Source organism: Mustela nigripes, chromosome 4, assembly GCF_022355385.1.
Source record: "Mustela nigripes isolate SB6536 chromosome 4, MUSNIG.SB6536, whole genome shotgun sequence".
In the NCBI taxonomy this organism is placed as follows: Eukaryota; Metazoa; Chordata; class Mammalia; order Carnivora; family Mustelidae; genus Mustela; species Mustela nigripes.
In genome coordinates this window covers 167,302,882-167,446,044 of record NC_081560.1, presented here as the reverse complement: position 1 = coordinate 167,446,044, position 143,163 = coordinate 167,302,882, and the positions used below count along the sequence as shown (strand labels likewise).

Below are 143,163 nucleotides of genomic sequence, written 5' to 3'. Positions count from 1 at the left end.
TTCGGCTCAGGTCATTGTCTCAGGGTCCTGGGATTGAGCCCCGCATCGGGGCTCTCTGCTCAGCAGGGAGTCTGCTTCCCTTCCCCTCTCTCTGCCTGCCTCTCTGCCTACTTGTGATCTCTGTCCCTCTGTCAAATAAATAAATAAAATCTTAAAAAAAAAAAAAAAAAGAAAAGAAACAGAGGTAGCGAGAGAGCACACAAGAGGGAGAGGGACAAGCAAGCTCCCCTCTGAGCAGGGTTAGATTTCAGAACCCGGGATCATGATCTGAGCCAAAGGCAGATGCTTAACCACCTGTGCCACCTAGGCGCCCGCATGGGTCATTAGAGTAAGGTCACTGTGAGAGCTGACTCTCCGTAGCAGTGTTTTGTCCTGATTCGTGGGCGTGCCATCACTGGAATGGTTTTAGGTGAATGTGACATAATTTAAATGCAGTGGAAAGAAAAAATTCTAAAGAGTAGAAAAATGATTTTGAATTGTGTCTTTCTGCATAAGAAAATACCATGAGATCATTTTTCTACATCTTCTAAAGAGCATTAACTAGGACATCACCATGAGCAGCCCCTTAGCACTACAGGTGAAATTAGCGTAATTTTGGAATTGAGAACCTAGAGACCTGCTCTTCCTTGGTTCTAGTGCAGTGGCCTAAACATCAAATAAGTTAAAATTAAAGAGTTAAAAAGTATGCTACTTGACAGTACTTCCATTAAGTAGTGTTTTGGGCGGAGAGTGAGCTGGGCAGGGAGGCACAGGCTCAGGCATGTGTCAGGGCTTGAAACTTTCCTTTCCCTAGCGTTACACTTCTTAAAACTATCCGCACTGAGAATGTTTAAAAAGGAAGTCCTGCAGGGATAGGATAGGCCCTATGGGACGATCCCAGTGCAGGTTTGTGCCTCGACCCATCACTTTCCTTTCGATGACTCACTTAAAAAATTTTTCATCGTGTTTGAATTAGAGGAATCTGCCTCCCAGCATAACCCTGCCACTTCAGACTTTCGGTGGCAAAGTCACCAGAACTCCGGCCTGAGTGTTCCAGGCCCAGAAAATCATTCTGAGCAGCCATGGGACTCAGCCTTCTCAGGGGCTTCGGGCTGAAAGAGAGGCAGGGGCCCATCCACCCACACCCAGCTCAGGCCCATTCTCTCCCTGAGCACCTTCTAGTAAGGATTCCCCAGGTCCTGGAGGCGGCTATTTGATTTCTTAGCAGATGGCCCCTCTCCTTGTGCCCTCTGGAAGTTGGGGAACCCATGGCATTGTGCTATACACATCAAAGCTCCATCATTAGCACTTAAGAAAAAGATTGGGAATGCCTAGGACAGTGGGTTATTTTTGTGGGTACAGAAAGAACAAGGAAACACTCACTACGTTTACTGCCTGGATGCTGAGACCTTCATCAATGGGAGCTATCCTCAGTCTGCCTTGATGGCGACAAGTAAAGGAAACCCAGCCAAACCCAAATGGATGGCTGCTGACAGCCACTTTCTTTACAGGATCAAAACACACAATAACTTGCGGGAAGTAAAAGCCTCCAGGGCCTGTTATAAACAGTACCTTTCAGGATAGTGTTTCCTATCAGTTCGGGTACCACCCTAGGTGGCTCCCCATAAGCGGCCAGGTGCATTTGAGTGTTTAATCTCCAAAATGCCTCCTGGTCCACGGCTAACGACCAATTTAACAAAACAAAACAAAACAAAAAAAAAAGCAGAGGGGCTTTGGAGATACCAAAGGCAATTACTGCTTAAAAGCTTTCAAAAAGGGTATCTAGAGGCAGGTAGGTTTGTATGACAGTAGTCAAACATGTTCTAGCCGGAATGCAGACATAGACACAGGCCAGGTTTGGCCTTCTCAAGAGGCTGGACTCCATTGTGAAATTGTTTATGGAGCCCCTCCTGTTTGGTTCTGGGAAACATACCAGAGTCAAAGCCACCTTCTGTGGCTTTTCAGATCCAGTCAGGAGTTTTTCCATGATGCCTCATTCCTTGCCTAGAGCTGCACTTAAGAAACTCCAGTGAGCAAGAAGTTGGCACGTTCAACCAGGCCCTGAAGCTAACTGTGCCCATCTTGGTTCATTCCACCAGCCTGCTGAGCAGCCGGTCTCTTGTGATCTTGGTTTTCAGTGGGGAAGTCACCTGGGGCTGCATTATGACTTTCGTGGGCCCTGGATATATTCAATTTTGTGGACCCCTTCCTCTATTCAAAAAAACAAAACGAAACAAAAAACTTAAAAAATTACATTTTATAACTGCATTGAAAGAATATAAACCAGGTTGGATTATATTCATTTCTCCTTCTGATTTTAAAGATACTCTTTTTAACATCTATTTGAGAGAGAGTGCGCGCGTGCACATGTGCATGAGCAGGGGAGTGGGGCAGAGAGAGCAGGAGAGAGAATTCTCAAGTCCTCAAGCAGACTTCCCACTCAGCACAGAACCCAACTCAGAGCTAGATCTCAGGACCCGGAGATCATGACTTGAGCCAAAGGTCAAGAGTCGGTCGCTTAACTGACTAAGCCACCCAGGCACCCCATTTCTCCTTTTGATTTTAAATTAAAAAAAATTATATATATATATATATATATATAATTTCACTCAAATATATATATATATATATTTGAGTGAAAGAGAGAGTATGAGCAGGAGGGAAGGGTAGAGGGTGGAGAAGCAGACTTCCCACTCAGCCTAGAGCCCAATGCTCCATCCCCAGACCTAGAGATCATGACCTGAGCCAAAGGCAGATGCTTAACCAACTGAGCCACCCAGGTGCCCCTCTTCTTCTGATTGTAAAAAGAAATTAAAACACTTTCATGGGCCCCAAAAAGTGTGATAGGATTAGGTACTGTGCCTTGTGTGCCTAACAGATAAGTGACCCTGAAGTCACCAGGCAGGTAAAAAAATCTGAAGGGAGAAATCTTAAGCAAGGCACATCCTGGGCAGAAGTGGCTTTCCCTGAATTCCAGAATCCAATTTGAACTGCATCCAAAAGAGAAAGGGAAGGTTAGGGGGAGGAGGAAAAACACAGGAAAAGCCAAATTTCAAGTCTTCCCAGACATGGGACTGGAAGCCACATCAAGAACCCAGTTGGGAAGGGGCTCCCTGCTGTGCTCCCCTGTGTGTTTAAGCCTCAGCCCCCACCCCAGCCTCTTGCTGTCAGATGGCTTCAGTCCATCTACACTTCAGGACACAGTGGACAAGGTCTCAATGGTTTTCCCTTCTGGAAGCAGTAAGTGAGGAGGAACATAGATAACATAAAAATATGCCTTTCCTACATATTTCTGTAGATTTTACACATTTTCTTCATATACTTTTCCTTATTGTGCCTGCAAATAAGCATAGCGGGGCTAGCTTATTACAAAGGGAAAGTTCCATATTGTAAGAAGTGTTAAGTGCCTTACAAGTACCAGTAATACAGTAATTTTTTTCCTGATTTAAATCCATCAAATGTCAGGATGCCTGGGTACGGGGATCAAGTTCCATATAAGACTCCTTGCTCAGCAGGGAGCCTGCTTCTCCCTCTGCCTGTTGTACACGCTCTCTCTCTGACAAATAAATAAAATCTTAAAAAAAAAAATCGATCAAACATCATTCTCCCATCTAAACTCTAAATAATGAAGTATTCTATTCATCAAGTTCCCTGTAGGACACTAAACATTATGGGATACAACAAAATGAGTTCGTTAAAAGCAGCATGTGCATTTGTCTTGCATATCTGCAAGACAGATATCCTTCAGCTGTCTGTACTTTTTTTTTTTAATATTTTGTTTATTTATTTGACAGACAGCGCAAGTAGGCGGAGAGGCAAAAAGAGAGAGGGAAGCAGAGCAGAGGCGGGGGCGGGGCTCAATGACCTGAGCCAAAGGCAGAGTCTTTAACCCACTGAGCGACCCAGGCACCCCTCTCTGTTACTTTAGCAAAGAATGGAGGTTTTCTAGTCAAAGGTCAGGGTGCCATGTAATTCCACTACTACTCAGGAAGGGGCAGTCTGGTCGATAAGATCCTTAAAAAAGAGCTCCCCATAGAGGACAGAATCCAAAGTGGAACTAACCACTTTGTGCAGTCGAAAGTGGACTCCCTCTTATAACTGAAACAAGGAGTAGGAGGGACTCTGTAAAAAAATATGCACAAGACAGAATTATGCCTTGAATTCTGGGAGTCAAGTGTTTTTGTTTCTCAGCTTGCATACTAGGGACCTATACTTCCTAAAAGTGACAGTAAGTGTCATGGCTGATCATGGTTTTTGGCTTTTCTGCAGGTGGCTATGGTATGGATGTAACCAAGAAAAACAAGCGAGATGGCACCGAAGTCACTGAAAGAAGTAAGAGCGTGAGACATAGCATTATAAAATAGAAAATTTGGAAAGAGTAATTCATGCCTGATTCCATCACAACTACTGTCTAATTTCTAAATTATTTATAGTCTTTCTTTTTTTTTCTTTTGTTTCACTGTATCATTTAAAATGTTTTCCTAAGTAGACTTTATTCCCATATGATGGATTTTATTGATTTTTATTTTAACATTTTCTTCAAAAATGAAAACTACCATTTCAACATATAGTTCTCATAATTAGTACTTTTAATAGCTGCATAATATTCTGTGAAATGAATCTGCCAAAGGCATTTAACCATTTATTTAGAAGACAGGGCAACAGAAATCCAAAAGAATAATATCCTGCTTACTGCGGGGACAAAGTTAGAATAACACTGGTGTCGCAGTCACAATCTACACTGAAACAGAAAACAGACACATTTCTTTTGTGAAACTGCCCAAATCATAAATTCAGAGACATTTAAATTGTCCCCGAAACGGTTCCGACTCTTTCATTTGTCCTGTGATTTTCATATATCTCTAATAAAAAAAATTCTGGCTTCCCAGACTTGGAATGTTAGGTTAAGAAATCATTTATTTTTATGTGTCCAAGAATCCCAAAGGTCCACACAATGAGAGGTTTAGTCAAAGCTCAAGGACTGTTACTCAAATCAAGCTGCCATTTTAGTCTGAAAAACCATTTCCTGTTATGCATGGAATGCAGCTTCTGCCACAGTCCTCACCCCAGGTTCCTGCCAAGACAAGAAAATCAATTAGAAAAGTACCATGTGAAGAAGGAAAGGAGTGGGGGCAGCAAGACTGGTGCAGGACAGAGCAGTGTCGTGCCCAACGGCTTAAACTGGTGCAAAGGATCCTGCACCTTTTCCCCTTTAGCCTCCTGTACCGATAGGCATGCGCACAGACACAGCACACGTGCACATATACCTGAGCATGTGCACATGTACATCACGCATGCACGTATACCTGGGCATGCGCACACATGCATACACCGCTCAAGTGTGTGACGTGTGACGTCAGTAGACTGCTGCTCCTTTATGTCTGGCACAGAGGGAGGTGGTAATGACGGTCACCCTTAGAGAACAGCGTTGGCCCCGCTGTGGTTGTACGAATCTGCCCACCTCCCCATGTTGCTGCAGGAGAGAGGTCGGTTCAGGAAGGCAATAGGTTTCTCTTCTAACTGGTGTTTAAAACATTCTGGAAGCTTTTATTACCTCTATAGACTCATCTTCACTTGGGAGTCCAGAGAAACTCAGCCTGGGGAGGCAAAGGCACTGGTTCCTGAAGTCTGTCTTTGATGCATCTGTCCCTAATTTCACCAAGCACCAAATGTGACTTACTAATAACCCCCGGCCTTCTTAAACAACCCCACATTCAGGGATGGCCCTGCAGATTTTAGCATGAATTATGTCCTTCGGACACCTCCAGCTAAAAAAGAAGTACAAAGTGATTATCCACTTCATAGTGAGATCAGCCAGGATAATGCCATGGCCCCAGCCGGACTGGGTGACCTTTGGAAGGGGCAGACAGCGTGTGGCTCAACACATTTGGGGTGACCTGAGGCCCTGGTCCTCCTTCAGAGGTGAATCCAGGCCTGGACTGGATCTCATTGTTAAATGAGAGACATGAATGCCAAGGTAAGTCATCCTTCTAACCAGTGGGTAACTACTTGTGGTTCCAAAGGATATAAATGTATTTTCCAGGTCCATTAAATCCCATCGTTATTGCACATATGTTCATGTGCAGAGAGTCAGAGCACATACCCTAAAGCATGAGCATACAAAAATCTATGTTAAACCTAATTTAGGATGCTGAGCCTATGACAGATGTTAGACCTTGCCAGGATATAGGGAATTCAGTGTAGTATATCTGATTTTTTAATTTTCTTTTTCTAGTTATCACGGAAACAGTAACTACAAGACTTACATCCTTACCTCCAAGTAAGTGACTGTCGAGAGCTTTCTTCTCAGTAAGGCATGTCTGAAGGACCCCACATGCAACATTTCCCGTGGGCACTACTCTTCAGTTGAGCAAAACCAAAATATCTGAAATCTCTTTTTTAACAGCTGTATAGACATTAACTTATAACAACCACAAAACCCACCAGTTTGAAGTATATATAATTCAACGGATGTTGGTACTGTTAACCTTAAAAATAAACTGGCCAGTTATTTCACCAGCAAAATGTGGGTTTATTCAGAAATAGCAAAGAATCACAACCTGGAACAAACAAGCTAAGTTTCATATCAGAAACCTTATCCAGCCTGAGCAGAGAATGGGAGAAGGGAACCACCATCAGGCTTCTGTCTGAGTCCACTAGTTTTCTGGGGCAGTCCTTAGGTTGAGTGGCTTCTGTATTGGAGAACTGAGCCCTAAAGCTACCCCTGCACCTGCCAGGCAGCATGGCTCACAGAGGATGGGGACGAGAGGTCAGAGCATGACAGCCGCCATGGGGAACACCAGCGACACAGAGCTGTCACTCACCCCTTCAACAACTCTAGTGGATGCCATGTCTATAGCACTGACCAGGCCATCTCCAAAAAGCAAGCCCAACCCATGTCCTGGCCTCACAAAGCCATTCATCACTCAGCTACCTCTTCTAATGCTTCAGCTTTCCTAATGAGCAACTTGCTATGCTCTGCCCAGAAGACTTCCCTTTTAAATCAGGTGGAATATTTGCTCTTGACATTTCTATCGCAAACAAACGCAGGGGAATGTGGCAGCTTGCACCTGCAAAGGGACACCAAACCAGCAGGGTCGTGCGTGATAAGCCAGGGGTGGTCTCCGCTGCGGAGCAGGAGAGGACCTCTCCTGGCCTGATTCCACCCATAAACTGTCACCGCTTCTTGTTTGTGCAGAAGGGGGAACCAGCAACGGCTATGCTAAAACGGGCTCTCTGGGTGGAGGGAGCCGGCTGGAGAAGCACAGCCTGACCCATGGCAGCAGTGGCTACATAAACTCAAGTAAGTGCCTGCTGGTGGAGGGACTGGGGGAGAACAGGTGGACAGGGGCAGAGGGATCCTACGAAGAGAGGAAGGGTCACAACTGCTTGTCATCCATTCCAAGTGCTCCCAGTTGTGGTGTAACTGACACAGAAACCAGCCAAGGGGATACTTTCAAATAAGATGCACTAGAAGCCTCATTATAATGGGATCAGTTTTCATTTAGTCCCTAATATAAATAACAATGCTCAAGAATGCTTTGTGGGGAGGTGCTCTTTTCCCACTGAGTCACTCTCTAGAAGCCCTTTCTTTTAGGGAAGGGTGTGCACCCAAGAGGGTTTACAGTTTGAATTAACAATAACAACAACAACAAAAGAAAATTAACCACTGGGTTACTCCGCTCAGGGAGTCTAGTGACACACAATCCCACATTGAGTTTCCACTGGGCAAGCGTGGACACAGGCTCATTGTTCCCAGTGAAGCACTCTTTCACCGTAGCTTGCAAACCAAAATGAGACAGAGTGAGGAAAAACAAACGAAAAACAAGCACACGTATAACCCCTGAGGCCATTTAAACCACCTTCAATTGACACTGAAAAAGAAGACCCAAGACGCAAATAGCCAGGTTGACCAAGAGGCGTGGTTGCCGCTAGCTGTCAAAGTCCAGGGACACGTCGTGGGATTGTATCCTAGTCCATCCGGCAGTAAGCTACAATTAAATGCCAGGTCCTCAAGAAAAATCCTGCCAAAGCCTCTCCCTTGCCATGTGCAACCACGTCCACAAAGGGCCCCCCTGCCTTCCTTTTGTGGTCGGCCGGGGAAGGACAGCGGCGGTGACAGCGATGATCTCACCTCCCATTTCTGAGCGGGGTTCTCAGAAGGCCCTCTGGGCCCCCCGTAGGACCCTCTTTTGTTTAACCTTGAGCAGCCTGAGCGCAGTTAGCATAACTGCAAAGCCAGTCGGAGGTGCTGTGAGAGTTGATGCTTGTCCCCTCTGCAGGTGGGAGCACGCGAGGCAATGCCTCCACGTCCAGTTACAGGAGGGCTCACTCCCCCGCCTCCACTCTGCCCAACTCACCTGGCTCCACCTTCGAAAGGAAAACGCACATCACTCGGCATGGAACATACGAAGGTATCAGTCTGTATATTGCATTTCATTTCATTTCATTGTAGATGTCATTTGTGCAGAAAGGTGGATTTATGATAGCCTGGGGATGCGACCCAGGGCCAGAACGAGCTTCTGCCCTGGCATTGTGAGGAGCAACTGGTCAGACTGTGGGGTTGGGGGACATAAAGACAAAGGGACGTTCCAAAAGGACTTTCATATGCTAAAGAAGACTCACTGGATAATGGAGGCCTGCCTATTGCCAAGCTAAGGTGGTTTTTCCCTCCAGCAAGGCAGACCGTAGTGCTGGTGGGCGCTTTCTTGTCTCCTACTCTGCCTATTTATCAGTGGGCTTTTAAGGACCTTTAATTTAATCTACATTTCTTTCTGCCTTTGCTTCCCACATCAGTTTCATTTCTTTTATGGGCTTATGTTACTTGGAGATTTCATTGATTGACCTGCCCCCTTATTCATTCATCCATTCAGTTTTATCTCATATCTACTGTGTGTTTAACACCGTGTGGAATGCCTTAGTGGACACCGTGGGGGCCAAGGGCTGGTTGCCTCAAAACCGGCCACTGTGGCTTGAACATTATTTTGAGTTAAAAGCAGTCCAAACCCAGCAGATTCAGGAAAAACGCTTTACCTCCCCCTCAGCTGCCTGCTTGTACCAAGAACGGAGCGGTTACCAGAGATTCTCCTTGTAAGGGCCTCTGTAGCCAAAGTGGCCCCACCTCAGTTGAACAACCATTTTGTTGTTTATGCAGTAAAACTTAAATTGACCCCCAAGGGGAACTTACTTAAAAGCAAGTTGGGGAAACCAGTTCCAGGTAACAAAGCCCAAATACAGGGGCGGGGCGGGTCAGGTGGAGACATCCAATCAGTAGAGCACGCATACTGTCTCCCTAGCTACCAAGGAGTGTGGGCCCCACCTTTTGGGCACCTAATTCTGACCAAGGTGATAGGCTAGTTCAAATAGCTACTATGGGATGAATTGTAACTCAATTGGCCACCCGTGTGGGACCTAGCATGACTGTGCAGCTTTCTCTGTGTGTTGCAATCTCATTGGCCACCTGTGTGTGGCCAGGCCCAACCACATGGCCCTTGTCCTTTAAAAGTTAGCCGGTGAGGCAGGGAGAGGTCGCCTCTTTGTAAGAGATGGCCCTGACCGCTCAGTTTGATTCTTGATGCTTGGCACGAAATAAAGCTTTGCTTGACCTTCGCTTTGTATCAGTCTCGCTCCTTTAATCACGGACCCATTATTGGGGGACCTTTCATCCTAAGATACTTATCTCCGTAAAGCCATCTCTTTTTCCAACCATCTCCTCTCACCTTCCTGCAAATGGTCTTTCTGCCCTTTGTATCCTCAGGCCCCTACCCCTCTCCTCAACTCACACAAGCATCACATTGCCCGTTTCTGGAATTTCCATGTCTGTGTGGATTCCCTGTATGTACAAAGCTAAATTTGATTTTCTCCTTTCTCCTGTTAATCTATCTTATGTCCATCTGATTCCTAGTCCTCCTAGAAAGATCTTGAAAGGTAGAGGAAATTCTTCCTCCCCAACAACACTTAAATGAGTTACACGTGAGGGGCGCCTGGGTGGCAGTCAGTTAAGTGTCCATCTCTTGGTTTAGGCTCAGGTCATGACCTCCGAGTCGTGAGATTGAGCCCTGGGTTCAGCTCCACGCTCACTGTAGAGTCTGCTAATGTTCCTCTCTCCCTCTGCCCTCTCCAGTTTCTCTGTAAAATAAGTAAATCTTTTTTAAAAAGAAGTAATGAACTAGATGTGGATCTTGTCTTCAAGTTGCCTGTGGTCTGATAGATAAGCTAAACTGACCGATAAAAACTGATGTAAAGTTGAAGGGGCTGAGCATTTCCAGCTGAGTCTTCCGGAGAAAACAGTATGGGGCCTGAGGGTGGGCCTTCAGGTGTGTGAGGTTGGAGGCGGGGTGGAGAGGTGGGGAGCTCCAGCCTGCAGGGGGCGCACTCAGCACAGACAGGCAGCAGGCAGCTGGAGGGACTCCGATTGCGGGCTGGCCTGTGATGTCTGGGCTCTATTCTGCAACAGTGAGAAGCTACTGGGATTTTTGAGTAGAGAGTTGATCCTTCCTAAAACTCCGGAAGGCACACGCAGGAAGAACAGGGAGGAAAGAGGCTGAACAAGGTGACAAGTTAGAAGATGCTTATAGTCAAGGGCAAACTTGGCTGGGACTAGGGCGGTGGCAGTGGGAGAGGAAACCAGGAGCAGTAGATGGAACTGATATTTGACAACTGATTAAATATGAGGGGAGAGGGAGGCCAAGGAGTCTGTGCCACTGAGACTCCAGCACAGGTGGCTGGGTCCATGGCGGTGCCAACTATTGAGAGGGGGGCGCCGGAGGCAGGCTCAGGAGCAGGAGCAGGAGCTCAGCAGTGCTCCCAGGCAGGGAGCGGGGCGCGTGAGCCCAGGAAAGAAGTCCGGCAGGATACCCAGTTTGGAGCCATTTACAAAAAGGTTAGTAGAAGATGGAAAACTAAGGAATCAGTCAAAGAAGGGAGCCTGAAAGCAGAAGGGAGCAAAGGCTGGGGATGAAGCAGAAGTGATGTGGTTTGGAATATAGGTGAGGTTCCATGGGGTGAAGTCCAGAGCCAACAGCCAAGAATTCTTGAGAAGTCTTGGGTGCAGAACAGTGGTTTATGAAAGCACGGGGACAGGACCTGTGGGCAGAAAGAGCTGCTGCCCCGCAGTTGTGAGGAGTGCCTGATTATATACTATGGGGTTGGGGGGAGCTAAGGAAAAAGGGAGAAGGTATTTTCCTGTATTAAAGAAGACACACAGGATGGGGGGGGGGGGGGGTTGCTATTGTCAAGTGAAGGTGGTTTTCCTTATAGTTAAGCATTAACAATAGGATAGTTGGAAGCTTCCTGGAGGAACATTACACTCTGCGGGGCTTCAAGTATCTGTCAATGGGCTGCTCAGTATAAGGACATTTAACTGCATTTGTATTCCTTTCTGGAAGCTAGGCCATGGAGAGAAATGCTTTGTTCTTGTAAATTGCTAAGACATTGTAAACTGAGGGAGACTCAAGTAGTGCAGGATTGTGATCTCTAGAAGTTAACTATTTGTTTTTCCTTTAGAGCAGCCTGGAGTGCAGGAGGAATGTCGCATTTATCCCATGGGCAGGGGTGTTGTGGGGTCTCAGCTTCTGCTTTGTCCTCAGCTAGCCTTCTGTTCCCTCAACAGAAGGAAGAGCCAGAGGGCACCGGAGGAAGAAGAGGCTGAAGGGGCGGGGAGAGCAGGACCCAGGCAGGGGCATGGAAGTCAGTGCAGGAACACACTTCGCATCAAGAAGCAGGAGGCAGGGACGCCTGGGTGGCTCAGTTGGTTAAGCAGCTGCCTTCGGCTCAGGTCATGATCCCAGCGTCCTGGGATCGAGTCCCACATCGGGCTCCTTGCTCCACAGGGAGCCTGCTTCTCCCTCTGACTCTGCCTTCCACTCTGTCTGCCTGTGCTCGTGCTCGCTCATGCTCTGACAAATAAATAAATAAAATCTTTAAAAAAAAAAAAAAAAAGAAGCAGGACGCAGGAGGACATTTGGATTTGGCTCCTGAAGTCCCCACAGTGCTGGCGACTACAGAAGCCAGTCTGGTGGGAAACAGATGAGCCAGGCAGCAATGGGTCTGACCTTGACTGGAGATGGGTCGTGGTGGTGGAGAAGGAGAGGACTGAGGGCTGCGCTCCCCAGTGTGTGATTTCAGTGTGTGATTTCAGACCCAGAGTGGCCAAGGGGCTTGGGAGGGCAGGGAACAAAATCCAGGGGAGATAGGTTGTGTCACCACAGTGCTGTGTGATGTGAGGCCTTCCTGGGGGCCGGTGCCTTCACTGTAACAGGGTCCACGTTCAAGACGAACTTCACAAGGGCAGTGACGCGCCCGTGCTGACAGCACATGTATTTGAACGACACTGGTACAGGGAGAACTCAGTGGAGGGCTTAAAAACAAAGCAAAGCAACCCTCCTGCTTTCCTGCGTTCCAACCGTTCCCCATCTGAAGCAGATCAGTGATCAGGATGAACCACCATCTGAAGCAGATCAGTGATCAGGATGAACCACGGGAACTGTGGCCCGCAGGCCTGTCTTATTTAAGATAGAGCCCTCTGCCGAGCCCCCACCACTCTCCCCACAGAGGGCTGCGGGCATCCCGCACACCGTCCCCCCGGGAAGCCACGGGCTTGTGTGGCCATGGGTGCTCAGCGTTTTCTCGCCCTGCAGGGAGCTCCAGTGGCAACTCTTCCCCAGAGTACCCTCGGAAGGAACTCGGTAGGTCCTTTCCTTATTGTCTGAAGGGATGGGCAAAGGCACTGGGGAAATGCCTGGGGTCAGGGGTGGAGGGTGGGGGAGACACTGTGAGCTCAGTGGATTCTTCTAAAACTTGGACCCCTGCTGAGCAGTTTTTTTTCCCTTTGCTCTTTATCCGGAAGCATCTTCAGGCCACAGTCAGCCGGGTTCACTTGCTGCCCTGAGCCGGGTTCACTTGCTGCCATGAGCCGTTGCTCCTGACCCTGGTGAAACGGCAAGTTAGTCATGCAAGGCTCAGACTTGGACAGAGCGGCCCCAAGGCCAGGCAGCAGCTGTGGGGTTTATCCTTTCCCAGGATGCACGGAGACCTCGCAGCCAAGAGCAGCGGGGGTTCGAATGCACACATGCCAAACATCCCAGCAAGTCCGCCACAGTGGACTGCAAAGGGACACGTTTTATGCCAAGCGAAACCCTAGGCTGTCTTCACTTGGCCTCCAGTTTGTGGCCCATGGCCTTGGATTCTCCCTGTGCGTGTGAGCTGATATGGTCATTGTTCAGCGATTGTAATTTCACCTATCTGCTCGTACCAGGAAGACCAAGGCAGTCTAACAAAAAGCTGAAGGGAAGATCTGGCTGGGTTTTTTTGTTTTTTTTTTGTTTTTCTAATATATTTGGTCAGTGTAGACAGCCAGCCCCAACGACGAGACTTCCAAATGATTACTTTAGTTAACACTTAAGTGTGCACTAACTTAGCATCGATTTAGCTGATGCCCTGAATTCGTGGAGCCTGGCAGAACTCGCTCTGCCCATCGAACGCAGGTGGTTTGGTTCACAGTGGGGCCTGTGATTGAACTAGAGAAGCCAGATGGTGGTCTCCATGTGGATAAGTTCCATCATCTCGTCCTGAAGCCCAGCTGGCCGCACAAAGGGGCTGGGCAGGTCCCAAAGAGGGGACCCAAAGAGGAAGTGGGGTGCCCAGGGCTTGACCTCCAGGAAGAAGGCAGGGCAAGGCAGTCCATTTGGAGTCCTTTACGAAGACTTTACACAGTGTTGGTACAGACCTAGAGGAAGGCTTCCATCTCCCATCTGGATGTAAAGGCATAAAGAAAATAGTCTCTTCCCCCGCTCAAATAGATCTCCTTTGAGGTCAAAAATATCTAGTGTGCCACCTCTTCGACGCGTAAGATTACTTTTCTTTGTTCCTCAGCATCTTCTTCAACCAGAGGAAGGAGCCAGACACGAGGTGAGCTCTGTGGCTGGGGTCATTGCAGTTCATTCAACAAGTTTTTTCTGAGCATCTAACATGTTTGTCCAGACCTGAGCCAGAAAATGGGAGGAGTAGAGAAGCATAAATAAGGCGTGGTTCCTGCTTTCAGGGAGTCTACTGCGTCCTCGGACTCTTCCGCAGGCCCCATCAGGATGGGAAGGGTAGTTTGGGGCACTGATCTAACATGGAAGGGAAAGCAAGGGTACAAACACCCAGTAACCACCTGGGGACTAATTTGTCCTGCTGTGGGTTACAAAGATGCTGGCGCCACATTTGGTGTGCCAGGGTTTCACTTGGAGTCCCCTGGTTGACTTTAACAAGATGCACTATAATTGCCTTTATGTAGTGAGAAAGGAACGAAAGTCCATCTCTTTCAAATTATTCCAGGGGACAGAGGGCTCCGTGACAGTCTTGCACTCTGCACGTCTGCCCACAGATAAGGCTCTAGGAGGGAAATGGGGTCCTGGGGAGAGCTGGCCTGGATGGGTCTGGTGAGGATGGGGAGGAGCAGTGTGCCCACGCTGTGCTAAATGCAGAATTCTGCATAGGCCCTGGAGCTCTCTCTAATCACTCTAGACTTCCAGGGGCCTTATTGCATCAGTAATTATAAAGTTAGGAACACACCAACCACCCAGGTTGAAGGCTAATAGTTGAAAGATGTCAGTGGCCCACCTGAAGCTAACAGAATGTGAAACCACCCTTTCCTGCCCAGACGAAGCCCAAGTGGTTAAGTAAACGGTATGGGTTTTAGAATTCTCTCTCAGGCATTAGAGCGGGAGGCAGAAGAACAGAGTGGTTCAGAGTAGCTGGGATACAGGTCCCTGGAAGGGGGTTGGTCATTGCTGATGGTGATCGAGCCTCTCCCTCAGCCTGCGATCTCATCAGAGCATCTCCAGGTGCTGGGAGGTGTGTAGTGGGCAGCTTGGGGTCTGGGGAGAGGACCCCTCCTTTTAAGCAGCACTCGTTCTGGGCACTCTTAGGTTTCCTGTTCCCAGGACAGAGCTCCGAGCAGCCCACATTTCTTTCTGCTGCTCAGAGCTCAAGGTCAGGCTCCGTGATCCAAGCTCCTTCACTTACACCTTCTCCATCTCCTCCCCTGTAGAAAGCGAAATCCGGGTTCGACTGCAGAGCGCGTCCCCATCTACCCAATGTAAGTGTTCACTGTCTGCAAACAAAGGATCCAGGAATCCAGGGTCACCATGGTGTGCGTGCATGTGTGTGTGGTCACTTGATCATAAAACGTGTTGAAGGGCCTTCTGTGAGAGGGACCCTAGACTAGGTGTCGGGTCAGGAGCTGAATAACTCCTGTTCCCTGCTGCTGAAGGGGAGCTAGAACACCAACCCACTGTTGCCTCTCTGGGAGCTGAAGGAGCAGGGAGCCAAAGAAACCTCCAGGGTCAGGGTCACTTGAAGGGAGACTGAGGGCTCCGTGGGATGAGCTGGCATCAGACATTTGGGGAACATATATTCAGACACTGGAGGAATGTTCCATGTGGCCCAAGGGAAAGGAATAGGAGGTGACCCGATAGAGTACTTAAGGTGGGAGAAGAGTCCGAAGTAAGCGTAAGCGGAGTGGGAGAGTTTGAACTTTATTTCGCATGTCTGGGATTCCCCAGCCCCTGTCCATCAACTCTGTTACACTCCTGTTCTTGTGATAGGCGATTTGACATCTTGAAATGAACCCAACTGGTAGGATGGAGACCAAGTACAAAGAGTAGGAGGAGAAAGAGCCAGGTTGGTTGGCCCAGGAATTAGACAGGAGCTGGCCCAGAGAGCTCCATGCCCTGGGCCAACGGGTCCCATGCTGTCCCCCCAGCATCCTTCTAGGCTGGGCAGGGCTGAGCCAAGGTTGGAGCTTTCAGGGAAGGGGGTGCCTGGGCAGTCCTCCAACACACGTTGTGTGCAAACCTGTCTGTTACACGCTGCCCTCGCATGGTGCCTCCCTTCTCTCTTAACTTGACCTGTTGGGAGGCACGGGGGGGTTGCATCCCTCCCTGAGCTAGCGACAGGTCCCAGTGGCCACATGGACTGCAACTCCCACAAAAGCAGCATACTGTCAAGGAGTTAGGGGCCATGGGTTCCTGGTGGCCCCCCGGGCATACAAGGTCAGCGACCCAACATGTGGGGTGTCCTGGCAGGGGATGAGCTCTTTGTTGAACAGTCTGTTTCCAGGGATCCGGTTCTCTCACTGCCCTGCACATAAATTCCCTAGTCTGGCAGTCGAGGAGGACAGTCTTCCAGCCACAGAATTCTCCCCATGGTGCCTGGTGAGGTCTAATTAGGAAATACATACTGTGGACCTCCCCGTGGAGGCACTGTATTTATGAGGCATTAATATTACAAAGTATCAGCTTAATATGTGCTATAAATTGACAAAATGTGAAAATTACAGTGCTGACCAAAAATATCCCGGCGTGTGAAGCAGATGCCACCCCCCCTCATATTCCAGATACCCTTAATGTCCTTTCCCGCTGCAGCTGGGCTGGGGAAGGAACCCTGGGCCTAACGGAAAATGTGGGCGTCACCTTACAGGGACAGAATTGGATGATGTTAAGCGTTTGCTCAAGGGGAGCCGATCAGCAAGCGTGAGCCCCACCCGGAACTCCTCCAACACCCTCCCGATCCCTAAGAAAGGCACAGTGGAGACCAAAATGGTGACAGCAAGCTCCCAGTCGGGTAAGTCCCGTGGCTCCGGCTGCCATGGAGGGAAGCGAGCCAGGTGGCAGAGTTGGCCTGGCCCAGGAGCTGAGCCACCCCAGCAGGCCTTCTGGGGGGGTGGCAAAGGCCTCACAAGGTACTGCGCCTTCGTGCTTTGTGCTGCGTGACCATGTGGGCTGCACGCTGTCTGCCCCACTGTCCCGTGAGCGTGGGGCTGGGCTCTACATCCTAGAGAGTCTCTCCTGGGACATTGTTGACCTCCCTTGGGAATGTGTTGGCCATGTTCCCCAAGTGAAGACTCCAGGGGACCCTTGTAGTGTTTCCCTTCATTTATTCAGTGACTATCCTTTGCCTCCTCTATGCCAAGTACCAGGCACTGAGGAGAAGCAGCAGAGAGAGGAGATACTTCCCCTCGTGGAGGCGGGGTGGCCTCGGGGGGAAATCAGACCGATAACCAGGAGATGGTAGTCAGATAGGAGGAGTGTTGCAGAACCCTCTGAGTTCACATGCCTACCGAGTGCCAGGCAGGTTCTGTGGCGGGGGCAGAGAGATGAATAAGCAGATCCTCAGAGGGAGAGGAGGGAAGGAGCAGGTGTGCTGTGATGTAGAGCTTTCGGTCTTGGACTCCTGGAAAGAAGAAAAATCCCTTGAGATAGTGACCTGTCTCTTATGTAAATATAAGACAAATGCTGGGCCAGTGTGCATGGCTGCCTGGCCGGCTCCCCCAGTATAGTGAGGAGGCAGAACTGCTTCAGATCTGCAGGAGCACCAAAGCCCCCTCCCAGGGGCAGAGTGGCCCCGGGTCTGGTGAGCACGTAGGAAAGTTGACAGGGTCTTACCAGGGAAGACTGCCCTGAGCACATATGGCCATAGACCCAGGCCTTTGCTGTCTGTGGCTGCCCTCTGCCTGGAGGTCTGTGTGGGATTTGCTGTTCCTGGGTGTCTGTGAAGGTGGAATCAGCAACAGATGGGAGAGACCATTGGTCACCAGCACCCAGGAGGTGGGGAGGGCCTCTTGGAAAAATGGCAAACCCCAGAGCAAAATTGACCTACTTCAAATTTCACCAAGAGCCAACAAGAATTTCTAACACGAGAGACCAAGTGTTCACCAGCTCCAGGGTTTCAGATGGAAGTGGGCTGGCCAGCTTCCCTGGACTGAGGGAGTTCTCAGACATGGGACCTTCCGGGCTAAACCCAGCTGGGCTACACGGGCCCGCCTGGGTTATCCCGCATGGAGCGCCGACTGGGCTCTCACGGGGATGCGGGCCTTTCTGTGTGATTCCAGTGTCCGGCACCTATGATGCCACCATCTTGGACGCCAACCTTCCCTCCCACGTGTGGTCTTCCACCTTGCCGGCGGGGTCCTCCATGGGGACCTACCACAACAACGTGACAACCCAGAGCTCATCCCTCCTCAATACCAACGCCTATTCTGCGGGATCGGGTATGTGGTACGGGGCCCTTCCCCTCCCACTGCTGGGCCTCTTGCACCTTTACTGGAGCTGAGGGACCCTCTCCGCAGCTTCCCTGAGGGGCTTTCTGTGGCCTGGCGTTCCATGATTTTCCTAGCCTAGTTCAGTCTCTGGGTATTTCTTTTGATGGGTTCCATATGAGAAAGACTGTCTAGCACAGTGTGTCAGAAAAATGTGTCCTGAGAAAGAACATGAAAACAGATCTGAGGAGCCTCGTTGCCCTCTGCATGGATAAACTGTGACCTTGAGTATGTCAGTTAACTTCTCTGGGCTTCAGATGCCTTTTCTGCAAAGTAGCGACTAACAAGAGGGGCTCTGGCTGGACCCCATGGCCACTCGAGGCCTGACCATCCGAGGACCATCCCTTGGCTAGGACCCAAGGCGCACCACAGACAAACCGGTTCTCTGCTGCAAGGCAAGAGCCCATGATTTCCTAAAACCAGAAATGTAACAAAAGCTCAAAATGCAGCCCTGCCCTTCTTTCCCTGGCTTCTGTGTGCCCTCCCCCCCCCCCCCCAGTTCTGGGCCCAACGCCCCTCTCACTGACCTTCCTCCTCCCCTGCAGTCTTCGGAGTTCCAAATAACATGGCATCCTGCTCTCCCACGCTGCACCCCGGGGTCAGCACCTGCTCCTCAGGTCAGTGCTCGCCAGCTTGCGTGGCCTTTTTCAGAATGTTTGCTTAAAACATTAGGATGATCCCTCCTGCTGAGGAAAACTGGTTTCCGCAGAAATGTCCTCTACGCCCCTGAGCATGAAGACCTTCCTCAGTGCGCATGGGGACACAGATGCAGGGCCCAAGGGGTGCCCACCCGCGGTCAAAGGTGGAGCTCAGCCCCCAAGGGCAAGGCCTAAGGTGGAGGGGCCAGAGGCCTCACCTACCTGCTTGTCCTGTGCTGGTCCCTTTCTCCTCTGTGAGCAGTGGAGAGATGGAAGCAAAAGGGCCGAGTCAGTGCTCCGGACATTTTTCAGGTGGAAAGTATTGTTACGTTAGAAGGATCTTAACTTCAGATCTTTTCGTAAATACTGTAGGTCCCTGGGGGCTCAGCCAATCTTACTGCTTAGTTTCCAATGCAAACATGACCATTTTAAAGGAATACACGTTCACTCTGTTTCCACATATGTCACAACCACACGTTATACAAATGGTACCGGACACATCTTGTTTCGTTTCTTTCTTTTTTTTTTTTTTTTTTAAAGGCTTCTGCCTTCCCTCTCTGTTACTGTGATTAGTAAATATAACGTCGTGGGCCTCCTTCATTTAGCTGGCAGGTACGCCCACAAGTGCGAATGTAGCATTCTTGTTTCAACACTTCTGTTCGACTAGAGCCCCACCAAACCCAGAAGACACCAGGTTCATGTTTCATTCCTTCTGCCTTTGCCCTTCTGCTTTGCCAAGTCCTGACTGAGGAAGGGGGCAGATCTTAGATCCAGGATCTGTGCCCCAAACACTACAGATGATGAAATAAGAGAAGCTCTTACCCCGGGAGGATTGAGCTTCTGATCATTATTTAAAGACCAACAACCAGCCTCTGAAATCCTAATGGGAGCCAGGGGAATTTTATGTGTTTGCATCTCGAGGAGGAAGTGTTCAAGGGAAAACCAGGGGCATGCCAGGTCAGCACTCTCAGTCCCTCTGCATCTGCGTCCTATGCCCACAGTTCCCCACCGTGCCCCAGGGTGCCCCAGGATCCCCCAGCAAACATGGACTCCCTGGGATATTAAGTTGGCTCCCCACCCAATGAGGAGCCCAACAGACCTGAGCTGAGATCGAGAGTCAGACACTTAACTGGTGGGGCCACCCAGGAGTCTGGACCCCTGGGATATTTTTAAATGTCCTGAGATACAGCGACCTTATTCAGACCCCGTGAAAGTGACCACCATTCAGTCGTGTGCACTCACTACCCAGGGTAGCTCAGGACCCAGTGCTGAGAGCATTTGGCCTATGGTGGGGATGCCTGTGTCCCTCGCAATGTAAGAACTGAGAATGCTGGGTAATCTGTCCCGTGTGAAGGCCTTCATTGTGGAAGTGATTTGGGGGTTCTGGGGGCTGCCTCAAGCTAAGGGACCCCCTCCACCTGTACTCACCTGCCCTCCATTGCTTTCGCAGTGTTTGGCATGCAGAACAACCTGGCACCCAGCTCGTCCGCCCTGTCCCACGGCACGGCCACCACCTCCACAGGTCTGTAGCCGAGGTTGGCGCTCCAGGCCCCGGCAGGGACCCATCTCAGCAGCTGTAACTCACAGTCTTCCCTTTCAGCAGCCAAACTGGAGGGACCAAAATATGTCCAAAAATCAGTCCGCCTTTCCCCACCTCTCAACCTAGAGGTGCCAACTTCTGTCACGTGCGGGCTCAGACATGAGGGAAACCACAGGGGACCCTGTGCTGTGGCATGTCCCCTGTATATCCCTGTCTCACTGCTGATTCTGATGGTCCCTGTCACTGTACATTGATCACCTGGGTGATTTTTCTGGTGTAGCCCCTGTGCAGGCCTGGGCACAGGGAGCAGAAGAGGTGTGACCCTTAACCTTTGCCCTCAGCTTGCTTACTGTTTACTTGGAGTAGAGAGTCTAATACATGTGAAACAACTGGGCATCCTGTAAGACAACATGCATCCAGGTATGCAGAGCAGGTGTTAAGGTTATAGGTGTTCTGAGGGGAAGGAATCCTAGCAGAACTTCATGGAGGAGGAGGAATTTTGGAACAGACCTAAAAGGATGAGGATTAGGGAAAGTTCATCTAAATTCCCTGCCGCCCCTGTGGCTGGAGTTGTCTTCCTTATTATTGTTCATTTTATTTATTCTGTGTTCTCCTCACCTGGGGAGGCTGCCAAGCTGCTAGGGCTGATCAGACTACTTCTGAGCCTCAAGGAGTCACCCTCCCACACTGGCCTGCTCACTCAGTGGTTCCTTTCTTGCAGCGTACGGTGTGAAGAAGAACCTGCCCCAGAGCCCTGGTGTTGTGAGCACTGGTGTGTCCACCTCTGCGGGTGAGCATGATCTCTGTCTGCTGAGGGCAGCTTGTGCAGGTGGAGAAGTGCTCCGTGGAGACACCTGCTATATGAGAGGAAAGAGAACCCACTGCTGGTCCGAGGTCTGCAAACACGACTCCCCCTGAGGCCTCCCGGTTGCCATGACAGAACAGAGGCAGCTGTGCCTTGGCCCTACCTTGGCCTTCCCGTCCAAGGGGTGGGGCAGGGAGCTCCATCCTCCACACCCGCCTAGGGTCAGGCATTTGTGCCCCAGTCCCCACCCACGTCTGCAAGCCCCCAGCCTGCTCCTGTTGTATGTTCCCCATTGTAAGAACCAGGGAGCCCATCAGGAGCTCCGCACACATTTCCGTTACGATCTTCCTCAGCTTGGGCTCCCTGCAGCTGGTGGGTTCTTTGCTCGACTGATCTGATCCCCTTGCTTCCTTCCATTCAACAATTGGTTGATTCAAAAAAGACTGAGCACCTGCTTTGTAGGAGACGCTATTCTCCGGGACTGAGCAGAGCCGTGAGCAAGGCAGACTAGATTCCCACCCTCACCAGGCTGACCACCCAGTGGAGGAGGCTGATAGACCAGGAGACCAAGTACAGGAGAGGATGAGAGAAAATAACACCTACCGGAAGAAATAGGTGGCTCGCTAGAGACAGGAGTGTATGCGCGTTAGAGCGGGTGGTCAGGAAGAGCTCCTGCCAACCCAGGACGGGAACCCTGGAGGCTGAAGGCTAGACGTGAACCGGCCACATTAATTAAAGAAGTGCCTGAGAGACAAGGGGACTGTGGCCCTTTCACTAAAGATCCTGTAACATCCAGGTGGGGAGGTAGCATTAGAGGTCAGCCGCCCAGCATTTCTGGCATTGACCTCTGATGGCCAGGCCCAGCCGGGCAGGGGAGGTGCTTTGGGTCCCCAGTAGGGTCTTCATGACCGCTGTTGGCGAGAACAGGCCTTTGGGCAAACCCGCTGATCCCTCTCTTTCCCTCCCTCCCCGCTCCTCTTGTCCTCTTGCTTCCTCTTCTCGTTTCTTCTCTCTCCCTTGTCCTCGCTGGCTCCTCTCCTTTCCAGCCTGCACCACAAATGTCCAGAGTGATGATGTCCTGCACAAGGACTGTAAATTCCTGATTCTGGAGAAAGACAACACGCCAGCCAAGAAGGAGATGGAGCTGCTGATCATGACCAAGGACAGCGGGAAGGTCTTCACTGCCTCCCCAGCCAGCATCGCTGCAAGTAGGAGGGGGCCCACTCTAGGCAGGTTTCCCAAGAAAGGCAGACCCTGTAGGAGACCGAATGTCCCCGCAAGGTGGCTGGAGACATTTTAATAAGAAAACCCCAGTCACCCCATTCAAATGAAAAATGCCTGCCTGAAGAGGGTGTTCCAGGGTCTGCCTTGAATATAGATTAACATTCAGGAAAGTTCTGGTAAAATACTCCCTGAGGGGTCTTTGGGCAACAGGAAGCCTAAGCACACACACAGATGCGGGAGATGAACTCAGGGAAGCTGGGCCCTCTTCCTACCCCGGTGTCCACCCAGGAGTGGCTCTGGGGTGGGTGGGGCAGGAGCACAGAATACCCTGGGTGATCCTGGGTGGTGTTCACAGCGTCTTTTTCAGATGACACCCTCAAGAAAGAGAAGCAAGCTGCCTACACGGCTGACACCTGCCTGGTATCAGAAGCTAATGGTGAGAGGAAATCGGAGACTGTCCCTCTGACTTTTACCTGTCTGCCTCTCATTTACTTATCCTCTGAGACCTCGCTGCTCAGAATGCAGCCTCTGGCCCATCAGGACGGGTGCCACCCAGGAACCTGTTGGAAATGCAGAGTGCCGGGCTCTGGCCCAGACCTGCTGAATCAGAGGCTGTATTCCTGCAAACTCTGCAGTGGTCTCGGGCCGTGTGTGCATGTGCATGTGCATGTGTATGTGCGCACACACGCATGTGACTACAGCAGACGCCTTCCCAGGGTGCGTCTGCCGTCTCTGGCAGGATTGTTTTTCTCTGCTTATTCCCTATCCCATAATTTTCAGAACTACTAGAAAATGCTTCGCAAAGCACTTGCTACGTTTATTTTTTTTTTTTTCTTTCCAAATACTTGGGTTCTCTCCCAGCTAGCTGCATTTCTCTGCGTGCGCTGGGCCCTGTAGACTATCCCCAGATCACTGACTACAGGGAGGTCAGTAAAGAAAGAGGAGAGTTGGGCCCTAGAACATCTTTTCAAAATGCACATTCAATCCATTACAGTCTTTAGCAGGCCCTACTCTAAGGAAATGCTCACTTTGAAGACTTACATTTTAGGGTGGAAATGGGGCTGTGGAGCTAAAAGAGGCTTTGCAGAAGCTGAAGAAAGCTGTAAACAGTTTTCCCAAAAAACTTCACATGTGCTCACAAGCATTCCGTGGTTGGATAGCAGGAGGAGCTCCCGCACTAGCCCTCCAGCCCCCTGCCCCAGGTGAAGAAAGTGTTCCGAGTCCCTGAACCAAGAAATCAAGAGTCCTTTCTCACAAGCACCTTGATCGTTTGGATGCGAATGTTGCCCCTAATGTAGAACCCCAAAAGTGTCTTGGCTTGAAAGATTTAAGGTCACAAGAAGGTTGAGACCCTGCTTTTCCCACCAACCATTAATGGCTTGTCAAGCCATGTGTTTCTCGATGGAATTGTTGCAAACACGTTATCAACAAGGCTTGAGTGAGTGAGTGTCCCTGCTGCTGGGATGGCATCATTCCTTCAGGTTCTGCCCACAGTCAGCTCACGGGCTGTCCTGTGGGCTCCTGCAGTTCAAAAGCTCAGGTCCAAACCTGTGTTCTTGGGGTTTGCCTTCCAGGAGACGTGAAGACTGTGTCCACCAAGGGCAAGGCCGCCTCCGCAGGTGGGTGACAACAGCGGGTCCTGCGGGGACAGGAGCTGATGGGGCTGGTGGTAATGAACGGGGAGGGATGACTGCCCCCTCACATACAGCTGGGGCACCTCTAAATCATTCTGGAAGGTGGCAGGGTAGAGGACGGCAGGGCCACAGGCTGGGGTCTAGAGCAGGGCTGCAGCAGGAGGCCCCGCGTGTGCCCTTGGGCACTGCCGCCCAGAGTCCAGGGTGTCTCAGCAGGCCAGCAGCCAGAAGCCCCGACCTGGGCCTCGAGGGCCACGGAGACCACTTGCACACCTCCGCCCTTTCATTGGCTCACTTGCTTCCACAGTTTTGAGAGAGAAGCAGGTCAAGGGTTATCAGCCTATTTTAGACACTAAAAACCCTTTCCACTAAAAACAAAACCCACAAAACTTCCTGGCCACCCTGAGTTTAATTCCAGGCACAGCAGGGATTATGAAGAAGAAGCCGTGGGAACAGAGATGGGGAGATGGGAAGGCTTTGGGTTTGGCCATAATCAAATGCAGGAGGTGGTAGGAAATCCGGGGTCATCATCAGGATTTTTAAACTTTGTGCCCTGTCCTGTGCTAACTACCTTAAGTACCTTATCTCCTTCATCCAACAACCATCCTAAGAAGGAGGCAAGCTCTTAACCCCGTTTTATAAGAAAGGAAACCGAGGTGCAGGGACCCCCCTCTGGTCTGCACAGCCAGGCTGGTCGGGTGCGTGCTCTTCACCAGCCGGGGCCTGTGTTCCATCCTTGAGCCCGGCTTCTCCTTTAGGGCCTTGCAGCCCCGACCAGCATTGGCTCAGCCCTAGGAAGTCTCCAAAACCTAGAGAATTCGGAGGGAAGAGGGTACAAGTCTACTGCATTCACCTTACCCTTCCTTTGTCTTCCACAGATATGCACAACTACAACCACCGTGTGGGTGGCGGGGGCGGCGGGGGCGGTGGGGGCCCGTGGGGGGCGGCGCCCGCCTGGTGCCCCTGCGGTTCCTGCTGCAGCTGGTGGAAGTGGCTGCTGGGCCTGTTGCTCACCTGGCTGCTGCTCCTGGGGCTGCTCTTCGGCCTCATCGCTCTGGGTACGTGCCCGTGCGGAGGGCAGGAGTTTGCAGTTCCCGGGTGTGGAGGGTAGAGGGACTGGAGAGGATGGGTGTGGACCCCCCGTTACTGTGGATGAGCAGATGGGGCTCCAGGCCCCTGGGGTCCTGGTGTGGCTCCCAGCCGGGGGCCCTCTGTCCGCGGAACAGCCTGTGAAGCAAGCACAGGGCGGCTCTTAGGAACCAGGCCAGGCCTTCCCGGAGCCGCTTTGCACCTTCTGCCCACCCTGCGTGGGCCTCTGTGTGGCCCCTGCCCCCACCCCCACCCCCACCCCCACCCCCACCCCCAGGGAGGAGGAGGGGGAGGATGAGGATGAGGAGGGCCCTCACCACAGCCACAGCACAGGACAAGGCCGACCCCCCAGTGCCATGTCACGTGCACCCCCCCACACCCCTGTTCATCACGACAGGTGCCCTGTGTGTAGGGGTTGTAGCACGATGTCCCTAGAGCTCCAGTTCGGGCCGCATGGAGGCCCCCTGACAGCCTGTCTCCCCTGTTGCAGCTGAGGAGGTGCGGGCGTTGAAGGCTCGGGTGGCCGCGCTGGAGCAGGGCCGGGGCGACGTCCTGCTCTACGACCAGAAGATGGATCGCGCCAGTAAGGACCGGCTGCTGGGCACTGCCCCCCGCGTGGGAGCAGATGCCGGGGGCCTGGGGCTTGATCACCACAGTCAGGAGGTGCTCTGGCTGTTCGTGAGGGACAAGCTGAAGGCTGAGCAGGAAAGCGGTGAGCATCCTTGTTCCCCTCGTTTGCTCCTGCGGGCGGTGAGGTAGAGCCTGGGACCTGGGGGCTGGGTCCCAGGGGGAGGGGGACTGGGTCCCAGGGGGAGGGGGACTGGCCTTGCCATCCTATCTGACTGCTGGGAACGTCGGCCTGGAGGCCCAGTGAGGAGACTGCCCCAGGTCACACAGCCCGCACCCCTTAGAGTCTGGGTGCTAGTTCCCACCACAGTCCACCTGGTGTGTGTCTGTGTGTCCGTGTGTGTGCGTGTGTGTGACACACGCGGGATGTGCCACTAACTCCAGGCGTACCTTCCCTTGTAGGAAATCTCCGAGGAAGCCCCGGCCCGAAAGGTACTAGGTAGACTGGGCCTTGACCCTGGTCTCTTTTCCTGCCCTTGGACGGGGGTTTCTGGTTGGAAATTTTCCAGACTGCGGGATGAGTAGTGGAAAGATCTTGTGGCGTCTGTCGGGAGGGCGGAGAACAGCCCTCGGGTTCTCATCCCATCTCATACTCTTCGTTATCTGTCTGATTTCAGGTGACATGGGAAGTCAAGGCCCTAAAGGTAAATCAAATGTGGCGCTTTTGACCCGGAATGTTAGTAAGGGCCGGTTTAAGGCAGTCAGCCAGGCTCTGGCTCCCGCACCTCGTCTTCCTGGCCAACTCTCCTCATGTCAGACTGCAGACCCTTGGGCTTTTGGGGGTTTAGTGACAGAGCAGGGCTCTGTGTCTCTGGGGCATCACTGTTCTTCATCCCTCCTCAGGGTTCGCGGAACTCCCCCCACAAGGACTCTGAATGTATCAAGGGCCTGCGTCTCCCTCAGCTCCAAAGGGCAGCTCAAGGGCCTGGAACTGTCCATAATCCTTAGGGAGAGTTCTAGAAATACAGATTCCTGGGCCCTGCCAGGAATCAGATCCTGTGGAACTGGATCTCCTCCCTCCTCCCCGCAAGTTAATTCTGATGACCCAGGTCGGGGCAGCCAGCTCCCAGGGGTCTTCGTGGGGGAGGCTGGAAGTGACTCCCAGCAATCAGAAAGGGGGGTCCTGTGGGGGAATCCAGCAGGGGCAACACCACCCGACTTCGGGGAAAGGGCAGTGTGTAGCAAGGAGGCGGGACATACTCCCAGGAAAGGGGCCCCCACCGTCTTAGTTGGGGAACAGTTGTGGGCTGACTTGTGTGACACACATTCATCTGCCATAGGAAATGTATCTATTTCTTCAGAAAAGTGGTTGACAATCAGTGGGACAGGCCCGTGGGTGGAAGAGGTTTCCAAACCCAATGACCGCAGCAGCACCCCTTGATCTAACAGAGTGGGGTTCGTAAGCTTCAGTGTGTAGGAGAGAGAAGTGCCAGCAGAGGCCGGGCCCCGCCCCCAGAACCTGGGATCCGGCAGGTGTGGGTGGCGCTGGGAGTCCAGGGTCTTGTTCACCCAGGTGGTTCTGAGGCCAGGGGAGCATGGTCCATTCTGAGAACCACTGTTCAAGGTGACGGGGCGGCCCTCCGTCCCCAGCTTTACCTCCTCCTGGAGAGAGTCCAGTGCAGGAATGGGCTTTCCTCCATCCGATGGCTTCCATTTCCCTTCCGGACCCCCACGCTCCCCACCCCTTACCTGGGTCACTGCACAAGCTCCCTTCTGGAAGGCTCCAGCTTGCAGGCCACACACTGCTTCTGAGCATGCTGGGTGTGAGGACAGCTGGTTCTGGAGTCCCCGACTCTCCAGTTCCCATGAAATACAAGATGTCACATTTGAATTTCAGAGAAATCATTGTCACTATGTCGCAAATATCGAGTTGAATATACTTGGGCTACAAACATACTTAGTGTTTATCTGTGTCCCGTATATTTACTAAATTTGGCAAACTAACTAGTTCTACCAGTGTCTCTTTGAGGTAGTGAGCACAGGTCCTCTGACTTCTCACTTTTCTTTCTGTCCCCACAGGCGACCGAGGGCTCCCTGGGACTCCAGGTGCGTAACCTCTGATGGCGTGGCCGGTGTCGTGAGCAGCTCAGCCCTGGCTTCTGGTTCTAGGGGGAAAACAGGGCTGAGGTAGTTTTGTATTTCCACAGGCCTCCCTGGGCTCCTGGGCCATCCGGGTCCAGAAGGACCAAAGGGACAAAAAGGCAGTGTGGGTAAGAACCTCTGCCCATTCTTTGGTTTCCTTATTCATTCGTTGATTCAGTAGCTGTTTATTAAGTGTCTGCCGTGTGCCAGGCCACGTTTTAGGAGCTGCTCATCTTTGGGTTGGGGAGAAAGTCTGCAGACCTGACAAATAAGTGAAGTACGGAGCAGGGTCGGGCATGGATCATGGATCGTGAAATGGGGGAAGACAGAGCCAGACAGGGCCCTGGGAGCACCAAGGGGGTAAATTTAAATAAGGTTGTAGAGAAGGCCTCACTGAGATGCAGGTGCCCTTTGAACAGACCTGAGCAGACTGGAAGGGGGTGAGGTAGCTGGGGTGAGGAGTTGGGGGAAACACTGCCCCGTGCCTTGGGGCAAGAGTGTGCCATGGTCAAGGAGTGGGGGGGCGGGGCAGGGGGAGGAGGGAGACCTGGCTGGAGCCCACCAGAAGACTAAGGGTCCGGGCGGAGGCAGGGTGGGGCCTGGGAGGATGTGGTAACACTGAGCTTTTCTTCCCCGTGAGTTACAAAGCCATCTGCAGGTTTGGGGCAGAAGTGGCTTGTGATCCACTTGGATTTTCTAAGGGTCCCTCTAGCTTCTGGGTTGAGCCTGGGCTGCAGGGGTAAGGGGAGAAGCCGGGAGAGCAGGGTGGAGGCTCCAGGCAGGTGTTCTGCCGGCGAGATGCTGCCGCTGGAGCTCTGAGCCATGGCACTGGACCCGAACTCTGAGATGGCCGGTCCTTTCTTTAGGAGAGCCAGGCATGGAGGGACCCATGGGCCAGAGAGGGCGAGAAGGCCCCATGGGACCTCGTGGTGAACCAGGGCCTCCTGGGTTTGGAGAGAAAGGTGACAGAGGTAAGAGGCTCTTCCTTCCTCCTTCCTTTCATTCGCTTTTGCTGAGCACCTACCTCAAGCCAGGCTCTGTGCCAGGCCCTGCTAAAACTGTGCTCTCATGGGGGAGGTGGGCCGGGCTGTGCATTCGGGTTGAAGCTAAGAACCTGCAGGGCACAGAATCCACAAAGAACACGTCACGGGGAGAAGCAGAGTCATGGCTGAGGTGAAGGGCTCTGGGCAGAGCAGGGCCTGGATGAAGGCAGGCTAGGGTGTAAGTCCTTAAGCCTCCTGTGGCTAGAACTGGGCAGGGAAGGAGACCCAGGCCCAGCCCTGGGGGAGGTGGGGAAGATTTTACATTAGATTCCTAACCACGAGTCTGCTTTGGTCAGGGGAAACCAAGCACAGACACCAGAAACGCTCAAAACGCCAAAAGAGCATGAGCAAGAATCTTTAGTTTTAGTTCGACTTTCCCTTAAAAGTGTTATTCAACCGGGCAACAATTAGTGCACACCCGCTGGGTGCCAGACCTCGTGCAACATGAATAAAGGCTCTGGGGGCAGAAACTGAAGGTGTTTTGCAGATTCGTGGTCTCAAGGAGGTATCTGATGGATCAGAGGCCACGAGCAGCCTGGGAACTGTCCCCCCACAAATGACACCAAACTGAGGGGCGTCTCCTTTCTCCCCCAGGGGCTGCTGGTGAACCTGGTGTTCAGGGCCCACCTGGCGTCCCAGGTTCTGTGGGTCCCAAAGGTAAGTCAGGTGAAGGATGGTGCCCAGATTTGCCACGTCCAGGACCAGGATAGATTACAGAGGTCCAGGCACGGGGATGCTGGCAGCCAGAACCTGTTGCCCCGGGCCTGCACTAGGACAGTGGGCCCAAAGAGTGTCCCCCTGAAAAAGTCTCTGGGGGTCAGGACTGGGGTTGTATTTTTGGCTCCGTGGAAATTTGGGACCATATTTCCCTCTCTCTCCAGTGGCCCCGTTACGTGGCCCCTAACTGGGTGGGTGGGCCAAGAAGTCCACAGTCAGACAAGTTCCACACCTGACTGTGCCCAGACACACTTGTTCCGAAGCAACATGTGTGGACAACTCAGGGCGAACGGGGCCTTCTGAGTGTGACGCCCATGTGGCCAACTGTTCTCCGTACTGCTGCCCGGGCCCAGACGTTTTGCTCTGACCGGTCCCACCAACTGCAGCTGCCTCCCTAAGGAGAGCTTTGCACTTGGGTCACCCTCAGACCCACTGACGTGGGGTCACCTGGGAGTGAGCACCCCCCCCCACCCTTCACCGTGGGGTCGGACCTCCCTGGCCTGTGCCTTGTCCCTGATGGTGGCTGTCTTGCCCTTCTCAGGTTCCAGCGGTTCTCCTGGCCCACGGGGTGTCCCAGGTCAGTGTGCTGTTTATATAAATAGATGCTCTTTCTGGGGAAAGGAAAGGGATGCCTAAGGGAAAAACCTTTTTTAGAGCAAAAGAGGTAGTTATAAAGTGAGCCTTCAGGAGACCTGTCTGTACGTGCATCCCCTGAAGCTGAGGTCCGGCTGCCAGTGGTTCCAGTGAGATCCGGTCCGACCCGGCTCCAGCAGCAGGCAGTCCCCGCCTGTCGCTCCCGAGCAGAGTCCCTGCACCTCCTCCCTGGGGTCCCGTGCCTCTCTGCCGCCATGGGAATCTGCCGCAGGGCACACCATACCACAGGCCATTGTCTCTGCCTAGGTCCCACTCTGTGTGTGTCCGCCCCACTCCCCACCCGGGGCCTGGTAACACGGGCCGGGAGCTGGCCCCGGGCCGAGGGAGCAGGGATGTGGGGAGGCATCTGCAGAGAAAGCAGCCCCCAATGTGGCCCCAGGGTGCGTGGGCCCCTGCGTGTGCACATCTATGCCCATCTGTGCCCATGTGCACACCCTTCAGCCCCAGAGCTGGGCCCCCTCATCTGCCTGTGTGGTTTCCTTCATTTGCAGGCCCAGTAGGTCCCCAAGGGCTCCGAGGGGAAGTTGGACTTCCTGGTATCAAAGGTAAGCTTGGGAGAGGACCTGGAGGGGGAGGGGACATCGCCCTGTAGATGCCACTCGCTCAAGGAGGAGCATCTGGGGGGCTGGGAGGGTCTAGCAGCTGTGACCAGTGGCTAGTGTAGGCTGACAGGTATGTGAGCAGAGGGGAGGTCAGCATGGCGGGAGAGCCTGTCTGCACACACAGACCCTGCCCTTTCTTGGTCACTGCTCCTCCCCACTCAGGGCTCTTTACACAGAGTTGTCTATTATCTTTTCAGGTGACAAAGGACCTCTGGGGTCACCAGGACCCAAAGGTACGTTACTGCTCCTCAGACAGGCCTGTTTCCTGACTCCTAGGAGCTCAGAAGGGACCCCTGCCTCAGAGTCTGGGGGTGTGTGTGAGGGCACATTGCAGCCCAGCCTCTCACCTAGGGACACTGAGGCAGGAAGAGGGGAAACAGCCGCCATGTCACAGCACTACGGTCGGGTGGTCCACAGGGGGCCGGGATACGGGGTTGAGGCATGGGCCCTGTAGTCTGGTTCTCCTCGTACCTGTGGCACCCACTTGAGTGCCAGTAGGGCTGGGGGCTGTCTGTGGGTGACCCTGGGGGGAGGGCAGGCTTGCTCCTTGGTTCACCAGTGCCAGTCCTCACCATCATCCTCCTGACCGAGGCTCGTGGGCACAGAACTGCTCGACGCTGGGGTTCTGTCCCACTGAGTGAGGGGGTTTTCCTGGCTCCTGACTAATGCTTCTGCCACCCTGCCCTGCCCCGTGTTTGCTTCAGGTGACCAGGGAGAGAAAGGACCCCGAGGCCTCACAGGTCAGTCTTGCACAAGCATCTGCTGTGATCCATTAAAGACTTCTAGCAAATCCATTGGGCCCTGGAGGCAGAGAGAACCACAGGAGCATGAGACAGAACCTCTGTCTAAAAACCTCCAGAAAACCTGTAATCTAAGAAAACAAAACAAAAAACAAGAACACAAGATAAAATAGTGAAGGGAGTGGAAGCCAGCATCATAATGTATGCGTAGTCCAGATGGAAAACATTTGGAACAAAAAAGGGAGTTTCTGGTTGTCTTGGATGATTTGGGGGGGATCCCGTGGGGACAATGACACTCTTCCCAAAGTAGCAGAGGCTTGGGAGCCTCTCATCCACTTACCCTCCTGCCACCTTGAATGATGGAAAACGGAACCCAGAGCAATGGTGCTTTGGCTGCAGGGGCAGCTGTGTGGGGCCAGGGAGTAAGCTTCAGCCCCGGCATGGCTCTGGGCCTGTCTACACCCACCTGGGGACCCTGACCATCGCCGCTAAGCAGAGGCTGTGTCCCCAACCCCTGTCGGTCACCTCAAGCTCCCTGGCTGGGCAGATGGCGGTCTTAGGGGAGGGCGGGGAGAGAGGAGCGTCCTGTAGGTGTCTAGCACGCATCTCTTGGAGGCTTCCAGGCAGCTTGGCCTGTTTCCTTTGCAGGTGAGCCGGGCTTGAGAGGCCTGCCTGGTGCTGTGGGTGAGCCCGGAGCCAAAGGAGCAGTCGGTGAGTGTCTCAGAGGAACCGATGCCATGGGTCATGGCCGCAGAGCTGAGTTCCTGCTTCTGGAGCTGCCTCTCCTATTCCCCAGTCTGCCGGCCCCTGCCAGAGGGCCTGTGTGTAGGTCGCTGCTGGGCCCGGGCAGTCGTCTCTGGGTTTCTCACTCCTGGGGGGTGAGTGGCCCATGTACGCTGCTCCCTGCCTCTAAGCCTCTCTGGCCACTCGGGAGGACGGACGAGTATCGAGGTCCTGTGGGACCCGCAGCGCCGCAGGCCCCGGCCCTCCAGAGCGGGCATCCCGGCCAGATCCGGGGCTTAAGCATTCTTCCGACGCTTAGCAAAGTGCTTGTCAACCAGGACGGGGAAGCTGGCCACCAACCCTCCAAGGGGCATTTAGCACCAAGTCCCAAAAGGGTCTGAGCTCCACCAATGGGGCTGTGGTGTGTTCACTTTGGCGTTTGTTTAAAAGCGAGAAAGCTCTGGACGCCCGCAGGCTGCCATGTGGGGCAGGTCAGATGTTTTACCTGCCAGGAGGGAAGACAAAGCTCGTACAAGGTGACAGGTGCCCTGAGGTACAGAGTGCTAGGAGAGCGCTGCGGAGGTCTCCCTCCAGCCAGAGGGGTGAGGAGGGGCATTTCTTGTGGCCTTAGAAAGGAAGGAAGATTGCGTTGTGGTCAGCGTGGAAAACTCCATGGAGAGGCAACATGAGTGAGGACAGACAAAGGTTGGGGAAGAGGGGAGAAGGGGAGGGCGCCCCTTCAGACAGAGGTTAGCATAATGCCCAGAGGAGAGCTTGGAGGACCTCGAGTCCCAGGACCTTGAGGGAACGAGGCAGACATGCGCTGGGCATCTGGTGTGAGCGGAATCTCCCAGGCCCTGGGGATGCCCCAGGGACTTGCTGACCTGTGAGTTCCCTGCAGGAAAATACACAATTCCTGGGTGAGGGGAAGAGGCCGGGGAGAAAGGGGCAGCCAGAGGGGGGTCCCAAAGATGGGGCTTCTTCCCTGGTTGGCAGCTGTGGGAGGGGCCCCGCGGGCTCTCCCCTGGGAGACCACCCGCTGAGAGGCTGCAGGGCCTGCCAGGCAATTGACGGAGGGAGGCCCCAAGTCACTCCCTGGGGTAACTGATGAGCTGTGCTTCGGCTTTCCTAGGACCCGCTGGCCCCGATGGACACCAGGGTCCAAGAGGTGGGTCACTGTCCTGCTTTCCTCACACTCCCTGCCAGGCCTGCCCTGCCCACGTCCCAGCAGGCCGTGCCCAGTCCCCCGGATCCTCATGCCAGCAGGGCACGCATCATGTGGACCCTGCAAGGACCAAATCTTACTCCCCTTCTCCTTTCTACCTGCTAGCAAGTTCCTCAGTAAAATTCCAAGAAACCAGAGGCTCAGATATGCTGGCTGCTTCAGCTTTCCTAAAAGGAAAACCTTTCGATGTTGCTCATGCTCTCTGCAGGTGAACAAGGTCTGATGGGGATGCCTGGAACCCGAGGACCACAAGGGCCTTCTGGAGACCCAGGAAAGCCAGGTAACAGAGTGGGAAGAGGGAGCCACAGCCCTGTGTGTGTGTGTGTGTGTGTGTGTGTGTGTGTGTGTATGCGCGCGTGCGCGTGTGTGCGCATGCGCGCATGTCTGTGTGTGTACACACCAGTGCGTGTGCCTTATCCCATTTTCCTCCAGCATCTCAGCTGTCACAGCACCAGCTCTGGTGATCTGGACAACAGAGATGGACAACTGACAGATTAACAGAAAATGAGTTCTAGGCAGGAACAAGGAATGTCTTTTTTTTTTTTTTTTTTTTTTTAAAGATTTTATTTATTAATCTGACAGAGAGAAATCACAAGTAGACAGAGAGGCAGCCAGAGAGAGAGAGAGAGGGAGAGGGAAGCAGGCTCTCTGCCGAGCAGATAGCCCGATGCGGGACTCGATCCCAGGACTCTGAGATCATGACCTGAGCCGAAGGCAGCGGCTTAACCCACTGAGCCACCCAGGTGCCCCAGGAACAAGGAATGTCTTAAAAACTGCAGAGTTTAAGGCCATTTCCATCCATACTCTGCTACTCTGAGCACCCCTGTCCTTCTCCCCTCTGGCCATCCCTGGGCCCTCACCAGATACCCCCTAGTCTGAGAAGAGGGGCCATTGTTAGGGTTTCTGCTAAAGGCCCAGTAGGAGCAAGAGCCACCAGGTCACAGGAGGTCAGACCAAAGCAAGCCAAGAGAGCTGCAAGGGCAGGGCGGCATTCAGTCGAGGGGCCTACTCCGGGCCTGGGGGCCGCCTGGCTCCTTCGGTGGGCGCTCAGATAGGGAGCACCGAGGGAGGGAATCTTGGGGGGCCAGCATGAGTGTATCAGCTTGCTGGGTTCTTGGCTCTCAGATGCCGAAGTGTGTGACCCCAAGCAGGCTAAGATCCCATCGCCTGATGGAGCAATGGTCCTGTCATGGCAAAGTCCAAACAACACTTTGTCCAGTGCTGGGAGGACCCTGGAGTCGGAGGTTGTGGCTCCTCAGCCCTCCTCCATCTCTTTCTCTCCCTCCCTCCCTCCCCCTTCTCCGTAGGTCTCACCGGACCCCAAGGACCTCAGGGTGAGTCCTGGGCCCCTCCCACCTCCAGAGGACCCCTGCCCAGCCTCCTGCTTCCAGCTTTTGGCAAATGCCTCGCCAGTCACCTTGGGGTTTCCTCTCCTCCGTGCGGCCCCCCGACCCCCACAGATTGATTCAGGTCCTTTCACTGTGAGTCTTAAACACCCCAGGAACGATAAATACACACAAAACAATCCAGAAAGCCCTTGTGGAAAAGTGAAGTTAAACCATGGGCCGCTTGGGTCTGCCTGGTGCGGGCTGCAGGAGCCCCGAGGAAGCCCCAGGCACAGGAGCTGCACTGGCCCCATGGAGGCCCCCTCTCTCGCTGGCAGGGTAGGAAAGGGGGCTCCCTGCATGCACAGGCCCAGTGTCCCTGGGACAACTTCAGTGGCAGTCTGTTCTACAGCTGCGCTGGCATTTGGATTTCAGAAGTTGTCACCATGCCCAGCCCCAGCTCCTAAAGGCAATTAGGTGAAGATGTGAAGTAAAATCAAGCGGCAGGTCTCCCCTCACAAGCTGAGTGCACGGGCCTCCTTGACATGCTTGCTGGTAGAGCTCAACAGACCAAAGCAAGGTCGAAAGCAGCAGCCCAGCCCTTACTCCACTCCATGGCTGGGAAATGTGGGGACCAGGGCTGCCTTGCAGGCTATAGTGGGGCTCATAATCCAGACTGACTGGGATCCCCCAAAGCTGCATCTGCAGGCCTCTGCCTCCCCCATTTCCCAGAGAGGGAGAAGCGGTCAGTGCAGGAGTCCCTGAGGGGCCCCCAGACTAAAGCAGAAGGCAAAGGCAGGTGGCCATGGTACAGCCCCCGGGGTCTGGAACTGCAGGTCCTCAAGCATTCCCACTGACTTGTTTTCCTCTCATCAGGACTTCCTGGTACCCCTGGCCGACCAGGAGCTAAAGGTAAGTGGTTTTCTAGTTCCGAAATTCATTCTTTTTCCTAGTCATTTTTGCAGGAAGGGAGAGACGGGCAGGAGGGAAGCCCCTCTCTGGCCAGAGTCCGGATCAACAGTGGCATCTAGTGGTTTTAGCAGAAGGCAGTGCAACTGGGGAGCCGGGGACTCCGTTCAGATCCACGGAGTCCTGAATCCTCGAGCCCCGCACCCACACCTCCTGCCTCCATCCTGCACCCTGCCTGCTACCAGGCATCTCCAGGCCGTTGCTGGAGCAGGAGCTGGAAGGGTGCTGCCTCTCAGAGCCTTTGCATCTCCTGGCTTGCCTTTAAAACATCCCTGTTCATATTCTGTCTCCCTGGCTTAGGGCTGGTCCCCCCAGAGTGACCCTTCCCTGGGACAGGGACCTCCTTCGTCCTTTTCATTCACGCAGGCCTCCATGTACCTGTGTACCCCACAACCTTTGCTAGCAGGGGAGAAGCACCTCAATGCCCCTCAGAGGGCAAGGTCTAAGTTCTGACCAGAGCCAGCGTGGTAACCCCACATGCAGGGGACACTCTTGTCCTGCTCCACTCCTCTGCCGTTGTCCAGTTCTGCAACCCCTAGATACCAACCCCGAGCCAGGCCAGGGATAAAGTCTTTCTTCATCTGTCTTTTTCCTGTCCCAAATCCTGACATTCCGTGGAGCTATTTTGACATGAGCAGTCACTATCCTCTTGGGGAGAACCTAGGAATGAAATTACTACTTTCCAGAAACTATTGCCAGTGACTAGTTGGGCCAGGAAGTTCATTTGGGACAAATTAATGTAATTCCAAAATGATAACAGCTGGGTTCCTGCATCCCAGGCAGACTAACCTCTGGGGCTATAGATCTATTCATGGATTGGGGATCCCTGAGGATACCAGACACCCTCTCCTTCTTGTGGGCCTCTGACTTGCTGTCCAAGAGGGATTTCAGATTCTCCTCTTGACCTTGACCGCAGGGAATGGCAGATGGAAAGTAGAGCGTGGTTCTGTGCTTCCTAAGGGTCATCCTCCTCTCGATCATGGTGCGGGTGATGGGCTTGCCCACAGATCATGGGAAATGACAGAAGAGGCCCCCGAGGAGCTCCCAGGGGAAAGGTTTTTCTGTCCTCCACTCTGTTCACTCAGTTCCCTGGAGTTCATCCATTTCCAGTCCCGAGAGGTGCCTCATGGAGGCAGTGTCCGGTGGTCCATAAGTTGGGAAAGTGGGAACCTGAACCCCCTTGTTGGAAGTCCTCTACCCACATGTGCATTTCCGACCCTCTCAGCTACAGGCAGGAAAGAGCTCCCTCAAGCCCCGTGTAACTCCAGCTCCCCTAGACTTACCAGCCACAGTCTACTCTGCACAGCCTGTGACTCCTGTCCCAGGAATTAGCATCCTGAGGGGCACTGCACGGACCAAGCTGCCCCTCCCAGGCTCTTGGCCTCTGTCCTTTGGCCTCTTGGGACTCTTCCATCTGAGGCAGCTCCCAGAGAGAGCCCGAGAGGCCGGGCCTGGGAGTGGGGATGACTCCTCGTCAGCCTCCCTCCGGCCTGGCGGAAAGGGAGACTCTCCTACCTCCGAGGAAGCCCCTCCGCGGAGACCCAGCTGCTCCCAAGAGTTGATGTGGGCCTGGAAGCCTGATGTGGCCTCAGGGTTTCTGGCCCTGAGATTTGGGCTTAATGCATCCTGCGAGCTCCCCTGTGAGTCATTAAAATGCCTTTAGCCTAAGGGTGGGAGGCCCAGAAGTGGCTCTCACACTGGATCAGAAGCCTTGGCAATGATTTACGGAGCCACCAATTGGTCCTGGGAATAACTGTTCGCCTTTTCCTTCCCTCCCAGGGGAACCTGGAGCTCCAGGCAGGATCGTGACCTCAGGTGGGCAGGCCCGGGAGGGTGGTCCTCCTTCTCATGTCCTGAGCATCTGCCCCGGCTCTGCCTTGGCACCCTCAGGCAGCGCCAGTCGGGGCTTCTGGCAGCTGTGGGGAGGGCTCTTGGGTCGAGGTCACGGGGGCGGGTGGGGGCAGGACGCCCCAGCCTGGTCTGCCCACAGGCTGGCTGGGACCAAGCACCTCTGAGCAAGAAGATTGAGGGTCCCTGTTCATGGGCTTTTGGTTTTCAGAAGGGTCATCGACGATCACTGTCCCGGGCCCGCCGGGGCCTCCCGGAGCCATGGGACCACCAGGACCTCCAGGTGCCCCAGGTCAGTCATTTTCTTGCTTGTTCTTCAGTGCACCTCTGAGGTTGCATTGAAGGACAGCAATGTTGGCTCAAATCCTGAACCCCAAGAAGAGTAAGAAGCCCCCTCTGGCCCAGCCTAGTGAGTGCCCATCACACCCTAGCAGGTACCCCATGCACCCGCAGGCCTTGCTTCACCAGGGCGCCCACACACTCACGGCGGTTCAGGCAGGGCCAGGACTCCCTTGGCTGAGAAGCAGCAGAGGCACAACTTGGCCCTCGTCCTTCCACCTCTGGAGCTTATGTGTGACTTCAATTTGTTGCCTTTTGGAAAACAATTGGATAAAATGCATTAAGGGCAACAAAAATGCTAGGAATCTGGGCGCCTGGGTGGCTCAGTGGGTTAAGCCGCTGCCTTCGGCTCAGGTCATGATCTCAGGGTCCTGGGATCGAGTCCCGCATCGGCCTCTCTGCTCGGCGGGGAGCCTGCTTCCTCCTCTTTCTCTCTCTCTCTGCCTGACTCTCTGCCTACTTGTGATCTCTGTCAAATAAATAAATAAAATCTTTAAAAAAAAAAAATGCTAAGAATCTGGAGAAACCCTCTCCACATTGTCCAGCCACAGTATGGTCGCTGTGCAACAACAAAGCCTTCGAGCCGTTATTGAGAAGCGCGTGTCCTTTGAGGCTGCACCTGTGTTTTTACAAGATGAGAAAAGATGCTGTAAGAAAATGAAATGCTTACAGGTTAAGGGATTATAGATACTTTTTTCTATTTTTCCAAAGTACCTGTGATTGTGTTATCTATTTTATATAAAGGGGTTTTTTTGTTTGTTTTAAATTAAATAATCTCTACACCCAGTGTGGGGCTGGAACTCATGACCCTGAGATCAAGAGTCACATGCTTTCCCGATTGAGCCAGCCAGGCACCCCTAGCTCTTTTATTTTTTTGGATTTTATTTATTTATCTGACAGACATTACAAGCAGGCAGAGAGAGAGGGGGGAAGCAGGCTCCCTGCTGAGCAGACAGCCCGATGCGGGGCTCAGTCCCAGGACCTGAGATCATAACCTGAGCCGAAGGCAGAGGCTTAACCCACTGAGCCACCCAGGCACCCCCACCCCCGCTATTTTTTAATTTAAAAAATGTTACATGTAAGTGATGTGGATGATTTAATAGAACCAATGCGTGTCTGGCTCAGCCTTCTGATTCGCTCCCTCCCGTGAGAGGAGGATACTGAGGGCGCTGCAAAGGCCCTAACCATGGCGGGGTGCGGGAGGGTGGGCAGAGAGGGCAGCCCGGCCTGTCGCAGAGCCCTGGGTTCAGGAAAGGAACTCTCACAGGATGGACCACAGAGCTGGTCTCAAATTGCTTATTGCTCTCAAGGAAGCAAGCTGACCTTTTTGGGCCACTGTACTGTGCCTTGGGAGGAAGCTACGTGTCTCCCCAGGGACCTGCCCTTTCTTCAGTTCTTTCTAGAACTGTAACCCTAGAGGTGTGGCAAAGCCTTTTCTTCCCAACTTCATCTCTAGGTCCTGTGGGCCCAGCTGGTCTCCCTGGACAGCAAGGTATGTCCGTCCCACAAGAACATAGGACTGTGGGCTCAGTGGGGAAGGCTTCCTTCCCAGGCTGGACTTGGGACCCCATCTTTAAGTGAGGTGACAGACCTGCATTTGGGGAAGGGAGGTGAGGGGGTGACCTGGTGCTTCCTTAAGAGCCTCGCGGGGCCTCGACTGTAAGGAGAAACACTGCTCTTCTTCCTGTGTTTCTGAGAAGGTAGGGGTCTTCCAGACAGGGGACCAAGGCTCTGTGGCCCCCAGTCAGGGTCCAGCTTGGCTATTTCATAGGTGTCACGCCTCTTGTGACCAGACCCAATCACTGTGCCACTGTTGAGTGATTTATCAACACCAAAAAACGGATTTAGGAAAAGGTGGTGCAGTTCCTCCGCAGCTGTTAAGGCTGCAAATAGGAATGTTCCCAGTGGGCTCTTCAGCCCTGGCCATCACCCCTGCATGGCTCCAAACCCTCTGGACAGAAAGCAGGGTGGGGTCACTGCAGAGGGTGCTCACGTGACCCTGTGTCCTTCACACAGGCCCACGTGGGGAGCGAGGACTTACTGGCGAATCTTTCATGGGCAGCAGCAGCTCCATCGCTGAGGTCCTTTCCACCCGTGAGTGCCCCCGTGTTCTCTGGTGATGAGGAGACGCCGGGACGGGCGCGGGATGGGTGGTGGTGCACTGGGGGCCCACAGCAGCTGGACCAGTGCGTCATCCTGGGCCCCAGTTGGGACTGGGAATGACAAGTGGCTCTGAAAGGCGATGCTGGCCTCAAAGCAACAGCGGGGCTTTTGTCAGCTCTAGAGGGTGAGTCACTGGGATGGGGCAGCTGTCAGAGGTTCTTGGGATTCTAGGGGAACTGGGGTCACATCAGGCTTCTGAAGTGAGCTGGGTGCTAGGAGAATGGCTGGCAGGAGTCTACATCCCCACTCAGTAGGGACCGGGCTCCATGGCTTATTGGCCATAGGCCCGGCCTGGGAGGGTGAGTTCCTGGTTCTTCTGTTCCCAGAGTCCTTTAAAGAGTCCCCTGCAAACATGCACTGGGCCTCCCACTTAGGCAGCTGAATAGCAAGGACCATAGCCAAGCCTGGCCCAACAGTCACCGTGTGCTAGACTTGTGTCGCAGGACCTCCCTGGGTCTGCACAGGGCTCGACATAGGTCTTATGCCTCTGGTTCCGAGAAGAGCAAACAGAGGCCAAAGGAGATTGCGAACTCACCCAAAGCCACCAGCTGGAAGGAGCAGAGCAGGAGCTTGAACTTGGACTGATCCCAAAGTCTCGTACTTAGCTCTCAGGGAGTCTGCCTGCGGCCTTGGCCTGCCTCGCTTGTGAGCGAGAAGCACTGCTAGCAGAGGGGGTCCTGGAGGGCCCTGCGCAATGACTCAGAGCCGGCCTCTGGGGTGTGAGTGGGGCGCGGGGCCCTGGCACTGACGATCCAAATGAGGGGTGAGGCCGGCAGAGAACAGCCTCATGAAAGTTTCCGCTCATTTCTGTTTTTGTTCCCTCCACAGAAGGTCTTGATTTACGAGGTCCCCCAGGCCCACCTGGACCACCTGGGCCTCCAGGTGAGCATCTCGGGTCATTGGAAGGTGGGGAATTGTGGGGGACATGGCACTTAGGAAGCTGAGATCCTGTTCATAGCATAGGTCAGCTCCCCGAGTTCAGCATGGCCTCTTGCTTGTTCTCTTCTGCAGGACCTTCCATTCCAGGCCCGCCGGGACCCCGAGGCCCAGCAGGTGAGAGCTAAGCTCCTTGGTGAGAGACACAAGACCATGGTGCCCAGAGCCCAGGCCTGGCTCTCAGGAAAGAGCTTCCCTGCCACTTTTCCTGGGCAGAGGGATCTTGGTCCATGACTGGGCTTTACAAAGTCTTGGTGGTTCTTTTATCTAGGAGAAGGCCTGCCGGGCCCACCAGGCCCACCAGGATCTCTCCTGACCAATTCAGGTAATGTTACAGAGTCAAGCGTCAAGCCCTCCCCCCCGCGCCCGCCCCCCACCATTTTCCACCTCAGCCCTGGCTCCAGGAGTGCTGGGGCCCCAGGCATGTGGTCTTCCTGACCTGCTCACCATGCTTCCTCCTTCGGACCTTCTACCACAAGGTGTTTGCATAAACTCCATAGAGCAGGAGTTCTGCAGGTAGAACAGGAACCCATACCAGCCCAGCCACTCTGAGTGAGCCCACTAACCTGTTCGAGGGGAGGGGGCCAGTTCTGCGCTCGGGGAGCTTCTGGGCTGACTGGTTTATGACTGGGCGCCTGGTTTCCGTCCTTGGGAAGCCTTGGTCTGATAAGTGGACAGGACACACCCGTGAAAGGAGATAAATGTTGACCGTGTGACACGGAAACACATGGAAATAACTTCCGAGCAAATGTTAGCCCAGAGTTTGTCCCTCATGGAAAATCCACTCCGCCATCTTCCTATCCAACCATCTTTGTTAGTTTCTGCTCTCATTTTCATTTCTACCCAACCTTCCGGTTTTCCGTCTGTTTATTGATCGGTGCCTCTGCCAAGCGCGGAGGGAGCAGCTGCAGTGCGCCAGGCTCCGTGCTGGGTGCTGTGGTCGCACGAGTACCACCGTGCCCGCACTCCAAACTCCTTCTCCTCCGCAGAGACCTTCTTCTCCGGGCCCCCCGGCCCCCCGGGACCCCCCGGCCCCAAGGGAGACCAAGGTGAGTCCTGTCTCAGGGCACAGAAGGCTGTGTGCCCCTGCTTACTCAAGGGGGGCAGGAGAGGGGGGACGACCTGGGACACGTGTGTGTCCTCCTGCATCCCCTCAGGGGCTCGGCCGGCGGGAGCGTGGGGGGAGGGTCACAGTGGGTAGAAGCTTCGGCGGGGGCTGGCCTGCTGGGAGCAGAGGCACAAGGAGCCCCACGCCCCGTGTCTGCTCCAGCCCAGAGCCCCAGCCCTGCCCCTACAGGCCCCCTGAAGCCACGGCACCCAGTAGGTATGCGTCTCACTCCTGTCTCTCTCCTCCCCTCAGGCCCCCCAGGCCCCCGGGGACACCAAGGTACAGTAGAGCTGGCATCAGACAAAATGTGGGGTGGGGGAGGGTTGGGGTGGCAAAAGCCGTTCCTCTGAGAGCCTTGAGCATCCTGTGAATGCATTTTGTTCAAATGCGGGCGGACGTATGGGCGTCTGAATGGTTGGGAAGGCGGGAGCACGGTGGTGCGTGTGCCCCTGGCAGCTCTAGGTTGGGGAGGCTTGGGAGGGAAGGGGGTTGAGGGCTGGGCCTGGGGAGGAGGGAGAGGAGCACAGCTGACTGACCCCTCTCCGGTGTGTCCCTCAGGCGAGCAAGGCCTCCCCGGGTTCTCCACCTCCGGTAAGTGCTAAGCCCTCGCCCCCACTGCTGTCTCTGACCGGAGCCCTCAGCCCTGGCTGACGGCTCTGTGTGGTGTTGGCTTCCAGGTTCCAGTTCCCTTGGACTCAACCTGCAGGGACCACCCGGCCCCCGGGGACCCAAGGGGGACAAAGGTCAGTGAGGGGAACAGCCAAGAAGACAGGTCTATAGGTCTCAGCACAAGAATGCCACCCAGAGTCTGAACAGAAGGCAGGGAGCACTCATGCTCAAGGCGTGGGAGGAAGGCGAGGCTGGAGCGAGGGGGAGGAGGCCGTGAGGACCACGCCTGCCTGAGCGGAGCCTGTGGCGGCACTGCAGAAACGGAGAGACGGGCCAGCTGTCGAGTCACATGGGGATAGACGCGGTTGGGCTTAACCAGGGCAGGGTTCCTGGACGAGGGATGCCAACAGCGCCTCTCGTTTTGGATTCCAGGTGATCCTGGGGTCCCAGGGGCTCCTGGCATTCCTGGTGGTCTCTCTCAAGGTAAGAACCAAGGGCGACCAGAGTTCTTTTCCCCTCATTAAAGCAAGGACACCGCTTCACTCATGATTCAGTGTTGATCAGGTCTCTTCTCCACGTGCTAGGCCTCGGTGCTGCCTTGACGGTGGCTCTGAGTTGGTGGGGGTGGTAGGGGAGGCCCCTGCCCAGCAAGGTGGCTAACGACGGGCAGTGAGGAACAGAACAGACACTGGGGCCAGGGGGACGTGGAGGGGAGGGAGCCTCTGGGCTAGTGAGCAGGTTGCTGAAGGGAGGGTCTGGCCTGGGCAAGCGCAACTCTGAGCCCCTTTCAGACATGGCTGCTCCAGGCACTCCCTTCCTCTTTTTGGAGGGACCCTCCTCTTTGCCACCATCCTCTTTCTCCTGCTAAGAGAGATCCTCTGTCCTCGGGCTGTGGAAGCAGGGTCTGCGCCCTTCTCCGACCCTCTGGTGGGCTTTTCTTAGACTCAGAAGGCTTTCCTTCCTGCAGGGGGATCGTCGTCAAGCACGATGTTTGTGCCAGGCCCCCCAGGGCCCCCAGGCCCCCCAGGGCCCCCAGGCTCCATCAGTAGCTCTGGCCGGGAGATCCAGCAGTACATCTCTGAGTACATGCAGAGTGAGTACTGGGGTCTGAGTGTGTGTGCACATGCGTGTGTGCGCGCACGTCTGCTCTGGCTGGGGCATCTCCAGTGCTTTCTGGAGCCTGGCTATTTCAGGAAGCCTCCAGTCTCCTCCTCCTTATGTAAGGAAACATGGCAGGTCCCACTGCCTGTACCAGTGCGGGGCAGTGGCAGAGGGGAGTGGGTGGGAGCTGGAGGCGGCGAGCAGGGCCAGAGGGGTGTGCTTGCGTGTGCATGAGTGTGCACGTGCGTGCATGTGGCAGAGGACAGCAGTGTGTAGGCCAGGCCTAGGTCAGAAATCCACCTGCAGCCAGGACTGCATGTCCATGTGCTCCCCTAACACCCGCCTTCTCACCGCTCCCCACACAGGTTGGTCCGGTCCTCACCCACACTCACACGCTTATCCACATGTGCACACAGCCACACACACACTTTCACACAAATGTACGCCCCCAGCCTCATCCCTGTACTCCTCATGTATGTGAGGCTGTGAAGCCCACGAATGTGGGCACAGAGCTTTGTCAGAGCCTCATTGTCCTCAGTCTTCAAGTAGCACCCGACCCAGCGCAGGGCTTGGCCTCAGTTTCTCTGTCTGTAACCAGGGGTCTAGGCTTCCCGTCTTGGGCTATGTATGTGGTGGGGAGGGCATCCCGCCCAGTGCTTCAGGTCATCTCAGGGGAAGACATGCCCTCTTGGGGACAGGCTTGACTTTGCTTTCTTTGTTGGCAGGCGACAGCATTCGGGCCTATCTCTCTGGAGTTCAGGGTCCCCCTGGACCACCTGGTCCCCCAGGGCCTGTCACCACCATTGCGGGGGAGACTTTCGACTACTCAGAGCTGGCAAGCCGTGTCGGGAGCTACTTGCAGAGTGAGCCTCGCCCCACCCCTGTAATGACCTCTCCTGCCCTTGGTCACTTTGTTCCAGAGCACCCGCACTTACTTTGCCCTTCTAGATGTGGAGTTCAGTTCTGAATTCGTGGCTCTCGGGCCACTGGGATTGAGCTTCAAGAAGGGGTTGCTCAGGTTGAGAGGAGGCCACACTGCAGAGCCACTCGGAATGAGCCTTTTTGTGATGAACAGACGTGCCCTAAGGGTTTGAAAAGGGAACAAGATTGGCGGGATCTGGCAGGAGTTGGGCTAAAGCATACTCTGGAAGACCAACTTCATTTCTTACCCAACAAAACAAACACAAAACCAAAACCATCTTTTTTTTCCACGCATCCCCAATAGCCCCTCCCGCCCCCGATGATTCATTTCCGCAAGTGGACCGGCTGGCTGGCCGGTCCTAGTGGGATCGCAGCGGGGAGAGGGGGTGCTTCAGTCTTGCCGAGCGGGTAACACAGTCTCCTTCCCCACAGCCTCGGGGTACAGCATCAGCTCCTCCACCTCCATCTCCTCTGAGGACATCGTGGCTGTGCTGAAACGTGAGTGCCTGTAGCGTGGGCTTGTAGGTGGGGGCTCTGGAGGCACAGCTGGTCCAGGTCTGAGCTGAACCCAGTGAGGGCTGCAGAGGGAGGAGGTGCCCCTCCTCCATCCTGGCCCCTTGAGTCCATACTCCGGGGTACGAGGGCAGCAGATGTCCCCGTCCCCAGTGCTAGGTAACCAGCAGGTGCCTTATTGGGTACCTGGAAGCTCCCCTCTGTGGACTGAGACCCCAGAACTCTGGGGCCAGCCTGTGGGGGCGGACCTAGCTATGGCCGCGTGGTGGTGCGGGAGCCCTGTGGCCTGGGGGGCCCACGCCAGTGCAGCCTGTCCTTGCAGGGGATGACGTGAGGCAATATCTGCGCCAGTATCTGGTTGGAGATTGGTCCCTCCAGTCTTTGGACTACGCTGAGCTGAGCAGTCGCGTTCTCAGCTACATGTCCAGTGAGTGTCTGCCCTCCAGGCCTGCCCCCTGCAGGCAGACGGTCAGCAGGGCCCTGGCAGGGCGGCGCGGGGTGGGGGTGGGGGTGGGGGTGGGGAAGGCACTGAACTTGTCTGCACTGGCCCCTGATGTTCCCCTGCCAGGTGGCACCAAGCCCAGGAGGACTGGGCCGTGTTCAGAGCCATTCCCACCTGTGGCCCCAGAGCAGGTCACCCGCTAAGTCCGGCCAGGGAAGCCAGGAGTGAGTGGCTAGGCCACTGTCCTGTACGGAGTTCACACACAACTCGCACACACCCATGCAGTGTGAATCTGTCACAACTTGGGGTCTTGTTCCTCAGGCTCTGGAATCAGCATTGGGCTTCCTGGCCCTCCGGGACCCCCTGGCTTGCCAGGAACATCCTATGAAGAGCTCCTCTCCTTGCTTCAAGGTAAGGCTGGTCAGGAGCCATCTGTCCACGTGGCTTGGGGATGGAAGGCAGAGGCCCTTGGCCCAGACCCGCCACGGACTCTGGCCTCTTCTTTGGTGTCTCAGGGTCTGAATACAGAGGCATCATTGGGCCCCCCGGCCCCCCTGGGCCCCCAGGGATCCCAGGCAACGTGTGGTCCAGCATCAGCGTGGAAGACCTCTCTTCTTACCTGCACAGTAAGGCTCAGGGAGGAGGGCAGCCAGAGAGGGTGAAGCTGTTGGGCCAGTCACCCGGTCCTCTTCAAGCACATACAGGGCTAGGTCCTGGAGAGCAACACCCTTGCTTCTGAGGTGCTTTCAGCTGTGACAAGGGGACTGGTTGGGAGAGGCCATACTCGCAGGTGCAGCCCTCAGAGGTGTCATAACAGTGTGTGTCATGAACAGAAGTGTGATTGTGTGGCAGGAGAACGGGGGGAGGGCGACGGGATTTGGGTCGAGTGAGGCTCCAAACCGGGAGTGGAAAGGCAGGTCTGAGCAGTGGCTCCCGGGTAATGCCAGGAGCCGGACCCCCGGTATTCCCTCCTCCCCTTCTTTCCAAGAGGAGCTGCACCCCTGAGCACAGGCTGGAAACTCAGCCTCCCCACTGGGCCATTCCTGACCTTTCTCTTTCTCTGGCCTCCCATTCAGCTGCTGGCGTGTCCTCCATCCCTGGCCCTCCAGGCCCTCCTGGCCCTCCGGGTCCTCGAGGGCCTCCAGGGGTCTCGGGAGCTCTGGCAACCTACGCGGCCGAAAACAGCGACAGCTTCCGGAGTGAACTGATCAGCTACCTCACGAGTAGGTGCCCCCTTCCCAGACCTTGCTCCTCCCTGGGAGAGGGCAGCCAGTGCTTGAACGAACCCGGGGGGCCAAATGCCAAATGTGGGGAGAGCCCACGTTCTTGCTCACCAGCACTCCTTCTCCAGCTCAAGTGCCTTGAGGTTCGCATCCTGCTTTGGGGCCGCGAAACCTGGGGAGAGGCCTCTTAACTCTCCCTTCCTCTCCATCGCCAGACCAAAGCCCCAACTAATGCGGCCTCCTTCCTGCAGGCCCGGATGTGCGGAGCTTCATCGTGGGCCCGCCGGGCCCTCCAGGACCCCAGGGGCCGCCTGGGGACAGCCGCCTCGTGTCCATGGACGGCTCCTATAGCCGGGGCAGCAGGTCCTCCTCTCACAGCGCGTCGGTCAGCCGGGGCTCCTCCTACAGCTCCTCCATGGGCATAGGAGGATCCAGTGGAGGCTCCCTTGGTGAAGGGGGGGCCTTTGGCCTGGACATGGGCCTGGACCGAGGCTACGGGGGAGCAGCAGAAGGTGGCATGTACGGTGGTGAAGGTGGACTGTTCGGAGCTGGCTTTGCCGGAGGTCTGGACTACAACGAGCTGGCTGTTCGGGTATCTGAGAGCTTGCAACGTAAGTCCCGACCCGTAGGCCTCGGTGCTGTGGGGAGGGTGGAGGCGGGGAACCCGTGGGCAGCTCAAATTATAGGCTCCAGAAACTCACCCTCTTGTTTCTGGAATGCCTAGGCTGTGGGGACAGCACTTTTCGAATCAGATGGGCAGGGACTGAAGGCAGGAGGCCCAGACCCAATTCACTGGCAGCCTGATTCAGGAGCCCCAGGACAGGGCCTGTGCTATGGAGAACGGGGCATGTTGGGACTTGCTTCCCCAGCTAACTAGTGTTGGTTCTGAAAAGTCTTTATGACAAGGATGGTTTCTGGTGGGGCTGAGGGAAGGTTGTTCCGTTAAGAAGTCCTCTCTCCTTGTACCTTCTCAGCACAGCTTTGCTGTCAGCAAGCCTCTGATGAAAGGCTGTGGCAGCAGAGTCCCAGGCCAGTCCACAGTGTGGGGGGCGGGGGAGGCCGACAAAAGAGGCCAGCAGGGCTTCTCCCTTGCTGCCACCTCGTCTAGTGGGACGCTGGCAGTCTGAGGGTTCTCTTCTGTGGGGAGGGGGCCGAGGGACTCTGCTGCCTGTGCCCACACTCTGGTGCTTCACAGGTCAGGGCCTGCTGCAGGGGATGGCCTACACTGTCCAGGGCCCGCCGGGCCAGCCAGGGCCCCAGGGCCCCCCCGGCATCAGCAAGGTCTTCTCTGCCTACAGCAATGTGACCGAGGACCTCATGGACTTTTTCCGAAGTAAGGGCAGCGCCGGGCGCTTTCCCAACACTCACTCTGCTGCACAGTCTCACATGGGAGAAACCAGTCTCCCGAAAAACCTTGGGCTATTAACACCTGATAGGCTGAAAATCTGATAAACTGATTTTTTTGGGTCCCAACTCTACCACTCCCTTCCTGTGCTTCCGTGAACAAATCCCTTTACCTCTCAAGCTCTAGAATGACCGCTTGTCTGAGGCCAGTCTTCTCCCCCTGCAGCTTATGGAGCCATTCCAGGCCCCCCTGGGCAGAAAGGAGAGGTGGGCACCCAAGGACCCAAAGGTAAGTGATGGCAGGGAAACCGCCACCAGGATCCTGTGTAACCACCCCGTCTTGCTGGGAAGCCGCCCCCTTGCCAGTGCTGTCTAGGAACCTATGTGTGTGGCCTCTCCAGGCCCCAAGCCCTCCCTTGACTAAGCACAACCGTCTCTGCACTCCCAGGTGAAAGGGGCCCCGCAGGACCACCAGGCCGGCCTGGGCCACCCGGGCCTCGAGGGCACAAGGGAGAAAAAGGAGACAAAGGTAAGCCTTGCCTGAGTTTCTGCAGTGCTGGGAGGCTGATGCTCAGAGCAGAGCAAGTCTGAAAAATAAGGCAAATGCCAATTACTAACGGCAGATGCTGCCATCCGCATCATTTGCATAACAATGAAATGAACAGCCGGGGAGAAAGGAAAGACTGCCAATTCGAGCAGAAAAGGGCAGGAAAAGAGAACAGCTTAACCACTTGGTGATGAAATAGGGTAAACAATTTAAATACACCAAGTCTTACAAAAGAGTTCATCTTTCAAGCCTGTTTTGCAGTTGTTACAGTTGCTATGTAATTGCCCAAGCTGAAGGCCCATAGGCCACAAGATATTTAACTTCCTCCTCCTCTTCTAACTTCTAGGTGACCAAGTCTATGTGGGGCGGAGGAAGAGAAGCGTCGGCATCAAGCCATGAGCTTGGAAGAGCAGCCGCTGGCTCCATTTCCTGCAGTGGCTGATGGCGCTCGGGTCAGCATCTCTCCTAGGGCGGAAGCTGGAGGCTCCCTTCCTACTGCGACAGCACAGCCAGACAGTTAAATAGAACACTTGTGTTAGTCTGGAACATTCTCTGTATAGACATATCATCCAGTGGAAACCTGAACCATTCCACAGCATGCCGCTACAGCAGCCACAGCTGCAGAGCTCAAGCCTGGCTGCTCTGCTCGAGCGACCTGAACCCTGGGCTGCTTTAGCTCTTAGTTCTAGCTGCAGCCCGGGGAAGCCCAGTGCCTAGAAGTAGGCTTAGGAGTCCTTGAGCTTTGCCTAAGAATGAGTCAGAGAAGGGAAGACAGGGATGCGGTTGTTCTGGTTATCCCTGCGAGGCTGTGCTGTCTGCTCCTTCCTCTCCGTTTGTTCTGCATTCTCTAGTCATAGAAAGGAGTTGGCTAAGAAGCAACTCTTGCAACTGAAAAAATTAAGAAATTCACTTCCCCTGAAGTGGTGACAGGGTTTCTAATAGTCATTTCTCACCACATATCCTATTCCCACTTGCTTAGAAAGTCTGATTGTAGGTATGGTCTGTTTCTCCAGGGGCACACTAGCATTTAGAGAGGTGTTCTACTGAACTAGACCACAGCAAGGGGTGGGGGCAGTGAAGAAGGAAGGAAAATAGGAAACTCGATGTTGGGAAATGGCACAGGGGACTGGGCAGAGTTGGTTTTTAAGCACTTTTAAGTATCTAAAACATGTATGTGGTCTGTTAGATGAAAAGTCATTTCAATTGCAAAAATTTCCTATTAAATTTTTCTTAATATTCTGTTTAGTGTGATCCGTCTAACCAAAGTGAGAGGAAGAAATAGAATGAAAAAGAGAAGGGGAGGACGGGGGAGGGAGACAAAGTAGGAAAGAGGAATGGGGGATGCAGGTGGAGACAGAAAGAGAGGCAGGACAGGAGGAAAGACAGACAAGGAGGGGACAGACGGGAGTGAAAAAGGTAATCACATGGGAAAGAGAAAAGAGAAAAGGAAGATGAGACAGAGAGAGGCAAAAGTGGGGAAAAGGAGAGGGAGATAAGGAGACGAGGAAAGAATGAAAAATGAAGACCAGGAGTAAGAATGAAAAAGAGGGAAAGAAAACCAAAGGGCAAGAAAGGGAAAGATAGTATATGGCTGACCGCAAACTTTTTCCCCTCTATGAACTCTTCATACTACCATAGAAGAAAACAAAACTCTTTGTGTTTGGAACACAGATTTTTGGCATTTGTTTAGTCACCAAGATTTTAAAGGGAGACCCTGATCAACTACTAATTCATTCTGGACGATTACAAAGCATCTGAAGGTTTTCCCTGAACATACACTATTTGAGATAAACACATATGCAACAGATGGGCGACAAGATTATTTGCAATTAATGGAGTGATTTACCCTGGAACAAAAGAATTTTGATTGTAGGGTACACATAACAATGTATATTTGACCAACGACCAAAACTCCCTAAAAGAAAAATGTACAAATATCAAAAGCCCCACAGAAATGCACAGTAAAATCACTCAACCTCAGAGAAGGCTACACTGGGCCAACTTGTGAAATGTGACCAGTGGTAACTCTCCACTTCTGGATCCTTAAAAAATGGGACTAAAATGAATTGACTTTCTGGGTCTACCTTCTACAAGTCTGGATAGTTTATTTTTCATGTGGTCTTTTCCAAGTATCTCACATACGATCCTAGGAAAAAACACACCATTTAGTTGTGCACTGAAAACTGCTAACAGCAACACCTGGTGAGGCATCAAACATTCTGTGTGGTCCGCTGGCCAGCTTGACCACAACCTGACCCTTACCTGCTACGAATCAGCATGGGAGTTCTACAAAATAAGTTCGTAAGACCTTGAGAATTTCAAACTTTTCACTATGTAAAATTCTTGTGTATAAATGAATGACTGCATCATACCTTTTTTTAACTGTTTAAAGGCTGAATCAAGTTATTTTTGTAATAGTAGCTTTGGGGGATCAAGTATTAGATCCCCATTAATTGGTCCTTACCTTTATATTAATCACACTTGAGCAGAGTGGTCCTTAGTTACTTTGTTTACCTTTCCAAGTTATCCAGAATCTTCAGGGTCCTATGTGCAACTGAAAAAGGGTAAAAGTCAAATTTGCTACCTTCTCTGGACAGAATCAGAAGATGGGCAGACATGAGATATGTCCTCAGCTGGATGGCGATGGATCTGAGCCTCTTGTTTCACTTAAAAAACACAAGTCAAGAATGAGCTTGATAGTGTGTGATGCTCCTGGGTTAGAAATGGACACATCATGCCTCCCTCCAGCCAAGCTGAACACTTGCCAGATGACGGTGCCTGGATCTTGTATGAATCTTGCATGAACATATCAGTGAGGAAACGAGGTTATTTTTAGAAATGAGGTGATTCGGTTAAGTGAAAATGTTTGGCAAGAAAAATAATCCATCCCAAGGGAAGAAAAATTTACATATACATACATATAAAAGTATGTATATACAGAACTATTTTAAGCACCACCCAAAGGAGAGGTTTATTATGCTGAAAGACACCCCGCTCTGAGTTACCAGTAAAAACTACATTGTTGTGTGTGGTGACGAGTCAGGTAGGAATGCAGGTAAATCTAGAAGGGTCCAAAGGCCTGGAGGACTGTGAGGGTTAAAAATAAAACTAGGACCAAAAAATGCTGCAAAATGTTCTCAAGAAGGACAACGCAGTATCAAAGATTCTTAACAAAAAACTGCTTCCCAGAGTAAATTAAGAAATAACTTTATTTTTCATTTGTCAATCCCATGATTGAAAAGACATGTTGCTCCCAAATAGACAAGAGGCATAATAGGAAACAGAATTCTTCCTGAAAATTTAGCTCATGAAGTTATTATGCAAAAATCAGCAAAGAATCACCAAAAGCTGCAGCCAACATTTAAAACTGGTGTAACATTCTACTCAAGCTTAGCAGAAAATTTAAAGCCATGTCAAAACCATGTCAGCCACAGACTAGCAACAATAGCGGCATTAATTGTTGTGCCTTCAAGAAAAGCACTTAAAATATCTCATTTTCTATAAAAGATCATTTCCCCGAAAAGAAGTGATTTATTTCACTGGAAGACTCTCAGAACTGGTAAGTAACTCTCCTCCTCCACTCCAGTTCCAGGCTTTCCTTTAATCAACAATACCTAGAGCTCATCTTGGACAAAATTTGGCTTCTCAGAAGAGTCTTTGTCATTTAAGCACAGTGTGGAATGGGAGAAAGTGTGTAGTTACCAGGGAACTAACAGAGTACAAAAGACAGTCACTTCTGAACTCACTGATGCTCAAGAAATCAGAGACTCTCCATTAAAGAGGGTCTCATATGCCTGAGAGCTTTGTGCTTGAGGAAACACTACTTAGAGGTAGCTCTGGTTCTGGTTTATATTTAATTACAATTTGCTGTATCCTGTCACAGGAAAGTTCTAATATTTTCAACAAAGTATAAGCACTCTCAATTTCCTCTTTATCCCCCCCGCCCCCCCCCCCCAGCTTCCCCACTGAAAAGGGTAGAAAAAAGCTTAATTGTGACTTCATAAAGAATAGCAGCTAATTCAGCAATTCACACCCAACTACGACTGACAGGACAAGGAAAGGCAACCTGGTGCGACCAACTCTGCGAGCTAGGCCTGCAGAAGTGCAGTGTGTGGCGTATCCACAGCACACAGGGAGAAAGGGGAAGGCTGTCGTCAAGGCGCACACAGACAATTTCTTTTACGCATTTCATAGCACATTCTGCCACTGCCAACAAAACCACCAAGTCAGGAATGGATCTGACTGTACTCTTTCAAAGAAGTCTGTGCCCCTCCCCAACTCCTCACCTACACTTCATGCAAGAACAAACAATCACTATTAAAAAAATAAAAACAAAAAAATCCCCAAATGATCACTATTATCTATTTGGATATAGGGTCCAACAAGAAGTGAGCAAGGTTGGGTTAGAACAGCATATTCTATAACAAAACACCTTCTTTGAAAAGATTTATGTAACTTTAAGCATTAAAATGTATGTTCCACCTCTACACATGTATCATTTTGCAGTCCTGCCCCCACACGAATATGGTCGTATTTGAAAGAGAACACCTACATGAACACTGAATCTAAAAGGCAGTTTTAAGGGTTTTACAAGATTTGCTAACAAACTTACCAGAGTGTCAACCGTTCTACTCTGAGCCTCTTTTCTTTATTCAATACTCTCATGTCAAGTTGAAAGGAATAAAAAGAATCAAATATTCAGACCAAATTAATTATGTGCCACAAACTATTTAAGACACAGGATTATTCTTTAAAAGATACTGAATAAGTGTACACTACCTGAAATATTTTTTTATAAAGCCAATAAACTGAAAATTTCAACAGAGAGAATGGTATGAGAACCTTCCTCCACTCTCCTTCTGCAAATAAATCATTAAATACATTGGGTAACATTATACTGTCATTTTTAGCATAATAATATAAACAATTTCCATGATCATCCTGAATATTACTTTATAAAGGATATATACTTTAAAAGGCTTTCAAAACATTTTCAACCCAGCATTTGAGAATAAAGCATTAAAAGAGTTTTGTATACAGTAACACATTCAATGTGATAAGTGTATGAATTTACAATCATACATAATATATATATATATATATGTATATATATTTATATAAAAAACAAACTTGGCCAGAAGTTAAGGCTACCTACAAAGTTGTCCAAGAAATTATGCTTGTCAAAACAATTACAAAATTAAAATCACATGCATTTTCAAATCATCTAAATCACTGACAAAATAAGGTCCAGCATTCAAAGTTTTCAAATTAACTGCAAGAAAGTGCTACAGATATTTACATTTTCTTATGAATCAGTGTTCCCACAAAATTACACTTAAATTTTTCACCAGCCTCAAATGTCATATAAGTAAAAACTGAAAAGTTTGCAGTTTGGTACTTAGTACTCTTAAAAGTGAATAGGTTGAAAATGGCAAACAGCAAGCATCATTTACAAATGGGCCACCTCAGCCACCGAAGTACACTGCATAATACTGTCTGACCGGACTTGGGCTTGGAATTCTGAGTCACAAGAGGGACCAAGAGTGAACATTTCATTAATAACTACATGTATCAGCAACCACATGATATTCAGGCTTTTCCCACTCAAATTAAAGTAAATAATTTAAACATGAAACTAAATAAAACCAAAATACAAATGACTTTCTCTCAACAACAAAGTCATTTCTGACATTGCCTTAATATTTTATTTAAATCCTTTTTTGAATAAGAAAAAAGTACTCTGAACAAATGCCTCTTTTACAATAAATGTCAGAAAATACATTTATAAGTGTAACTCAGAGCCTGAAGGCCTCAGGCAGAGTTTTCAAGGAACAAAATGTGCTAGGATGGAAGAGGTCACTCAACCAGCTCACGGATTATTGTAGGCAATAAGCTAGGACCCTAAGTCTATACTTCTTTCAATTTGGTGAGTGTTCTATTTCCAATTTCAGTATCTAAAAGCTACCTTTTTTAAATCTTTCCAACTCTGCACAACATATATTTTAGGTTGAAAATTTCTATCGAATGGTAATAGGAACAAGATTTAAAAAACAATAATGCTTAATGCTAAGGATATTTGTCCCTGTTGAATCAAAAAAGGAAATCGTACTTCAGACTCAACTGAAATTTAGTGTTTTAGGCACTATTTTAATAAAATTAGCACCCTTAATTATTAACTCATGACTAAATAGGTCATTACTTTAGACAAATTGTTTCAATAATGTTTCTTTTTTAAAAGTCTTTGTAAAGACAAAATAGACTTATTTATTCAATCGATATGGTATTTTGAGCAACTCATAGCTTTATCACTGAGAGCTGATTCACCAAAAGAAAGTTATTCCAACTTTCTACAGCAGAGTTGCAGCTATAGAATTTAGGCATCACTGAGAAGTCAGGCCAGGTAAAAAGATATTTACTAATACTCAATGGCCTAACAGCTTTTTTAAAAAATAATAATAACTTCAAACATCAATACTAACAGTTTTTCAGTTAACAGTGTCTAAAGAACAAAATTTTTAAGATTAATATACAAAATCACCTTAGGGAATTACTGCAAGATGCCACTTTGCCAACATGGCCCAGCATCTGTCTGGGTTCCTTTCCCTTCATCTTTGCTAAACAAAACAAACAAACAAACAAACAAAAAACACCTAGAAGGTGAGGCGGGTGATTGTCTTCATAAGCTCTCTGATACAGATTGTGGCAGAAGATGAAGAGAACAGAATGACATATCTAAAAAGCCAAACCCAACCACAGAACGCTTCCTGTTGTTATGACCCAGTGGAATGCAAGCTAGGAATAGGATAGAACTTGGAAATCCGGCTCTGTGTTGATGGGTTAAGGCATTCAGACTCCCCAGTCATTTTAAAGAACACCTCCTGTTCCTGCAGTTTCCTGGCAAACTCTTCTTCCAGTGTCTTAAAAAGGAAGGGAAAAAGAAATGTGCTGGTATTACAAACAGAATTTACTCGGACAGCCAACAATAAAACTATTTGCTCAAATACTCTGTATCTTATCCTAAGGATAGGAAGACCTCTCCTAAAGAAGACCAGAGTGCTCAACTGTTAGATTAGGCTGCGCACAGCCTTAGGTTGAAGTCTCTGGCTCAGCCATACGAATGTGTAACTTGGATCAATGACTTAACTTCTCTCTATTACAGAATCATCCCGATCTTCTGTTGTAAAACAGGGAGAGTATCACCTACCTCACAGGGTTGTTATGTAAGGATTAAATGTGATCGTGATATACGCAACACATACCAGACACTCAACAGATGGCTCCTATTGTTAACTACTACCTTTCTTTCCCACATAGCAATTTCCATTTTCCTTTTTTTTTTTTTTTTTAAGATTTTATTTATTTGACAGACAGAGATCACAAGTAGGCAGAGAGGCAGGCAGAGAGAAGGGGAAGAAGGCTCCCTGCTGAGCAGAGAGCCCAATGCGGGGCTCGATCCCAGGACCCTGGGATCATGACCTGAGCCGAAGGCAGAGGCTTTAACCCACTGAGCTAACCCAGGCACCCCAGCACTTTCCATTTTCTGTATTTTATTTTGATTTTTGATGTGCATGTCTTTTCTTCTACACCGAACTTTAAGCTGTTTGAAAGTAAGCCCTAAGCCAGATCATCTTTACATCCCCATAATACAGAGTGTATATAGTAAGGGCTGGAGAAACACTTGGGGGATCAGTGATTTTGCAGACAAGTGACTCAGGGATACGTGCTGCTGCAAAGGCACAAAGCAGAGCAGAAGATGGAAAGAGACAGAACATTTCTCACAAGAGGTGAAACATAAGCTCAGTCTTAAGGAAAGAAAAGAATTTGACAGGATGCAGAAGGCATGCCAGACAGAGCGGCCTGAGACAATTCCTGCACACAGGCAGGAAACCACAGATGTGGTATGAGTAATGGTGATTATACCCAATACCAGAATATGAATAGGGAACAAAGCAGCTTGTGGGAGGTAACACTAGAAAGTTTGCTGGTGGCCAATGTATGGCAATATGACAGCCACAAAGTCAAACTGAAGCATTTCTATTTTATTTTGATAGAACTAAAGATTTATCAACACCACAATGCCAGTGCCAGAGATGTTCCTGAATATAAATACTCTGATGGCAGACAAGTAGGAAGAAAGGAAAAGGAATCTGAGATCAGAAGGCCCATTAGGACATTACTGAACATTTTTAAGCAGCAGAATGATATTAATGGGAAGAAGAAATAACACAAAGAGAGTTAAAATTATTTGTCATCTCACTGAAATGAGATGTGATAGAAATGAAAGACAATTCAGGTTTTTAGACTGGATGTCAATTAAGAGGGCAGGGATGTTAAAAAAAAAAAAAGAGGGCAGGGATGTCAGGAAGCACACTGGTGCTGTGTGGGGACACGGGAACAAAGTGAGATGGGGATGATAGAGAAGGGCTGTTTAGTTCAGCGGTTTTTTTATTTGTCTGTTTTTAAGATTTTATTTATTTGAGAGAGAGAGAGAGCACGAGAGGGAAGAAGGTCAGAGGGAGAGGCAGACCCTACGGAGCTGGGAGCCTGATGTGGGTCTCAATTCCAGAACTCCAGGATCATGACCTGAGTCAAAGACAGTTGCTTAACCAACTGAGCCACCCAGGCGTCTTGCTTTTGTTTTTGTTTAAATATTTTATTTATTTGACAGAGAGAGAGACACAGCGAGAGATGGAACACAAGCAGTGGGAGTGGGAGAAGGAGAAGCAGGCTTGCCGCAGAGTGGGAGCCTGATGTGGGGCTCTATCCCAGGACTCTGGGATCAGGACCTGAGGCGAAGGCAAGACGCCTAATGACTAAGCCACCCAGCCGCCCCTGTTAAGTTCAGTTTTACCTCCACTGAGCTTACAATCTTTAGTCAATGTTCAATAGGTATGTATTGATCAGTACAATATGCCAGGAACTATTCTATAAGTTGATATATACCAGTGAACGAAGAAATAACACTCTTGCTTTCAAAGAGCATGCATTCTTGAGGGAAAAGACAGACCATAAATAAATGTGTCTGGTGGTGAAGAATGGTATGAAGGAAAACAAAGGTGAGGAGATAGGGACTGTCTGAAGCAGGCACGGAGGCTATTTCATATATAGTCATCAGAAAAAGGAATCTTCTGTGAGATGATGATGGAATACAGGCCTGAATGAGGTAAGAAATGAAACATCTAGGTGGGAAACGAGTGCTTAGAGCATGAACCAATAGTAACAAACAAGAAACAGTAACAGCAGTGGCAACTACTTATCCAGCCCTGACCACAGCTCAGGTATGTGTGCACAGAACATGTACCACTTCTTTTGGGTCTTAACAATCCCAATTATGGACCCAGTGTCATCGTTGTTTTATAAATGAGTAAAACGGGGTGCAGGAATGTTAAGTGACAAAATTACTCATGTCATCACTGAGATCTGAACCCAGATCTATAGGACTTCAGAATTTGTACTTTATACAATCCCCACTATACAGGTCCTGGGACTGTCCTTAAATATGCAACAGATGAAGCCATGACTAGGCACAGGATCTTCAAGGGTGTAAAGCTGTGAGATGTCTAGACAAAGAAAAAGTGATAAAGAGCACAAAGAAGTTAGGTCATAAAAGTCGGACGAGAAAAGAATTTTTTTTTAAAGATTTGTTTATTTGAGAGAGAGAGAGAGAGAGGAAGAGCACAAGCGGGGGAGGGGCAGAGGGAGAAGGAGAGTCCCCAATGAGGGGAGAGCCCAATGTGGGGCTTGATCCCAGGACCCCACGATCATGACCTGAGCCAAAGGCAGATGCTTAACTGACGGAGCCACCTAGGCGTCCTGAGAAGAGAATTTTAAGAAACAAGATTTCTAATGACAACAGTGAGATAATACCATACGATTTGGCTCTTAGCATCACTTATGTCTACTGTCAACGAGTTCAACTGGGGAGTCTGAGGTGAAAGCTAGACTACAGAAAGTTAAAGAAACTGGAAAAAATGGGGGCGCCTGGGTGGCTCAGTGGGTTAAAGCCTCTATCTTCGGCTCAGGTCATGATCCCAGGGTCCTGGGATTGAGCCCCGCACTGGACGCTCTGCTCAGCAGGGAGCCTGCTTCCCCCCCTCTCTCTGACTACTTGTAATCTCTATCTGTCAAATAAATAAATAAAATCTTTAAGGAAAAAAGAAACAACGCCCTCCTGCACCTTTCGAATTCCAATCCGAATGAATGTATTACCTATTAAAAATCTTAATTTAAAATTTAATAAATATTTATTTAAAAATTTAATAAATTTTTAAAAAAATTTTTAAAATTTAATTTAAATTAAAAATTTAAAAATTTAAATTTAAAAATTTAATAAATAAACCTTAAATTAGGGGTGCCTGGGTGGCTCAGTGGGTTAAGCCTCTGCTTTCAGCTCAGGTCATGATCCCAGGGTCCTGGGATTGAGCCCCGCATCGGGCTCTCTGCTCAGCAGGGAGCCTGCTTCCTCTTCTCTCTCTGCCTGCCTCTCTGCCTACTTGTGATTTCTGTCTGTCAAATATAGAAATAAAATCTTTTTAAAAAACAAATAAATAAATAAATAAACCTTAAGTTAAAAAGCCCCATTAATAAGTGAGTTGGTCATTGCACTTCTTCTAGAAACATTTAGCCCACAGTAAGTGCTAAATGCAGATTTTTCTTGACAGATTGACTGATTAACTGGATAAACGGAAGAAAGGAATAGCTGAAAGCTATAGCAGGCAGGAAAGCCAAGAGAAAACAAAGGTTTGAGTTTGAGAGTTAGCAAAGGGAGAAGATCACATAGTTATAGAAAAAAATGAGTTGAAGAGATTGACCAATCAGGCCAGTCCAACAGGGAGTCAAAAAGGAAGTACAAAATGGTAAGATGGCTGATAGCTAGATGGGGGAAGGGGAGCCTTTCCTATTTTACTAGATCGTGAATTTACCATGACACGAGGGCCCTGTAATTTGGCTCCTGTCAACTTGTCCAGACTAAGCTACCCTCACTTTCTTCCTTCTCTCCCTCCTTAATGCCTACACACAGGCACACTCCCCCAGCGCCCCAACGGCAGGGAGCGACTTGTGATTCCTATACACATCCTTTTCACCCATTCACTTCTCTGTACTTACACTGCCCATCACACCCCAACCTGTCTGTATGCCTAGCAAGCTCTTACTCACCCTGAAGTCTCACTTGGCTTATAAGGCATCTTCTCTGTAAAGCCTCCCTAACTTCCCAGGAAGACTGAAGTACTCCTTGTCCTTGGCCTCAACACTGTGCTCCTATCTCCTGTGCTCACCTCCCTCACAGCAATGATCCTACTGAACTGTAATTGCTTGTCACTACATTCTGGGAAAGGGACTGGGTCTCTTTATCTCCTGTCCCTGACATATATTAAACAGCTAATAACTGGGTGGATAAATGGACGAACACAAACACATTTTATCTAAAGCTTTAAAAAATTACCTTTTTCCTGGGTCTCAATTTCTCTCTCCATTCCTTTAATTCTTGGCTGTGTTCCTCATCTAACTCCTTCAGTTTCTGAGTCTCATGCTCAACCAATAGGTGGCATTTTTCATTCTGAAAACAAAATTTGCATTAAAAACTTTCAGATCAACTAAGAAATTTTTTACAAATGTAATTATCTTCAAATAATAAAGCATTTATTAAACATCAAACTATTACTGAGATTCAGGCTCTCCCCTGAAAACCAAAGGCTAAGAACTATGAAATGAGTCATAGCTTCATTTCTGCAAGTTTATAAGCTAGAGCTATTATTTACCATATGAAAAGAACTTAAACAGAATTAGTTTGATCCTGTTTCTTCTAAGAAGGTTTGCTCATAAAACTGACAACTTAAGGGCATCTTATATGGATTTTACCCACTGTTACCAGAATGTGGGATTAGGAACTATTCTGCTCTAGTAAATTAAGCAAATATGTGGAGTATCCATAAGGTACGCACTATTCTGAAATTTTAAACATTTTAGGCTACATACCAGATGGGCTGCATATTCCATGCAAGGTCCCAAAACAGTCCCCCAAAAGTAACCTTTAAATTTCTTAGGGGAAAAATTCTCATTTCTTTAGTTTATCATTTTCAAACACCTAGAAGAAAACGATCTATTTCTCCCTAAATGAAATTTTAAATTCAGAATCTGATAACAAAACCACCTATCTCATTTTGAAACCTTGGTTCAGTTTCTCTGCAAAATAAACTAAAATTACTCAGTACTGTTTTTGAAAGACTTAACTTCTTAGGTTATAACGTAGCCTCATGTTTATATTAATCATGTTACATAAGAGCTAAGTAAGTGCCGACGATACTAACCTGTTCTTTATTTGGGTCTATACAGAAAACAAAACCTCTCAATCCCAGCATTTTCGTGAGGAAAGCATACTCTATTTTGGTCAGCTACCGTTTTGTCCAGACCAGCCACTTGTGCTGCCCCGTCCCCACCAGCTCAGTTTCCATGCTCCTGTTTCTGACCTGCAGCTGATGCAGCTCCCGGACATTGGCTTCACACTGCAGCTGAAGATCCCGCATTTGATTTTCATGTTTTTGGTGCTGAGCCATTCTCTCATTTTTCTGCCTCTTTTCTTCTTGAGCAGCAAACTATAAATAAGAAAAATGGTTAACAAGCAATGTAATTTCTTCATCTTCCAAAGGAGTAATTAAGGAATTTAACAAGATTTAAAGTACAAATAAACTAAAGTTGCAAGTAATAATAATATGCTGTAACCTGAGCTGGAGTCTACATTATGGCTTTGGTGGGGAGAGGGGGTGCTTCTGATTAAAACCTTATTCCTCCTATCTGCTTAGTGACCTCAGTTCATTTGTGTGTGGGACCCATGACTACAGAAGCAAACTGAGCTCTATGTTTTAACTTCAAAAGTTGTCCAAGTCACCTAATTCACAAGACTGGTCTTAGGACCAGCCTACCCCAAATCTGGTGTGGGGCACGGGACAGAGGGCTTTGCCCTCTGTGGCCACCAGTGTAGGAAAACTAAGTTGGTATATGCCACATATCTAGCCCCAACTCATAAAGCCAAAGAGAATATCAACAAGCCCGAGGTGGCTCGAAATGTTTACAACATAATTACGTGACACTTCTAAAGGACACTCAATTTTTTTAAATCTAAAAAAGAGGAGAGTAACTGGCTTGTTTACCTGTTTAATTTTGTCACGGTCCTGATCTGGTGTGGCTGTTGGGTTAATTCTCAAGCTTTTCTTAAACATGGCCATTCGAGTCTTGGCTTCACTGCGCTGAATCTTAGGCAGTCTTGCTCTTTCTTGAGTCTGTCTGTTTTTTAATTCCTCAATAAGTCGTTGATTATAACGCTGCATTTGTTCTGTTTCCTAAGAAAGTATCAAACAGAATCCTGTGATGTAGATATAACTCAATACTCAATACCCACATGTATGCTCAAACATGTCATTTTGTTGTTTCTCAAAATTGCTCTTTCCTTTGTTGCATTATCAACCAGCAAGCTTTCACTCAAAATATAATTTATAATAAAAATAAAGCTTTTGGTAATAACAATCTTTTTTTTTTTTTAGATTTATCTACCTATATTAGAGACAGAAAGAGAGCACAAGCAGGAAGGGCAGAGGGAGAGGGAGAAAGAATCTCAAGCAAACTCCATGCTAAGTACAGGAGCCTGACATGTGGCTTGATCCCACAAACCCAAGATCACGACCTGACTGCAACCAAGTTGGGGGACCCAACCAACCTGTGCCACCCGGGGGGGCCCCGCATGAGTCTTATATTGAAATTCTTTTACTAAGTCAGGGAGCCTACATTTTTAAGATACTTGGACCATAAATGGAGCCACAAAAGCTACCTTTGAGACAGGAAGATTATAATGTAGAAGAGGACTTAAAGCACTGTACTAGTCACCTTCCATGAAATTCAGAAAGAAGTTTGCGATCATGATAAGACACGATTAATTATTTAAACCTCACCAAATACATTTTAGGATTAAAAAAAAGAAAGAAATCTAAAATTCATCCTCTAAGTAGAAGTTACAGAAAAAATTCTGTAAACTTTAAAAAGTAAACTTTTATTTTTTAAAAAAATATTTTATTTATTTATGAGATAGGTAGAGAGAGGGAGAGCAGAGAGCACAAGCAGGGAGATGGCGAGAGAGACAGAAAGAGAGGCAGAAGCAGACGCCCCACTGAGAAGGGAGCCTGCCACACAGGGCTTGATCTACAGACCCTGGGATCATGACCTGAGCCAAAGGCAGACGCTTAACCCACTGAGCCACCCAGGTGCCCCTAAAAAGTAAACCAATTTTCCTTTCATTAACCTTCTCATGGCGCTTAAGTAGCTGATGTCTTTGCATGAAATACTGATCTTTAAGTTGCTGTTTAAGCAGCTGGTGTTTTTCTTGTAAGTGTCGTTCTTCAAGCTCCCAAATTGCAGCTTCTCGAGCTAGAAGAAGAAAGCAATTTTCAAAATGTCACTTTGTTCTTTTTACACATGTACTTTGGTCTTCATTTTTATATTTACATAAAAGTGTTCTATAAATACTAACTTAAACACACAATGACATTCTGAACTAAAAATGAAAGATTACCAGAGTACAGGTAATATTTATCACCCCTTACCATTCTGTTCTCATGTCCTATAAACAGAGAATGTCCCATCACTAACACCAAAATTCCTTTTAATCACCTTAATGAGAAACTTTAAAATATCAGCTTTTTATTAAAGCAAGTAAGTGCTTAAAATTCCATTCCATTATGTAGCCATTAAGTATACCAACAAGTATCCAAAACTATTCAGGTAAAGTTCTAGCATGATCTGAACAAAAAGATGTTTTAAGGATAAATGCTTGCTGTTTACTTCTCTTATCATAAAGGCAATTATTCCATGTCTTACAGTATATAACTTTATAAAAAATTTTAAAATTTAAAATTCAACATAGTTTTTCCTATTAACCTCAATTTTCTTTATCTTTCACCACTTGAAGAAGAGCAATCAAATAATTTCCAATTATTTGATATAATGGATATGAGATATATCCACACACCAGAGCCATGTCTTCAGGTATCATTTTGCAACATGCATATGCTGTGTAATTTCATATACCTCTCATGAGTTGCTGTTTGTTATTCAGGCACTCTCTTTCAATATTGGCTAGCTCTGCCTTCTGCTGCTGGATGATCTTTTTCAGAGAGCCATCTAATTCTTGTTGTTGCTTCTGAACAAATTCCTGTTCCTATTAGACACAGTTAACCATCAGTTAATAAGCATCTACTGAGTGAAACATCCATTTATCTATATGACTATATTAGTGATTTCTAAGCCAAGTTTCTCAAGTTAATTGGATTTAAAATTCACCAATTATATAGCATATATAATATTAATGTATTAGTCACTCAATTCAAGCCCAGAGGAAAAGTACTAGAATAGAAAATATTCTAAACTCACTATTAAAAATAATACACACAGGCAATGCTCTCAGGTCCCCTCCCTCTTCAGGAGCTTTGCACTATCACTCAATAACCCTTACTAAACTCTCAATAAACTTTGTTTTGCTGCCCACCAGAGGGGGGAAAAATACATACAAAAGAGATCTATAATTCACTCATAATTAAAATGCCCTATTACATGACAGCTTTAAGAAAAAAACAATTCAGAGCTTCAAAACTGACTGTTCGTTACACTATGGTGTGGACACAACAAGAATAAACAAGAAATGCCTTTTAGGAAAAAGAGAATAAAGAGCAAATAAGTAAAACACATATCAGAATTTTAAATATCTCTATTTTTCCAAGAAATAGAGTTAGGGAGAAATACCATGACTACACTAACAGAGAAAGACAGCTTCTATATCTACAGTAGTTGCCTAAAAGAAACAACAGTTTGTAGAAAATGAGAAACAGTACATTGCTAGAGAAAAGTGAACTAAGAAGAGTAAAGTGAGTTAAGTTTTATAAATATATATATACAAAATTCCTGATAATCAGAGAATTCTACCAGCATGTTGGGGATTCACTCATTCATTCAACAAATATTTACTGAGTATATACTATTTCGCCCAAGTGCCAAATTTATGCTTTAAAAAAACAAAAAAAAGAAAAGAAAAGCTAAATGTTAAAGTGAATGTTTAAGAAAAGGAAATGTTAAAGTGACTTTTGGTCTTTGTGCTAGATCACACATTTACAGAAGGAAGAAATACTATCCAAAATGAAGAAACATAAGGTTTGCCAGTAAATGTTCAGCTCTCCACCCCTCTTTTGGCAGTTACAGCAGTCTGTGACTAGAAAAGGGATATTCTGATAAATTTGAATGTGGATTTAGAAATTTAGGACTGAAGCAGCACTCTACCAAAAATCCCTCCCCTTGCACATCCTAGAGAAGATAAAACCCCAAGATCCATGTGGGTCTATTCTTTATGCATTGGACAGAGTCTGACAAGGTCTGGATCACTACCAGCCTCGTCTTCAATACATGAGGAGTGAGTCTAGCAGTGTTCCTCAAGGTGTCTGCTTTACTACTATGTCTTTGGAGGCAAGAACTAGGTTGTACCATTCGTGACGTCCTGTTAAAATCATACAGAGTAATAAATAAATACTGCTCTCTCATCTGTGTCAAAATTTGTACTTTAGCATAATTACAAATTCACACTAGCAGAAAGACTAACGAACTGCCTCTATAAAATACAACTGTGAATAGACTATAGTCATCTACAACACTTTATCACAGAAAAATATCCACAATATTTAATTTCAACTATTTAGAATAAGGCCTTTTGAGTTTTAAAGAGATGCAAAATCTCCATGCCTATCTTTTAAGCAATTATAACAAAGAAAGTTGTTTAAGCTTTACATTTCCCAACAATAAATATCACCTATAATAAAAATTACATTGTTCCTCTAATTTCATTGTAAAATTTCTGAATGTAAACTTGTATAATAAAAATATAATCTGTAGCTATATCAAAGGGTTTTTTTTTTTGTTCAACATTTGTACCATTCATTTGCATAAAGGACTTTTAAAATATATCTGTGCAGACAGAAACAATGGGCTCAGTAATTACTCTAGATATAAACATTACATGTAGACTCAAATCAAATGCAAAAGTTTAAGATGGGGCCGAACTAATATTTATGCGAAAATTAGAAGAGTAAATATAAGCCAGTGCCACTAAAAAAGTGAATGCAATTCCTTGTCAATTCAATTTTTGGTTATATTACTGTAGTATAGTTATGTCTAGATTAAGCAAGATGAGAGTTCAGTTCAAAGAAAAACTTTACAAAGTACTTAGTAAATGTTGGACACTGTACTAGTTATGGGGTTACTAAAATTAAAAAAAGACAATATTGCCTTTAAGGAGCTTCTACTCTAGTGGTTACAAATTGGTTTCGTCTGTGTATACAGAGAGCAGTGGGCCCCTTCCCTGGTATCGCATTTTCAAAAGTTCAAACGTAAACCACAGAAAACTGAAAGGTAGGATACAGGGTCTGGAAAGCATGACATACAATGAATGAAAGGAGGAACTACAAAAGTATGTCCTGAAACAGCTAATACATAAGGAGAAAAGAAAAGCTAAGACTGTTATATAGGAGGAGGCAGAATTAGCATTGTGGTTAGAACTGCTCCAGAAGATAAAACAACGATTAACAGGTAAGATAGGCTATGTATGCAAGTGCTTCTGATCACAAGAGTTAGCAAAGACATCAGTTGCCTTACAGAGTCACAGACTTAAATAATTAAGCAGAATCTGGATAATTACATAGTCAAGAATACTGTGCAAATAATTTTCTTTCTCTTGCTCTCTTTCTTTCCTTCACTTATTTATTTATTCGTTTTAAGTAATCTCTACAGCTAACGTGGGGCTCAAATTCACGACCCCAAGATCAAGAGTTACACGCTCTTTCAACTGAGCCAGCCAGGTGACTCAAATAATTTTCTATATTAAAGCTAAAATTTGAGGGGTGCCCAGGTGGCTCAGTGGGTTAAGCCTCTGCCTTCAGCTCAGGTCATGGTCTCAGGGTCCTGGGATCGAGTCCCGCATCGGGCTCTCTGCTCAGCGGGGAGCCTGCTTCCCCCTCTCTCTCTGCCTGCCTCTCCGCCTACTTGTGATCTCTGTCAAATAAATAAATAAAATGTTAAAAAAAAAAAAAAAGCTAAAATTTGGGATACCTGGGTGCCTCAGTCATTAAGCCTCAGCCTTGGGCCTGCTTCTCCCTCTCCCTCTGCCAGCCACTCTGCCTGCTTATTCTCTCTCTCTGTCAAATAAATAAATAAAATCTTTTTTTTTTTAAGATTTTATTTATTCACTTGTTAGACAAAGATCACAAGTAGGTAGACAAGCAGGCAGAGAGAGAGAGGAGGACGCAGGCTCCCTGATGAGCAAACAGCCCGATGTGGGGCTCGATCCCAGGACCGAGATCACGACCTGAGCTGAAGGCAGAGGCTTAACCCACTGAGCCACCCAAGTGCCCCTCTCTCTGTCAAATAAGTAAATAAAATTAAAAAAAAAAAAAAAAAAAAAAAACTAAAATTTACCTGTAATGTCCAGGTCCCTCACATACTAATTCATATATTTTATTACCTCAAAAGAAATGAAACTTTATTTTTATTTTTTTAGATTTTTTTTTTTTTTTGACAAAAAGAAACACAGCAAGAGAAGGAACACAAGCAGGGGGAGTGTGAGAGGGGGAACAGGCTTCCCATGGAGCAGGGAGCCTGATGTGGAGCTTGATCCCAGGACCCTGGGATCATGACCAGAGCCGAAGGCAGACACTTAACGACAAAGCCACCCAGGCGCCCCATGAAATGAAACTTTAATATTATTGAGCTTTCTTTAAATTTTCTAAATTTCCTAAATTTCATTAAATTTCCTAATAAAAGTACAGTATATTCATGTTAGAATTTTTCATCAGAAATTACTCTCAGGATCTAAAAGAAAAGGGATCTTACATTCCAAAAAGATTGAACAAATTACATCTACCTTAAAAAAAAGATGTGAATTGATCACCAAAAGTAACAAATAATTTTAACTGAATGAACACATAAACTGTAAAATAAATGCCCTTTCAAAGTACAAGTTTAAATGCTGATAAGAAATTTTATCATATTAATCAGATAACTATTAATATTAAAAGTACAACTTTGGGTTCTAGAAAACTGTAGGAAAGAGTTATGATATATTGGGCTATTTGTACAGAATTTGATCCTAACTCAAAAGAAAAGCTAAAAATGGTAATGATCAGAAAAGTGATCGGAATTCAAAATTTCTCCTTCTCGTTAAAAAAAAAATTAATGTTTTGCCTACCCTTTAGATAACTATAGAGCCCAGTAGTTGCCAATAAAAAGAAGAAAAAGTCTAATTTCAGGAGAGGGGAAGGGAGGGGTTGAAATCAAGCTGTATTCTATCTTCTCCAGTTGTGTATATCAAATATCACAAACAAAAATTACAGAGTTAAATGAGCTAGTCACTTCCCTATAGAAACTGTGAGAAAGAATACAGCCTGGAATTCCAGACTTAATTTACAGCAAGGAGAACAGAAACTAACTATTCATTACGGACAATTTGAATAGTGAAAACTAGAGTTAAATGGAACTTCAATCACCAATTTTAATATGGCTTTTCTGACCATATCCATGATTAAAACATATATGTAAACATAAATGCAATCAAAATGTCACTTCACACAAAGATAAAAATCTACTCACAGCATTCAATTTCTCACATGTGCAAAGCTTATAAAATACTACTGGGAAGGTATTTCTTGAAAAAGATGAAAATCTCAAAATTTGTGGTGAGGGTAGACAGAAAAATGAACACTATTATAAGTGTTCCAATTCCAGCTCTACCATTAATGTCTTTTCTGACTTTAAACAGACCACTTAGTCTTCTGTGCCTTGATTTCCTTATCTGTAAAATGGATACACTCCATCCCCATATTAGGGTGGTGGCAGTGAGAATCAAATGTGGAAACTCTTTGAAGAATACTGCACTATAAAGTTTGTTTCAGGTTATTACTATTATTACTGACATTATCATCTATCAGTCTTCTAGATCTTAACAAATGAAGCGAACAATGAAAAGGCACATGTGAGCTGAAGAAAAAGCAGATAAAACAAGAGAAGGCATCCTCCCACAGACACATGGGACTTACGTCCTGCAACTGGGCCTTGAAGACTGCACAAGATGACAACTGAAAAGACTGAATCATGACCTGAGCAACACCCTGTGGATCAGAATACAATGCACCTCCCAGGTGAGAACATAGCTGATGACTTTTTGTAAATGGAAAGAATAATCACACAAATGTTGAGTTTCAGGAGGTGTAGAACAACTTACTTAACAGACAGTTCTCTTTCTCATCTGTAAAAGGAAGGTTTGGAACTAGATGAGTGGTTTCTGTCTGAACTCTAGTTTGTATTGTTGTTTCTTAAACCAGTCAAATCCTCTTTTAAAAAATATACCATAAAATGTATGAAACAGATGAAACGGTGCTGTGTTACATGAAGCGGAAGCAGGGATCCAGAGCTCCACAGTCCTCTCTTTTTGAAGGATCCTCGAGGTGCTTCTTCCAAAACTCAAGAGCTCCTGGGAGTAGTTTAAAAACCACTGAACTAGATGATCAAATACATCTGGCTTCATGACTGTATAACTATGATTCACAAATTCTAAGAAAATTTAAAATAGACTCTGCAAAGTTATTGTTTTAGCACCTTCGTGAAAAGCAGCAGCAAAGGGGAAATATTTTTAAATTTGTTAGATTGCTAAATTCTTCATTAAATTTACAAAAAGAATTTCACTATTGCTTTCAGCTTTAGTTGAAAACATAGGCTAATGTCCGAAATTTTATGAAAAATCACCAACAAAGGTTTAGTAAACAAAGAATCACCTAACTCCTTCAACACCAAATTCTCAATTTCAACTCTAGCATCTGAAACGTTAACCTTTTGGAATTTAAAAAGTCTATACTCCTATAGGAGGGAAATCATATTGTTCTTGTTTGAAATCCAAATTAAATGTGTGGCAAGCAAGGACTTCCTCTTCAGCTACCCGCACATGACCAATGACCACTGGACTAAGCTGACAGGAGTTTAGATTAGACACAGAAATAACAGCTTAGACAGGAGAAGCAGTACCGTGTGGTGGTTCACATGTGCTCTCATTTCCTCCCCTGCAGAACAGAGGAGTAGTGAGAGTAACCACCTCATATGTTGTGACTTCAGTAAGTTCATGCAGGTGAAGTACTTAGAATAGTGCTTGACACATAGTAAATGCTGTGCTTGCTATTATCACTTTTTTAAAAGATTTTCTTTATTTGACAGAGAGAGTGCGGGAGAGGGAGAAGCAGACTCCCTGCTGAGCAGGGGGCCCAACACAGGGCTCAATCCCATGACCCTGAGATAAAGACCTGAGCCAAAGGCAGAGGATTAACCAACTGAGCCTCCCAAGAACCCCTTACTTTAACTAGTAATTCCCACACTAAGCTAAGCCAAAATATTTCACTGGCTCAAATAAAAAAAAATTTTTTAAAGCATCAAATTTATTAAAATAGGCTAGTTTTGTTAAAATTTTAAATTCCAAAATAACTTCCTTATTTTTCATGGTGTTAAAATATTCCCTCTTTTAAAATGATGGTGACAAGTAAACAGCAGTTTCAAACACCCTTCTCAAAATAAAATAAAAATATCCTTCTGGGGCGCCTAGGTGCCTCAGTCATTAAGCATCAGCCTTGAGCTCAGGTCATGAGCCCAGGGTCCTGGGATGGAACCCCACATCAGGATCCCTGCTCAGTGGGAAGCCTGCTTCTCCCTCTTCCACTCACCCTGCTTGTATCCCCTCTCTTGCTGTCTCTTTCAAATAAATAAATAAAATCTTAAAAAAAAAAAAATCTGGGGCACCCGGATGGCTCAGTGGGTTAAAAACCTCTGCTTTCGGCTTAGGTCATGATCCCAGGGTCCTGGGATCGAGCCCCGCATCGGGCTCTCCACTGGGTGGAAAGCCTGCTTCCCCCTCTCTCTCTGCCTGCCTCTCTGCCTACTTGTGATCTCTGTCTGTCAAATAAATTAAAAAAATCTTTAAAAAAAAAAATCTTTCTGGGCAAAAAGAGAAGATTTTTAAATGTCATTCCATTTGTTATGGTCCCCAGTGGTTTTTGTTTCTTCTATCTTTATTCACAGGTCTGTAAAAGTTTGGGAAACACTTTTTAAATCACATAAAACCACATTCCACATTAAAATGATAATGGAAAAGTCATTAATATATAATCCATGTCTCTTCTTCCTTTAACTGATATGTAACTACAAATTGACCTCACTTCTCTCTTTGCTTCCAGGCTGAGCGTAAACTTAAAGAAAAAATGATTCCTAGTAAAAAAAAGACCTTATAGAGTCATGTGACAGAATTCTAAAAAATCTGTTTAAAATACTATCTTGTTTAGTTTTGTAAATAATTCACCCTTCTTTGTAGGCCCAGCCTTACCATAATCTAGAATCAAGTTTATACAGGCAGTATATTTTAACTGCTCGATTCTGAATCAAAAAGAAAAACATACTTAATATTCAAAATCTGGTTTTAAATTATGTTGTTGAGTTTAATAGTAATAAATATCAGATCTCCATTTAACATTACCATTCACCCTGTTCTTTTAACTTCCAACTTTATAAAAAATGGTCTTTTAAAGAGGCATTCTTTTCATATGCACAAAGCCTGTAGACTAATCCTCTATATTTTGTCATAAAAATCTGCTAGCAAATACTCACTACTTAAAAATATAAGCTTCCATCACGATTATAATAAGAATACAATGGATTACACATTAACATACTTGTTTAATTCATTTGGAGTCAGCTTTCCAAACATTCCACTTAATTTCTTATTAGCAACATTTAAATGTCATTAGTGTGATTTTAGTTCTATATAAAGAATGCTCTGGGAACTTTTGTATGAGCAGAAGTCAACATCATATAATAAGTAAAGCAGGAGTTTGCCCTTTCAACCATGGTTTACTGAGCTGCGAGAATAATACTGCTTTCTGTTTTTAGTAGCATTAAGCTGCTGCTGTTACCTGAGCATGCTGGCTTTGTGCAAGCTCCTCTTTCCTGCGTTTCATGAGCTCTTTTCTCAGCTCTTTGGGTGCTTTCTCCACTTCATTTATAACCTACAGTGTATAAGCATGCAGGAGGTGGGGAAATAATACTTTCTCCACAGCAAGCATTTATGTGAGCAGACAAGCTACAAGTCAAAGATTAAAGCTGTTAAAAAGTTCAACATGCAATAACATAGGTGTTAGTTCGGTGAAAAAGAATGAAAGAACATGCTTAATCTCAGTGCAGAAAGGGCCATCACACCACATAAAGGTTAATCAGATGCTTAATTATCCCTACATATTATTCTCTCTTAAAGATCCAAAACAATCAGTAAAGGATTATCAGCACCATTGATTCTGAACTAAAGATGATAAACTCAACTGACCTTCTTGGAAGATCATAAAACTATAAACATATCTATTGACATCGTTTGAAATGTTGAAAATAAGTAAAGTTAATGCCACTTATGAAAGTGCAAAATTTCATAATTGGCTTGATAAAACCAAGGAAATAACTCTAAATTAAATTCATTTAATGAGTCCAAAAAAACAAAAAACAAAAAAACAAAAGAAGAAATAAATGGACTATGTTTTCCTTTTTCAGAAAACACATCATTTTATACATGGTGCAATAAAAATGAACATATTTGATAACTTTGTGTTGTATTAGAATAATATTCTCCTTTGCTGACAATTTAAGCCAGATTTAGTTGTCAATGTCAGTATTATAAGCACTCACAAAATAAGAGTTTAGTATGCTATGATTTATTACACCAGGTAAAATATATTATAAGATGAAGTATAATTTAAAGTTCCTTCTTTAATCATTTCAAAATCCTAGATATGTATTCCACCTAACAGCAGAACTGTAACCCAACTATGAAAAACAATCATGTGTTTATACAAGTAGAAGCACCAAAAGCAATCAGATTCCAAATCACCACATGCTACTGATGGTCTATGAAAGAGATGGATTTTGATTGAAAAGAGTGTATTTAAAATTCCCCATCAGTAATCCCTCATGAAACCAAATCACCATTAAAAGGAAGAGACTCCCCAAATGCAAGAAATTAGCGATAAGGAAGAAAATACATTAATTATTTAAAATATGCATATCATGATCTCAAACATGTTCACCAGCTAAAAATCTCCAAACCCAAAACAGCAGAAATAACTACAGCCATATATTTAACTATACATTTTTAAAAATTTAATCTGGTATTAAAAAATAACCTCTCAATAAAAACTATTCATAGTTTCAAGAAAACTGACACGGAGCCTCAGTCAAGTCATACATCATGGAATATAGAGAAACCTACATAAAATACTAAGCAGTAAGAAAACTAATTTTTAGAAATGGTAGCTACTTCAAATAAAATTATATACCATTTCACTATTTACCTAAAGAAATTACAGAATGCATAATATTTATTAATATTAGATTCTATGCTTTTAAAAGTAGATTCTCAATATTATATTCAGTTTTATTCATAATTAAATCTCAATGAACCTTAGTATTTTAGAAGTACAACAAAAGTGAATATGCATTTACAGGTTTGGCTGAGATTTTTATTCCAATCCTAATAGAACTAAATCATAATTATTATCCCTGGGGTCTTTTCTATCATGAAAAGGTAAATTCTTCCCCCATACCTCTAGTGTATTAGTACAGGATAAATCATAAAATCACATTTACTAATAGGTAAAACTCTTTTAATTTGGGGAAGAAAAAGACATTAATACAATATATAAATCTTCTTTCTGAATCAGTGACCATCTTTCATAGTAAATAACAGCACAGACTCTTTAACAATATGGAACAGTTTCAGGAAAAATTTAATAATTCACTATAAAGAAACAACTTTACACAGATATTTTCCATATGTGATTCTTAAAGTATCTCTCAATTTCATGGACTTATAATTTCAAATTTCAGTGGTACTCAGCTTTTGTTTTGGCACAATGCTAACCAAGAAAAAATAATTCTTCAAGAAAAAGTCTTTAAGTATGAATTAAATATTACAAATAAATGATAAGATGAACTATTGTTGCCACCTGGAAACACAACATAGTAAGTTTTCTTGAAAGAACCAATTTCTACTATTTTCTACTGTTTTCTTGAAAGAACAATTTCTACTATTACATTAATAAAGGAAAAATGACAGACTGAAAGGAAAATGAACTAGACTTAATTTGAAGACTTGGTTCAAGGTTTAGCTGGACATTTAATGATAGTTTGTGAACTTGAACAGACCATTAAAAACCTCTTCTACTCCAGTATTTTTGACAGTAAAATGGGATAACACCTCACCTTCCTACAACCCTACATAATTGTTGGGAAGACCAAAATAAAGAATGAATGACTACTATTTAACTCTCAAGTATCATTCCTAATTCTGTAGTCTTAAGTGTACATTAAAAAAAACAGCTTTCGTAATTAAAAGCAGTAGTTACACTTACCTCCTTCTTTCGGTTCTTTAACATATTCTGAAATTTAGACAACTCTTTCTCCTGTTCTCCTTTAATGCGCTTGGCTTCATCTCGTAAGCGATTTGTGTGCTCTTGTTCTAAACGTTCAATAGTTTGTTTCTGCTGTTTTTCTAGATTCTCAATTTCTTGATCATATTGTCGCTTTTTGCTCTGTAAAACAATGTTGCTCAAGATCATTTAACTTTTCTATCATTCATATTAAACTCGTTATAATGACGATGTTTACTAAGAGTACATACCCAGCATTTAAATTTAGTGATGAAATTTAACAGATCAATGAATAAAGAACATGTGGTATGTATATACAATGGACTATTATGCAGCCATCAAAAAACTCTGAAATCTTGCCATTTGCAAGGATTTGCAACGATGTGGATGGAACTAGAGGGTATTATGCTAAGTGAAATAAGTCAATCGGAGAAAGACAACTATCATATGATCTCACTGATATGAGGAATTTGAGAAACAAGACAGAGAATCATAGGGAAAGGGAGGGGGAAATGAAATAAGACGAAACCAGAGAAGGAGACAAACCATAGGAGACTCTTAATCTCAGGAAACAAACTGAGGGTTGTTGGAGGGAAGGGGGGTGGGAGGGATGGGGTGGCTGGGTGATGATCAGTGGGGAGAGTATGTGCTCTGGTAAGTGCTATGAATTGTGTTCGACTGATGAATCACAGACCTATACCCCTGAAACAAATAATACATTACATGTTAATAAAATTTAAAGAGAAAATTTAGTGATGTGACACAGAACCTTTGCAATATTGAAAAAGCTGAATGTGCTAAAACACGTAAAGGAATTTTTTTAAAAGGCAAGAATTCTCGGGTGCCTGGGTGGCTCAGTGGGCTAAGCATCTGCCTTCATCTCAGGTCATGATCCCAGGTCCAGGATCAAGCCCCACATCAGGCTCCCTGCTCAGTGGCGAGTCTGCATCTCCCTCTCCCTCTGTCCCCCAACTCATGCATGCGTGCTATCGCTCTTCTCTCAAATAAATAAAATCTAAAAAAAAAAATGAGCATTTCTGTTTTTTTCTAACACAGAAAATACTTTTGTCTATTATACAAGAATTAGAATGTTTAAAATTTTTAAACCATCCAAAAGAATATACAGTTGCTATAAAGTACTAAAGTCAGAAAAATTTCAACATTTCCAATAAATGTTTCATAAATCAAAGGTATTATCCAAAGTCTATTTTAATAATGTACTATTATTTGTCATATTAAGATTTAGTCTTAAGATTTTTTTTTAAAGATTTTATTGATTTATTTGCGAGAGACAGAGCATGCGCATGAGCACAAGCAGGGGAGGAAGACACAAAGAAGCAGACTCCCCACTGAGTGGGAAGCCCAATGAGGGGCTCAATCCCAAGACCCTGAGAACATGACCTGAACTGAAGGCAAACACTTAACTGACTGAGCTACACAGGAGCCTGCCCCCATTAAGAATCTTTTAAAAAAATATTTTATTTGTTTATTTGACAGAGAGCTAGAGAGAGAGCATAAGAAAGCAGAGTGGCAGGGAGAAGGGGAGAGAGAGAAGCAGGCTCTCTGCTGAGCAGGGAGCCTGATGTGGGGCTCGATCCCAGGACCCTGGAATCATGACCCGAGCCGAAGGCAGCCGCTTAACCAACTGAGCCACCTGGGTGCCCCCCCATTAAGAATCTTAAACATCCTATTTCACTGAGACAAATCTTTTGAAATTATAAATCTGCTCTTTCAACAAAAGATTCCTGCTTATTTAATATTTGAATATTATATAATTTTAGATATAGGTAGAGTTTAATATTTGTAAAGACTATTTAAAAAACAAGTAAAGGAGCTCCTGGGAGGCTATTAACCATCTGACTCTTGATTTCGGCACAGACACAAACTCCGAGTTGTGAAATCAAGCTCCACAACAGGCTCCAGGCTGGGCATGGTGCCTGCTTAAGATTCTTTCTCCCTCTCCCCCTGCCCCTCCCCCCAGCTCTAAAAACTAAAAATAAAAGAAAAAAATAAGTAAAAAGCAAAACATTTTAGAAAATATTTTGGGGGAAAAGAGGTGTAATTTTTATAAGGTTCTTGAAAATAGAATATTGAGTACTGGGCCGCCTGGGTGGCTCAGTGGGTAAAGCCTCTGCCTTCAGCTTAGGTCATGATCTCAGGGTCCTGGGATCAAGCCCTGCATCGGCTCTCTGCTCAGCAAGGGGCCTGCTTTCCCCTTTCTCTGCCTGCCTCTCTGCCTACTTGTGATCTCTATCAAATAAATAAATAAAGTCTTAAAAAAAAAAAAAAGAATATTGAGTACTATAACAATAGTCAATGAGAATAAAAGTTCATTATTTTCTTAAGAATTGTCAGGTATGGGGGCGCCTCGGTGGCTCAGTGGGTTAAAGCCTCTACCTTTGGCTCGGATCATGATCCCAGGGTTCTGGGATCGAGCCCCGCATCGGGCTCTCTGCTCAGCAGGGGGCCTGCTTCCTTCTCTCTCTCTTTCTCTGCCTGCTTGTGATCTCTAACTGTGAAATAAATAAATAAAATCTTAAAAAAAAAAAAAAAAGAATTCTCAGGTATGATTCAACAAATGTAATCAACAATGCCGTATTTCACAGAAAACAATCCTTACTACTTATAAGAACAGCAAAAGAACTATATTTAAAACCTTCATTAAGCTAGATGTTTCAATAAATTACCAAAATTTTTTAACACACTACTTATTTCTTTTCCAAGTTTGGAAACAAGGTAAAAATTGAAAGACTCCATGACAATTACCCTTGGCTAGTCAGCACCAATTTCTCTAGGAGTTGTGAATAAGGATATGGAAGCTTAACTGTAGAAGTAGAGAAGTAAGTGTGTTTGAACAAGCCCCAAGTAGTTCTAATACCCAAACAGGCTTGAGGAAAACTATTCTAGACTGCCTTAAAATCTTGGTTCCTAAGTCTGAGAGGTCAAATTTTAACACTGAAAAATTATGCAGAAATAGGCACACCTAAGAACTTTCTAAGAACATCCACTGGCTTTATGATTCCAGGTTTTCATGATAAATTTTAAGCAAAGAAAACTGGAAGACACCCATCACACTGTTAAGTCAGTGACAGGAAGACTGAGATAGAAGATCCTTTCATGCAAAAGGAAAAAAGACATACTAGAACACCAAAGAGATAAAGTCCAGAAATGCTAACAAAGCCAGAGAAAAATCTCATAATCAAAGAACAAGTTCTAAAAGTGGGTTTTTTTTAAAGCACTAAATTTCAGTATTAACAAAATGGTACAAAATCTAAGACTTTACCATCATTTCTTGCTCAAAGCGCCGGAAAATTTGTTCTCGCTGTTGTTGTAGCTTGCTATTGAGCTGTTGTTGAGCTCTCTGCTCTTCTTTTTGAAGGAATCTTAACTCCCGAAGTTCCTGACGTCTGATAAAATTTAACAGCAATAATGGGGAAGATAGCAAAAATTATACCTTTGAAGTAATGCTTTAAAAAAAAAAACAACTTTAACAATATTTTCAAATGCCAAAGTAATAAGAATAATACAAAATTAGCCAAGACTTAACTCCTGTTTCTCTATTTCTTCACTCTTTGCAGAGACTGAAGGGAAGTCATAAAACCAGTTTTAATTATGTTCTCTACTCACCTAAGAAACCTCAACTCTTCAGTTTTGGAATCACTATCCGTAACTATCTTTGACGTTGTTACACTCACTTCTACACCATCAACAACAAATTTGCGTGTTTTCTTCAATGTTTTCTTTTGTCTTCTTGTTTCCTAAGTGAGATTTTATTTTAGTTAGGCTTTATATGGAAAATACTGGAGACAGAAAACATTTTCTCCTCAACAAAACACAACACAGAGCTGTGAATGTATAATTTTTATGACACCACACTGTAATTAGACACAGGTGGTAAAAAACAATTCACATAAATGACTAATTAGCTAACTTTTACATGTTAATCATTTTTCTTCCTCTTTTAACCTTAAGTTCTCAGATACCTCTGCTTTTCAGTTTTAGAATCACTGAAAAAACACTTAAAAAGGAATGCCTGGGGCTCATCCCTTAAAGAACCTGAATCAACAGGGTGGTGAGAATTTGCATTCTAGAAAGACTCCCCAGGTAATTTTTACACACTGCCAGGACTTGTAATCAAAATTCATTTCATCAGCAACAATAATATCAACAGCTCTCCTCCATCTCAGAAACAGAGATGAACATGTGATTTTAGAGTTACTAGAAAGATAACGCTTCTACTGCCTGAGTTACTGCCTACAATTCTCTATCAAGACCAAATTCCATTCCTCAGTTGGTATCTAGTTGCTTTTTAAATCCAAATAGAAATAACAGAAGAATAACATTCCAAAAAAGATAGCTGGCATACATATAAATACTGAGAGCAAATAATTTTGAAATGGGGGAAGGATTTGAAAGCAGAAGGAGCAAAAAGAGAATATGAAAGTATTTAAATTCAAAATGCCTTAGGATTTTAGTTTGTCTCTAGCACTTTCCAATCATCTTTCTGCAATCTCTTAGTGTTCAATTCTCCAGGTTGCCAGTATACTCATGCTTCTCTTCCTAAGTCCTGGACTATGGAACCCTATCTAGCCAGGCTTCCCCTAAAACTTAAAGTGGGTATGCCACCCTGTAAATCCAAACATCCTATTTTCTTCAGTCCCTACTCAAGTATCTATAATTAATATCACCTTAATTCTCAAAAAAAGTATTCGAATTTTTTAAAAAGGTTATTCAGTTCAAATTAACGGAATTTAACTGAAAACAATCTAGGTAATAAGTGTAATAATTTGGTGCAGAGAGGCAGACTCATCAGTCACGCCCTGGAGCCTCTAAGGTCAGTTTCCTAAGTTCTTCCTGCTTTGTACAGTCTTCTCTTCTGCTGTCAACCCAGAGTATTTAAGTGGTCTATGGCTCACCTATATCAGAATTCCATGGATCTTCTGTTACAAATAATGATTCTTGAGCCCTACCCCAGACCTCCACATAGCTCCCCTTGAAACTCATTTTTAAAATAATTTATTCATGTTGAGTATACTTGACATATAATAAATAGTATATCAGTTTCAGGTGTACAACATAACAATTCAACATTTGGTAAATGATCACGATTTAACACCATTAAGTCTAATTAATATCCCTAAATCATATATACCCCTGGTAATTCTTAAGCACACTAAGACTGGAGAATGGCTCTAAAAGCTCTAAGTGTTCTGCATTTTAGTTTTTGACTTTTCGTTTGTTTTATCATAGTGGTTCTCACAGCAGTAGTGATAACTGTGACAGAGGAGGCAACAATGTATGGACCACTGGTAAATCAAGGACTGTTATACTCTAAATGTGCTTCAAAAGTGATCATTCTTTCCTAAATTCTTTCATAGATTAAGGATTCTTCCTAAAATATATCTAAATATGTGCAATAAGAGAACTCAACCACACCAAGTAACTTATAGTGTTTACATCAGGTTGGCAAAAATATATATTACCAAAAAATTAAAAGATTACATCCAGCATCTCTCTCCTTCATTCTTTTTAGTTGTGATTGCCTTCAGAGGCCTTAAGAGTTTTACAGGGTTGGTACTACACTGATTTAGTGCTGTTTTATTTTCAAAATGTCTGTTTCACCTAAACTGTAAATTGCCAAAATGATGAAAAACCCAAACAAGGACCCACATATACTTACCTGCAAAGATATTGATCCACTGTCTTTAGTTTTGCTAAGGAAGCTGGAGATGGATAAATTCAAGTCAATGCTGCTATTATCAGTAGTGGAACCAGTGCCTGAATCAGTATCATTTTCCTTTTGATTTTCAGATTCTGGAACCAGCATGGTTTCAGTTTTTGATAAAGCACCTATTTCCCCTTTATTTTCTGCATCTTCAGAGTTGATATTAATACTCGGTATTGGAACAGGCTGAAGTTCACTGGGCTGTGAAGACGGAGTCACTTGAGGTTCTGTTTTAATTGGCACTTCACATGGAATTGCTTTTTGCTCTGTATCTATCTGAACAGTGGCTTCATGAGCATCCCGAGTTTCACTTCCTAAAGCCTTGTGGTCTGTATGAGTTACTGCACGTCTGACCTTTCTTTCTTCAGCGCTACTGGACTCAGTAATTTCCTCATCTTCATTTGTCCCAGATTCCTCACTGGTCTTCACTATGTTCTCTAAACTGTTGATTAATTGTTCCTCATCTTTACCTTCCACAGATTTCTGATCTATCTCATTAGTTTCCACTACATCTTTAACAGGAACTTTCTCAGTAACACCAGCCTCGGGACCCTCTGTGGGCTTACTCACTAATTTCTGGTCTACTTCAGTCACTTCTTTCCCATCATTACCCTGAGCATCCTCAGCATTGTTTTCAACTGCCTTCTGAGCAACATCTCCTGCCTCATTCCTTCCTATCAAGTTGCTTGTATCACTGATCACATCTTCTAGAATTTTGTCATCTTTTCCCAATTTCTCTTGGCTGTCTTCCTTTGTAAATGTAACTTCATTTTCAACTGGCTGAATGTCTGCCTCTTTTTCTCCAGTCTCTTGTGAAACTAAATCCATTGTCTGAATAGCAGTATCTTTAGTTTCTTCAGATTTCATAATCTTGTTTTCAAACATCTGTTGTTTTTCCTGATCCCTTTCTTCTTCAGGTTTCAGATTCTGTTCAGTATCTGTTTCTAAAGTTATGTTATTCTCTTTTCCTTCAGTGACTGAATTAATGTCCACTATTCCTTGGTCTTCTGTGTCAGGCAAATTTTCAAGCTTGGGTCTCTTCTCCTCTCTTCCATTTTCCTCGATTACTGTTGTTCTATTACGAAGTTCAGCCATAGCTTCTAAGTGAGCATCATTAATATGTTCATTAACACCCTGTGCAGCTTTCACAGGTTCATCAGTGGTGAGATTTTCATTAAGAACTTTGCTGCTAAATTTATCTTCATAAGCATTACGTTCTGTTTTTTCTGAGACAGATTCCAAAATACAAGCATTTTGTGAAAGTTTATCTTCTTCAGAGCTGGCAATACTGAGGTCAGATGAGGCACGCTTATTTGCAGGTATTGGCTAAAAAAGATTTTATACATTTTTAGTGTTAAAACAGAACTTCAAGATGGAGTCCAAAACAATATATATTTTGTATATAGATATAGGATTTAAACAATACATAATGATTTAATATCTTAATTAAAATTTGATAAAGTTATAAAAATAATTTAAAGAACAAATCTTCAAATATGACAAAAATGGGTAGCAAAAGGCAAACTTGTTAATCTTCACCCCTAAAATTAAAGGTTTTGTACTGCTACCTATCAATTAATCTTTAGACACAGGTGCAATTGCACCTCAAAACCTAACTTTAAATATGACCTAAATAACATTTCGTTTCTAAATACTGACCAAAGAGTTTTCTGTTTCCTCATCATCATCTTCCTCTTTGCCATCTTCAACTTCTTCTGTTACTTCAGCCTTTGCCTCTGCAATCAGCTCTCGAATTGGTTTGTTGGAATCAACCGTAACAAAGGGATGCTGTTCAAGCATTAAGAGCATACTTAATAACAGCTGAAACACTTAGAAAATTTCAGACACAAAATACACTTATCATTCAGATAATGTTGAATACACATAACTTCAGATAATGTTGCATCTGGGCAAGGAAGGAGGAGAAGGGGATTGAGTAGTAATAGGGCTGCCTGCAACTATGTACTTTCTTAAAAGAATCTGAAGGAAATATGTCAAAAATAATAACATATCTGGGTACATGTACTTTTCTATGTTTGAAATTTCATAATCTAAATTAAATTTTAAAGCAAGCTTCAAATGGATACATTTTTAGCTCTTAAAAAAATAACAATATATATATAAATCCTAGAAAAAGCCTCAATAAAAGAATTACAAAAAGCTTTAGAGTTCTGTTAAAAGTGTCTGCAAATAAGGTCACCTGGGTGGCTCAGTCAGTTAAGAATCTGCCTTCAGCTCAGGTCATGATCCCAGAGTCCTGAGATCCAGTCCTGCACTGGGTTCTCCACTCAGCAGAGGGCCTGCTTCTCCCCCTCCCTCTACCCCTCCCTCGCACCTGCTCATGCCCTTTCTCTCTCAAATAAATATAATCTTAAAAAAAAAAAAAAAAGGTCGGCATATACCTGGTTTTATGACATGGTTCTAATATTCTTCAGAGTAAGAAGACATTTTATTCATTTTTGTACACTCAGCATCACTTAATAGTGCCTGTCACAGACTAAGACCTTCTAAAGTGGGGGTAATAAAATAATAAGAGAAAGTGTGTTCTAGGGATGTACCTGTTGCACAGAGCAAGGCAATTTTTTCTGCTTTTCCTCCGAGATAAACAGATCAACCTAAAACACTAGGATGCAAAAGTAACTCAATCTAACAGTAACAGCCTCAAGATTTGTCATTCTGTTTGTCTACCTGTAATATTATTTAACAAGTTTCTATTTCAGATATTACAAATAGGTCCTCCTATGAAACAAAATGATCCAATCACTTTAACACCATATTTTTAAAACTTAACAGTCAAATATTATTGAATATTTATCCTCACTGTAAGAGATATAAAAAAAATTAATTAGCTCATTACCCCTGCCCCCAAGGGGCTTGCTTTCTAGAAACGGGAGAGACAAAGTGGAAAAAACTAACAAAATGGAAATAACTAACAGAATAAAAAAAATACAATTAAACTTAATCAAAAAAGCACAAAAGGAATGACTTGTAAGCTAAATGCCTTTTGGTAATGGCAACACATATGTTTGTAGAGCAAATGTATACTACTACAATGTATTCCAATCTTCCACAGGGAAACTTGAGTAAAAAGAAAATACACTGAATGAATCTGGAATTGTATTCTTCATAACAAGATGTTAAAACAATGACATGATCACTGTGATCATATTTCTCTTCTCTTACCTGCAGTAGCTGAGATGTAGTCCACCTGGAATCCACATTCTTTTCCAAGCATTTCTTTAGAAAGTCCTTAAAATTTGAAGACCTTCAAAATAAAATTTTAACAATGATATTGTTTTATTTTCTTGTTATTAAAATCAAACAAAACTCTGGTAAGTTACAGTTGTGTTTTTTAATGTATATAATACTATTCAACATAACAAAACTGGTTAATGAGAATACTAAGATTTCATAATAATATTTAAGATGAATATTAAGATTTGTAAATATAAAATTAAATATATATGTATGTAGAGTCATAGTTTCAGACATTATGATATAGTCATATATTCCCAAGTATGCCAAAAATCACAGAAACTCTTCTATTAAATTCCACAAATATAAATTAACCACATATATTCCTCACTTTCTTACAGTATAGAAAATACTGTATTATAGGGGTGCCTGGGTGGCTCAGTTGTTAAGCGTCTGCCTTTGGCTCAGGTCCTAATCCCAGGTCCTGGGATAGAGCCCCACAGCTGGGCTTCCTGCTCAGCAGGAAGCTTGCTTCTTTCTCCCTCTCGAGGCGTACTCCCCCTGCATGTGTTCCCTCTCTTGCTATGTTTCCCTGTCAAATAAATAAATAAAATCTTAAAAAAAAATACTGTATTATATACAGTTGCTTCATGTAGACCTCAAATCACTGATACTTTCAAATTTATGGAAAAAGTTAGTTATAAGAGTTTGTGTGGTTCTTAAGTCTTAAAAAAAAAAAAAAAACCTACCAAAAATCAGTCTTCTACTCATACAGTACATTGTAACTAAACTTAAATACCACGTAACTAAGCTTTGTACTATGTAACGAAACTTAAATATCCTTGAGAAGCTGGGAGAATAAAACATCAAGTTTTGCTTTGTAAAAGGCTTCATTTAGAGTATTTTACCATTTTGATGGCTGTGCTAAGGTAGGGGGCTCTGATTTTGCTATTTTTAGCAGCACTCGCATTGGATTTAATTCATGATGAGGTGGTTCTATCTCAGCCATTTCTATTAAAGTGATACCCAGGGACCAGACATCAGCTTTGTAGTCATAGGGTCTGTCCTTAGATGTTTCACACATGACTACTTCAGGAGCCATCCTATGAAGACAGAGAATTGAAAAGTTAAGATGTTTAATATAAGAATAACAATTGCAAGCCATATAAAAGATAGACAGTATAATCAATTATGTGAGCAAAATTAATGAGTCATAATAGGTGATAAGAGCTTCTGACATAATACTATAAATCCATAAAGCTGAATACATACCAATATGGTGTGCCAATAAAGGAATCTCTTCTTTGAATTGTCCTTGTATTTTTAGCTGATACTCCGAAATCCGCTAGAAATAAAAGCAATCATACAAAGTATTAATAGTTTTTAGCAAAGCTCACTGTACTTCACATAGGGAAAAGCATTTCAAGTCTTTAACAAGACCACTCTTATTAAAGGGTAAACAAAATAGAGTAACTTCTCTACCATCCTAATTCTGACCGCACTCTTTTCACCACAACACCCTCAAAAAAAAACTGCCAAAGAAAATATCTTATCATTAATACCCTTAATATTACCACCCTTATACATCTTCAGATCAAGAATTCTTCAGAATTGATAAAAACAAATAGTAACTTTAAAAAAGACCAGTCTAATAACACCTCAAAAGCAAATGCCAACTAGTGTTAAATGATATAATTAAATTGATAAACATAAACATTTTTTTCTATAGGGTGAAAAGCAGAAATTACAAAGTAGCCTTTATGACAGCATATGTCTTGCTAATTTCCTCATAAAATTATAAAGAGAAAAATCAAAAACCATGTTTTCTGTATTAAGTTATAGAGAACAGCAACATTATAGCTTTATCAGTTATTAATCTCACCTTTTCAGCTTAGGGAACAATAGCAACACAATTTGCTCTTGCTGCATAATTACCTCAGACCATTTATACATAACCTTTAAAGTTTCATGTTTGAAATGCCATAATTCTCAAAATGAATAAATATCAAAAATCCAGTATTTGGTGCTCATACCCCCCAAAGTGACACAGAATATATACTCAGTAAATGGTAGCTACCATTAGCAGTCATATCTGTAACTTTAACCTTTCTGCTATTTTGTTGGTAGAACTCTTAAAGCTCATGAAATACTGACTGTGTTCTAATTATTTGTCTATTATATGGTGTGGTTTTTTTGGGGACCACATAATTGGGGGGGGGGTGGACCACATAATTCTCCCATTTAAAAGACAGTGGTAGGGGCGCCTGGGTGGCTCAGTGGATTAAGCCACTGCCTTCAGCTCAGGTCATGATCTCAGTGTCCTGGGATCGAGCCCCACATCGGGCTCTTTGCTCAGCGGGAGCCTGCTTCTCTCTCTCTCTCTCTGCCTGACTCTCCGCCGACTTGTGATCTCTCTGTCAAATAAATAAATAAAATCTTTAAAAAAATAAAATAAAATAAAATAAAAATAAAAGACAGTGGTAGCTATCTATTGCCTGTAGAATGAATTTCAAGCTTCCTAATGTGGTGTACAAAATCCTTTATTACATTAGATATTTCATTAATGTTTTATAATGAAATTCATAAATGAGTAAGCAAATAAAACATATTAAACTTGGAAGATTTATCTGTAGAAGATACAATGTAAATAGATTTATTCAGGACTCTTTACCACTATCCAAACCTCCTCAGCTTACAAGCTTCTCTTATGCTTTTGGAGGAAGGATTTAAACCACAATTTGAATTCCTGCCAGAAGAGGTTCTGTACTCAGGTAAAATGAGCTCAGTACTTATTCAAGTATTTTCCTAGAGGCTATTAATGCTCTTTTCTTTTCAACTTTCTCCTCCCCAAAATATGACTAGGGAAGGAGATCCAGAAACAGACCTAAACAACGGTCCCTTGTCAACACTCACATTTCTCTAAGCACCCTTATGAACAGGAGGTAAACTAAAGATGGACAAAAAGGTACCTTAATTGTTGTGCAAAGGGGAAAATTAAGGTTACTATATGCTTTGTAGTTCTATTTATAATTATGCCGTATATATATGTTGGTCTGTTGAAAAAACATTTTACCCATTTATTTCCATTTGTAACCATATGACCTGATAAAATCATAAAAATTTTGTTACTGTGGTGTATTAAATAGTTCTTGAGGATAGTATGGTACTTTACATTCGTGTACATGTAACAGGGTATCGCAGAAATAGTAGGTTCTCTAAGTATTTATACATTAATAAAACAAAAACTGCAACCGTTTTAAATGTCAACCAACTCGACAATTTTGGTATTCCTAAATCTTCAATAATTTATTATTTTTAAAGGTATGCACTCTTTTACACAAAAGTATGTTCTTATATTTAAGATTCTGAATACATTTACAGAAAAATGTGCACCAAAATGGATCAAAATGATAATGTACTATTTTTAAAAGAGCTACCAGAGTTTAAAAAAAAAGATATAAAACATAAAAGAGTAACATACATCAGAATTACAAAACCTCAGTTATGAGGTGAGAGAACTCAAGAAAAATTAGAAAAAATCATTTTAGAAACAAAGACTAAACTAGAAGAAATGCAAGAGCAAATAAGCACAACAAAGTCACACCCATTACCACTTTACATTCATTAGGATGGCTAGTGTTGACAAGGATGTAGAGAAACTGGAACCCTTGTGCATTGCTGATGGGAATGTAAAATGGTACAACTACTACGGAAAATGGTAGTTTCTCAAAAAATTAAATACAGAATCACCACATGATCCAGCAATTTCATTTCTAGAATAGCCAAAAGAATTGAAAGCAGGGAGTCAAACAGGTATTGGTATATCTATGTTCATAGCAGCATTATTCACAAGAGCCAAAAGGTAGAAGGTAAAGTGTCTGTCAATGGCTGAATTGATAAACAAAATGTGGAACATATAAGTAACAGAACACTGCTCAACCTTTAAAAGGAAATGGACATCTTACAACATGGTTGAACTTGAAGACATTATACTAAGTAAAATAAGCCAGTCACAAAAAGATAAATATTATATGATTCCACTTATAAGAGGTATCTAGAGTAGTCAAATTCATAGAGACAGAAAGTAGAATGGTAGTTGCCAGGACCAAGGGGTAGAGGGAGGAATTGGGAGTTAGTGTTTAATGGGTACAGAGTGTCAATTGGGAAAGATGAAAAGAGTTCTAGAGATAGATAGTGGTGATGGTTGCACAGCGATGTGAATATGCTACAGAACTGTACACTTAAAAATAGTTGAAACAGTAAACTTTTATATTTCACCACAACTTTTTTAAATGAAGAAAGATAAAAAGAATCTGGGACAAAGTTCTTAAATATTGCTGACTGGAAAAGTCAACAAAAAAGGTTCCTAAAAAAGATAGTCAATGAAAGGGAAAAGAACAAATACTCAAACCTGTACTTCCAGAAAACCTTCCTGGAAAATAAAAAGGCTTGAATATTAGAAGAACATATTAGAGAAAAGTCTAGTCAAATTATTGGTCCTTGAAGAAAAAAAACTCTTTGGCATCTATGCAAAAAGAGTACATGACTTGAAAGAGAAAGAAAATCAGATTATCATCAGACTTTTCAATAGTAACACTTTATAACAGAGGAAAACAGGGTAACATTATTTCAGATAACTCAAGGAAAGAAACATAAGCCAAGGACTTTCTATCCAGCAAAACTGACCTTCAAAGTATAAATACAGGTAGAACTTTTATCATTATGTAAGAACTCAGAGAACCCCTCCAGAGTTATCTACCAGAGAAGAAACTTCAGACAACCAACACGACCAAGGAGATATCATAGTAAGGACTGGTGATGAGCATTAAATACAGAAAAGGGAATGAAAATAAGTAATTATGGGATATTCTAAATCTATCACCAATGCCCTTGAGAACCAGGATTCTTAGGATAGAAGGAGATACACATGTAATACAGAAGAAGATAAAAAACAAAACAAAAACAACCATCCTGAATTTGATGAGGAAATACATACGAACTCAGAGAGCCTAGCTCTGTCCTCTGGAAAGGCTTAGAATCATGGCCAAACCAGAAACCGTTAATCACTTCTAACATTCACACACAGTCTTGAAACACCATATCTTACTAAAAGAAACTAGGGCTTTGAGTGCCTGGGTGGCTCAGTGGGTTAGGCCTCTGCCTTCCACTCAAGTCATGATCTCAGGGTCTTGAGACTGAGCCTGGCATCGGGCTCTCTGCTCAGGGAGCCTACTTCGCCCTTTCTCTCTCTGCTTGCCTCTCTGCCTACTTGGGATCTCTGTCTGTCAAATAAATAAATAAATCTTAAAAAACAAAAAACAAAAAACAAAACTAGAGCTTCTTTAAGAAATAGCTAATTACAGGTTGGAGGCAGGAAATATACAAGATAATCCTGAAACACCTCAACCTAACCTATAGTAACAAGGAAGCTATCAAAGGGTACTAAAGTCATATCAAAGGGATTAACATACCAACTTAAAGAGGCGCCCATTGATCAAAGATGGCATAATGTGAGCTTTAATTAAGATATAAATTATAGTAGATTTCATATCTATAAAATTATATTCATGAGTTAAAAATATTTTTAAAGGGGCGCCTGGGTGGCTCAGTGGGTTAAAGCCTCTGCCTTCGGCTCAGGTCATGATCTCAGGGTCCTGGGATCGAGCCCCACATCGGGCTCTCTGCTCAGCAGGGAGCCTGCTTCCCCCTTCTCTCTCTCTGCCTGCCTCTCTGCCTGCTTCTGATCTCTGTCTGTCAAATAAATAAATAAAATCTTTAAAAAAAAAAAAAAAATTTTAAAAATACTGGTCACCAACTGAGGGTGAGAGAGAACGAATTCATGGTCTTTAAAGCTACATAAATATAAAGAAGGAATCAAGCATTTTTCCTGTCTTGTCCATATGAACTATATTCCTCAGGAACCAAATAGCTAAAGGAAAGTGTCATCTTATATAATTATTCTTAATTTTATAATGATAAATAAAAATAATAAAATACTTGGTGAATAATTATATCAAAATTATTATCAAAAAAGTAAATGAAAACAAAGTGATATAATTCTCATTTTGCAAACTCAAACCAAAGAACAGATCTAAGCATTAAGCATCAACAGTTGCTAACATTTAAAAAAAAAAAAAAAAAAAGCTAAAGGCAGACATGTGCCTCCCAGTGAAAGGACACAAAACCACCTATATATAGTCTTGCCAAAGAATCAAATTTGAGACTGATGAGGCCTTTGCATTTATCCGCACATCTAAAGGAAATACAAAGAGAAACTTACTAAAAATGATCATGAGTATACAGTTGGCAAAATGCAGACTGAGGGAAACTCAACAGGTCCAATACCCAGGTCTCATAGTTAGTTCAATGCTTCTCAACCTTTTTTTATCATCATTCTCCTACAGAGCCTTTTTAGACTTTCTTTCCTAATCCTCCTTTCTTTCATGAAATTTTTGGGCGCCTGGGTGGCTCAGTGGGTTAAGCCGCTGCCTTCGGCTCGGGTCCTGATCTCAGGGTCTTGGGATCAAGTCCCGCATCGGGCTCTCTGCTCAGCAGGGAGCCTGCTTCCTCCTCTCTCTCTCTGCCTTCTTGTGATCTCTCTCTGTCAAATAAATAAATAAAATCTTAAAAAAAAAAAAAAAAACTAAACAATGGAAAAGAAACACATTAGACATGAGTTTTGGAAACAAAGATAAAAAGTTAGCTGTTTTATATATTCTCTCATTCTAAATGTATTACAAGTAACTACATACAAAAATTAAGAAGTAAAAAGAATTAGCCGGCTTTCTAAAGTTTGTCTTTTTGAAAATGAAATCCATCCTTTCTTACATTCTTTTTAAAGTATCTTTATATAAGTTGCCTATACTTAGGAATTCTGGGAGTTAATGAATTATTTATCCAAGGCAGTATTTTAAAAATTAACATGGAGTAATTTCTCCATGTTTTACACATTTAAGTCATAACAAAACAATATTAAGTCATGTACATTCAGGGGAAAATCTCAGCACAAATTTAAATGTTTGATTTAAGGGAAGAAACTTACCCAACTTAATATCTCCATCTAAGGTAAAAAGAATGTTGCCAGCCTTTAGGTCTCTGTGGATGATTTTATTATCATGCAAGTAGTTCAAGGCCTCTAGAGTCTGTTTACAAACTACTTGTATTTGAGACTCAGTTAAGGGTCTCTCCAGTTCTATAACGAAAAGAGTAAACAAATCTGCATTGTTATACAGTGAAAACACATTTACAAGGTGTATACCTTCACCATCAATGTCAAAGGTAACATTCAGTGAATTATTTTATTAGAACTAAATATCTACAAAGATCATTTTCTTTATATTTTATATTCAACATCTCATTTTAGAATTGTGCTATAATTATTTAAGAATATATAATGTAATTAAGCTGATTACTGAGCTTCACTCAAGATATATATTCAAGATGTATATATATGGTTAAATGTTTGAAATCCTTTGATTAAATATAATTTAAAATATAAACATAAAGAACAAAATGATGTTTACCAAGCATCACCGCATCCACCGCTCCACCTGCACAAAATTCAATAAGGATCTGCAAGCAAACAAAAAAAAGCATGTGTCTAACTCAACACTAAGTTTAAGTGTTTTTTTTTCAATTTAGCAAAAAAGATAAAGGGATAACTAGGTTATGGAAATAATACTATGCTGATATCTTTACACCATAAAGATTTCCTGTCAAAAAGGTTGAGTCTTAATGATATACATTTTGAAAAAGCCCAAACACATTGTAGACATATGATCACCATTTTTAGTGTCCCTGCTTCTGTAAAAGTACTAGGTACACAATTTTTCTTGGGAACAGTATTTTATATCCATTTCATCACTGCCAAGAGATTTTGCTATACTCATTTTCAATGTAACTACTGTGATTTAAGTGCTCAAACCTATTTTTTAACTTTTCTAATAGGAATAAATCCTCAAAATACTTAGAGACTTCTTTAAAAGACACACACACACACACTCTCACACACAAAACACACACACACACACAAGTTTCCAATCCCAGCTCAATTATCAATCACATTATGATGGATGTCTTCCCAGATCTCCCTGGTACAAACTACCACGTACCTTTCCGTCTTACTCCATCACAGTTGTAATTTTACATATATACTTCCTTTAAGTATTAATTATAGATGATTAATTCTACATCTCTCACTAGCCTGTCCCTCACAGATGTCCAACTTTTTATTTTGCAACAATTTCAAGTAAAGATCTTACCTGTTTACTGTCCAGGAGTTCACTTTCACTATAATCTCTGAGAACATTCTACTAGAGCCTTGAACAACTACATTAGAGGATACCACACTGATGATAACTACAGATAATTATTAAAAATTATTTTTGTCAAATTGTGTAGCTTCCTGACTTTTTCACCTTTGTATATATTGTAATTTTTTACAGGTGCTTGCCAATTACAAATTGTTTTCATATTTGTTGTATCATGTGAGAAATAATTTGGAAGGTAGCTCACTCATCTCATAGATAAGTAAACAGACTCAGAGGTTAACTGACTTATTCAAGCTCCTACCTAGCAGCAGGATCAAAAAAATATAGGGCTTTCAATTTCCAAAGTACTACTTGCACTACACTACCTACACTTCTCTCCTAACACTTCCATCGTAACACTTTCCTTCAAGGAGAAAAACAAAAACTCCCATTTCAGTAAGGCCTCCTGATTAAATTAGTGTCAGTGCAGAGAAAATGCCTGACCAGTTATAACAGATATTATTTTATTTCTATATGTATTTGTGCCTAATATTTTCTAAAAATGAACAAAATTTATATATTCAGCCTTAACCACTACATCATACACCAAAGGTGAGTCTGATGATATAGAAGATATAGAAGATAAATATTTAACATTTGTAGTAAGTGTTCTATAATTCATTACATGATCTACAAAAAGTGTAGGGTAAGAAATTATAACTAATTTCTAAGAAAACAAAAGATATTTCCAAAAAAAAATTTTTAAGTAAATGTCTAAATTTAAATTACAAACAAGAAAGACTGTATAATTCCATAATTTGGGAAATTTAATATCCTTTTCTTTTTTTTTTTAAGATTTTATTTATTGGGGCACCTGGGTGGCTCAGTAGGTTAAAGCCTCTGCCTTCGGCTCAGGTGATGATATAAGGGTCCTGGGATGGAGCCCTACATCAGGCTCTCTGCTCAGCAGGGAGCCGGCTTACTCCTCTCTTTCTCTCTGCCTGCCTCTCTGCCTACTTGTGATCTCTGTCAAATAAATAAAAATATTTTTTTTAATTTTTAACTATTAAAAAAAAGATTTTATTTATTTATTTGACAGAGAAAGCGATCACAAGTAGGCAGAGCAGCCGTAGGCAGAGAGAGAGGGGGAAGCAGGCTCCCCAATCAGCAGAGAGCCCTATGTGGGACTCGATCCCAGGACCCTGAGATTACGACCTGGGCCAAAGGCAGAGGGTTTAACCAACTGAGCAACCCAGGTGCCCCAGAAATTTAATATTCTTAATCAAGCTTTTCTATTTGGGTCCAATGTCAATCATGAAATACTATACAAATGGAAATACACATCTGAACATCTGTTGAAGCTAAGGATAATTATGTTGTTAATGACCCTCTCATCAGATCAATTCAAGTAACATAAGTAATTAAACAGTAGAGGTAATGGGTTTTCACAACTTATAAACCTCTTTCAGAAAATTAACTCATTTTGGCTCTTATAGATCAACAGAAAATAGTTACCCAAAGATTGTTCTCATAATAGAAGGCATCCAGAAGTTTGACTATATTTGGGTGATCACAAGATGCTAATATATCAATCTCAACCATGTAATCTTCAAGTTCTTCTTCAGATTTCGTGTCAATCACTTTTGCAGCAGCTAAAACATTGGTCTCTTTATTCTGGGCCTAAAAATGAAAGCATCACAAATGTCACAAAATGCATATGTGATTTTTTAAATTTTATTTTCCATTTTTTTAAAATAAACTTTTTTTAGAGTAGTTTCAGGTTTACAACAAAGCTGAGCAGAAAGTACAGGTCCCAGCCCCTGCATAGGCACAGCTTCTCCCACTATCAACATTCTGTACCACAGTAGTACACTTGTCATAACTGACGAACCTCCATTGACACATCAACCCCAAAGACCACGGTTTTCATTAGAAGTTACTCTTGGAGTTTATTCGATCAGTTTTGACAAATGTATGACATGTATCTACCATTATATCATACAGAATAGTTTCACTGCCTAAAAATTCTTTATGCTCAGCCTATTCAACCTTCTCTTTTTCCTAAGCCCTAACAACCACTGATCTTGATACTGCTTCCATAGTTCAGCTTTTCCAAAATGTCACAAAGTTGGGATCATACAGTATGTAGCCTTTGCAGATTGGCTTCTTTCACTTAGTAACATGAATTTAAGTTTCCTCCATGTCATGGTTTGGTAGTTCATTCCTTCTTAGGACTGAATTGTCCTAAGTTTATCCATTTATCTACTGAAGTCATCTTGGTTATTTCCAAGTTTTAGCAATTATGAATAAAGCTGTGAAGGTTTTTGTGTAGATTTAAGTTTTCTTTTCTTTTCATTTTTTTAAAGATTTTATTTATTTATTTGACAGACAGAGATCACAAGTAGGCAGAGAGAGAGGAGGAAGCATGCTCCCTGCTAAGGAGAGAGCCCGATGCGGGGCTCGATCCCAGGACCCTGGGATCCTGATCCGAGTTGAAGGCAGAGGCCTTAACCCACTGAGCCACCCACGTACCCCTCTTTTTTTTTTTTTTAAGATTTTATTTATTTCTTTGACAGAGAGAGAGAGAAATCACAAGTAGACAGAGAGGCAGGCAGAGAGAGAGAAGAGGAAGCAGGCTCCCTGCCAAGCAGAGAGCCCGATGCGGGACTCGATCCCAGGACCGTGAGATCATGACTTGAGCCGAAGGCAGAGGCTTAATCCACTGAACCACCCAGGCGCCCCCCCCCTTTTTTAAAGAATTTTTATTTATTTATTTGACACAGACAGAGAGAGCACAAGCAGGTGGAGCAGCAGGTAGAAGAAGAGGGAGAAGCAGGCTCCCCACTGAGCAAGAAGCCCAATGTGGGGCTGGATCCCAAGACCCTAGGATCATGACCTGAGCCAAAGGCAGTCGCTTAACCAACTGAACCACTTAGGTGCCCCTAGATGTAAGTTTTCAACTTCTCTGGGTAAATACCAAGGAACACAATCACTAGATCATATGGTAAGAGTACGTTTAGTTTTACAAGAAATTGCCAAACTGCCTTCCAAACTAGCTATGCCATTTTGTAGTCCCACCAGCAATGAATGAGAATTCCTGTTGTTTCACATCCTCACCTGCATTTCCTATTGTCAGTAAGAATTCTTTGTCATTCTGATAGGTGTACAGTAGTACCACCTGTTTTAATTTGCAATTTCCCAATAACATATGATGTCAAGAATCTTTTCACATGCTTACTGGTCACTGAACATTTTCTTTGGTGAGATGTCTGTCCAGATATTTAGCTCAATTTTTTAATGAAAATGTTGATTTTCCAATTGCAATGTTTTAAGTGTTCTTCATACATTTTGAGAAACTGTCCTTGATCTGATATGTTTTGGCAAATATTTTCTCCCAATCAGTGGCTTCTCTTCTCATTCTCTTCACATACTTATTTTTAAAAGATAGCCTAAACATATATATTAACTAATAAAAGCTATGCACTGTGCTAAGTGCTTCATACGCACATAGAATAGTATTTCATATCACAGGCTCTGCTGAGTCACTGTTAAGGTTCAAATTCTTGTTCTATCACTTACTAACTGTGTTGCCTAGGGCACCTCACAAAATCTTTTAGTTTCCTCATCAATAAGACATATTAACATCTTACAAATTTGTGAGAATTAAGAAAACATATATTAGCCAAATGAAAAAAATACATATAAATATTTAACAAAATGCCTGCCATAGACAGTAAGGATTCAATAATGTAAGGTGTAATTATTACTATTGTTTAATCCTCACAACAACTGCATGATATATTATTATCCTTAAAAGAGGATATACAAACTTAGAGAAGTTAAAAAGCTTTCCCAAGGTCATGTAGTAAGAGACAAAATCAGGATTCAAATCCAGGTTTGTTGCTAAAGCCCTTTCTTTACCTGAATCATTACACTTTCCAGTTTTCCTATACTTCCATCGGTTATTTTTCTTTGTACTTAATACTTTAACTTTTCCATTTTCTTTCTTTAGCTGAATAACTTCTCATTTCCATTTATTATAAATGAAAGGCTTCCAAATACACTGTAGGAGCCAAGATCATTTGTTGAAATGTTAAGAATCAGATCTTAAAATACTAATTAGGTTTTTCTTTTTAAGATTTTATTTATTTATTTGACAGAGAGAGAGAGATCATAAGTAGGCAAAGAGGCAGGCAGAGAAAGAGTGGGAAGCAGGCTCCCTACTGAACAGAGAGCCTGATGAAGGGTTGGGGGGGGGGGGACTTGATCCCAGGACCCTAACTAAGATCATGACCTGAGCTGAAAGCAGAGGCTTAACCCACTGAGCCATCAAGGCACCTGTAATTAGGTTTTTATTTTATTTTATTTTTTTAATTTTTTAAAAAACATTTTATTTATTTGACAGAGAGAAATCACAAGCAGGCAGAGAGGCAGGCAGAGAGAGAGGAGGAAGCAAGCTCCCCCCAGAGCAGAGAGCCCAACGCAGGGCTTGATCCCAGGACCCTGGGATCATGACCTGAGCCGAGGGCAGAGGCTTTAACCCACTGAGCCACTCAGGCGCCCCTATAATTAGGTATTTTTTAAAAGACATTTCAATATTATATGTTATCATTGCTTCAGTGAAACTCCATTTAATACCTTAAACAAAGGAAAAAGAATACCAAACTCTTAAAAATAAAATCTTTAAAAATAAATAAAATCAGCTTATTTATTAGAAGAAATAAAGTACTAAAATACATCAGCATATGAAAGATTTCTTAGGGCCCTATTATCTAACTGTGGAAATTATATGAAAAGAATAAACATATCAGGTATCAGCCTGTATACAGAATTTTCCTAAGTAGACTATTGTTATGTTTTACTTCCTTAAGAAAAAACAGAAGTAAAAAGCAATACTAATTACTAATTAAGTAATTAAGTAACCCTAATGTTTAAGGTTCAGAGAATAAGTTTTGGATAAAAAGATGACTTTATACTGGTCGTTGCTACCATTTCAGAAGAATATTCTGATCTACCACATTTGTCAAATCTAGGATGCACCACAATTGGAGTGCCTAGGTGGCTCAATTGGTTACGAGTCTGCCTTTAGCTCAGGTCAGTGATCCCAGGGTTCTGGGATGGAGCACTTCACCTCAGCTCTCTGCTCAGTGGGGAGCCTGTTTCTCCCTCTCCCTGTCTGCCACTTCCCCTGCTTGTGCTCTGTGCCGAATAAATAAATAAATAAATAAATCTATCTTTAAAAAAAAAAAAAGTGCACCATCTTACGTTCCACTAAGGAAAGAAAACTGTCAATTAAACTACAAGATTTTATCTTTTTGAACTTTTTTTTTAAGATTTTATTTATTTGACAGATAAGAGATCACAAGTAGGCAGAGAGGCAGGCAGAGAGAGAGGAGGAAGCAAGCTCCCCGCTGAGCAGAGAGCCCGATGCGGGGCTCAATCCCAGGACCCTGGGACCATGCCCCGAGCCGAAGGCAGAGGCTTTAACCCACTGAGCCACCAAGGCGCCGCTCTTTTTGAACTCTTAATGTTATGCCTTTTTATTTTTTTTAAAGATTTTATTTATTTATTTATTTGAGATAGAGCGAGAATGAAGGAGCACAAGGCTGGAGGGAGGGGCAGAAGGAGAGGGAGAAATAGACTCCCTGTTAAGCAGGGCTCCATCCCAGGATCATGACCTGAAACAAAGGCAGATGCTTAACCAACTGAGCCACTCAGGCACCCCCTGTTATACCTCTTTAGCTCTTTTGGACACATTTAGACAAGAATTGTTATTGTATGTCTGTCTATTCTCCTTGTGCATAAATAAGAAGTTAAATACTTAAAAGTCTGACTCCGAATCACCTTTTCACTCAGAGTTATCTAATGTCTGTTTTTCCACAGGATATCATTCTCTGGCCATTAAAAGCTTTGGGGCTTAAAACAGTGCTTCTCTACTACTGTCAACCAAGATTTTCTCTGAAACCACAGTCTCCTATTTTGCGATTAGAGAGCTGGTATTTTCTTGATCTTAACCAAGGTGCTAAAAGACTTTTAGATAACAACCAGGTCTCACATTCTTCCTTCAAAAAGTTTACTGACTGAAACATCAAGGGGCTGCAACTATATGACACTAGGGATACAACTAAGTTCACATGCACAGGCAATGACAGATAGATCACAATGTCACTCGGCCAACAATACTAAGCCATCTATAGATAAAAGATATATCCCAATTTCAGAAATGCTAAAAAGTAAAAACTGTCATAACTAGTGAAACATGGCATCAAGTTTGTCTCTCAAAGAAAGAGACTACAGTTGAACCAACAATAATTAGAACTCACCCTCCTCTGAGTCAGAGGAAATAAGCCACTGAAAGATAAGCTATACTCTCATTATTTTAATGTAACACTTTGGGAGGAAAAAGACTAGAGGAACTGTCCTTGAAGAGAAACACTATAAAATATGAGCCCCGGTAAGAGACCAAATGGTGTTAAAAGTCACCCGGTTTCTGCATCCTTCTACTGATGTCCTTGGAGATTTTTAAGATCTCTCTTATAAATGGATGACATAAAGGGGAAAAAATAATTAACACTAGATAATCTCTAAAGTATTTTATAGCAACAAACTCCATTATTCCACTCCTCTGGATGTAATAATTAAACCAACAATGGCACCATTTGGTTTACTGTAAGTAATAAATAAAAGTTACATTAGAAAATATAGTGCATTTTACATTATTGCTTGAAAATAACTTGATTACTTATCAGGATCTCTTTCTAAAGAACTCTGAAAATCAAAACTAAAATATTGGTAAATGTGTGAAAATATACTTTGAACAAATATAAAATGTTGAAAAAGAAATAGCTTCATCTACTACCTAAAAGCATGAAAATTCTTCACATAAAGATTTAATGAAATAACTAAACAGATGTTAATAAAAATGATAATGGAATAATGAATACCCAGATATTAATTTAAAAAAAATATAACTTCTATTGATAACGTTTTCAAAGATCAGTCATAATCACCTAAAAATCAATGCTTTTCTTTTCTTTTATTTTTTTTAAGAGTTCAGTTATTTATTTGACAGAGAGAGAGAACACAAGCAGGGGGAGCAGCAGAGGGAAAGGAAGAAGCAGACTCCCTGCCAAGCTGAGAGCCCAACGTGGGGCTGAATCCCAGGATCCTAGGATCATGACGAGAGCCAAAGGCAGTTGCTTAACGGATTGAACCACCCAGGCACCCCTTAATTTTTTTATTTTCATGAATCATGAATAGAGCATGGCCATATTACTGCAGGGAAACATAACTTATCTATGAATTTCCTGAACTGGTTTTATGTTCTAAAAGAAAGACTATCTCCTCCTAAATTACTCTTGTTTTAATAGTAGTTTATTCCCTGAGTAGTGAGCCTATGAGTAATCTTTAAATCTTCATTTATTTTATTCCTACTTTCTATTACTTCCTATTTTCTAAGACTATTTAATACTTCCATAAGAAATATATGTTAATAAAATTGTCAGTTGGAAATTGAAATACCAGCACAGAAAAAATTTTAAAGGACTTCTTTAGTACCAGAGAGGTATCAGTTAATCAAAAGGGGAAGGTCCAAAAAAAAAAAAAAAAAAAAAAGGATAAACATAGAAAGAACCTAGAAGACAAAGAATAAAAAAAGAAAAAGAAGAATTCAATAAGCACTGAGATTGATTCTACTGATTTGGATGATCTGAACAAAAGATTGAGAACTCAAAGATATTCCTCCCCCCACCAACATAAGAGGTAAGACCCCAACTGCCCAGTGCATAAGGACTTGCAACCATAACAAACTATAAAAACTAAACAAACCATATCACAGCTAATGAACATCAACTACATACAGACATTGGTCAAAGCTGTAGAAACACAAACACAAACACAACACTCCACAAAAATCTGCTGTAGGAAAGAAACATAGTAACACAATCCATTAAAGTGTGCTCAAGAGCTGATCTGCTAAAATCAATTCCTCCTTTCAATACTTACTGGGTGCCTTTTATGTCACACACTGTCCCAGACACTGACAATGTAAAGAATATAAAAAATTTCTCTGCCCTCATGGCACTTAAAAATTGTGGTGAGAGAATAGTCAATAGGCAAATAAAAAATACATTAGCAATTAGTACTATGGAAAAAATAAGGTAGTAAGATGAGGAGATGGTCGAGTGGGCAGGTACACAGGAAAGAGGTTACAGTTTAAAGAGGGTAGTTAAGTTAGACCTTACTGAGAAGGTGATCACTTGAGCAAATCGAAATTAATGACTCCAATGAGTCATTGAGCTATGTAAGATGGAAATTTTAGTATTTTGCAAAGAAACAGGCTATAAAAAATCTCACTACAAATCTCCTATTTATTAACTTATTTAATCTTTGTATCAGAAAAGGCCCAGACACAGGGGGGAAAAAAGGTATCTCAACAGAATTTAATATCATTATTAATTATGTTAGTATGTAGGTAATTAAAAAGATAAAGAAAGAATATTAAAGATGAGGGAGGTAACAAGTGCAAGGAGAAACTACCATCCTTAGGACCAGAGGAGTCCATGTAGAAGACTGGAATCAGTAAAACCCCAAGGCTTGCAGGGAAGGTTCTACACAGCTGGAACTCAGATCCCTGAAAAGAAAGTGCTGCTTGGCTGGTGCCAACATATCTGATTTGGAAGAGGGGTTCCTGTGGGACTGGGGTGTCTTTCAAGGAAGAGAGGCCTAGCCAAATACAGCTGGTGTTATGAAAGACATTGATGAGGCCAGTTCTTGAGTCCTGGAAAACTACAAACTGGATTCAACTGCTGCTACAGAAAGAAACCGCTGTTCCTGGGGTGAACAACTCCACTAGGATGGTGGTCACACACAAAAGCAGAGAGACAAGGACCCCACAGGAGGCAAAAGAGAAAATCCGTGCAAATCCCTTCTTTCTCCTCCCTACCGCCTACCTCTAGCACCCTGTACATGAGAAATCTAAAAGTGAGCAGCTGACAAGGCAGAAATGTGGCTTGCAAATACTGAGAACAGCATTATAAAACAGAGCATAGAAGGGTGTGTTTGAGCTGAAAGACAATAACTTAATAGTTGCTGGCATAATCCTTAATCCTTCTAAAACTGATGAGGATAACTGATGAGAGAAAGAAGGAGCAGAGTAGTATGAAGTATTTGGGTAAAAAATATCTACAAAGTTCCAAAGAGCTGTTAAATGAAAAGAAAGGAAACAGCACTGAAGAAAGCACATACTTTAGACTACTGATACTGTTGTTATCTGTTTCCAATTATATGCTAATTCTAGTGATCTCTTCAGAGTCCTGATAAGATTTTGGTAGGAACAAGTGTCAGCATTAGAGTAAAATTATTAAACATAACTTAATAAAGATATCCAGCTGATTTTCATTATTTGTGGCAGTTATGTCCTAGAAAGTCACTGCAAACACTAAATTAGCAAATACTGACCCACTGCTCCTAGGAGAAATACGTACACAAACATATACATCTCTCATATAGATCATAATCCTACATACTAAACACAATTCATTCTGGTAGATTCTATCCTCTTTATTTTACAAAAGAGAAAATGAGTTCAAAAGTATCACATGCCTTGCTTGAAGCTGCCCCAAAGTAGGTGCCAGAGTTTAGGATTCAAATCCCATCCAACTGGCACCAAAGCCAGACTTCTTACACTACACTGCACTGCCCTCTACAGTCCCCCCATCTTCGGGTCAAGTCGATGCAAGGGCCGAAACAAGTTCCATCTCAGCTGGGAATGTGCAGGTCTAGGGACTCAATTTCCCCAGCTCTGCACATATAAGCAAATGACTGAAAGCACTGAGTGCAGACTCTGGGGCTACAAATAAATTTTAACAAGTAGACAAACAAATATAGCATCTGCAAATAATAAGGACTAACTGTATATGCTTTTTCTAAAATTTTTACAAAATATTACAGAAGTCCTTTCTTTAAAAATCATTTTCATGTCATTTTCTCAATTCTGCAAAAATAAAAGAATATACTTTATATTCTCCTTCTATTTCAAGACACTATTTTATTTATAGTGTTATGGTTATTTATTCAAAATTTAGTCATTGACCGGTCAAGATAACCACCAACAAAATGATGTCAGTAAGTTAACATTGGCTAAATCTGCACTTTCCAAATGTTTTACCAATCTCAGATCACACAGTCCTCCCACTTATTTCAAGGACTTGCTAACTCTGAGGAGCATGAATAAACTAACACATATTGACAACTGTGTGATAGATAGCTGATAAAAATCTGAACAGATCCCATAGTTGTAAAAATGGAAAACAGAGAACCCAAAAGGCAATTACAAAAAAATTTAAATGACAAAGAGTACACTTCTGAAAATTCATTCAAGAAAAATAAAGGTGTTTACATGGCAAAGATCATTTCCACACAAATATTCTCAACACTAAAATTATAAAGGACCAAAATGCACCAGCTTTTAAGGTAAGAAACTCACCATGAAACGTACAAGAAAACAGAAAGCCAGCATGTTAAAGTTATTTTTACAGTCCAAAGTTTCAGCTATGTGCTAGGTTTCTGGACTTCATGTGATATTGAATAAAAGGCATAATATTTAATAAATGCCAAATAATTTTAACAGTATAAGTAGTCACCTGCCTGAAAGGAGACTTTCTCCTTTCATAGAAAAAAGAAGAAAATAAAAATGGATGAATATATGGAGAAAGGGAAAAATGTGAAAAGGAGAACTATTAAGTGAAATAAAATAATGGTGCGAAGTATTTGAAAGTATGAACCCGTATATGTGGGTCCATTTGTGACAACATAAATGGACCTTGAAAGCATTATGCTAAGTGAGGTTAAGTCAGACAGATAAAGACAAATACCATACAATCTTACCTACACACAGAATGTAAAAACAAAAAACCAAGCTCATAGGGGCGCCTGGGTGGCTCAGTGGGTTAAAGCCTCTGCCTTCGGCTCAGGTCATGAGCCCAGAGTCGGGGGAATCGAGCCCCACATCGGGCTCTCCACTCAGCGGGGAGCTTGCTTCCTCCTCTCTCTCTCTCTCTCTCTCTGCCTGCCTCTCTGCCTGCTTGTGATTTCTGTCTGTCAAATAAATAAATAAAATCTTTAAAAAAAAAATACACATTGAAAAGACAAAACAAAACAAAACAAACAAACAAAAAAACAAAAAACCCAAGCTCATAGATAAGACAACAGACCCATGATTGCCAGAGGCAGGGGGTAAGGAGTGGGAGAAATGGGTGGAGGAGGTCAAAAGTACCAAACTACCAGTTATTTAAAAAAAACAGTCATAATGATGGAATATACTGCATGGTAAGTATAGTTAACGATGCTGTACTGAATTTTTTTTTAAAGATTTTATTTATTTATTTCACAGAGATCCAAGTAGGCAGAGAGGCAGGCAGAGAGGGGGGGGGGGGGGAAGCAGACTCCCAGGGGCTCCATCCCAGGACCCTGGCATCATGACCTGAGTTGAAGGCAAAAGCTTTATTTATTTATTAACCCACTGAAACACCCAGGAGCCCCTGTATTTTTTTTTTAAGATTTTTATTTATAGGGTGCCTGGGTGGCTCAGTGGGTTAAGCTGCTGCCTTCGGCTCAGGTCATGATCCCAGGGTCCCGAGATTGAGTCCCGCATTGGGCTCTCTGCTCAGCGAGGAGCCTGCTTCCCCCTCTCTCTCTGCCTGCCTCTCTGCCTACTTGCAATCTCTCTTTGTAAAATAAATAAATAAAATATTAAAAAAAAAAAAGATTTTTATTTATTCGACAGAGAAAGAGAGCACAAGCACGGGGAACAGCGGAAGGAGAGGTAGAAACAAGCTCCCTGGGAGCCTGATACAGGGCCTGATCCCAGGAGGACTGCAACAGAAGGCAGCCGCTTAACTGACTGAGCCACCCAGGTGCCCCTGCCCTGTATATTTAAAAGTTGCTAGAGGGGTGCCTGGGTGGCTTAGTTGGTAAGTATCTGCCTTCAGTTCAGGTCATGACCCCAGGATCCAGCCCCACCACATCATGCTCCCTGCTCATTGGGAAGCCTGCTTCTCCCTTTCCTCCTTCCCGTGTTCGTGTTTCCTCTCTCACTGTTTCTCTCCCGTCAAATAAATAAATAAATCTTAAAAAATAAAAGAAAAATTTTTTAAAAGTTGCTGAGACTAGATCTTAAAAGTTCTCATCACAAGAAAAAACGTTTTTGTAACTATGTAAGGTGACAAATGTTAACTAGACTTATCGTGATCACTTTACAATATATACACATATGGAATAATTGCACTGTACACCCGAAACTAATAAATGCTATATATCAATTATACCTCAATTTAACATGTTTAATAATAAAAGTATTTACTTCACTTTGAAATATTCAAACCTATAGAGAAAGTGAATGAACTGAACACTGAACACTCACCAAGTCACCAACTATTAACATTTTGTCACATCTGGTACTCTGGCTCTCATATACACACACAAGCATACATACACATATATTTTACATATAGATATGTACACACAGACACACACATATGGGCATTTCTTTTTTACTATACCATATGGAAAGTAAGCTGCACTTCAATTTCCAAAACTTCAGCATGTGTCCACCAAGAACTAAGACATTCTCCAACATAACCACCATTATCACGCCCAAAGAATTTAACATAGATATAATATCTAATATTATTCCATATTCAAATATCCTCAAATGTCTTTACTTTTTTTTTTTAGATTTTATTTATTCATTTGACAGACAGAGATCACAAGTAGGCAGAGAGGCAGGCAGAGGGAGAGGAGGAAGCAGGCTCCCCGCTGAGCAGAGAGCCCGCTGCTGTGGGGCTCAATACCAGGACCATGAGATCATGACCTGAGCCGAAGGCAGAGGCTTCAACCTACTGAGCCACCCAGGTGCTCTGTCTTTACTTTTTTAAAGATTTATTTATTTATTTTAGAGAGAGAGAGGAGGAAGAGCATGCATGAGGGGTGGGGCAGAGGGAGAGAATCTTCCAGACTCCCCACTGAGCGGGAAGCCCAATGACAGAAGGCTTGACCCCACGACCCATGACATTATGACCTGAGTTGGAAACCAAGAGTTGGATGCTCAACAGACTGCACTGTCCCTCCTTAAATGTCTTTTAAAAAAATCCTTTATTGTTAACATTCTTTTTTAAAGACTTTGAGAAAGAGAATGAGTAAAAGAGAGAAGCAGAGGGAGAAGCAGACCCCATGCTGAGCCGGTGGCCTGACACAGGGCTGGATCCCAGGACCCCAGGATTGTGACCTGGATCAAAGGCAGGCACTTAACTGACTGAGCCACCCAGGCGCCCCTAACCTTTTATCTGTAGAATGTCCATTATCTGGATTTGTTTGTTCTTTATATTAGAATTAAGCTAACTATTTTTGACAAGAATACTACATTAGGTGATTATATATTTCCCATTGAATTACATCAGAAAACACATAATGACAGTTTGTCCTCTTACTGGTGATTAGCCTTATTTGATCACTTAAGACAGTACACACAAGATCTCTCTAATGTAAAAAGTACCCTTATAGGGTGATACTTTCAAACCATGTATATAAATCCTGCTCCTCCAAAACTTTTCACGCAATGATCTTAGCATCTATCAATAATCTTTGCCTGAATTATTATAGTAAGGTTGCAAAACGGTGGTTTTTCTAGTTTTATCAATCTGTGTATATTTTTTTTCAATCTGTGTATATTAACTACCATTTTTCTATTAAGTTACTATTTTGTCATTGATTTTGTTGTTGTTGTTTAAATCTTTGGCCTGTCCCCATTAGTTTTTGAGCATGTCCTTGCTTTCTGGCATATTCCAGGCTCCTTTGGGGAAAAAAGGACTAGTGGGAAGGCTTTCACACTTTTCAATTTTATCATTTCTGTACTTTCCTACCGTACACCTGGATGAGCCATTTCAATTAGCTCTGGTTCTTTTTAGTGGGGAATGGTATTTAGAAGCCAAGAGCCAGTGCGGCACCTGGCTGGCTCAGATGGTAGAACATGTGACTCTTAAACTCAGGGTTGTGAGTTCAAGCCCCATGTTGGGCATGGAGCCGACTTAAAAATAAATAAAACTTAAATAACAGATATTTAAAGTCCCTTTAAAAGAAAAAAAAAGAAGAAGAAGAAGAAGAAGCCAAGAGCTGGGAATACTAGTCATAGTATAATTATTTGTAGGCCATTTCAGAAAGAATAGAAATGTGTGTGTATGTGTGTATGTATATTTATTATCTGAATAACTGAAATTGCAAATTCAAAAATCAGCGTCACAGAGTTCTTCCTCATCTTTTCCCTATTCCAAGTTTCTAACTCCTTTCTCCCAGAACTTCAACCCTAGTTTCTAAAACATCAATATATCAACTCATTTGCTCTATCCTATAATATATACAAAGGTAGTTTCAGAATTCTATTAATATAACTACTAGTAACAAACCTATTTAACAAGAATTCTTTCCCATTTGGAAAGAAGAACTGATGGGGAAGGCTTTCATTTTTTAATTTTCTCATTTTTGTACTGCTCAAAAATCTAACCATATTAATATCCCCTTAAGTTTGTTGTTTTTTTTTTAAGATTTTATTTATTTGTTTATTTGACAGACAGAGATCACAAGTAGGCAGAGAGGCAGACTGAGGGGGAGGGGGAAGTAGGATCCCTGCTGAGCAGAGAGCCCAATGCGGGGCTCAATCGCAGGGTCCCGATTATGACCCCAGCCGAAGGCAGAGGCTTTAACCCACTGAGCCACCTAGGCACCCCTATCCCCTTGAGTTTTTAAAAGACTGCTAACAAAAATTATCTGGATGGTAAAATTTTTTTATATATTCTTTATACTTTGCTATATTTTCAAAACAATAGCATTTAAATTTCTGAAAATGATAAATATACATTTTTTTTGTTTTTTGGGTAGAAATGAAGCCTCATATCAATCCATAGAGAAAATTAAATTCCAGATGAATTAAAAGTAAAATTCTTTATAACTGAACTATTAAAAAGTCAAGAAAAATGTATAAATATTTACCTAATTTCTGGTAGGAAAGATTTCTCTTAAGCATGAAAGCAAAGAAAAAACAAGAACAAAAAAAAAAAAAAAAAGAAAAAACAAGAACAAAGTAACACACTGACAGATCTTCTAGATTAAGGAATATTGTATGTCTCTATATCAAAAAAGCAGCATAAACTAAGGCAACTATAAACTAACAGCAGCATCTATGATAAATATTCATTTCCATAGTACATAAAAAGTACTTTCAGGGACACGTGGGTGGCTCAGTCAGCCTTCAGCTCAGGTCATGATCCTAGGGTTCTGGAGTCGAGCCCCGGAATAGGGCTCCCTACTCAGTGGGGAGTATGCTTGTCCCTCTCTCTCTCTGCTTCCCCCCCCAAGCAGTGGTCCCCCGCAAATAAATGAAATCTTTAAAAAATTAATAATAAAGTACATTCAAATCAACAAGACAACACTCTATTAGAATATGGATAATTCAATTATTTTTTTAAATGTGTAATCTCTCTAGAAATCAAAGAAATGTAAAATGAAATAAACTGATACTTTGCCCACTGAAAAACCAAATAACTTTTTTTAAAGAATAAGAACACTGAATTCAGGTTAAGGAAGAAAGGAACAGAAAAAGACCACTGTTGGGCTGTTCTTAACAAGTAGAACTCATGTACACATATAAAAGTACCCACAAAAATAATCTGGAAATATATATATGAAACTGGTAATAGGTACAATTATGGATATAAAAGAGGGAACAGTAACTGGAGTAATGGTCAAGACGACTAAATTTATTTCTAGTAAGTTAATTTTTATAATAAATAGACATTCTTTGTTATATAATTAAAAATTAATTGAAAAATAAATTTGCACAACCTTTCTAGGGTAATTTCATAGCAAGCATTAATAAATGATCTTTATTTTGCCCTAACAATTCTACTTCTAGGAATTTGTCCTAAAGAAATAATTTATACCGGGTATATGGACACTTGATATATGATGGAGGCACTGCAAAGCATTAAGAAAAGGATAGACATTTCAGTAAATAGTGCCAGGATAATCGGATACCTATACAGAAAAAATTAAACTGTTGAGCAAAAAAAAGCTAGACACAAAAGAACACGTAAATAATTACATTTATATGAAGCTCAAAATGCACCAATAACTTGCAGTAATCTAGGTAAGAGGTAATGGCAGTTTTGAATAGTACTGCGACAGTGAAGAAAAAAGATAGTTCACGAAATATTTTATAGAATTAACAGGCCTTGGTAATTACATTGGGTTTGGTAGGTAAGGAAGCAGAAGGTGTTAAGAATGACCTCCAGGTCTCAGGCCTATGTAACTGGTAGATAAAGATGTCAATTACCGAACAGAGAACATAAAAGAAGCAAATATGGAGCTGACATCAAGAGTTCGGTTAGTTTGTATTTTGGACTTGTTTAAGAAAACTGTGGGATATCTAAGTGGAAATCTCTAAGATACTGGGATACTACATCTAGAATTCAAAAGGGAGGAGGTCCTGGAATAGAGACATAAATTGCATTTAGACGGTAACTGAAGCCACGGGAAAAGATGGACTCTCATAGGAAAAGAAAAAGAGAACAGGGCCTATACCCAAGTCCTGTGGTAGCCCAATACTTAAAAGTTACAAAAGGGGGGGAAAAGCTAGCAAAAATCCGAGGAATAGACACAGAAATGGGAAAAACATTAAAAAAATGTGGTGATCTAAAAACCAAAAGATGAGCTTTTTAAAGAAAAGGACTGGTCAAATGTCTCAAATGCTTCTGAGAAAAAAAGTATGGTGTAAGTATCCACTGAATATAGAAACATGGGAAATCCTGAGACCATAGCAAAAACCATTACAATTACCAAATAAATAATATAAAAATGTCACAGAACCAAAGGATATAGGTTTTTGGATTGAAAGAACTAACCAAGAGGCCAGCAAGATGAAAAGCACAGGGAAAACCTGCATCAAAGTTTGTATCACTGGGCGCATGGGTGGCCTAGTTGGTTAAGTGACTGCCTTTGCTCAGGTCATGATCCTGGAGTCCTGGGATCAGGTCCCACATTGGGCGACCAGGTCCATGGGGAGTCTGCTTCTCCCTCTGACATTCACCCCTCTCATGTGCGCGCTCTCTCTCTCTCTCTCTCTCTCAAATAAATAAATAAGATCTTAAAAAAAAATGTATCACTATGAACAGGGAGGGGATGAAAAGAAATCTTAAAAGCTATGATAAGAAAAAGACCACAAAGAATCACAAAACAAAATAGCATAGGGCTCTTTTTTTTTTAAAAACTTAAGATTTTACTTATTTATTTGTTAGAGAGAGAAAGAGAGAGCACACAAGCAAGGGGAGGGGCAGAGGGAGAGGGAGAAGCAGGCTCCCCACTGAAGAGGGAGCCCCGAGGCAGGGTTTGATCCCAGGACCCTGAGTCAGATCACGACCTGAGCCAAAGGCAGATGCTTTTTTTTTTTTTTTAATCGTTTATTTATTTATTTGGCAGAGAGAGCTCACAAGTAGGCAGAGAGTGGGGGGAGAGCAGGCTCCCTGCTGAGCACAGAGCCCAACAAAGGGCTTGATCCCAGGACCCTGAGATCATGACCTGAGCTGAAGGCAGAGGCCTAACCCACTGAGCCACCCAGGCATCCCACCAAAGGCAGGTGCCCCAGATAAACTTATTTCTGAACTAGAATTCTATAACCAAACTATATATCAAACATAACATTATAATAAAGATGTATTCAAAAAGAAAAGATTTTTTTAAAAAGTGCCTTCCCATGGATCCTTTCTCAGAAGACTAACTCAAGACTATATAAAACCAAAACAAACGGGAAACTCCAAAAGGAAATACAAAGCATTTAAGACACTCTTGAAGTGCCTGGGTGGCTCAGTCAGTTAAGCTTCTGGTTAAGCATCTGCCTTCAGCTCGGGCCGTGATCTCAGGGTATGGGATTGAGTCCCACATTGGGCACCACGCTCAGTGGGGAGCCTGCTTCTCCCTCCCCCACTGTCCCTCTCCCTGCTCTGTCTTTCATTCACTTGCTCTCTTTCAAATATATGAAAATTTAAAAAAAAAAAAAGTGTCCAACTCTTGACTTCACTTCAGGCCATATCTCAGGGTTGTGAGATCAGGCTGTCAAGGCTCTGTGTTCAGCAGGGAGTCCACTGGAGATTCTCACCCTCTCCCTCTGTCCCTCTTTGTACTCATGCTCTGTATCCTGCTCTTTCTTTCTCTCGCCCTCACAAATAAATAAATCCATTAAAAAAAAAAACAAAACACTCTGGAAGCAGTTTGAGCTCCCAACACTTCTAGGAAGAAAAATTATACTCCATTATTGAAAAATATTAAAAAAGACCTAGAGGTAAAACATACGCATAGATAGGAAAACTCAGTATCAGAGATATTTTTTCAAAATTGATTTATAATTTTAATAAAATCTCTCCAAAAAAACACAGTAGTGTTTTGTGGAACTTAAGCTAATTCTACAATGTACATGCAAGCACTAAGAGCCAAGGACCTACTAGATACTGTTGATGAAGAACATTGGGAAGTTGTCCTCTAGCAGAGGACTTATTTTAATGCTTTCCTAAATAAGTAAGAAATGGTACAGAAACAGAAACAGATCAATGGAAGAAAATCGAGATCACAGAAACAGATGTTTTATAATAGGACCCTGTCAAGTAGTGAGAAAAAAAAGTTTACTCCTAATGATAGGTTCTGGGATAACTGGGCATTCACACAAGGTAAAAAAATGAAATTAGAACGCTACTTCAAACCATTTATAAAAACCTATTCAAGGTGAATTGGAAACTTAACTGTTAAAGGCAAAATCATAAAGATTTTAGAAGACAATACAAGGGGTTATCTTCACGATCTCAGGTTAGGAAATAATTTCTTAAACACAATACAAAAAATATTAACTGAAACAAAGAAACTGACAAATTGCACCACATTAAAATCAAGAACTTCCTATTCATAAAAGGGCAACATAAAGAAAATGAAAAGACAAGTCACAAAATAAGGATATATTTAGTAAATGGTTAAAATTCAGAATACACTACAAATAAACAAGAAAAGGGCATCCAATAGAAACATGAATTAAAAACTTGAACACAAAAGAGGAAATCCAAATTACCAATAAGCTTATAAAAAGAATTACTTAGTAGTCAAAGATGAATTAAAACCATAATGAAAAAGTCACATCAGATTGTCAAAAATTAAAAATTCTGACAATACCAAATGTGGAAAAGAAGATGCAAAGCAAGGAAATACTCATACACTCCTGGTGGGAATGTAAATTGATAGTTTGGTATCACTAGTGATATTAAAGTTACACTACTCTATAACCCAGCAATTCTCCTCCAGAGTTAACTCTTAGCAAAACTTATATACAAATACACCAGAACTTGTATAACAGCTAAAACTGGAAAGGAATGATATATCCATTAATAGTACAATGGTAAATAATGGTGATATAATCATAAAATGGAATCCATGCAAAATGGAAATAAACTACTACTGTAGGTGATAAAGATGAACCTCACACGCGTATTTCACTATTTTTTGAAAAAAGGCACATGTCCATCAAGGGCCATAAAGAGAATCACTTTCATCCAGCACACAGGAATTCAGTTTCTATTCAATACATGATTTTATGTCAACCCAAACATAAAAAACTGTGAGAGATATTACATATCTTCGTTCATAAGTCAAATAATACTACATTTAAAAGAGAAAATAAATTTAAAATAGTGAAGATTTTTCAGGCAAGAAAGTAACTGTTACAGTTGTATAGTGCTGAACCGAGTCGAAGGAATACAACTGTATGACAGAAAAATGTTTCAAATAAACTAAATATGCAAATGAGATGATTGCCTGTTCACCATTGATCTTTGTAACAATTACTAATATTTATGAGCAAACGACAGAATCAGTTTTAGAAACAGTTTTCTACTACATACTACTACATACAATATCAAGGTTTGCTAGCTTGTTCCTCCACAAAAAGGAAGTTTATAAATTTAAAATTTGTAGAGATCTTAGAAAACAAAAAAACTTTTAGGAAAAAGGCAAAACAGGCCATGTAAGCTTAAATTTTAAATTTTCTTTAAAAAAAAAAATCTCAGAGCCCATTCCCTGGAAGTACAGAACAGTGAAATGAAAAAGTAAAATGCAAAGAACACATACTCTTTAAATATCACCCGAAAATAGTTATCAAGCTCACAATTATTATCTTTAACACAATTTTATAGTGTTCAACTACATGGGGTAAGTCTCTTATTTTTTCAGAAAATTTTCAATTGATGTTTCACTGTAGGAAGATATGTTACATTTTGCAGAAAGTGTCATTAAAAAATGAAATCCCCACAATCTACCAGTGCCATGGGAAAACAAGAAAATGGTTTACTATCTTTGTAGGCTCCTTTTCCTATCTCATCCCATATTTTACTTTTGAGCTTTAAATGTAATTAACAGTAATTCCTACCACTCGCGGAGCCCTTCCACATGCCTTATCTTTATTCCTTTAATTCTCACACACTGACAAGCAAGTCTTACTGATGAGAAAAATTAGTATTTAAAAATAAGGAATTTGTCCAAGGTCACAGGCTGCTATTGAGAGAGCCTACATATATGGTCCAACTCCAGAGCCAGTGTAGCCAATACTACACTGTTTCTATTTGATAAAACATTTATACCATGAAAACTGCCCATAATCACCTAGCGCATTCTAACTACTGGATTCCATATGCCCTGAGGATTTATTTTTACCTTTCTTAGATAACTGCGTATTCACAGTATGATAGTTCGTGAAGGAATCTAAACAAATGTTTAGGAAAATGCAGAATTTTCCAGCTAAGAAAATGAAGACCCACAGAAGCTGTGTTCTGTTCAAGACCACAAAGCTTGTTTGTGACAGCCAGCACTAAAAGACAATTCTTGACTCCCAAAAGTGATCTTCCCATAGCACTAAAAGCTCTTCCTGTCTTACTTACACTATACTGTAAGATCTTGCTGCAACCCATACTCTACCCTCCACACAAACAGTGAAGTTTATTTTGCCAACTTTGACAGCATAGGATAGCTTCAATACCATTCACATGCAGGTAACAAACGTTCTTTCAATCCAACAGATACAGAGATGCACCATGTGCTCAGGCAACACAGGAATATCACACAAATGTGTATCATAATTCTGGGCCCTAGTTTTATCATTAACTACAATATGTAACAAGTGCTATAGTAGCCATGTGACAACATGTTTTGAAAGCACACAGAGAGAAGTGGCTATTCCAGCTTAAGTGAAAAAATAAGGACTGGGAGCTGTGACAGGCATTTGAGGCAGGGCAAAGGCAGAAGTGTGATGATACTTAGGAGAAAAATGTTATCATTTCCACCAATGGACATTAAGTAAAAAACAACAGTAAGTACGGGGTCAGAAGATGAGAGTTCAAATCTAGACTGTCACTTAGGTGACTTTAAAAATTTTCTGAGTCTCAGGGTCTGGGGGTGGGGGGCCGAATTACGTGAAAGTGACTTAAAAACTGCAAAACCCTGTATAAAAGTAAGTTATTTATGTTTTCACTTCTAGGCAACCCTGTGGGTCCTTCCTCCTGAACTGTGTCTCATAAAAACCTCACCCTTCAGGATGAAAATATTCCAATGACATCATTCATACACTGCTTATGAAATAACAAACAGTTAACGCTAATCCTTCACGTCCAGACATCAAAACTCAACTGAAATAAATATACATAAAAATATGTCTGCATATATGGGTATTTTAAAAAATTTCTTAAGCACTAGTATTGACTTCTAGTCAATGACTGCTGTAATTATATTTAGAAACTAGTACCAGATGCAGGTTTTCTTCTGGAAAATTTCTATCAGAAATTCCATTCCGTTTTGGAGCATGCTGTCAAGCAACCAACTGAAGAAGAGCCTGCAAGCAGCAGTCACTCTGCTCTCATCCAAGAAGACGGGTTGTGTATTAGCCACAGATAAAACCAAATACATGCGTCTGGACCCTAAAAAGGGAACTGCTTTAGTCCAAGCATCCTATAAATGAATGCGAACAGCTATAGACCAATAAAAATCCACTGAAAAGCAAACCGAGTTTCTGATTTTGAAAACCAGACCCCTCCTTTAAACTAACGAACCCCGTCGTTTCCTTTAAAGTTTGACAGAGGAGACTCTATAACCCTGCCTCCTTTTAGCTACGAGTCTCAACTACAAAACAGGCCCCATTTTGTTCAACCTTACACCCTCCGGTCTTGGCTACTCCTTGGATGAGAACCTCCATAAAGTTCTACTGTACCTTTACGAAGTCAAAAGAAGGGGCAAGAGACGGGAAACGGACCAGGGGAGCGAGAAATCCTCGTGCCACTCCGGACCAGGGGCAGTTTTATCTTAACAAGTGCAACTTCCCGTTTTCTCCTTCTTACCTTGTACACTTTTCCAAAGGCTCCGTCCCCCAGTTCTCCTATGATTTCCCAAAACTCCTCGGGGTTCAGATCCCTCTTCACATGTTCGTATTGCTTCTTCTTCTTCTCGCTCCCCAACTTGAAGATCTTACGGAAATTGAAGAAGGACATTTTTCCTCCTGGCAGAGTTCCTTGCACTTAAGGACTAAAGGCAACAATAAAAGGCAAAGTTTCTCCTCCCTCTTCTCCGCGCGAGCCCGGCGGGCGGGCGGCGACCGCAGGCGCGGGCTTTCCCGGCTCCCGCCGCTCCGGCCGGGCCGGGCCCCGGGAGGGCGGGGCGCGACGCGGGCTCCGGCCCTCGGGGCGAGGACGGGGGGGCCTTTGCGGGCTGCACGGGCGGCCCCTCCGCCGAGCCCGGCCCGCGTGCCGTGCGGGTGGGCGCCGGGCGCCCGGCCGGCCCTCAGGGGGCGGCACCTGCCCGGACGCTAGTCCCCACCCGGGCCGGCCCGACGGGTTCGAGCGGTCCGGACGTCCGCGGTCGCCGCGGCTTAGGCCCGTGTCACGGCGAGTCTCCTGGGGCGGCGACCACTCCGCGCGAGGGACGCGGCCGGCGACCCCCGAGCCGGGCAGTCGACAGGCCGAGCTCTCCCGCCTCGGGCCACTAGCCCAGGGTCGCCTCCGCAACCGTCTGCTCCCGCGGCGCGAGGCCCGCGCGTCCCTTCGGCTCTGAGGCGCCGCCGCCGCCTCGCTCGCTCCCCAGCCCACACAGCCTCGTCCTGGAACGCGCGCAGACGCCGACGCCGCAACGCGCCCGCGCTCCCTCGGCCGCGCGCCCCGCTCACCGCGCGCTCGCGCGGGGGCGTCCCCTCTGGCCCCGCGCACGCGCGTTGAGCTCTGCCTTGTGGCTGCCGGGAGGGGCTTGCGGGCCGCCTGGAGGGGCGTGGAGTAGGGGCGCCGGGACTCCGAGCCCCTTGACGGTCGCTCCAGGTTTGTCCTCCAAGCTCCAAATCCTTGTCAGCCCACCGCTCTGGTGGCGTTGCCGGGTGGACACGACCCTGTTGGTTGCGCTAGCCGATGTTGCCTCCGTTGTGGATCTGGAAAATTTATGTAAAGAGTGAAAGGGGAGCTGATGTTTGGGGCCCGAAGGTGGAACTTTTCCTCTCTAAGGGGTCCCAGAGTATTGTGAGAAGGGAGTCTGTTTTGTGGCTGGGAGCTTGGGAGCCAGAGCTTGCCAGCTCTGTGACCTTGGGCGGGTAACCTCTCCAAGCTTTAGTTTCTTCATGGTGAAATGCAGACCCGGGAGAGTTGTGGCGAAGAATAAATGAGGCAATAGATCTAAGCCCTTAACATACTGCCTGCACAGGCAAACGTTGTTTTCGTTCTTGCTGTTGGTACAAGTGTGCGGGTAAGAGAGGCATTGATACATAAATACAGCTTAAGCCCACTTCTCAAGTGATGACCGCGACACTCCCTTGAGGGTCATCCACCTTCTCCTATCCACTTCCACAGTCGTAACCCTGGTGCCACCCTTCGTGACTCCATCTGAACCACTGACTAAGAACTTCACTTCTTGACCTGGCTCCGGCCCCCTTGGGCAGCCTGAGTGGAAGACTGCCTAGGGCCCTGATGTGGGCGTTGGCTCGAGTAAGCTGGCTGGTGACCTGCCTTCCCCTCCTCCCGCAGAAGAGAGCTCTTTCAGGGCAGTGATTTGTTGCTCATCTTGGTATCCAAGAACCTGGCAACCTTCCTGACTTATAATGGGAAGGCAGATCCCTGGAAGGAAGGAAGGAAGGAAGGTTGGTTATCAGAGAAAATGTTGTGTTGCTATCTATATAACACCCCACCGCAACCATTTTGCCTTCCAGCCCCAAAATGGCACAATAAACTCCTCTTTCAGTAAGGTTATGATGATTGTGGATTTTTTTTTTAAGATTTTATTCATCTATTTCACAGAGAGGGAGAGAGAGATCACAAGTAGGCAGAGAGGCAGGCAGAGAGGCAGAGCGGGAGGGGGAAGCAGGCTCCCGGCTGAGCAGAGAGCCCGATGTGGGGGCTCGATCCCAAGATCCTGAGACCATGACCTGGGCCGAGGGCAGAGGCTTAACTCACTGAGCCACCCAGGTGCCCCTGATTTTGTTTTCAAGATCCCCTTGTCTTTCAAATAGTTTTATTGAGGTATAATTGTTATGTAATAAGTTGCACGTATTTTAAATAAACATTTAATGTTTTGAAAAATGTATACATCTGTGAAAACAATACCATAACCCATTCTAATTAGTGTCATTTATGTAGGTGGCACTACATGTAAAGGTGACATACTCATTTTGGAAAATTAAGAAATGCGCAAGGAATAAAAAGTACTGTAATTCTACCATCCAGAGATAATCATTGGTAAGATACATACAGTATTTCCAAACAGAATTTTTTGGCTGTGCATTAACTTTTTTTTTTAACTGGGATAAAATTGTATTGCATATAAGAGTTTATATGTACTTTTCATATTCCAGTATTATTAGTAATTATTTTCTTCCATCATGAGATATTTCGATTACTTAGAACTTTTATCTGTTTTAGATAAAACACTGATAAATACTTTTGTTCACAAATATTTCCTTGGGATAAATTGCCAGAAGTAGATTTGGGTCAAAGGGTATAAACCTGTTTCCTTTTTTTTTTTTTTTTTGTTCTTTTCAAAACGGAAAACCCTTTACTGTTTTCTCAAATTAAAAGAGAGCAAGCATATCCTTGTTGTAAATTAATTCAAATAATACAGAAATTATCAACTACAAAGCTGCCTGTCATTTTCTCCTGCGTTCCCCTCCCCAACTTCACCTCCATCCTAGACACTGTGAAATTTAAGCCTATGAGCATCAGGGAACTTTGGGGATGGGTGTGTAACAAAAAAGTTCTAAAACTGGATGGTGGTCATTTTTTTTAAAGATTTATTTATTTCAGAGAGAGCACGTGTACATACACAAGAGCATGGAGAGGGACTGAAGGGGAGGGAGAGAATCCCAAGCATACTCCTCACTGAGTGCAGAGTGTGAGGATGGAAGCCCCCCCAGGCCACCAGATCCCACGACCATGAGATCATGACCTGAACTGAAACCAACAGTTGGATGCTTAAGTGACTGCACCATCCAGGTACTCTTGGATTGTGGTGATTATTTTTTTTTTTAAAGATTTTATTTATTTATTTGACAGAGAGAAATCACAAGTAGATGGAGAGGCAGGCAGAGAGAGAGAGAGAGAGGGAAGCAGGCTCCCTGCTGAGCAGAGAGCCCAATGCGGGACTCGATCCCAGGACCCTGAGATCATGACCTGAGCCGAAGGCAGCGGCTTAACCCACTGAGCCACCCAGGCGCCCCGGATTGTGGTGATTATTGCACAACTCTATACATTGACTAAAAATAATTGGATTGTACACTTACAATGGGAAATTTTATGGTGTATAAATTAAACAATAATAAAGCTACTTTTAAAAAGTTAGACTTATAGAGATATATTTAACCATATTTTTTCTATGCATACACTTTTTTTTTTAAGATTTTATTTATTTATTTGACAGACAGATCACAAGTAGGCAGAGAGGCAGGCAGAGAGAGAGGGAGGAAGCAGGCTCCCTGCTGAGCAGAGAGCCCGATGCGGGGCTCGATTCCAGGACCCTGAGATCATGACCTGAGCCAAAGGCAGAGGCTTTAACCCACTGCGCCACCCAGGCACCCCAATGCATACACTTTTTAAATATAAAAATAGTATCCAGTATGGATCATGGACATCTTTCCATGACAAATAGATCAGTCTAATCCTTTTTAATGTGTGCAGGGAGTCCCAGTGTACAGCTCTACCATAATTTATTTAACCATTTCTTTACTGTTATGTGTATAGGTAGTTTCCAATTTTGGGTCATCATAACACTGCAGTGAGCACGCATGTGCAAACATCTTTGTATTTCATTTGTGTATTATATTTCCTTACTACAAAATTCAACTGGAATTGCTGGGTCAAGGACCATATTCATATTAGAACTTCTTTTTCCCAAATTGGCCTCTACAAGGTTGTGCTAATGTATACTTCTACCAACCACGTATGAGAGTGCCAGTTTTACCATACCCTCAATAGCACCAAGGTATTGTCCCATATTCTTAATGTTTGCCAAGCTGATAACCCAAAATAACCTCTAATATGCAATTATCTGATAATTAATGGTGTAACCCCTTTCCAAATGTATGTTGGCTGCCTTTATTTCTTACTCACCATATCAATCAATAATATCGAATGATGTTAGTATTGTATCAATGAGGTGATGAAGTCCAACATGTTTTGGTGAGATGATCATGGAGTTAATAATAGCTTATACATTTTTTCCATGAAGTTATAGCCACAGAAATTATTTAATAATACCAGAGGAGATGTCATGTAGACAGATTTAGATTTTCCCAGTAATGACCATGATATTGAGATGTTTATGTTATTTATAAATTATAATTTGGCTTCCTTGAATTTTTTAACCCTTAAAAGTGAAGTTTAAGCAGTGGCCATGTATTCATTTAGTACACACATTTTGGCTCCACCCACCTTAAAAATAGTTTAAAACATTCTCACTAACACCTGGGTGAGGGGAGACCCGTCTTCACCATTTACGAGATGACTAACCTTCACGGATAACCATTAGGATATCATCAAAAATTGAAAATGTGTTGAGTGGTTACTACATGACAGGCTAAGTGCTAAGTGGTTTTCACCCATCATCTCATCTCAACCTCCTATCAACCCAGTAAGGCTGGTGTTATTGCTGACCTGATAGAAAAGCAAGGAAAACTGAGAGTTAAATAACACGGTCATTGCCTCAGAGGTAATAACAGTAGATTGGAACTTAAATCTGAGTCTTGGGAAACCATACTCCCTAGCATTTAGCAAGTCCTTTGAGACCGTTTCCTTAGCCTTTCTGAGCTTCTGTAATAGCTGTCTCACAGGACTGTTAGCACTGAGATTTCTTTCTCCTGCCTTTCTTAATTTGAAAACATACTCTACTCACTGTCTCTATGTCTTTAACTCCCAAACACACATGTATGTGGGTGTGTATTTCTGGGTGTATATGTATGTGAGTGTACATGTATGTATATTTGTGTATGAACATGCGTACATATATTGTGTGAATGTATGTATAGGTGTGTGAATATATGTGTATATGGGTATGTGTAGGTACTTTCCTGTGTGAAAATGTGTATATGTGATGATATGTGTATGTTTGTCTCTTTAGGCTAGGGCACTTTGAAGGCAGGGACTGATTCTTGTTCACCCTTACATCCCATGTGTCAAACTCAGTGTCTTCCAATTCCATAAATTTTTGTTGAATAATGAATGAAACTGAAAGAACTTTATGCCTACTGAAAGTAAATTACATGTCCATTTCTTTCCTCTTCCTTATTTCTGACTTGGGCACTAAATTTACCAGCACATTCTTTAAATACTACTGCATAGGTTACATGGAAGTAGCAAATTCCTTTGGTGTTCAAGTGCTCTGTGGTGTAAATACCTTTTTCTGTCCTTGTGGAGTTATATTTTTAGGAAGCATTTTTTTCAGGTATTTTAAGAAAATAACCTGCAATTATAGCAATTATTCTCCTAAAATAGGATTGTGTGTCTTTCAGGAATTCCAAATCCGATTTTTGGTTATTTTTTTCCTATTTTAAAGTAAACAAATCACCTGATTTAAGTTGTTGTTTCAAAAGGGGAATCTAAAAATATCCTGCTTTCCACTTCATCTCCCTTTTTGCGTCATACAACATTGGTACACTCACACTCCCACCCTCTCCTCATTCCTAGCTACTTCTGCTGAAATGAATCATAAGCTTTTGGCAGTGTAATGGCAAGTCTTAACATGTTCAGATCTTGAGAAATTAAAAAATGAAACTGTACAGACATACTTCTTTTACAAGTGACATTCAAATTACAGTTTAAAAAACGTAGACACTAACATCTTTTGAACCGTAAAGACTTGAATGGTCAATATGGAATTTATTTCATCCAGATATTAACTAACTGCAGAATTCGAGAAGTCAGTCCTCTAGAGTTGATGAAAGCTTTTGTGCTATTTTATTGCTCCGTACTCTTATGTATTGTATGTCTTCAGTCTTTGTTTCATAAGATATATGTTGGATGTGATACTTTAGGGCACTGGCTCAAAATTGTTTGTCCTGTCATTAACTGGCTCTAAGGGCAAGTGGCTTCTCAACACTGAGTCTTACACATGAGCTTCAGTTTTTAACAGAGACGGCTTCAGGGAAATGAAACCATTCAGAATCACCCAGAAAATAGGAAAACTGATCAGGTAAGATTTTTGTAGCAGTTTGCCTCTTCAAAATGATCAAATGATCTCTAAGAGCCCTTGCAACTATAAAATTCTGTTCTCATTGTGAGCCTAACTTCGGTTGCCTTACATATTAGTACCTGTGCCCATTTTTCTTCTTCTTTTTTTTTTAAGATTTTATTTATTTGACAGACAGAGATCACAAGTAGTCAGAGAAGCAAGCAGAGAGAGAAAGGGGATGCAGGCTCCCTGCTGAGCAGAGAGCCCGATGTGGGGCTCGATCCCAGGACCCTGAAATCATGACCTTAGCGGAAGGCAGAGGCTTAACCCACTGAGCCACCCAGGCACCCTGTGTCCATTTTTCTGATCTAATTGCGACTAAAGAGTAAATAAATGCAGCTGGAACTTAAGAAAGCAGGGCGTGTCTGTCAAAAATCATTGAGAATCCTATGTACACTGAAATTTTTTTTTTTTTAATTCTGAGAGAGAGAGAGGCAGGGGGAGAAGCAAAGGGAGAGAATCTTAATTAAGCAGGCTTCAGATCCGGTGCAGAGCCCAATCTCACAACCCTGAGATCCTGACCTGAGCTGAAATCAGGAGTCAGATGCTTAACCGACTGAGCCACTTAGGTATCCCTGAAAATTTTTCTTGAGATGACCCTTAATAAATTTACCAAGTGAGGGACTCCTGAGTGGCTCAGTCAGTTCAGCATCTGCCTTTGTCTCAGGTCACAGTCTCGGGGTCCTGGGATCAAGTCCCACATCTGGCTCGCTGCTCAGAGGGTCTGCTTCCCCCTCTTAGCCCCCCTCCAACTCGTACACATACATGCTCTTTTTCTCAAATAAATAATATCTTTAGGGGCACCTGGGTGGCTCAGTGGGTTAAAGCCTCTGCCTTTGGCTCAGGTCATGATCCCAGAGTCCTGGGATAGAGCCCTGCATTGGGCTCTCTGCTCAGCAGGGAGCCTGCTTCCCCTCTCTCTCTCTGCCTGCTTCTCTGACTACTTGTGATCTCTGTCTGTCAAATAAATAAATAAAAATCTTTAAAAAAATAATATCTTTAAAAAAAAGAAAAGAAATTTACCAAGTGAGTTGAGAAATCCTACTACATGCATTATCTAGGGAAGGAGGGATATTTTCAGAGTCAAGTCAATGCCTATCTTCTATGAGAAATGTTCAGGCTTTTGCTCTAAAGAAATAACTTCCCAGGTCCTTGCTACCTTCTTGCACTCTTCCTCATTTCCTCTTCTACTCTTTCAGAATCTGACATCTCATCCAGGTTTTTAATGAAAACTTTGTGACTGCAAGTTCCTCTTTCACAAAGCTATCACAGCAATTACAAACCCCAGTTTGTGGTTTATTACAGCAAATTATTAACACAATCATGAGACACTGCCCATTTGTCTGGAAAATCACAATCTTCTCTATTTCCATGGCTCATTTTTCCTATTGCTACATGAAGAAATGAACCAATATAGATTCCTATTAGAAGTATATTTGTTCTCAATATATATCCCTGTGAACTTCATTTCTAACAAAAATGGACAGATTACTTGTGATGGAGTGTTCAGCTGAATACAAAATATGTATCCCATATTGACTTTTTAATAACTATTTAAAATTAGGGGCTCCCAGGTGGCTCAGTCAGTTGAGTGTCTGACTTGATTTCAGCTTAGGTATTTATTTATTTATTTTATTTAAGATTTTATTTGAGAGAGAGAGAGAGATTGCGCATGATTGGAGGGAAGGGGCAGAGGGAGAGGGAGAAGCAGATTCCCTGCTGATCAGGGAGCCCTATGTGGAGCTCCATCCCAGGACCCTGGGATCATTACCTGAGCTGAAGGCAGAAGTTGAATCTACTGAGCCACCCAGGTACCCCTTAGCTTAGCTCTCGGTATCAGGGTCATGAGTCAAACCCCACATTTGGTCTCCAGGCTGGGCGTGGAACCCATACAAAAAAAAAAAAAAATTGCTACCTTTTATTCACTCCCTCACTGAACTGACAGTGTGATTTTCAGCTATATGCCAGACAATCTCCTAAGGACTGGGGAATCAGAATCAAAACAGACCTAATAAAACAAACAAAAATCTATACTTCTTGGAATTGCTATTCTAGATGGATAAGAGGGATTTAAACAAATAATAAAAGAGATAGTATCTTCTAGCCCAGTGATTCTCAATTAGGGGTGATTTTGTCTGTTCTTCAGGCCCCCAGGATATTTAGCAATTTCTGCAGACAGTTTTGGTGGTCACAGCTGGGGAGGGGGATGCTACTGGTGTCTGATGGGTAGAGGCCAGGGGTTCGGCCAAACATCGGGCCCAGGCCTTAAGGAACAATCCCCACCATACCCCCAACAAAAAGCTATCCAGCTGAGGTCAAGAACCCCTGTACTAATCTTTAGGGTTGGGGGTCAGAATGTTGGTTACCTTTGGGGGGGTAACTGGAAGAGGGCATGAGGTGGGGGAGGCTTCTGGATGCTGATTACATGAGTGAAATTTTTATGCAAAAATCCACTAAACACTGCTCTTGTGATTTCTGTTTCTGTAGGTATAATTTACCATACATAGTCACTGCATTCTTTGAAACTCCTTCCATCAAGACATGAGGGGTCAATGTCTCCTGCCTTTGAATCTTGGATCTGTGACTGCTTGATCAATGTCATAGAGCTGAAGTGAGACTGTGCCAGCTTCCAGACGCAGACCTTAAGAAATCAGCATCCTCCACTTCCCATCACTCGGGACACCTGCTTTTGGAATGCAACCACTATGAGCCCAAGAAGCCTTAACAGCTGGTGGGGAAGCCCTGGGTGGAGATACCTGTGTGGAAAGAAACAGAGGCCCCAGACCTTCAGAACTGATTGACCTCCCCTGACAGCTGGTATCAACCTGCCAGCAATGTGAGTAAACCATCCAGACGTTGGTCTTTCAACCGCTAATCAAACCACCCCGGCTGACATCAAGTGAAGAAAAGCCAAGCTTTTGCCACTGAGCCCTGCCCAGATTGCAGATTCATGAACTAAATAAGCGACTCTTGTTAATTTAAGCCATAAAGTTTTAGGGAAGTTTGTTAAGCAATAGTCTATAACTGGAACAACGTTAAGTAAATCAGAATTTTACTTTAAAAAGTAGGACCCTAGCCACATAACTTTGGGAAATGCTTGGTTAAATAAAACTTTAAAGGTTTTCTTACTATGGAACTTTTAATGGGCTAATGTGCTTTGTGTTTCTGCATGAAGAGTAGCCAGTGTTTCTCAAACGTCTTTAACCCCAGAATCTGTATTTTAAGGCATAATCTGGGAGGATTGGGGCTCCATGGGCCAGAACTTAAGAAAACTACACTAACCTTTCAGTAATTCAGAGTTAATATCAGCATAGTTTTAACTGGAAAATTCATATGTGATACAGTTAATTCTGGTAATAAGGTAAAATATTTTGAATTTGCTTAATGAAATATTTTTTAATTAGTTGAAAAGTTTTGATGGTAGTTAAAAAGTTTAGATGACATACCAGCAGTTATTTCAAAGTCCCTGAGGTCATAATCAATAGCTACATAAATTTTTAATTTAATTTAAAAATTTTTTAAGATTTTATTTATTTGACAGACAGAGATCACAAGTAGGCGGGGCATGGGGGGCAAGCAGGTTCCCCGCTGAGCAGAGAGCCGAACGAGGGGCTCCATCCCAGGACCCAGGGATCATGACCCAAGCCAAAAGCAGAGGCTCAACCCACTGGGCCACCCAGGCGTCCCAGCTACATACTTAAAAAAACAAACAAACAAACAAAAAACACTAAATCCCATTTTACTTGGAAAATATTAGCAGCAATGTATACTCTGATTGAGATGCTGAATGTTACCAAGTGCTTTCCATATTTCCTTAAATTCTTACTTGGTATCAGGTTGAACTATACAACCTGATACAAAGTTGGCTGTTTATTTGTGTAGGCCTTAAAAGCAACATTGGACTGACATGGATAAATTGAGAAAGTGTATCCTGTCTCATGTCTGGTGGAACTCAAGTTTATTCTTCCTGGTCATCATCCAAAATCAAATGGAGGTTTTGTTTTGGTTTTCGTATCAAAGACCAACAATCCTCAGTTCCCTTATGTCTCAGCCCAGGCATTTCATTTCAGCATGAGAAAACTTTGGAATAAAACATGGGGTTGGGATGCCTGGGTGGCTCAGTGGGTTAAGCCTCTGCCTTTGGCTCAGGTCACGATCTCAGAGTCCTGGCATCGAGTCCCACATAGGGCTCTCTGCTCAGCAGGGAGCCTGCTTCCCCCCTCTCTCTGCCTGCCTGCTTCTCTGCCTACTTGCAATCTCTCTCTGCCAAATAAATAAATAAAATATTAAAAACAAAACAAAAAACATGGTGTTAAAGCATAGCATTATGAAGGCCATTATTATTATTATTATTATTATTATGCTGACCAGTTTCCCAGGAGCCCCTTGGCATCATTCCCCTTCAGCCTCTCGGACCCTCTGCTGACCTGTGGAGGTAGAGTTCTCCAACCAGTCTTCTTTAGTGCATGCTCACTCTAGACCAACAGTGCCTTGCTTTCTATCCCAGAACTTTACCACCAAGTCTTAGCCACCTGTATCTATACCTGATTGCTGGAAAAGTTCTTGTCTCTGTGAACCTTCATCTTCAAACTGTGCTGACAGTAATCACTGCACTCCCAAACCAACTGAGTTAAGAATTCTGGTTTCTAAATTTCTCTTTGGCTGATGGAAAGACCATTTTATTTAGGCGTTTGTGTACCACACAGAAGCACACCACCAAAAGGACAGGAGAAGGCTGAAATCCAGGCCCCATTTCATTAATGAGGTTGAGTGCCTGGGAGTCTGTAGCCCAAAGAGACATCTTTTTCTGGATTTAACAAAGGTGATTTATAAAGTAGTGTTTGCACTGGCTTCTAGTATAGCCCTCTGGGGCATCATTTGAACAACCAGGATATTCTCTTCCCTATTTTTTCTGTTACCTCAGGCTCTGTCCCATTCCGTAGTATTTCAGACATGTCCTTTAAATATGAGAGATTTGACGAGTGACTTCTGAAACAGTCTGTGCCCTCAAGTTCTATGATTCCATATTCTGTTGTTGCTATCTCTCCTCTTCTTATGGACTTGGTGGCCTATCTCTACCTCAGAAGCTGTCATCTACCCCTGCGGCAGCAGACTCTTCAGTTCTTTCTGATCTTCCTGGACATCATCCCCTCACTCAGAGAGATGACCAAACACCCAATTAAAATTTAAAGGTAAGTCCTATTGACCTCTCTTACAACTTTTAAAAGAGTTGAAAACTATGATCACTTTTTAATGAGGTCATTTTTTTTTTCCTCAGAGAAAAATCCAAAATAATTGTAACATGTTGTATATACCTCACTGGAAAAGATGGAGTCCCAGCTCAGAGAGCTAAATCACTCTTCCTCTGCCTTTTTGGTCTATACAGGCCCTCAGCAGGTAGATGATGTCCACCTGCCTTGCTTTGGATGGGTCTCCTTTCCTCACTCTACCGATTCAAATTCTGATCTCCTCCACAACACCCTCACAGACACACCCAGAGATAAGGCTTGACCGCTATCTGGGCGTGCCTACCCTAGTCAACTTGATACATGAAGTTAACCATCACACCATACCACGTAACACTACTCTGCAATGAAGAGAACGAATCGTTAGATGCATACAATAACAAAAAATTGTACTGAGTAGAAGAAGCCATACAAAAAAAAGTACATTCCATCTATACACTAAATGGAAACTAAAATGCAAACTCAGATATAATGATAGAAAGCACATCAATGGTTGCCTGGGGTTAGTGGGGAGCAGTTACACAGAGTCACATGGAAACTTGGGGGACAGTAAATATGTACCTTAGTTTGATTATGGTGATGGATCCACAGGTCAATATATATGTCAAAACCTACCAAATTGTACATTTTAAATATGCAATTTATTGTTCCAGTTATACCTTGATGAAACTGAAAACCTGGGTGCCTGCAAGACTCAATCCGCTTAAGCATCTGCCTTTGGCTCTGGTCATGTTGTTGGGGTCTTGGGATTGAGTCCCGCATTGGGTTTCCTGCTCTGCAGGGAATTTGCTTCTCCTTCTGCCTCTCTTCCCACTCATTCTGTCAATTTCTCTCTCTCTCTCTCAAACAAATAAAATCTTAAAAAGAGAAAGAAATGGAAAACCACATTTTAATCATGTTATTTAATTAAATAATAATTATCACCTAATTATTGTAATCAATTCATGATTATTGGGACCTTGTACCTTATTCAAAATCAACTCATAGGTTTGTCTTAATAATAATAATAATAAAACCAGGTTTATATCACAGATGTACCTAACTAGCGTTTAGACTCAGGGTCCCTAAGCAAAACATTAAGAAATGATCCTTCACTGGTAATTGAAAATTGAAAATCCATTTTCATAGTAAAGACAAATTGTAGCATGGAGGGGTGAACTGAGGGAGCTTTGGTAGTCCCATTATCCCTACTGGCAACCATGCCCTCCATTCTTTGAAATGGACAAATATTATAGATGTAGTTTTTCTCAACATTACAGAAAATGTTATGTAAATAAAGCTTGGAGGTAAGTCCTCTGACTTCCAGTTCCAAATCAATAAGACTCCCATTCCCACATACAATCCTAGGTCACCAGTAGGAGAGACTTGGCCTTTTTGTGCCCCTTCCTATAATATGGAAACCACTTGGGTGATTTTCCTACCTGCAATTAGCACCAATAATTATGCTGAGATTTGTAGAACATTTTGCTTCTAAGCAGTATTCACTCCATTTCTTAAAACATGGGCTCTGAGTGGAACCCTGCAAGCTCTTTGCTCCCACTGAAACTTCCTGCCTCTCTCAGGAGACCATCCTAATTCCATTGTACAGCTTTGCCTTTCAGATGTTTGCTGGTTCGCATAACAACGAGGATTAGGAAATTATTAAAGGATAAAGACTGCTCTGAAGCCAAGTATTACCAGACCAACCAATCTTGCTAAACCCACAAACTCAGAAGCAATAGCTCTCTTCCAGAAAGCTTTCCTTGTCTTCCTCTCGAGTCCCATGATTTACTTTCCCAAAGGGAGGTTATGTTCCATTATGTTTTGATAGCATCCAGATTCTCCAGATAAACTCATTTACAATGTGGTACACTCCTGTAAACCAGGCCATCTGAATTATTTTCAAATTACTCACCCTTTTATTGAGCTGGCAAAACAGGCTAGCTGGATTACTAATGTAAAAGCACTGCAAGGTGATGTTTCTTCAGCTTCAGTGAAACGTCATTTTTATTAAAGAATGAGGGTTTCTGTGTAGTCAGAGTATTACTTTTTGCATGCTATGCAGAAAGAAAAATTCAGTCTTCTTTTAATAAAGATCGGGTAACAAATTTAAAACTGTTTTAGTAGCAGTCTCAAACAGTGAGTGGGTGGAAGTAGAGTTTGGAAAGAAGGAAGGAAGGAAAGTAAAAAGGAAGAAAAAGAGGGAGGGAGAGAGGGAAGAAAGTGATATTTCTTTTTTTTTTTAAGGTTTTATTTATTCATTTGACAGACAGAGACCACAAGTAGGCAGAGAGGCAGGCAGAGAGAAAGGGGGAAGCGGGATCCCCACTGAGCAGAGAGCCCGACGCAGGGTTCCATCCCAGGACCCCGGAATCATGACCTGAGCTGAAGGCAGAGGCTCTAACCCACTGAGCCACCCAGGCGCTTCTTATTTTTTTTTTTTTTTAAGACGGTATTAATTTGACAGAGAGAGACACAGCGAGAGAGGGAACACGAGGAAGGGGAGTGGGAGAGGGAGAAGTAAGCCTTCTGCCAAGCAGAGAGTCCCATGCGGGGCTCAAGCCCAGGACCCAGGGATCGTGACCTGAGCAGAAGGCAGACGTTTAATGACTGAGCCACCAGCGCACCCCAGGAAAGGGATGTTTCTGATATAGAAGACATTTCATCATTTACAATTTGCTGAATATGAGAGTTAAAAGAGTTCAAAAAGACTGACAACTAGTTGATGTTAGTTGAGGGGCGCATGGGTGGCAATGGGTTAAGCGGTGATTTCAGCTCGGGTCATGATTTCATGGGTCTTGAGATCAAGTCGCGTGCCAGGATTCCTGCTTATTGGGGTATCTGCTTGAGATTCTCTCTTTCCCTCTTCCTTTGCCCCTCCCCCATCCCTCTATCTTGCAAAATAAAATGTCTTTTTTTTTTAAATGATGTTGGTTGATACCTTAATATGGGAAGCCAGAGTTGAGGACCAAGAGCCCAAAGCCAGTGCTGTCCTTAACTGTATCAGCTGTCTTTGAAAGAGCTGTGTGGGGTTTAACCAACAAATCGGAGTGTTGTCAGACCTACAGAAAATGGGCTTTGCTACAGAAATGGAGCTGAATGTGTCACCCATTTCCCTTTTCTGAAGGGCTTATTTCCTCAGGTGCCATTTCCAGAAATGGCTCCACTCAAAAGCTTCCTCTCCCCAGGTCACCTGGTCCTTCTGAGCAATCTCAGCCATTGACTGATTGCTGCCAGGGTCCATGAAGCCTGGCCCTTCCCCCTGGGAGTCAGGACAGCTCTGAAGGGCCATCCCAGCCCCAGAGATCACAATGGGTTTTACGGACACTGTTTCACGGTGTACCTTCTTCCCACCCGATCCTGCTTCCTTCCTTTCCCCTCTCTTCCACACATGTCGAACCTAAAAGTGCTTGCCAAGTCATAAACTTCCAGCACACCTATCTCTGTCTTTGAGCTGGCTTCCCCAGAGCCTCCTTTTTCCCCAGCTTTTTTGAGACATCATTGACGTGTAATATTGTGTAGCGTTGAGGTGTACAACATGTTGACTTGATACACTTACATATTGCAAAATGACTGCCATCAGAGCCTTTAGCTAACACCTCCATCGCTTCATGTAATTACTGTCTCTTCTTTTGTGGTGAGAACATTTTAAGATCTACCCTCTTAGCAACTTACATAATGCAGTATTATTAACTATAATCACAGATCCCCAGAACGTATTCATCTGGAAGCTTGTATTCTTTGATCAAAGTCTCCCTTTCCCCTCCACACTGCAACCCCTGGTAGCCATCCTTCTGGTCTCTGTTTCTATGGGTTCAGCTCTTAGATTCCACATATAAGTGATATCCTACAATATTTGTCTTTCTCTCCCTGACTCATTTCATGACCCAAGCCAAAGGCAGAGGCTTTAACCCACTGAGCCACCCGGGGGCCCCAAGAAGGAACCACTTTTAACTATCGCTTATATTTCCTTCCAGAAAGGCCCTTTAAGTCTGCAACCACATATACATACATGTTATATATATTTTTTTACCACGGAGAGTATACTATGTAAGGGTTGTGCAACCTGACTGACTTCATTTTAAATATATTCTGTGTATCTTTTCATATCATTACAGATTTCCGCAGAGTGGTTCTATATTATATCATTGTATAGATAAACCATATTTTTTTAAACCAGACTTTCCTACATGAACAAGTAGGTAGTTTTCAGTCTCCTCTTTCACAAATAATATTGCAGGAAACATCCTTGAACGTTATCTTTCCCCATTTCTGCGGCCTATCTATAGCATAAATGTTAGAAATAGAATTCCTAGATCAAATGTTGTGAGAGTTAAAAACAAATTTTAAGGGGTGCCTGGGTGGCTCAGTGTGTTAAAGCCTCTGCCTTCGGCTCAGGTCATGATCCCAGGGTCCTGGGATCGAGCCCCACATCGGGCTCTCTGCTCGGTGGGGAGCCTGTTTCCCTTCCTCTCTCTCTGTCTGCCTCTCTGCGTACTTGTGATCTCTGTCTGTCAAATAAATAAATAAAAATCTTAAAAAAAAAAAAACAAATTTTAAGACATTGTCACATTGCTTCCCTAAAAAGCGGCCTCAATTTAAATTCCAAAAATTCCCCAAATCAATGCAAGAGAATGCCTCTTTCCTCACACCCTCAGCAGCTATGGACATAACAAACATTTTAGTCTTTGCCAAAAACAATAGATGTGAGATATTGTTTCACAGGTTCCCTGCAATCCCATGGGGTGCCTTTGTACAAATTTTAAAAACGTGTCCCCTTGGGTGAATGAATTTTAAAAATTCCTTGCGCCACCCTCACAGTCCTGCAATGTTTTAGGTAGGCAAAAGCCAGGCCAGAACGTGGAGTTTGGCACTGAGAAATTCACACTCACCCTACTCCCTTCCTTGACTAGTCACATTTGCATAGCGCTCAAACTGAGCAACTGTGCATGCAGGGCTGAAAACACACTGTTTGAAACTGCATTTCTTTAAGTCCAGCCATACAACCCTCAGTATTTTTATTGGCCATTTGTTTTTCATTTTTTCTTTATGGAGAGCTGTTCTGAGTAGCTGAAAACCCATCAAGGCGCTATTTTCATAAATCTGGTGATGTTGCAATGGCACAGATGACTAATAAATGATAATATGATTTGGTAGTTGACGTACTATATGAAAACAAGTCCTGTTTACCTTTTGTCGTTCCAGGCCATTAGCTTGTTAACCTCAACTAAAATTGTATAACCAAATGTATAAAGTAATTCCTAGGTACTTTTAAGAGCACTAGAAATAATGAACATGATAACAGATATCACTAATTCAGTGCCTAGGATACAGTGAGCTGATGAGGAGGCCTCACACCCTCACTAGCTGTGCCAAACCTATGGCACACATTCTGAGGTCTCGTTGATTCTAGTCTGGCTTCTGCTCTCTGCCTCTTACAAACTGGGCATCTTGGATAATTTACTTCACCTCTCAGAAACTTAGTCTCCTTGCCTCTAAAATGGGGCTAACAATAGTACTACCTCCCTGATGAGGTTGTGGTAAAGATTAAAAGATATAGTATATGGAAAACACTTAATATGGCGCCCACTATCTAGTATGTGCTCAACCAGGGAGCACTGTGAGCTGTGTTGACTGTGTGCTGTATGCACATTTTGTGGCTCCTGATTTAACCTAAGGAACTCCAGTAATTCCCTTCCACCTGTACAATAATGTTATTTTTGAAACTGTTCCTTGGAAATGTAGAGGTGCCCAGGGGCTGCCGCAGGGAAAAGGACTGTGAGAGAGATAAGTCCAGTAAGGCTTCTAGACCCTACTCTTCAATCAGAATTGTTCCACTTTCAGCAGTCTCTTATGCTGTGGTTCCAAATAAAACTTAACATGAAAAAAAGTTTCTTTTCTTTCTTTTTTTTTTTTTTTTCTAAAGTGAAACTTACCCTGAGCCACAGGACTAGAGGGAAATCCTGGTTTTCAAGGTTTTCCATGGTTTGGTCTTAATCTGCTTTCCCAGACTTATCTTCCTTGATAGCTACAAACTTATCCTATTCACTATAATGGTTTGTTTGCTGCCTGCAAACAATTCGATTACTTATTGCTTAGAGACAGTCCTTCTGTCATTGATCTTAGTATTTCCAGAGACTAGCAGAGGATCTGACACCTAACAGACATTCAGTTAATATTCATTAGATCAATAAGTAAATCAGTAAATGAATCCTCCTTTTCAGTTAAATTTGTCTCCTGGACACCTCTCAAATGTGTCTTGTGTCTCTTTCCTGCCCTTGTCCATGAAAATTCCTTTGTCTAGATGGCTTCTCACCATCTCACCTCCACCAAATTCTTAATTCAATCTTTAGGACTAAAATAAAATGGCATGTTTCTTATAAATCCAATCCTAGCCCTCCTATTTGGAAAACCTCCTTCCTCTCAACTCACCTGGTTTATGAGTTGCCTGTAAACTCACTTAGTATTTTAACCTGGATTATGTTCTATCAGCATTACCTGTGTATCTTATCTTCCTATTGTAGAGAGCAGTGACTATGTCTTAAAGTCTTTATTTTTTGCCTTCATTGCTTAGCCTTGTCTCATACATAGTATGTGTTCAATAAACATGTGAGGAATGGATTAACAAATAAATGTTTGATCCCTGGATAGCCCGGCCAGCATACCCCCAGAAAATGGGAGTCATACAACAAGAAGTGAGAGTGAGATGTTTCTCAAAAGTTTCAAACACCAGACTCTTGAAAATGAATATTCATGATTCTAGGGCAGTCAGATGAGGAAATCCTCAATTCCATACCTAAGAAGTGACAACTTTATAGAATTATAACAATGTGAGGTTAAGTTTAGGTCACAAAGCAAAAATAAAAGGAAGTGATTTTTTACTCTCTAGTAACCACCTGGTAAATTAATATGTTTGGAGAGAAATCCCTTCTTTCTGCATCCCCTGTGAGGTATGAGTTACATGGGCAATGTCAGCATCGTGGAGAACAGCGCGTCAAACATCTACTTCGTAACAAACCATCCCAAAACATGGTAACATAAAATGTTGATATGTTACATCTCACAATCCTATGTGTTTACAGTCTGGGCTCCTGTGTTTCAGGCTCAGCTGGGGTCACTTATGTGGCTGCAGTCTTCTCACCACCTGCCTGAAGCTGGAGGGTCCAAGATGGTCTCACTTAGTGTCTGGCACTTGGTGTTGGCTGGCTGTCGGGGCCCAGTGGCTCTCCTTCATCTAGGCTAAACCAGGCTTCCGCACAGCACTGAGTGTCTCAGGGTTTCAAGACCGTTAGGGCAGAAGCTGCAAGGTCTCTTAAGGTCTAGGTTCTGAAATTCACATAGCATCGCTTCTGACACATTCTGTTAGTCAAAGCAAGTCACAAAGCCAGACCAAATGGTGGAAAATTAGACTCCATTTATTGATGATAAGAACAGCCAAGTCACATGGCAACGGGGCACGGACATTAGGAGGTGCGATTCCTCCAGGGGCCGTGATAATGACCTCCCTCAGGCAGCTCTATACACTTCATTAATGTCGTTCATCCCATTTATACCCCCCATTATTCTAGGAAGTGAGAACCCCCTGAGTATTTCTCGTCAAGGAAGATTAACTTCTGTGTTTTCCTTATTAAAGAAAAAAATAATACCGGCTCATAGGAGAACATTTAGAAATCTTATCAAAGCAAAGGAAAGAAAATAGCCATCACCCATAATCCCACCACCCCAAAAATAAGCATTGTTAAGATTAAGTATATATCCATCCAGACTTTGTTCCAAAATATTGGAATAATATATATTCTATATAAACTGTATATAATTGTACACTTTCTTACCAGGCACTATGCTATGAACTTTGCATAGATTACCTCGTTCCACATTGACCACAATTGTATGAGATGGATACTATCATTGTTTCCATTTTACAGAAGAGGATATTGAGGTTTAGAGGTGTTTGCTAACTTGCCTAATGTCATACATGCATGAATATATACATATCTCATAGTATTGTAAACTCCCTTTCTTGATGTAATTTTATATAATGCAAATATCCATATTAGATAGCTTTTGAATGGGCTAAATCAAAATGGAAAAGCAACAGTGACTTTATAATATTTGAGATTTGGGTTCCTGGCCGTGACTGCTTCTTGAGTCTGTCAGGTGGTTGCAGATTAGAGCAAAATAATGGCATATGCCCTTCACAGCAAGGCACTAGCTGAACTTTTAATCTTTTATAAGAGCCTCAAGGCTCAATTTTAGCAAAGTTGGTTGGAGGAGAAAATAGCATTGGACTTTTCTGAATGTTATGACACATTTCCTAAAAGCCCAGCACTGGGAATACAAAGTTGGAGCACGTCCATTCCTCTGAAGAGTCAAAGAGCAGGAAGTGACAGGCATCATTAAGGACCACGGTGAAACCCAAAATCTTTCCAGGGTGTAGAATGTTTGTTTTTTGATACCAGGTATTAAGTTTCGTTGATCATCTAGTTCTCAGCAAATGAACGTGTCCAAAGGCAATAACATGTGCCTTATACTTTCATCTTTATTGTCTAAAATTTGTATATTCTAGGGTAAAAACTGGCAGGGATTTGTGGTAGGTAGGAGGAAGTGGCAGGAGGAAATGTTAGAGAAGAAAAACTCAGCAAGGTCCCTTTTTACTGAAATCGTAAATTAATAACAGAAGATGTGAACACAGGAAATATAATATGAGAAGCAATATAAATGTACAAAATAAAATTAAGTACTTTACAATTACTTTGTAAGTTTAGTGAGAGGATGTTTGTGAGAGGATGACTAATTAATGATTCATCTCAATTCCCATCCATCAGAAATAAAAGATTCCCCGTACTTTGCTGGAAGGACTTTTTAAGTCCTTTAATCCAATTATGAAAATTGTGCTCACAGTTCTCATTTCCAGCTAGCAGTATAATAACAGAGATAAATTTATAAACAAAGCATTTACTAATAAAGAAGAAAATTTTGTATAAATCCGATGTAGCTTTTTACTTAGCACATACCATTATGTTTTCACGTTCTGTGGAAATGCACAGAAAGAATAAACCAATTAGAATGGACTTTCCATGTGCTGTTGGTTATGCAACCCTCCTGTGGATATTTACTTTTGGAAATGAGAAACCTTTGATTCCTGAATTTCTCTTTCATAATACTATCACATGCCTAGGGTGCCTGGGTGGCTCAGTCAGTTTAGTGCCGGCCTTTCTTCTTAGGTCATGATCCCAGGGACCTGGGATCAAGTTCCACATCGGGCTCCTTGCTCACCAGGGAGCCTGTTTCTCCTTCTGCCTGCCACTCCACCTGCTTGTGCTCTCAATCTCTCTGACAAAGAAATAAATAATCTTTACAAAAAAAAAAAAAAAAAGGAAAATCAATAGTGTTTCTCTGCATCATTGATGCTAACCAGAAAATGTTATAATAAAAAAACTCTTTGTCAACCACAATTTGCAAATGCAATTTCAACCAAAATCCCAGTCTCATTATTTGTGGAATTTGACAAGATCAACCTAAAGTTCATATGGAAATACAAAGGGACAACAATAGATAATTATGCAGATCAACATGGAGGGATACTCACACTATTAGATATCAAGACTTGTAAAATTATAGTAATTAAGCATGGCCTTGACCCAGAGACAGACAAATAACCAAGGAAATAAAGAGCCTATTAAACAGACCCTTGCATAAACGGACACTGGGTATGTGGCCAAGTTGTATCACCATCAATGGAATAGAAAAAAAATGAACCACTCAAGAAATGGTGTTGGGTAATCAGCTATTTTTATGGGAAAAAATAATGTTCTTACATTACATCACACGCACACATTATTACAGGTGGATTAAAGACTTAAAAAAATAAAAAGCAAATCTTTGAAACTTTCCAAAGGAAGTACAGAAAAAAATGTCATTGTGACCTTGAGGTAGGAAAGGATTCTTACACAAAGCAGAACAAAACTGATCAATTTAAACTTCCATTATAACAAAGATAATTTAAACAAAGAAAGATGATAAGCTACAGGTCTGGGGAAAGTATTGCAGGGAGTCTAACTGATTAGTTTCCAACATGAATAAAGGATTCCTATGAACCACTAGACTAACGAGCCCCACTATCACCATGGGTAAAGAATAAGAACAGGGATTCACAAAAGAAGAACCCAATGACAAACGAGCATTAGAAAAGATGCTCAGTATCACTCGTCATCAGTAAAATACAAATTGAAGTAGTGATTCCACCCCATCAAACTGGCACAAAAGCTTTAAAAGCAGACAAAATTCAGTGTTAATCAGGATGTAGAGCAAGGGAGTTTCTCAAACACTGATCTGTAGTGAAACTTGGAGGGCAGGGAAGAAGGGGGGTGGTTGATGGAGACTCCAGAGTTCTGATTCTGCCATTTTATTTTTTTTAAGGATTTTGTTTATTCATTTGACAGAGAGAGAGAGAGATCATACACAAGCAGAGGGACCAGAAGGCAGAGGAGAAGGAGAAGCAGGCTCCCCAATGAGCAGGGAACCCGATCCTGGACTCGATCCCAGGATTCTGAGACAATGACCTGAGCCAAAGGCAGCTGCTTAACCAACTGAACCAAGCAGCCCCCGCCCCATTCTGCCATTTTAAAACATGGCTTCATGGCCCCTGCAGCTGGGGAAGACAGCACAAAAAATTGCCATTTTTCTATGTTTACCTTGGAAGAAACACATACCACATCTGCTTATAGCCCATTGGCAGATCCCGTCTCACGGTACCAGTCTAACTGCAAAGGAGGCTGGGACGTGCAGACCTTTGTGTGCCTGAGAAGAGGAAAAAACAACAGGATTTGATAAACACGTGGTGTTCTCTCCGCCACATTTCACAAAATATTAAAATTTCATGAAACGTCGTGGTAGATCAATGTTAATTGTATTATTCTTCAGATTCTTTACTTCCACAGTTTTCAAATTTTTCTTAAAAGGAGGAAAATGAAAAGAGATGAAACCATCTGTCCAGGGTTGGAGAGCTAATAACATTGTGAATTGGCCAGAACTGTCTCAAAGAAACTCTTCTTTCAAGAGTCAATCCAGATACTGCAGTGAGATTCATTTAAGAAATACTTATTGAGCTCCTATTTTATTCTTGCCCTTGAGGAAAGTGGAGTCCAAAGTTAGAGGGAATAGATAATAAATAAATTATTGCAATACATGGCAATTATTACAATGGGATGTGAAGAGAAGTCTGTACAAAGGGTTCCTGACCATTATAACCTGGTCACATAATCACTAGAAACTTCTTCATAATGATTTTGATTCCCAGTAAGTTTTAAAATGTGTGCTAGTGGTGCCTGAGGTCAATGTAATCTTCGGTTATGAGAGCTGAGTTTTTCTGGAGAGTTATTTCAGGAAATTCCTGAAGTAAAACTTTACCACAGACTCCACCCGATTCATACTCAGCCTGCAGAGACTTGTTAGGGAAAAGCTGCTAGAATAATATATACAGTCTCCTTTGACCTTGTGTCTTCAAATAAGCTCTTCAATCTTGCATGTAAGAGCAGAATAGAAACAATTCCCAATGGAAAGGGGGATTGTTCCATTTATTAATATTGAAGTCCTGTGCCTCCTTGGAGCAACTGGACTGACAGCTGTCAATGCCTAGTTCACTCGTGGAAGTCAAGAGTATGGGGGTGCTAGGCTGGCTCAGTTGGAAGACCATGTCACTCAATCTCAGAGTCGTGAGTTCAAGCCCCAGGTTGGGTGTAGATTACTCAAACAAATAAAAAATTAAAAAAAAAAAAAAGACTTAAGCGTGTTTCTGGGACCGCCTTCCATGACCAAGTATACACTTGCTTCTGGTACCTTCTCTCCTTATGTTCTCCTCCATGTAGTTTAAGAATATTGCCATGAAATATACAGTTATATCTTTCTAATGAGTTCCATAATCTAGTCTATTCACTCATTCAACACAAATGTTTGAGCTGGGGGTCAATGATTGGCAAAACAGACCTGGTCTTTGACCCCATGGATCTCATAGTCCAGCTGGGGAAGTAGGCATTAATCAAACACGCACACCAGTACAGCATAGGCAATATCATCGAAAATATGTAATAATGTAATGATGATAGTGACAGTTGGTAAGTATACTTGTCCATGGTGAGTAATTAGGGTAATGTATAGAATTGTAGAATCACTATGTTGTGCACATAAAGCTGACAGAACACTGTATGTCGGTTTTACAGCAATTAAAAAAAACAAGCACACCAAAAACTATTCTCATATATGGGTGAGTTATGAAGAAAAATAAGGAGTGCTGTGAAGGGGAATAGAGACCACTAGGGATTCTAATTTAGACCGGAGGGATTATCTGGGGTAATGAGTGGTAAAGTCTGGGGTAATGAGTGGTAAAGGCTTGGGTGAAGGCCATGGGAGCGGAAAGTCTAGATATTGGTGATATGTCTGGTGGCCAAATTGATAGGACCTGGTAATGGTATTACATATGTATGGTATTACATATCATAGATATGTAAATGGAGGGAGTCAGAAGTCCAAGATGACTCCCAGGCCTACTCCTCAATACAAATATTTCCCTCAAATTGTTAGAATGCTTTCTCATCTAGTTTTACAAAAATGCCCGTATTTATCATACATTGTATTCCTCACATCGGTGTCTGATCTTTGGACTCAGGTTACTTCCCTACCCGGCAGGGAAGTCATCAGGATATCAGCCACCTCTCATATTGCTGTGCTCTGTGTCCCTTGTCCTTTTTTTCCCCGTAGCTAGGATAATGCCAAATTCCGAGAAATACAGGGTTTCACCCCCTCCCATTAGTTTCTGCTGTTATTTTATACTTTTTAAGAATTTTGAATTTATAATTACTCATCTAATGTTAATAGATTACTGATCTCTTTGTATTTAATTACTAATCTAAAATATTAATAGTAGAGGAAACTGGCTGCAGTGTATGTGGGAACACTATGTCCCCTCTTTGCAACTTTTTTTATAAATCTAACACAATTTTCAAGTTACGCATTTATTTAAATATAAAAAACAAGATTGGTTTATGGATAGGGGAATGGATAGATCAGCAATGGTGTGATGAGGAAATATAGTAAAATATCACTGATAAGATCTAGTGCTGTACATGTAAGTATCACAAACTTTGCTCTATGTTTGAAAAAAATCATTGTAAAATATAAAATGAATATAAACAATTCATTATAAAATATCCATATAAGATAAACTATGGATGATAGAAATTCATTATAAAATATAAAATAAAGAATATAGGCTCATGTAATTAAAAGCAAGATTATTAATTTTTTCTTTTTGTGCTGAAATTTGTCCTTTTCCCCCTTTCTTATTTATTTACCAGCATGATTATAAAAGTTCAAAAGAAGAAATTTTTCAAAAAATGTTTTAAATAAAAGAGAAGAAGAAAATTTTCACTTCTGTCACTTTTCACTTTTGTCACGTTTCATTTTGTTTCATGATTATTATTGAAAATAATTTTGTCATACAAAAGGATGTTTAGAAATTATCCCCTCTGGGTTCCTACCTACTGGAAATCACTAGATACGCTACTGCTGAGATCAACCCAGGTTGTTGTCCCCCAGCCCAGCTCCCGTCCTGGGGAAAGTCTGTGAGGGAGGTCGGTCAAGTCTGTGAGTATGGTTAGGTTGGACTGGCCTCCTCAGCGGCTTCTGCTCTGCCCTTGGGGCAGCAAGGACACCTGCAGGATAAAACTGGGCACTTTGGGCCCAGACATTAGCTGCCTCAGACCCAGACAGAATCCCAGGGAGCTGGACCTGAGCCAGTGGCGACACCTGGTATCTGGGGGAAGAGCCAGAGAAACACAATTTCATAGGGGGATCTCAACGTGATCCCCATTCTGGGCAAGCCAGGAAATGCGGGTTAAAGCTTTGGCAGCCCCTTTATATTTTCTTTATATTTTAAAATATAAAATATATTTTATATTTTCTATATTTCGAGGACAACAGTAAAAAGCATTAATATTTTGGTGACTTTTATAACTCCTCTGGCTTATTTTCAACACCCCCTCTCCACCTTCTCAATTTGTATAATTAGGAATTAGGTGTGCAGCCCAGGGGTCCGCTGGGGCCTCCCTGCCCATTTCATCTTTGGCTCAATTTCCCTGGTTTTCTGAAGGGTTTCAGGGTACTTACATTCTCTATGGCCTGGAGCTTTACCATTCCATAATTAGGACTCTATTTTGTCATGTAGGAACCTAGACATGGAGCCCTGCCACGTCTTCACTTAAGACTTCAGAGGAGTGATGGGGGTGGGGGTGTGGCCGGGGTGGTTACATGGTAACGCAGATGACTTCAGGCGTACAGCTCCACTCATTAGACAGGTCCAAGTGGCCAGGCCGCTGTCACCACATCCTGGACTTGCTTCAAAGCTAGAAATCATCTCAGTCCCCTGAAAGGGGCTGAAGCAGCGTTCATGAGTGTGGAAAACGCTGCCCAAAGCACCCTAATGGCTTACCAGGTTCTGTGCTTCTTTCTCAGTAATGGAAGGGAAGAAATGCAACAATCTGTCCTTTACTTTGGGGGAAGGTCTCAGTACAGGCCAGCCTCTAGACCCCTAAACATTTCACAGATACAGCAGAGCCTTGGATCTTCATGCTCTGAAAGACAAGGATCTTACTGAGGCCTTCAACTTACTCTTCTGGCTCACCAGTGTGATTAATATGGTTTCATTGATAGAGCAGACCAACTGGAAGGGATATTTTCTTCAAGCTTCTAAGAGTCACCCCAGCAGTGTGGTGACACCATCTCCTGGGGCCCTTGCCAGGGTAAACTTCTGTGTCATGGGAGAATGCTCTTATCAGCAAAATCTTCCTTATTCAACTTCACCTTCTCTGCCCTCTCCTTAACCCTGCACTCGGGATCTACGCACCCTCTTCTACTTTTGCTCCTTTGAGGCATCGTCTGGATTCTCCTTTAGCAGGCCGGTCGGTAATGTTGGACCGAACCCTTGTTATCGGTTTGGGGGTATGAGATGGGGGTTGTGCAGGGGGTTAAGATCCTCTAAGGGAAAATGGTTTTCCCACAAGGCAAAAAAATCTCTGTACCAACTTCAGAAGTGAAGAGTGCTAAATTTTAACTTGGACGGTGGGCCCCTTTTGCAGCCCGGAGGATTCGGTGGGGGGGAAATCTGGGGAGTCAAGATTTGCGAGAACATCAACCCATGTGCCCTTACCCCATATCTCAGGATCTCATTCCTTCTTTATTAAGGGCATGACTTTGGCATAGCTAACTCGCTAGGATTGAGAATTCTGTCTTCACTGAGGCTCCGCTACCTTACATATTAAGTTCTGGGCCTCAGCCTCACAAGGTCTGACCTCTTCAGTTGATTAATCACTTCCAGGCTTTCTTGTCTCTCTTACTGACCAGGAACAGCCATCTTATCCACTGTCCTTCCATCACTACCTTCCCTGAAGCTCCAGATCCTTCAGAGGCCGTACCCTCCAGGGCATTACCTCCTGCTGACATTCCAGCCCAGCTCACCACTGCTGAAAGTATTCCTATAGTACCTCTACCTTATTAGGGACCCTGCCTACCACCAGTGAGGCCTTCTTATTACCCTCCAGTCTGTAGGTGACCCATCTCCAAAATCTTATTTTAGAATGTGTTTCCTAGGACCACACTACCTCCATACCAACTACTGGAAGGCAGGATCTTCCCCATTCTCAGACTCTGAGATTTGCTTGTAGGGGCATATTAGGGAGTGCTTTCAGGATCAGCTACCCTGAGGGAGAAGTTGAGTTGAAGGACAGTTGGAGCAGAGGCCTCTGGGCCTCTGGGCCACGAGGAGCTCTGGAGCTGGGATGGTCAGTCAGAGATGTCCTGAACTGAGGATTCAGACCGTGTCAGTGAGTTACTGCTCCTGAGGACAGGACATATTTAGAGTGAGACAGCTTCCTGAATAGGGTCTCAAGGGTGGGCTGACACTACCAACAGCTGGTGAAATGAGTATCTTGGTTCTGAAGTAGAGGTCTGGGGGTACACCATGACATCTACTACAGATAAATGACCAAGGCCAAGCAGGAATAAGAGAGAGCCCAGAATATGGGAATATCAGCACTAAAACTGAACCAGTCCCAAACGAGCTTGGACATCTGATTGCCCTACAGCTCCTAACCTCAAAATACTTATGGGAGCTGCAAATTTACCCATTACAATTTTCTCTGTAACAATAAATGTGTATCTGTGGGATAGACATCAGCAGTTAAAATGCTGGGCCATTGGATGAATTTTCAAGGGGGTAGCTTAGCTACAAAAGGGTGCTAGAGTATTTGTGATAATTTGACTTATAATCTTCAAGGGGCAAGTCATGGAACAGGAATATCCACCTCTCTTATGTTAGGTCCCTGATAGAAAAACACACTAAAAGTTGCTCGAATAAGGCCACTCTGAGGAAATAAAAGTTAGTATCAGAAAAACTACGAATGTCCTAGATGTCTTGACACCATGTCAGGTAGCAAAAGCACCAGAAAAACCTGGGGTTCTTCTCATTGCAAATGCAGAATCCTACCAGCAGAAATGCTGATTTGGCATCTCTAGGGTAAGGATAGGGACTGCGGGGAGCTGCCTTTTAAATGGGCTTCATCAGGATTCCAGCGCAAGTGACACTAGACCACACTTTAAGAGATGCTGTACGGTTTCTACTATCCCCTCCCTTTCAGCCCGTTGATTTATCATCAATGACATTTTTAAGTTTCTAGCAAGTCAGGTTGCCAGGTACAATACAGGACAACTGGTTAAATTTGCATTTCAGATAAACAATAACTTCTTAATGTAAATATGTGTTATGATAACACAAAATAATATAAAAGTATAATATCAATATGTTATAATAAATAGAATATATGAATAATATTATAAGTTATATGATTGAATTAAATGGTATGAAATATTATAGTATATTATGATAAAATATAAATTATGAATAATAAGAAATTATTCAGTATTCATCTGAAATGCAAATTTAACTGGGCACCCTGCATTTTTATTTGCTCAATCTGCCAACAGGGCTATCAAGGGAATTCTCAAACGTACAGAAGTAAAAGGAATAGTAGAACAAACCCACATATAACCATCACTCTGCTTGGACAATTATCAACATTTTGTCCCAATTGTTTTTTCATTTAGTTTTTGTGCCTATCATTCTATTCTATGCTGTGGGGAGAATGCAGAAAAAAAAACTCGTGTCCTGGGGCGCCTGGGTGGCTCAGTGGGTTAAGCCTCTGCCTTTGGCTCAGGTCATGATCTCAGGGTCCTGGGATCGAGCCCTGCATCGAGCTCTCTGCTCAGCAGGGAGCCTACTTCCCCCTTTCTCTTTGCCTGCCTCTCTGCCTACCTGTGATCTTTCTCTCTGTCAAATAAATAAATAAAATCTTTAAAAAAACAAAACCAAAACCAAAAAACTCGTGTCCTTAAATAGCTTATCTTCAAGTGGGGGGAACTCAATGAACATTCCTAAAATAACTAGTAAAGAAATTAGTGTTAAAGTCTATAATGCCTACTGTAAGGAGCGCAGGAGCCTGGAGAAGGGAGCGTCAGTGTCGACAGGAGAGGTCTTGGATGAAACAAGCCCAGAGCTGGGATTGTGTAAGGCCCAGTAAAATCTG

At 43.7% G+C, this 143,163-nt stretch overlaps 2 protein-coding genes across 5 annotated transcripts in view; one reads left to right on the top strand and one right to left on the bottom strand.

Annotated features, from left to right (window-relative positions):
* COL17A1 (collagen type XVII alpha 1 chain) overlaps positions 1-50,031 on the top strand; it is an 84,206-nt gene extending 34,175 nt beyond the window's left edge. For 2 of the 3 annotated variants that reach the window (XM_059398506.1, XM_059398507.1), the window contains 56 exons: positions 4,249-4,311; positions 6,215-6,259; positions 7,178-7,282; positions 8,262-8,393; positions 12,618-12,665; positions 13,852-13,887; positions 15,014-15,061; positions 16,444-16,587; positions 17,855-18,013; positions 18,607-18,678; positions 20,150-20,221; positions 20,961-21,029; positions 22,091-22,252; positions 22,624-22,704; positions 23,843-23,887; positions 24,781-24,960; positions 25,482-25,703; positions 26,021-26,050; positions 26,236-26,262; positions 27,638-27,664; positions 27,766-27,828; positions 28,567-28,671; positions 29,338-29,400; positions 30,002-30,037; positions 30,606-30,659; positions 30,914-30,949; positions 31,421-31,456; positions 32,105-32,167; positions 33,312-33,347; positions 33,613-33,684; positions 34,712-34,738; positions 35,606-35,641; positions 37,478-37,513; positions 37,758-37,838; positions 39,342-39,377; positions 39,902-39,979; positions 40,877-40,930; positions 41,060-41,101; positions 41,256-41,309; positions 41,974-42,033; positions 42,345-42,371; positions 42,651-42,683; positions 42,770-42,835; positions 43,134-43,184; positions 43,669-43,794; positions 44,528-44,665; positions 45,156-45,221; positions 45,559-45,663; positions 46,000-46,089; positions 46,194-46,304; positions 46,755-46,901; positions 47,153-47,512; positions 48,097-48,234; positions 48,472-48,534; positions 48,694-48,774; positions 49,139-50,031. In XM_059398506.1, the coding sequence (XP_059254489.1) occupies positions 4,249-4,311; positions 6,215-6,259; positions 7,178-7,282; positions 8,262-8,393; positions 12,618-12,665; positions 13,852-13,887; positions 15,014-15,061; positions 16,444-16,587; positions 17,855-18,013; positions 18,607-18,678; positions 20,150-20,221; positions 20,961-21,029; positions 22,091-22,252; positions 22,624-22,704; positions 23,843-23,887; positions 24,781-24,960; positions 25,482-25,703; positions 26,021-26,050; positions 26,236-26,262; positions 27,638-27,664; positions 27,766-27,828; positions 28,567-28,671; positions 29,338-29,400; positions 30,002-30,037; positions 30,606-30,659; positions 30,914-30,949; positions 31,421-31,456; positions 32,105-32,167; positions 33,312-33,347; positions 33,613-33,684; positions 34,712-34,738; positions 35,606-35,641; positions 37,478-37,513; positions 37,758-37,838; positions 39,342-39,377; positions 39,902-39,979; positions 40,877-40,930; positions 41,060-41,101; positions 41,256-41,309; positions 41,974-42,033; positions 42,345-42,371; positions 42,651-42,683; positions 42,770-42,835; positions 43,134-43,184; positions 43,669-43,794; positions 44,528-44,665; positions 45,156-45,221; positions 45,559-45,663; positions 46,000-46,089; positions 46,194-46,304; positions 46,755-46,901; positions 47,153-47,512; positions 48,097-48,234; positions 48,472-48,534; positions 48,694-48,774; positions 49,139-49,191 (4,490 nt within the window). In that variant the 3' untranslated portion in view covers positions 49,192-50,031. The remainder of the gene's footprint in view (positions 1-4,248; positions 4,312-6,214; positions 6,260-7,177; positions 7,283-8,261; positions 8,394-12,617; positions 12,666-13,851; positions 13,888-15,013; positions 15,062-16,443; positions 16,588-17,854; positions 18,014-18,606; positions 18,679-20,149; positions 20,222-20,960; positions 21,030-22,090; positions 22,253-22,623; positions 22,705-23,842; positions 23,888-24,780; positions 24,961-25,481; positions 25,704-26,020; positions 26,051-26,235; positions 26,263-27,637; positions 27,665-27,765; positions 27,829-28,566; positions 28,672-29,337; positions 29,401-30,001; positions 30,038-30,605; positions 30,660-30,913; positions 30,950-31,420; positions 31,457-32,104; positions 32,168-33,311; positions 33,348-33,612; positions 33,685-34,711; positions 34,739-35,605; positions 35,642-37,477; positions 37,514-37,757; positions 37,839-39,341; positions 39,378-39,901; positions 39,980-40,876; positions 40,931-41,059; positions 41,102-41,255; positions 41,310-41,973; positions 42,034-42,344; positions 42,372-42,650; positions 42,684-42,769; positions 42,836-43,133; positions 43,185-43,668; positions 43,795-44,527; positions 44,666-45,155; positions 45,222-45,558; positions 45,664-45,999; positions 46,090-46,193; positions 46,305-46,754; positions 46,902-47,152; positions 47,513-48,096; positions 48,235-48,471; positions 48,535-48,693; positions 48,775-49,138) is intronic. The other variant, XM_059398508.1, reaches the window with a different exon arrangement.
* A 4,440-nt stretch (positions 50,032-54,471) lies between these two features.
* SLK (STE20 like kinase) lies at positions 54,472-114,337 on the bottom strand. Of its 2 annotated transcripts, XM_059398504.1 has the most exons (19): positions 113,954-114,337; positions 93,003-93,167; positions 90,762-90,810; positions 90,281-90,430; positions 84,511-84,583; positions 84,147-84,341; positions 83,227-83,308; positions 81,703-81,831; positions 79,999-81,369; positions 77,946-78,076; positions 77,602-77,725; positions 74,301-74,480; positions 71,820-71,912; positions 63,868-63,997; positions 63,083-63,207; positions 61,941-62,129; positions 61,260-61,385; positions 60,236-60,349; positions 54,472-55,709 (listed from the first exon to the last, which is right to left on the bottom strand). In XM_059398504.1, the coding sequence occupies exons 1-19, from the start codon at positions 114,101-114,103 to the stop codon at positions 55,563-55,565; spliced, it is 3,723 nt and encodes a 1,240-aa protein (XP_059254487.1). In that variant the 5' UTR covers positions 114,104-114,337; the 3' UTR covers positions 54,472-55,562. The 2 variants fall into 2 exon arrangements, with proteins under 2 accessions (XP_059254487.1, XP_059254488.1); XM_059398505.1 differs by lacking the exon at positions 71,820-71,912.
* Positions 114,338-143,163: the final 28,826 nt, after the last annotated feature.

Coding starts and splice junctions, on each gene's coding strand:
- SLK (XM_059398504.1), bottom strand. CDS start 114,103: ATGTCCTTCTTCAATTTCCGTAAGATCTTCAAGTTGGGGAGCGAGAAG. Junction 84,584..90,280: donor AGATGGAGATATTAAGTTGG/GTAAGTTTCTTC, acceptor TTTTATTTCTAG/CGGATTTCGGAGTATCAGCT. Junction 71,913..74,300: donor TAAAGAACCGAAAGAAGGAG/GTAAGTGTAACT, acceptor TATACACTGTAG/GTTATAAATGAAGTGGAGAA.